We start from the raw sequence: 142,633 nt of genomic DNA, 5'->3' as shown, positions 1-142,633 counted from the left end.
GAAGAACCAAGCGAAGGCGCCCTGTAAGACACTTTGCAACACACTTGTAAACCACATTGCAGAGGCCTATCGGACGAAACTGGGAGATGAACTCGGGGTCATCTACCTTCGGTAACAAGGCTAGGAAAGTGCGATTCCAATCCTTCAACATATAACCATGAGCAAAAAAATGTTGAACCGCTGAAACCACCGAAGAACCAACAAAATCCCAGTGTGACTTAAAGAAGGCCGAAGAGAAACCGTCCGGACCAGGGGATTTGTTATCATCAATACTGAAAATTGCATCCCGAATCTCATCAACTGAAAAAGGAATCATAAGAGAAGCCTCTTGGTCCGGAGAGAGGGAAGGCAACTGTAAATTATCCCACCAATCTGAGTCCTTTGAAATAGCATCAACTTTTACAGAATAGAGATCCTTATAGAAGTCCAGAGACATAGAAGCAATATGATCATAATCTCGATGCCAAAGTCCAGAAGAATCCCTTAGCCCGTAAATTTTATTCTTCCTCTTTCTAGATTGTACGGAGGAAAATAAAAGGCGAGAGTGTGAATCTCCTAGAGCATCCCACTTTACCTTGGCTCTTTGTTGCCAAAATAAGAAAGCGGCTTGAGCTTCCGCTACCTTTTCATTCTTAGTAGTAACAAAAAGACACCGGTCCACTGGGGAAGAAAGAGACTGCGAAGCTTGTTGGACCTCCAAAACAAGTTGTTTCCAATTAATACCCCAGGCTTTTTTGTGAGAAATACACCATGCAAGCAAACGCTCCCGAATAACAGAAAGCTTACGACTCAAGACGAACATAGGGGACCCTGGAAAAAACAAGGAGAAAATAGAAGCAACAATATCTCTGATCGCCGAGGCAGATAAACACCAATTTTCAACCCTGTAGGGACGCTTAACATAATCTGTATCAGCAGAATCTGATAAGATAATAGCAGCATGATCTGAGAATAAAATGGGTTGATTAATAACTTTGGTGTCCGGGTAGTCTATAAACCAAGAAGAAGTACCATAGGCTCTATCTAGGCGCTCAAAAATGGGGTCGGAATCAGTTCAGTTATTAGTCCAGGTATAACGAGGACCTGAGAATGGGACATCTATCAAATCCAAACCCATACGCCAATCAATAAAATCTGCCCGTCCTGGAATAAAGGAATTGCCTCCTAATTTATCCGAAAGGTATTCCACTTGATTAAAGTCTCCAATAATGACTACTTTTGGAAGAGTGTCCAGAATACTACTAATCAAATGCCAAATCTCCAAACGATTAGTAATATGAGGCAAGCCGTACACAAACAGTACATGTTTTACCTCATCTCCTTGCACCAATTTACAGAGGAAAACGTTTTGAGAACTATAAACAGGAATTAAGCCTAATGGGGCAAACCAACATATGAACATACCCCCACTAAGACCAACGGCATCTATACCATTAAAACCCAAGTAAGACAAAGGTGCTAACTTTTGCACAACTATATCAACAGGAAGCATAGTTTCCATAAGACACATTAAATCTATACTATGAGAGCGGACTAGAGAAGAAACATACGGAATTTTAGGGGAGTCCGCTTGTCCCAAGCCCCTACAATTCCAAACTGCTATTTTCATCTAGATTTTGGTGACCCTGTCCGGGAGGTCACCAGTCCCTCAGAAGAAACCGTAGAAGGGGAGTCTGAATTCCTCTTACGCTTCTTATATGGTAAGAAATATGAAAGACAAATAGAATCCTCACACTGTTGCTGTTGCTGCTGAGCAGCAGTAAGAAGTGTAACCAAAGGCTCAGTCGGACCTCCAGCTCGCTTCCTAGGACCATGCTGCTTGACCCACTCCCACACTTTTTCACCACTTTTACGTAACTTAAGACCAGAACAGACTTTGACCGTGCCTCTGGTCTTCTTAATCGGTGAGCAGCTCGGGCTATTTGCCGGAAATATATTTAGGGAAGGTAAGTGATCTCGGTGGTATGAGTATAGTGGTCTGTCAACAAGCCTTTTGTCTTTTTTCCACAGCATACGTGAGTGATGGCGACCATGATGCCTGGTTTTAATAGTTGCTGGTTTCTTTTTGTGGTGTGGAACTGGAAATTGATTTGATTTAAGGTAATTGGAAGGTGATTTTAATTCCGAGGTTGTTCTCCTCTTTTTATACGATGTGAAGGGAAGAGATTCAGTCTCAAAGATTCGTTTTTTTGAAGGGATACTCTCAGTTGTCAGTTGACAATGAACAGGAGGTAGAGGGAAGGCCAATCCATTAAAAACAGAATGGAGATTCAATCTACTGGTTCTAAATCTTTCCACTCTCTTCAGTCCTATGTTCTTATTTGAGAGGCAATGTCCAAGAGGCATAGGTGATACACATGGCTCATCACCACCATTCATACAAGGACCAGTGACACTGGAATTTAATCTACAAGCAGCTTTCTTATGTCCAACCTTATTGCACCCAGAACAGAAAATAAACAAATTCTCATAGCGAATGTTAATCCATTTAGGCTCTGAGTTTCCACGGTCTAGATAAAAGCCCGGCAACAATGGCCTAAGGACAGAAATTAATAGTTTTACTCTAATTGAACACCTTAGTGATCCAGGAGGGGAAACATCTGTACAAAGTAATTTGCCAACAAGATTAAGCATTGGTTTAATGACATGTATCTCACAACAATCCAAAGGTACCTCATCAAGGTGAACCCAAATAGCAGCATCGTTAAATTTGACATCCTTTATTGAATCTCCCTTAATCCAAGGCTTGAAAATTAGGAGGGCAGCTTGGTAAGCCGCTGACCCCAGCTGAAGCAGAGCATCTCTGTCACGGACATCAACACAAAGGAACAGGAAGACTCCTTCAAATTTCTGGACTACAATTTCCCCAAACGTGATCCAATGGTTTGTTACCCAGAGCTGAACACGAGTCTTTGAAAAGTGTCTATTATCCAAAAATTTCCCAAAGACTAAATATGGGTGGGATACAGGCGGAGAAGCTGCTGGTCGGTGATTACGGATTGGGTTCATAATTGGGTTTAGGATTTAATCGGTGAAAAAACTCGAAAATTGGGGGTTGTAGATCGGAACAGAGGTTTTGGAATTAGCCTAGGTCGTATCGAAACATAAGCAGGAAGACGATTGAACTAATAAAGGAGCAAGTAGTTGAACTTAATTATACATACCTTTGGTTTCCTTTAATAAAAGGAAAAGAAAATGGTGATTGTTACTGGAAGACGATGGAAAAGGAAGAAGAAAGCTAGGAAGGCTCTAGATTTCTAGAGAGGGAAGCTCCCTTTGTAGAGAGAGAAAGTTTTTTTTTTTTACTACTTTTTGACGAGATAGGTTGAAAGAGAGGAACGAAAGAAATGAGAGGGAGTTTGAGTGTGAGGGTAAACTTGGGTTTTTAGAGGGTGTGCTAAGTTGATGAAGGTTGTATTTAGCAACCATGCATATGATATTCTTACAACTAGTGTGTATACCGAACGTTACACCGATTGCTACTTTAATAAGACCTTGTGATTATCAATTGTATACATTTGTTTTCATGTTTATAATATAATTTATGATTGGTTTAGATGGTTAAGTAACTGTCTTTTTTACAAATGGTTGGGTGTTCAAATTCCCTTATCATCATTTTCCTTATATGAAGGAATATTCTAGTTGATTGTGTAGTGATGATGTAGCATAATAAGAGATGGAGTGGTGACATGGCGTGGTCTACGTGGCACAGAGACATTATTAGTAGCGTCTTTGATTTTAATAGATTACTAGTCCCCTTATACATTATTCACATAAGTTTTATCTAAGCTAGCCTATGGTGAAAGTGCACCGAATTCAATTGATCTTAATGCACCTCCGGCTAGCCCGCTAGATTGATTGTTCTTAGTTGCATTTTTTTTGTACATAGTACTTCCTCCGTTATATTAAAATTGCACCATAACAGTTTGACACAAATTTTTGGCAATAGAAAAAAGGATGAGAGAGAAAGGTAAAATTACAAAATTGCCCATGTGATTGTATACACAAAATAAAAAGTAAGGGTTGAAAAGCAAGGGTATATTAGGTATTTGCAGTGTGAACACAAATATTTATTACCTAAAATGGATATGGTGCAATATTTGTGAAATTTCCTTAAAAGTCAAGTGGTGCAATATTAAAAAAAAAACGGAGGAAGTATATCTTTTGGTGTTGATTATAATTAGGTGTTATGGATATGAATCGTATATGGGAAATAATATCAATGAATAGTATCTTGATATTATCTTCCTTGCATATCAGTATATCACTCCCGTATTAAGGGTCTGTTCAATTAGCTTAATTTCAGTTTAGTTCAGTTCAGCTCAATCAATTCAGTTCAGTTGTTAATTTCCTTCTCTCATAAAATATACATTTAAGCTCTATTCAGTTCAGTTCAATTCTGTTCAGTTTAGCTCAGCTCCAATCAGTTCAGTTCAGCTCCAACAATTCAATTCAGTTTATCTCCAATCAGTTCAGTTCAGTTTAGTTCACTTCAGTAGGCCTGTTCACGGATCGGATATCCAATCCGAAATGTGATGTCGGATCGGATATCCGAAGACTCGGATACCAAAAATTGAAATCCAAATCCGATTTGAAAAATTCGGATATACGATATTCGGATATCCAAAATTTTCGGATCGGATGCTTCGGATATCCATTATCCAATATTAAGTAAAATTATTATGATTACTTTCTAAATTTAACTAATTTTACCGTTTTTTTTATCGCTAAGTTGTACAAAATATTTTAACAAAAATAGTAGTCCTTTTGGAATTAATATTATCATCAAATATATTAAGAATATTACAACAAGTTAATAATACAGGGTTAGTTTTATATGAACAATTTAAAAATTATACTACGTATTATTTTAGGCTTTATATTTCGGATATCTTTCGGATATTGGATATCCGAAATTCTGAAAATTAATATCCAAATCCGCATCCGATATCCGCTTTTTCGGATCGGATATCCAATCCGAAATGAAAACTCGGATCGGATATCCAAAAATTCGGATCGGTTGCGGATCGGATTATCGGATTTTCGGATTCTCGGATAGTTTTGTACAGGCCTACACTTCAGTAAATATAAACAGGCCCTAAGCTATTGCATATCATATTTTTTGATCATGCAAATATTTTAATATGTAATCTTCTAATGAGCATTACTCCATCTTTTCTTCGTAAGATAATTTCAATTATAAAAATGCGTATAATAACGTTTAAAAAAAAGTATGCTTACTGAGAAAATATTATTATGATCTCCGTACGAAAAAAAGCAATGCTTGAAAGACCAATCTACTCATTAGCCGCGTTTGAAGCAATACAAAGGATTTCTTTTCGAGCCTCTTTTGATCTGAGTAAGTTCCAAAGACTTTCCAAGTCTAGTTTTTAGACATAAAATAAGGTCCAGTTTAAATCAATAGGGTGCAAATTTATATGTCAAAGAAATTACATATATAAAAAATTGAAAAAAAAAATTTAATATTATTTTCAAAGATTATTCTAGTTTATCAGGGTAAAAATCGTAAAATTTAGATAACAATGCATACTAATATAATTATCAAAATTTTGGTGAAATTGGTCGGACCCGATTATTTCACCAAGGGAAATACGAAGTAAATAAATTTCTCGCCAAATGAATGACAACTCTACCATAGGGAGGTGAACAAGCAGCTATACTCATACTCCCTCCGTGTTTTTTTTTAAGTGACACAGTTTGACCGGCACTGAATTTTAGGAGATTTTATTGACTTTAATAAAATAAGATATTAGTGGGGTAGGTTGGAGGAGTGAGAAATGATAAAGTAAAAGAATGTGAGAGTAAGTGGAGACCATGAAAAGAGTGAGAAATGATAAAGTAAAAGATAGAGGGGTGAAGATATATTATTAAAATGTAAGGAGTTTCTAAAAGAAGAAGTGTGTCACTTAAAAAAAACACGGTCGGAAATTAAAAAGTGTACGGAATATCACTTAAAAAAAACACGGAGGAGGTAAGTCATTATGTGTTGAAGGCTTGAAGCGTAGCTTTTTTAAAAGTAGGGCTTATTTTAATCCTTTTATTATCATATGATTTTTAAAGTGCATGAATTGGTACGTCCCAAAAAGCTAACAAAACACAAATGATAGGAAATTACAATGTATACTAATGCTAAGCTTAAATAAAAACTCCATATACTTCCTGCAAAAAATTAAATAATACTTCCTCCGTTTTCTTTTACTTGCAACACTTCCCTAAAAAGGAAATGTCACAATACTTACAACACACTATAAAAGGAAAGTTACTTTAGGGAAAAACTATATTATCTCCCTTATTTAAAACACATGAGCCACAAAATTACACTCCTAACAACCACTCATCCTATTTTAAAGTTTATTATATCATGTAAACCTCACCTTTCTTAATTACCGTGCTAAAGGATGTGTTGCATCTAAAAGAAAACGGAGAAAGTACGAAACAAGGTTATTGAAAATGCTCAGAAGACAACCTACTCCATTAGCCACGTTTAAAGCAATATTAGGGATCTATTTCAGCCTCTTTGGGTCCTTAAATTACGCATTAGTTCATTACTTTTACTTTTGTTATGTAACTTTCTCTAGAACAATATCATTGCTGTCTAAAAAGAGTAGCAAACATATAAAAACCGTGTTTTCTTTTATTCTCTGATTAGTTTCCAAAGACTTTCATAGTCAAGTTTTTATGCATAAAATAAGGTCTAGTGATACTCAAAAGGGCTATAAAACTGAACGTCTAAACTTCGACGATGGAAAAAAGAAAAAAAAAAACACAGAATTATTTTTATCAAAAAATCTATACAAAAAAAGTTTTTCAAAAATGGCATCCATGAACATACATGGAGGTGGTGATGATGGTACTAATGCTCTTATTGATGTTGAATTGTACCGTCTATTAGTCGCTGGAGATGTTGCAGGGTTTAACAGAGTCATTCCGAGTAGGCAAGTTGATGTTCTAGAGCTTCGGTGTGCAAGTGACAACAACACTGTCCTCCACATTGCTGCCAGCTCTGGAAAGGTAGAATTGGTCAATGACATTCTTATACAATGGCCAGAGTTAATGGTCCATAGAAATTCTAAAGGAGATCTTCCTATTCACTTTGCACTCAAGACTGGTATAATAAACATCGCTGTTGTCGATGCCCTGATTAGATGGCTGCATCTGCAGCAGGCAACAGGCAACATTATTACAGTTCGTCAAGTACTAGAGCGGAAAAATGTTGAAGGGAATACTGCTCTTCACATTGCCTTGCAATTATCTGATGAAGACCAACGGATCAAGCTCGTGAGCGAGTTGGTTGACTTGTATCCTCCTGCATCTTATGCTATGAATAATGAGGGGATCTGTCCTTTGTACCTGACTACCAAAAACGAGCATGAAGGCGTTGTTCGACACATGCTAGAGAAGTTGCAGCCATTCAAACAAGATTCACTTAGCTATTTGACGGAAGGTCAGTCTATACTGCATGTTGCTGTTTCTGCCCGGAGGACAGGTATGTACACTTCCCATCCAATATTTCCCCTCCCCTCCCCTCCTCTCATATCAAATATATCAATTGTCAAACACAAATTATCAATCAATCAACACTTACTATATACTAAAGGAATCACAGATTATTTTAGAAATACACATGTCAGTATGTCACATTAACATTTAAAAATTTCCCCGCCAAAAACTTTTATTATATTTTATTTAAAGACAAAAAAAAGAGGAGAGAATATACAACCTAAATAATACAAAAATAACAACTTCTTTAGGCAAATAATATATATTAAATGTATACACAATGTTTAAACAAATACAAACATATACTCCTATACATATATTTTTTTTTTTTAAAGGAAAAACATAGCCTATATATAAGAATGAATTAACATTAATTACACTGTACTGATATACCCGTGATTTTGTCATAACTTTTTAACTTAATTTCATGTTAGGTATGTATATTTAATGATTACATATAACTCTAGGGCTACATATAATTGAAAAGATAAAAGTAACTACGTACAAACTGTATATACTCTCTCCGTCCCCAAAACTTCGACTCTTTTGGCCTAATTTTAGTCCCATAATGATCGACCCGTTAGCATTAAAATATCCACCAATTTAGTTTTTTTTTTTTTTTTTTTTTTTTTTTTTTTTTTTTTTTTTTTTTTACTTTAATAGTACTCTATTTTCTTTGTGATTTTTTTTTTTAATTTTTATTTTGAGTTTCCTTTTTTATTTTTAAATCCAAAACACTTATGAAGTATAGTAAGGGTTTGTTGTGTTCACCTTATTGTCACTTATTTCAAGTGTAATTAGTTCAGTTAAGTTCAAATAAGTTCAATTCAAGAAAATTAAGTTTTGATGAGGGTTAGTTACTCAAGTTCAAATCACAACTCAAATAAGTTTAAATCAAGTGAATAGAGCACACCCTAATTCTATAAAATATGGTTTGATTATATTAAGCACTTTTGTGATTCTTTTTTTGTGAAAAATTACCTTATTAAGGGCCTGTTCACATTTACTTAATTTCAGTTCAGTTCAGTTTAGTTCAGCTCCAATCAGTTCAGTTCAGTTCAGCTCCAATCAGTTCAGTTCAGCTCTTAATTTCCTTCTCTCATAAAATATTCATTTCAGCTTAATTAGTTCAGTTCAGTTCAGTTTAGCTCCAATCAGTTCAGTTCAATTCAGCTCCAATCAGTTCAGTTCAGTTCAGCTCTAATCAGTTCAGTTCAGTTCAGCTTAGTTTAGTAAATGTGAACAGGCCCTAAAAAAATGTCTTATAAAACTTAGGGCATGTTCATATTTACTTAATTTCAGTTCAGTTCAGTTTTGTTCAGTTCAGTTCAGTTCAGTTCAGTTCAGCTCCTAATTTCCCTCTCTCATAAAATATTCATTTCAGCTCAATTCAGTTCAGTTCAGCTCTAATCAGTTTAGTTCAGTTCAGTTCAGTTCAGTTCAGCTCAGTTCAGTAAATGTGAACAGGCCCTTAGATATCGTAAGAAACTACCTTATAAAACACTTAGGGGGTGTTTGGCAAGTGGGAATTGAGGGTGGGATTAGGAATTTTAATCCCAATTGAAAAAATAAGCCTTGTTTGTTTGGTGGGAATGAGAATAAAAAAGGGTTTGGGAATGAGATTATTTATGGGTGAATTCCCATCATTTTATTACCTAGAGAGGGTAAATAATAAATTGATGGGAATGGAAATAGGAATTGGGGGAAAATGACATTTTTGCCATTAATGAAATGAATGAAATAATAATCTTAGTCAGGGTATTTTTGTAAAATTGTTATTTATTCATTTATATTCCTACTCACTATCCAAACAAGATATTGTCATATTTTCATGTATTCCCATCAATTAATTCCCAATCCAATTCCCATCTTTTAATCCCCAAACTCCCATTTCCACAATCCAAACGCCCCGTAAATGTTGTAAGAAACTACCTTTTGCCGAATTATTGCATTGATAAGGGACATTTAATGACCCATTTTCAATCATTTTTTTGGACTTTTTGTCAAAAATATCTTATTATAACACCTTTTTTTTTTTTTTTTTTTTTGAGAAACTGCCTAATAAAAAAAATGTTGTAAGAAACTACTTATTAAAAGAGTAAATGTTATAAATGACTACCTTAGGTCGGAATGTCACCGTTTACCAAGATTTCCGGCGTTACCCTCACGTGACGTTTAATTAAGCCTTGTTGATAAAAGATACCCTGTAAGGCTGTAACCGTTTTCGAGAGGAAGTACTAATGTAGGTTTGATATGTATTTGCAAATACATATCAAACCTTAAAATATTGAAAAGTATTGTAAAGCACATGGGGGTGAGATAAAGGAGGAGAGAGATGGGCACGTGGGACTAGTTTTTAAATGTACCACTGAAAGCTTATATAATATCATTGACTGTGTAGTGATACTATTTCTACACGTAGTTAGTACCACTGAATGAATATACAGTACCATTGAATCAATATATAGTACCACTGTATGTTCAATGATACTATTTGATCATCTAGTGATACTATTAATCACCTAGTTGTACACTTAAATCCAGCACATGGGGGTGAGAAAAATGAGGAGAGAGATGGGTAAATTTCATGCGAAATGTCTCTTATGCCCCTTGATATGTATGTACAGGTACCTATCAAACCTCCCTTTGGAAGGCCTCCGTTTTCGAACCATTGGTTCTAAACTTATTTTATGTTCATCAATATACTTTTAACCTTTTTTTCCTTTAATAAACTTTTAGATTTCTGTACAGTATATTGATATACATTTTGCAAAATATCAATTAGATTTGTACTTCAATTGCAGAAATGTTGGAGAATTTGCTTAGTTATGATGATGAAAAGCTTATCAATGTAGTGGACAAAGAAGGCAGAACAGCCCTATCAGAAGCAGCATTTAAGGGTTTTTTGGATAAAGTTCAAATTTTTCATACAAGAGTTGTACATACAGCCTTAATAAGCAACAAAGATAAATCCTTTCCAATTCATCAGGCAGTGCTTGGAGGCCATATTAGTATTATCAATGTACTGAGTAGCACGAGGTTCTTGCTAGATGCAAGAGGCCGAAATATTCTACATTTGGCAACATCAAAGGGTGACTCAAAATTGGTCTCTTGTGTGCTTAGCTTACCGGATGTAGACTTCTTAATCAATCAAATTGACGATGATGGCAACACTCCTCTACATCTAGCTACCCTTGGTAAGCACGTTGAGGTGGTTGAAGTTCTCATTCAAAACGAAGGAGTCAATGTTGGATTACTAAATAAGGAAGGGTTGATGGCATACGATTTGGCAAAAAAACTAGTGAGTGTAGATGATGCAGACAAAGATCTGGTTCAGAAACTATATTTGATGCTAGAAAGAGCTACAAATGACATAAAATTGTTTCCCATTGATGAAGAAGTGTATCTACACTTGGCTAATCGAGAGATATATCGAGTTTTAGAAATGATTTCAGTAAGAATGTTGCGGCTCAAGGATCTTCTTAGCATAGAGGATGGAAGCAATGTTCTTCATGTTGCAGCTTGTATGAATCAACCCTTAGTGATTGTTGATCTCCTTGTTGGCCACAATTGTACTTCCCTCATGTACCAAGCTAATAAGAAGGGCGACCTTCCAATTCATTCAGCTGTCAAGGTTGACAAGTTGGGATCCCTTCAAGCTCTTTTAGAAAGGTCAAACATACCCGCAAATCGTGTATGTGAAAGGCCTAATATGGATGGAAACACAGCATTGCATGTTGCGCTACTAAATAACCAGAGGAAAATTGCTAACTACTTGTACAATCAATGTCCACAAGCAGCGTATTGGTTAAACAAAGACAAGATTTGTCCTTTGTTTCTTGCTATTAAGAATTGGGGTACTACTAAGAACAAAATGATCACCAGTATGATCCAAGGAATTGAAGGCAATGTGGGACTTCAAAATCATATGAAGGGTGCTAAATCAATAGTGCACGTAGTAATTCTTGCAAGAAACACAGGTAAATACTCCGTAGTTTGATTTTCAATTTTTTTTTAACAAGCACCAATATTATGTTTCTTTAGTAAACTGGGGTAAACCATAATTAAATGAAATTGAGAGTTAAATTACTTACAAACACAAATGAGCGCGGAACTTTGATTTTTAATCATCATGTGGTTGCTTTGTTACTTGAGGAAAGGAATAACTCCACAAGTTTCAAAATTCAAACTACTTATTAAGTGCAAGTAATACTTACTACCCTTCAAATATTTGGATTATTCATTACACTTGTTACTTCAATGCTAACCTAAACACTTCAACCTTATAAACAACATCCATGATTATAGAAGAAAATGTTTTGATAGCATGAAAGAAAAGATCTAATTTGAAACCTCCTTTGTGATGTATGCTCACAAATGGGGTTTAGATAAGCATTTCAAAAAGAATTGCAACTTTGGAATTTTTAATGTCTTACAAAAAATACCCTAAATTGCAACTAATATGTAATTGAGGTAGTATATAGCACAAATGTGGTCCAATGATTGTATAATATTTAGAAAGTTAATGTATAGCCAGAAATATCATTGCATGGTAGTCTCATATACAATGATGAATATTAGTTTATTGTTAATGCAGCTATCTTGGAAAAAATAATCGACACAGCTCCAGGTCTTTTGGATTCACTTGACAGTGAAGGGAGAAGTCCTCTTTCTTATGCAGCACTTAGTGGCCATATTGAGGGGGGTTAAACTACTACTGGAAAAATGTCCTAGTTTTGAATTTAAGCGCGATAAAGATGAGGAAGGATCCTTTCCGATTCACCAAGCTGTGAAGGGGGGTTTTGTCAAGGTCATTAAACTATTTCACCACATGCATTTGCTCAATAACAAGGGTCAAAACATCCTTCATGTGGCTGCTTCCAATGACGGGATCACACTTTTCATGTACATGCTTGGACGTCGAAAGTTTTTTAAGCCTTTGATAAATATAGGTGATGATGATGGAAACACTCCACTCCATTTGGCTATTAAAGGTTTTCACCTTATGGCTGTGTACAATTTGCTATGGCTTGGAAACATCAACATCATGGATTTAAAAAACAAAGAATTGCAAACAAGTAGAGATATATTTCTAATGCACAAGAAATATCAAGATGAAAATGGACTCTCTTCTCTACAGGTACCGATCTCTTCCTTTCCGTAGTCTTCCTTAATTAATACTCCATACAACTTACTAATAATTTGATGCAAAGTGAAATTGTTCCATAACAAATTTGATGCATTGTTAGCTTTCTAATTAATTGACAACTCTTAGAGATAATAAAAAATGGATACATGCACTGATGCGCACACACTTATTTGTCTTAGTAAATATATGTTAATTCTAAAGATTAATCATATCATATAGCTGGAGAGGAGAGGAACGAACTAGCCACAAACCACCACACCACCACTGAGCACCACCTTAGCCGGCCGTACCGTACACACCAGGATGAGGGGGAGAGAGAGAGAGAGAGAGGCGTGTGAATGAGAGAGAATAAGGTTTTGGGTGTTTTGGTTGCTTGCTTCACAATTCATTGTATGTATGGGTGAATTATGATTTGTCCATCAACCCTAGACATGACCTCTATTTATATATCACATATATAATTAGAATCCATGTCAAACCTAAACACTTAATCCAAAAAAATCTACACTACTAACAGTAGCCCTAGTCCTTAATTACATAGCTTGTCATTGCCTCATGAGGCCCATTAATGGGCTTCACACTTGTTCAATCCAATACCTTTGTGTGTGACTTTATAAAATCCATTCTATTGAGCTTTGAGACTATTTGACTAGATCAAAGATCATTTATCATATCTAGTAACAGTGGCAACCCAAAATAATGAACTGATTATCTCCATAATATTGATATATCTAGTAATTGCATTTGACAAAGACATAATTCCTTCAGTTTTTAGCGAACCGCTCAAAGGTCGCATTATTTTTGACAATTTTTCTTTTAAAAATGAAAGAATAATTCCACTTATTTAATAAAGTAACATATATACATTAAGGTAACACCATTTGCTCATCACCATGCCCCCTATAACTTAATTAATTGTCTTATATGTGATTATGTGAAGTGACCACACCTATGGCTAGCCACATATAAGAATTTGTGTTTAAGGAATGATGCCCAACGATAATAATTTACATAAATATATAGTGGTATAGAATAAGAAATGTTATGTAATATTTTACAAAATACTACTTAGAATATTATGGCATTTTTGTTTTCTTACAAAATTTTTTAAAAAACAAAAGTATTATAATTATTATTATTATTATTATTATTATTATTATTATTATTATTATTATTATTATTATTATTATTATTATTATATCAACAAGAATAACATGAATAGTGAGTATTTTTTAATGAAGAACAAGGGTATGTTTTTCATATTACGAATACTAAAATATTGTTACCCCTTCCATCTCACATTATTAATTGTACTATAAATTTAAACATTGATATTAATCTTATGATGGTATATCACAATGTTTATTGTACCGGTCTTTTTTATATGTTTTTTTACTTCTAATCATTTCGAATAGTTTCTAATAAAATAATAATGAAATATTATTGTAAAATCGATAGCACGAGTTTTGAGCTAATAACTCTTAATACTAAAATAGATTTCCTCTCCAAAACTCCATTTCCTAATTAACCTTTTTTTTTTGGGGAAATATTTTTACAACACAACTACTCATATAATAAAATTATTCCAAATCTTTTACTACCTCTATTTCATAATTTTTGCAACTTTGAGATATTATTTAATTTGTGAGATGTAAAATATTCCAAAATTGCAAAAAATATAAAACGGATGTAGTATATTACCTCTTTATAATGAATACATTCCTTTTATTTAGGTTCTTAATTTCTTCATACTACATATTTGCCTAAAATATTATTTCAACTCTTTTTCTACTACTCCGTATCTTTTTAAATAGAGTATTAATAGATATTGCCTAAAAAATAATAATAATAAATTAATTTATATGTAATTAAAATTAAAGAAATTACTTTAATTTAAAACATCACTTTAAATTTTTTTTTTTCAAATACCTGTAATATAATATTTTAATTTATATATTAACTATACAATAAAATTAATGATAATTTTGTTTCCTAGAGTTACATATACAGTATCACAAATTAAGATATGAAGTATTAGATATATATGACTATAAATTAAATATTATGTTTGACAACCTAGGCCACTGACATTATTCTTCACTCACTCATATATATCAAAATACTAGCTTAGGTCCCATGCCATGCACGATAAATCCAATCTATACAATATTAATTATATCTAACAAAAAATTTAATAAAATATACACATCCAATATATAGACATTATATTGTCATAATTTATATTAACTAGATGAAGCCCGTGCAATGCACGGTTTGTTTGATTTTTTTATATTTATTTTAATTTTTTTATTTTATTTTATTTTATTTTTTTTTTTTTGTATTTATGAGCTAAAATTTGTTATTTATTTAGATAAAATTGCTAACATTAAAAGATAATATTTAATTAATTTAAACTTAAAAATCTCATTCGACAATTTTTGCTTACGTGGCATTTGAATTATTTAATTCTAAAACAAATTAATAATCTCTTATTTAATTGGCTACTATTAAGGGCGCGCTGAGAAATTAGATCCTACGTGGCTCTCTAAAAACTCGAGAAAAAACTCCCCTTTAAATATATATATTAGATTAATAGGGATAATAAAAGTTTTTTTTTTACTAAAAATAATCCCACCTTTAATCTAAATCTACTCCCAATAGTCCCAAGTGACTGGTTACCTGTTAAAAAGGGTTTTTTTTTTTTTTTTTTTTTGAGTATATAGTACATGTGTTACCAAAAAAAATTGTCTAAAATTTTAAATTACAATAATAAGCGTTTAATAAAATTTAAAGGGAATTAGCCAGCCACCCCCCTCCACCAGCCCTAAAGCAATACAAAATCTTCCGAATTGAAGTATACCATTAGATGAAGCTCAAGTCATCGTTGTCGCTATTATGGGTGGTCTAGGAGGCCGAAATCGAGGCAAAGGAGAGTGACAGAATCCGAGGTGGTTTGAACGGCCGAAATCGAGGTCGAACGACTAAGGGTGGTTTTGGCGGCCAAAATCGAGGCAAATGGAGGGGACTAAGATCAGGACGGAAATGACGAGAAGATTTTATGGGCCAGAAAAGGGACAAGGGAAGAGGAAATGAGAAGTCCGAAAATGTTGCGGGGGAAGGGGAAGGGAGAACAAGATCGGGACGGGGAAAGGTTTCGAACAAAGGTGTTTGGTAGTTCAGGGGGAGGATACGACGGTCGAAGCAGCACGGCGCATTGCTCCGGCGTTGAGGGCCGGCAGGCGATCACAATGGTGGGAGAGGGCTGTCGTGATAGTTGGTTAGGCAAGTAGGGGAGGTTTTTATTTATTTATCGAAGGTGGTTAGGCTGGTGGGGGTGTTTGGTGGTTTAAGGGATAGGGAGTAGGTTTAGAAGCGTCGCAGTCATCGTCACTGGGGTTGGGTGTTTGGGTGACCGAAGCTGGTGGGAGTGGGGTCAAGGGCGGCGCGGGAGGTTGGCTGGTGGTGGTTTTTAAATAATTATTTTTATTTATTTTTTTAATTTAACTTTTATAAATTTTATTTATTTTTTACTTTTTTAACAAAATCACAAGCCGATACCTGTCAAGTAACTTGTTACATGACCCGTTGGAAGTTGGGACCATTTTAAGCGGATTGATACCAAAGGTGGGATTATTTAAAAACAACTAAAAGGTGGGATTATTTTAGTGAACGCCCCAAAGGTAGGATTATTTCGGACAATTTTTCCTAAACGAAAAGGATTATAAAGAAATGTAAAATAAAATAACACGTGGTAAAATATTACGGAGGTCAATGAAATGTAGAAAATAATGGAGCACAAGTGGCAAATGGGGTTTGCGTTTTTTAATATTAAAGTATCTTTTGGGCCCGTTCTATACACAGATTGTGCATAAGTCATTATTTATGAAAATTTTACACTACATTCCGGTGTAGCTTCTGCTACCTACACCCCCCTCCCCAAGTGACGTCATTTTGAACATATAATATTTCAAAACTGAACATATTTTAATAATAGTTGTAAATGAACATATTATTATTTATAATTGAACATTTAATTAAGGAGCATTATTATAGATGAAAAATGTATAAAATTTATAATTTTTGTACTTGTTATTGAAAATTTTTTAAGGTAGCACACACTCCTTATTGTAATTGTAAGAATCATTTCCATGAAAACTACATACAATATAGTACACACTCTTATTGAAATTCCTTATTAAATTTGTTAAAATAACTCATTAATGATATAATTGCACTAGGCGAAAAAAGGGGTTGGCCACCGGTTCAAAACCCCCCTTTGCCACCGGTTTTGAACCGGTGGCCAGTGGGGGGGTGGCAATACCCCAAAAGAAAGGCCACCGGTTCAAACCGGTGGCAAAAACAAGTATTTGCCACCGGTTAACCGGTGGCAATATTATTTCCCGGTTTTTTTTTTTTGGATATTAAATATTATTGCCACCGGTTAACCGGTGGCAATACTGTCCCAAAAAAAAAAAAAAATTCTTTTTTTTTTTTATACACTTTGAAATCAGAATACATTAAAATTTAATAATAATAAACATAAATTATGTAATATACATAAATCTGCCTCAAAAAAAAAAAAAAGTAATATACATAAATCAAATCTGCAAAATTACATACAAAAATTAAATCTGCAAAAATTACATACATAAATTTGGGAAAATTACATACATAAATCTGCAAAATTACATACATAAATTACATAAATCTATATAAAATTATAAATCTACAAAATTACATACATAAATTACATAAATCTATGTAAAATTTTTGCTTCAAAAAAAAAAAAAAAAAAAAAAAATCTATGTAAAATTTACCACCACCAACCGTCACCCCACACGACCCACCACCTCCTACCACCACCAACCGTCACCCCACACCACCATCTCCAACCCCAGCCCTCACCTCACGCCACCAGAACCCAGATCCACCCACCGTAAAATCATCACCCAAACCCACCCACAACCCACGACCCACAACCCACAACCCACGACCCACAATCCACGCCCCACCTACAACCCACCACTAACAACCGACAACCCACCACTAACAATCCACCACCGAATTAACCAAAACCACAAACCAACCACGAAAAACCACCCAAACACCCACGAAAACCACCCAATCACCCACCAAAAAACCACCCACAATAAACCATCTAATCACCCACCACCCAAAAACAGAAAAAATGAAAAAAAAAATTGAAAAAAATACACAAATCGTCATTCGACGACTCTCCATACCTTGAATTAGGTTTACGAGGCCAAATTCGACCATAAAAACTCTAGATCTAGAGTTTTCATGGTCGAATTTGACCTGAAAACCTATGGTTTCATCACGAGGAGAGATGCGAGAATATGCTGCGTTTAACGACTTGTTGTTGATGATCGGCTTGGTGGCTGCGTTTAATGACTTGTTGTTGATGATCGGCTTGGTGGCTGCGGTGTTCAGTGGCGGTGGTCGGCTTGGTGGCTGCGGTGTTCAGTGGCGGTGGTGGTAGTTCGCAGAGAGATCAGGAGAGGAGAGGAAGAGTATCGTAGACGCATAGAGGAGAGAGAAAGAGACAGGAGAGAGAAGGAGGAGAGGGGAGAGAGTAGGAGGAGAGGCTGCGAGAGAGAAGGAGGAGTTAGGGTTAGGGGTTTATAAAGAGGGGGGGCGGTTTTTTTTTTATTTTAAAAAGCCACCGGTTTTTAAACCGGTGGGATTAATATTTTCCCCACCGGTTCGAACCGAACCGGTGGCAATACTAATTCCTTAAAACCCCGCCCATTTTCCCCCTATTTTTTGCCACCGGTTTTCGAAAACCGGTGGCCATTGAGCGGTGCTTTTTTGCTTTTTTCTACTAGTGTTGGGTGCTTTAATTAGTAGTATAAAAATGAACTTTTAAGTATATGCACATATTCATTTTAAAATTAATGCATTTACTTGTTAAAAATGAAATGATCATGAATAAGAATGAATATGAACTTTTATCAATATGTAAATTATCATTTATATATAATGAAAATGAACATTTATCAATACGTAAATTAACATGTATCATCTATTAAAATATGAATGACGTTATACTAACATATAAATGAACATTTAACAAAATGAAATTGAACATTCATAAAAAAAAATAATTAAAGAAATAATAAAAAAAAAAAATAACTACGAACGATAATCTTGGTTTCTCTTCTCTGAAACGGTTTCCTTCACTCTGCAAACAACATTGAAGAATGTACTAATATAATTTATTAGTTCTTCAATAAAAATTGCTAAGATTATAGTATAATACTTACATTGATTTACATTTTTCATGTTTGATGTTTCAATTACATTTTTGAAATACATTGCAACAAAAAAAATTAGTAAAACCTAGAGTTTATACTCTTTTTCAATCCAAATTAAATTTAAACAAAATAACTTACTTTTTCAGATTTTGTGCCTTGTTTTATTGAATTTCATAGTGCATGAAGATTTTTTTAATGATAATTTAAAAACAATTTTGCAATTAAAGCTTTTGATGAGAGAAAACCTTGCATAGAAATGGGTGTGGAGAGAGAAAATGTAAAAAAGAGTGAGGAGAGATAAAATGAAAGTTAATGGAGGGTGGGTAGTATTCTAAACAACAGGTTTAGAGGAGGTGTAGGGTGTCCAACCTACACTAGGGTCTAGTGTTCACTAATTGCATTATTTATGTATACTTGAAATTTCACAAATTACTCACGGGTTTTTCTTCGTTTTCTTATGAAAATCAATTGTTCTTTCTTTGCAGCCTCAATTTACATAAAACATTTTGATTCTCTATTTATTTATTTTTTTTTTTTTTTTTTTTTGGGGGAACTTAGGGTTGAGGTGAAACGTTTTTTGTATTCAAAATTTGTATTTACGTTAAGAGATAGATCAAGGGAAGATAAGAGGTCAAATAACTTAGCTGAATGACAAATGTGATTAAAGTCGTAAAGATAAGGGGTCAAATAATTCAATGACAAGTGTAATTAAATTCAATTGAAAGATGGAGGGAGAACAGGAGAACGAAAGTTAAGAAATTCAATTTGTTGAATTAAATTAGAAGTTACAGTATTTACATATATAGTTGTTAGGAAAAAAAAAGAAGGAAGCTGAAGAAATCTTATGAAAACATAAAGAAAGATAAAAACATTAATTGAACTCATGGAAAAGAAATGAAAGAGGTAAGGAAGACACGAGGTACTTTGGTATATGTGTTTTTAAATACTAAAAAATAAAGTATAGAAATATGGATATAATCATATATATTAATAGATACAGATAGATTAAGTATATATATATACTATTGGTTTCCCAAAAAGTAAATATATACGGTAGAATTTTATTATGGGTAATGCTATATGTAGCCCTAAGGGCTATATATAAGCATTAAATATACTATTGGAAATGGAATAAAATTAGGAATTCATGACAAAAACACGCGTAAATCAGTGTAATTAGTGTTTATATTTTCATGATTTCTTAACTTTTAACAATTTTCAAGGAAAAATTTAATGCTTATATGTAGCCCTAAGGGCTATGTATAGCATTTTCCTTTTATTATTCATCAATATTTATACAGGACCATACATACTCTGTAATTCTTATATATAAAGCATTAAAAGCAACTAATAACATCCAAAAATAATGGTAACAGAAAATTTGTACAGTCAAAATTAAGTTAACCTTTGCGCGATTAGTTTAAAATAAGTCCATCTTTTAATTAACTCAAAATAAGTCAATCTTTATAAATTTTCTTCCCAAACTAAGTCATGACTTGCTGGTTTTAGGGGTGACCGATTGTTTGGGTTATATATGCCACGTGTTATAATATAACTAGTGTGTGGTTCAGGCGATGCCCAGGTTGCTAGTTTGTATTTGTTGGTTTCGAGTTTAAGTCTTGCTATAAACATTTTTTAGTTGTCAAAATCAATCATTACATAATGGAAATAAATAGTATAATAAACCAACAATTAACTTATCTAAGTTAACTATAATTTTGTTGGATTAAAAACACAAGTAATAAATGGCTAAGATGGTAAGACTTGTAACTTAAGACTTGTTGGTCTTGAGTTCAAGTAAGGTGACACGTGGAACAGTTTAAGGAACGTTTATTAATATATAAGTATAGATTGGTTCATTTTAAAATTTTAATTAATTTGCATTTAACATTTTATCAAAGAAAATTCCCTCCTCCCCACCGTTCCATTGAACAGCAGTCTGCTCTCCCTCACCGGCCATATTATTCCAATCATGCCATCGCCGATCATCTCTCCATCCACCAGCCGCCGCCTATCCTTTTCTCTCTTTTGCTTTCCACCGTCATCTCTTCTCTCCCCTCTCAACCTAACTTTTCGGATTTCTGGGAGGGGTTTTTTATGAGTGGGTGATGGATTTTCCGGGTGCTTCTTAGTGGTTGGTGGAGTGGGGAAAAGGGAGGTCGGCCGACGTTTAAGGAAGGGGAAGAGAAAGGGGTGTCGTGTAGTGGTTGGGTGGGATGAGATTGAAAAAGTATCGAGGTGGGGAGATCCAGATCCTGTGCGGTGGCCGGGAGGTGGGGGACTGGTTGATACCGTTGGTATTGTTTTGTTTTTTTTTTAAATAAAATATTTAATTAACAAATATCTTCTAAAGTTTAATCAACAATAAATTAAAATAAGTAATTTTTAATAAAAAAAATATATTAAGAAAGTGACTTTGTTTAATAAGTTAATTAAAGGTCAATTAACTTATTCAATGAAAATCATATAACTAATATACTCCTTCCGTTTTTAAATCTTTGCTCCACTTTCCTTTTACGCCCGTTTTTAAATACTTGTTCTATTTCCTTATTTAGAAAGCTTTTACAATACTCCCTCTGTCCCTAAATTACATTCCTCCTTTCTATTTTTGGTAAGTTTTTTCTAGTAAATCAACTCTCTTTTTATGTTTTATATTTAATGCTTTCTCACTCATCCTTACCTAATCGCACTCATAATCCTTGTGCCAAATTACAATGAATATGATTGGTTAAAATTTTTCAATTAGGAGCATGTGATTGTTCCTTTTTTTTTTTGCAAAGGATTATTGATGACATGTCATGAGTAATAACTAATCTATCTTTGTACTTCCCATTGCATTATCTAATTATTGTTATTTGTCTTATTCTTCCCTCCTTAATTCCCGTGTAAATTTCCAAAGAGGAATGTAATTTAGGGACGGAGGGAGTATTTAATTAATTTTTTTCACTAAGTGGACCCAACAATATTAATTTAATACTCTCTAGCTCTCTTTCAATTCTTTCCACTACTTTTGTTTTTTTACAATTTTTTTTATTCTTCCACCAACTCCAATACCTCCAAAAATATTATTTTCTCCAATTTCTCCTAAAACTCCGCGCATGGAGAAATAAAGCAAGTATTTAAAAACGGAGAGAGTATAAAGCTAAACTTTTAGCCAGGTCACGAGACAGCGACACTTGGCATTCTTGCTTTTCGTCAAGTGTCGTGCCATGTTGGATAAATTTAAATAGACTTCATAAGATAAAAAAAAGTTAGTTTAGAATTCTATTTGAATAGAATTTCAGGATAAAATTGTTAGTTTAGAGTTTAATTTTCGATAAAATACCAAAATTTCAGATGTGTACAAATTGAAATATAATTTTATTCAAAAAAATTAATAGATATAATTCTCAAAAATTATCATATAAATTTATTTTTATATTATAATATTTTTTGGAGCGAAAGAAGTAGTTCAAAGCGTAAAACATCTATTTATAATATGTATTAATCGGTTAAAATAATATATTTCACACTCTAATAGAATTTTATTACTATATAGACCTGTCAATTAGGATCGGGTCCTGAGTCACTTCAGGTTACGAGTCAAGAAATGTTCAACCTTTGCCCAAAGTTTTGGGTTCGGATCAACCCAACGGGTTTTGAACAATTATTTTATTTAATTTATTTTTTTATTTTGCTATTTTTTTTTTATGCAAGCTAAATTTTTATTTTTTTAATGTATTGAATCGAACATTTTTACCAACATTTTTATCAGCCACCACATGACTACTAGATAACAAATCGTCACAAAAGCAAATGAATAACTTAATAATTTTGTATCAATGATATATTTTAAATTTTGATATATACATTAAAAATTTATCTTAAAAATTCAATAAACAACTCAGGCATCGCATGGGGCACAAAACTAGTAACTCTAAAAAGTTAACTTATTTTTAGTTATTCAAAAGATTGGCTTATTTTGAACTAACCACGCAAAGGTTGACTTATTTTTGACGAAGTTTCCTAATAAAAACTTTGATATAACATTCAAAAAAAAAAAAAAAAAAAAAAAAAAACCTCTAATCTTGAGAAGACTAATTATCTTCAGGGCACGTCCTTGGATTACATTTATCCTTGATTACATTTATAAGACCATCTACCCTTGATTGGTCGTAACTCTCGTAAGCCTTTTCTTTTTGGATTACATTTATATTTTATAAGCAAGTTAATTCTATTAGTCCACATATATCTATTTATAAATGGTCTCTAGTAAGACATCATGATTTTGACAATATGTTTAACATATATATCCTGTTTATCTTCCAGATCCATATTATGGAAATGATGCTAAATAACACTAGTACTATGTTCTTGAGAGAAAGACTATATAAAACAAAGGACAGAGCAAAATTGATGGAAATGGAGGCAGCAAAATTATTAGTAACTGAGAACAAAGGTCCATCGTTCAATGAGTCAACCAACAAGGATAGAGCCAACATTCTTCTATTGGTAGCAACACTCATTATTACTGTTACTTTTGCTGCGGCATTTAGCCCTCCTGGGGGTTATGACGAAAAGACTGGCTTGCCAAATTTGATCTTATGTATGGAGTTCACGAATTTTGTTAGCTACAACAGTGTGGCGCTTACGCTTGCAATAGCTTCTGCTCTTATCCTCATTATAGGAATGCATGCGAAAGGGCACGCAGAATATAGCCTTTTTTGGGGAGGATTTTACATCCTAGCTGGGCTCGTTTGTATGATGGCTGGATTCAGCAGCGTGTTAATGCTATATACAGTCAACAAACAATCACAATTGAAGCTTACGGAGGTTGTCGAGGAAATGGAAAATATACCTATAATCAAATCAGTTTTGAAGTTTATAGCTCTTCCTACCTTTATTTGGGCTCATTCAAAGTTTAAGGGCGCCATATCAGACTTTTATGTTTCACTTTTGCTACCACTCGCTCTCTACCAATCTCATGCAACCAAAAGAAGCAAATTATTATGAATGAATTGTGAGTCATCATGCATCTTAATCAAGTGATGTGAGAGTGAGGGATAGCTCAAGTGGTTAGAGCTCTTCTCCCGATTCTAAGAGATCTTGGGATGTATTCTCATCCCTCGCCCTTTTTGCTCTCTAAACACCTAAAAAGAAAATATCAAGTGATGTACTCCAGAGTTCTAATCTTGATACAAAGTACTTCTCTGTGACTGAGGCGAAAGTTGGTTAGCTGATACCTCATCTTCTGCAAGGCATGAGGCCATAGCCAATATATCAAACTCTGATCATTGATCTTACTCGCGCGCTACTTGTATTTGTTATTAATGTGTTACACTCTTATTACCAAGTATGATGTAATTTTTATTTTTTTTTTTTTTTATTTTTTTTTTTTTTTGACAGGAAGAACGATGTAATTTAAATGATTGTTGATATCACTTTATGTTATAAAGTGGTGAACATATAATTAATTCTATCATTTGTTATAACTACTTTTTTTTTTCATAAACAAAGCTAAAAGCAAGGAGCCTTATATTGATAACTTGTTCATCAAAACATACAGAGAAACCAAGAGCATCTTCAATGGTATACTAGTTAATAGGAACTTGCCTGCAAATTAATTAAAATTACAAGCATATAGTTTTCCATTGGAGTGGAAAATTGATGTAGCTAGATTAAGCAACGTTGCTCAAACAAGCTACGTTGCTTGATTTTTCAAAGATAATATCACCCATTAAAGTATTTAACATATGACATGTGTATAATAAAAACTATTTTAATTATTTATGTTTCTTCAAAGCTACAATATGCTACAATTTGTTGGAAAAATACTTGTTGAAATCAAGAACAAACCGTTACAACTGATCAAGATCCGTCCTCCTTCTATTGTGCCATGGTTTGGTACCCACTGACTTAGAAGCGAAATACGCCACCACCGGTACAGGTTTCCAATGACACACGCCCCCCAAGTTTTACACAACGACCTTTGCAATTCGTGTACCCAAATCAAAGGTTGGAATTGCTCAAGAACTGTTCAGATCTCAAAGGGTAGGTTTGTGTTTTTGTGTTTTGGGTATTTTCAATAATGAAAATTAACGTATATTGATTTTGGGGTATGAGGGTATTTATATGAATATAATGGAGTAAAGAACAAGCCAAGAAATTAGGTCTTTTCGCCCACGCAAGCCCACCGCCCAAAAGCAAACTGATCGACCGAGCTCTCGCTCGCAGTCGAGCGAGCTATCGCTCGGCCTAGCAGAGAACAACTACGGCAGCGAGCTAGCGTGCGAGCTATCGCTCGAGCTCTTGCTCGCCCCTGTCGCAAGCACATGGCCAGCGAGCTATAGCTCTCTCGTATCCGAGCTATAGCTCGGCCTTGCAGCGACCACGAGTAGCAGCGAGCTATAGCTCTCTATTACCCGAGCTATAGCTCGGCCTTGCCAAAGCTATGTATCCTTGCTAGAGCTATAGCTCCTTCGCTAGATCTTTAGCTTGCACATATCACTCCCTCGTTAACTCCTCGTACACTCACTTGGTAAATCTCCGATTTGCGTTACTAAAATCGCAATTACTCCAACAATCCCCCACTAATGCAAAACGGACATGAGATCATGAAATCTGAACAGTAAATGAAAGTTTTAGTACTTAAATGCTAGTACCGAAGATTTGAACTAACATATTAGTGCACAAGGTTTTCAACACTTCCCTAGTAAGTATCCTAAGATTTGAACTCCTAGGAGCGAGGAAGGGACCTTGTAAACACATACCTTGACTTTAGAGCTTAAGCAATTCCGCAAATTTGGCTACCCTTGGGATCTCATGAGTACTTCAGAAGGATCACGCCCAATTCTCCCTAGAAGAGCGCCACTCTTCGTACCCACGTAGGTGTTCTCAGCATTCCCAGCAAATCCAAGGACTATTCATGCAGACATGTGAACCTTCACATGCACCTTGCAAATCCAAAGACAATTTATGCAATGGAACTAAACATTAAGAACATTTAAGTTCAACCTCCATCAGTCAATAGTGCACCATCTAGCCGCAGCTCAACGAGCTTTCAAGCAAGATGCACTCAACAGTGCACCATCTAGCCGCAGCTCAACGAGCTTTCGGGCAAGATGCACTCAACACTTCGGTATCTCTATCGGTCCCTGCTCAAGTAGTATCTGGGCTAAAAGTTCCTGATCACTTAAGATCACTATAACTCCCTACTCTTGAGCGACTGGGCTAGAGCCATTAAGAGCTACGCTCAACCTATCTCTTCGGTACCTTTCACTGCACATTCCCTACTCAAGCAATTTTAGAGCTGACAATCCAGGTCACTTAAGACCACCATCACTCCTCACTCTTGTTTACCGGGATAAAGGTATTAAGAGTATGCTCAACCTCTACGTCGGCGTCATTATCAGTCCTATTCAAAGAATATCTGGACAAATGACATTAAGAGCCACACTCAGCCTGTCTCTAAATCACCTGGTCAAAAAACCACTCAAAAGAGTTAGATTCAACATACACCAACAGTTTAAAACAACAATGAGTCAACCAAACTAGGCTCCAAACTCAATTAGAACAAAAGTTCAAGTTAAAAGCACATCGGTGCATCCATGTAAGCTGTCTCATCTGACCACCCAACCTGGGTCATGGACACTCAATTGCGTAGACTCATTATCTGACACTTCGTCACTGGAATGAAAAACCACATGGGGATTTTAAAACACCATTTCCGTAGACGATCAAGCACTTACTAGTGCTCCATCCTTTTTTAAGGAACTGCTTGACTCTTCCTGCTTTTACATACTCTCACCAGAATACCATTTCCACAAGCTCTGTCTTACTAGGTAACTACCTTCGTAGTTCCTGACAACACACACAAAGACACTTGAGAAAATAATGTAGAGAACATGAGGATCAACTTGCCCCCACAATGGACAAACTTCCATAGTTCACTTTGCAATAACTTATATTCTTGACACTTATCATCCCTAAATAGCAATGATCTTTGCTTCCTACCGGATAGTGTGTCACACTTGCTTTGCAATTAACTCAAACAAAGTACAACCCATCAACCTGTAAAACATACACTGGCAGGGTAATCATAAGCTTTGTTGTTTACTTAACCTTTGTCCACTGCGTCACTCCAACTCCAACAACGATTGGACAATGCTATCTAGACAAATTAAGTGAACGAACAAATTCCTTTCTGCAAAGCTACATCATGTCAAGAATAAAATCTTAAACCAAAATATTTGCAAATCATTAGCATATTGAATCAAACATCAAAGCTAATTCACACCCAATAAATCTGGTTTTTAACATGATCAACATATTCATCATATTAAATTCTCTACATAGTGAGAATGAGTTCGATACATACCTTGGTCGATTCAATGATCTTACCATCCAGAATCTCACCACTCATCTCATCATTTCGTACTTTCATCTTGGCATAGATTAAATTAAGACACTTGACCCCCACATGACTTGTCTAGTCCACTCACCACATTAACCACAAAAGTTAATTTAATATATGAAGGTTATTCCTCATACCTTGAGTTGTCTCATATGATTGTATCAATAACAAACCCTATGATCATTAGTCAATCATGCTAGGAAGCTTACACAACCTTACTGCAAAACAGACAAACTCATAAAACAGGTGAGTAACAAAATTGGGTCAATACCAAACTTACATGTATATTGTTAAAATAAAATATCTTACCTTCAACCTCCTTTCAATGTAAACAAACACCCTTCAATTTCTTTAAAAGAAACTTACTACTGAAAGACATATCATGGCAACACTACAAGAAAACAGCAAAATAGCGACGGAAATTTTCCGTCGTAAACAAGTCAAATTCCGTCGGAAAACATAGTTCCGACGGAATTCCGTCGGAAGATGTCGTCGCAATAACCTTTGTCGCAAATTAGCCCTTTTCCGACGGAAATTCCGTCGGAACCAACTTTTCCGACGGAAATTCCGACGGACAACAGTCTGTCGGACTGGAATTTGGGGTTGGTGCTTCATTCCGTCGCAAGGTTCCGACGGAAAGTATTCCGTCGAAAATGGAGATTTGCGACGGAATTTTCCGTCGGAAACCTAATTATGCGACGGAAATAATCCGTCGGAAAATATTATTTGCGACAGATTATTCCGTTGCAAAATTAGGTTTCTGACGGATTAATCCGTCGCAACTATTCCGACGGATAATTTTCGTCGCAAAAACTGTTTAATTCCTACGGACAATTCCGTCGCAAATTGTGTGTACTTCCGACGGAAAGGTTCCGTCGCAAAATTTGCGACCACTAATTCCGTCGCAAAATTCTTTTCCAGATTTTAATATTTTTTTTTCCGATTTAAAAAAACATTTGATAAACCTGCACAGCCTACACCTGTTTTCTGGTACAAAAAAAATTAATACACGACCCACAAAATTTTAAAATTTTCATATTTACATTAATATATATATATATATATATATATATATATATACATATGATTAATGTCCTACAACAATAGATTATCCAAAGTAATATAATATCCAACTAAAACTAAACAAAAGCTATGTTAGAGTAGAGTGAAGCTAAGCTAAACAATCGCCGGGGTACCCTGGCCTGCTCCGCCACTACCTGGGTCGTCCCTAGGGTCTCGAGGCTGAGGAGGAATGGTCGAACATGTGCTGTTGTTGGTGAAACGACTCATCATCTCATCCATACTCTCCTTGTATCTCCTCTCCATTTCAGCCATTTTGGCTTCAATTTGGCTTTGCATCTCAGCTTCCATTTGAGTTTGGAGAGCTTGCACCCTATGTTCCATCTGATCTTGCATCTGAGAAATGATGGATGGAGTGTATTGTTGTGAAGAACTGGAAACTCGACCCATTCGGTTGCCATAGTACAGCTCTGCACTTTGGCCAAGTCCCTTCACACAACCTTTTTTATTGCGCCCCCCCACCGTCTCCCAATACAACTCATTAGGACTCTTCTGAATCCCTTGACTCCTAGCTTCTTCGAGCTTCTTCTGGTAGGTCTCCTACAAAATATACATGATAAAAAAATTGTTCTAGTTAACATTCAAGCAAATGTAGCCAACAAAGTTTTAGAACACGAGCAGTTAACATGGAAGCAAATGTAGCCACATAATACATACTACTCATTCAAATTCAACCAATTTTGGCCTATGTGGCTTCTACTTTGCCCATTTCCTACCATTTTAATGAAATGACTTTGTTCTTTCTTCTAACATGCCAATAATACATAGTATAAGGTGACTATGGCTTGAAATCAAATGAAACTAGCACTTAACACATTTTAGGAACCCCACTCATTCAAATTCAACCAATTTTGGCCTATGTAGCTTCTACTTTGCCCATTTCCTACCATTTTAATGAAATGACTTCGTTCTTTCTTCTAACATGCCAATAATACATAGTACAAAGTGACTATGGCTTGAAATCAAATGAAACTAGCACTTAACACATTTTAGGAACCCTATTCAACCAATTTTGGCCTATGTAGCTTCTAAATTTTTGGAAAAATACCTGTTGAAATCAAGAACAAACCGTTACAACTGATCAACATCCGTCCTCCTTCTGTTGTGCCGTGGTTTGGTACCCACTGACTTAGAAGCGAAATACGCCACCACCGGTACAGGTTTCCAATGACGCACGCCCCCCAAGTTTTACACAACGACCTTTGCAATTCGGGTACCCGAATCAAAGGTTGGAATTGCTCAAGAACTATTCAGATCTCAAAGGGTAGGTTTGTGTTTTTGTGTTTTGGGTATTTTCAATAATGAAAATTAACGTATATTGATTTTGGGGTATGAGGGTATTTATATGAATATAATGGAGTAAAGAACAAGCCAAGAAATTAGGTCTTTTAGCCCACGCAAGCCCACCGCCCAAAAGCAAACTGATCGACCGAGCTCTCGCTCGCAGTCGAGCGAGCTATCGCTCGGCCTAGCAGAGAGAACAACTACGGCAGCGAGCTAGTGTGCGAGCTATCGCTCGAGCTCTCGCTCGCCCCTGTCGCAAGCACATGGCCAGCGAGCTATAGCTCTCTCGTATCCGAGCTATAGCTCGGCCTTGCAGCGACCACGAGCAGCAGTGAGCTATAGCTCTCTATTACCCGAGCTATAGCTCGGCCTTGCCAAAACTATCTATCCTTGCTAGAGCTATAGCTCCTTCGCTAGATCTTTAGCTTGCACATATCACTCCCTCGTTAACTCCTCGTACACTCACTTGGTAAATCTCCGATTTGCATTACTAGAATCGCAATTACTCCAACACAATTAACCATTGGAACACTTTGTAGCTACAAAATATATTAGCTTGAATATTTAATGTGGCAAGGTAAGCTACAAGTTACCATTGGAGATGCTCTTACAAGGACAATGATTTTACCAAAAAAAACTTGTTCTACACCATACCAAAAGGAATTATCTTATACCGATATACAAGTACATGAAGCATAAAAAAAAATTCTCTTACACGCGTTTACTTTAATAAATTAACAAAGAAACAAGAATCTATAGTAATTTGGTTGAATATTATTTTTAGGCAACAAAATGGAATTATTTTTTTTTTTTTTAGGGAAAGGCAACAAAATAAAACTAAAAGGGGAATAAAGTGAATATTTGAAAATATACATTGAATTAAACCAAACATCTTACGTACTAAAATTTATTTTCATATATTACTGAAAAAAAATTGGTTAAAAGTGAGATATGTGAATATTAAAATAAAAATGAGAAGTCAAAAGGAGCACAAGTTATTGTAATAATGGGATATAGATTGCAATTTTTTTTTGGAAATTTTGTCAAGAACTACCCTAACAATGTGTTTGGTTATAGAAAAGGGAAAGAAAAGAAAGGGAAGGAGGAGAAGAGGTGGGGAGGGAAAGGAAGGGAAGAATGGTGAGTTTTCCTTCCAAATCTCTCCATGGTTGGAGGGATCAATTTTCTACAATTTAATCCTTCCATTTCTCTCCCCTCCAATAATTCCCTTTCTTCCTCATTTGTTATCCAAAGGAAAGAAACTCAATCTCTTCATTTCCCTTCCTTCCTTTCCCTCAATCCAAACACACCGTAAAGATAAGGTTATTTGTGAACAACTACCCAAAATGAGGAATTATTATTGTAAACCTAAAAAAAACAAGGATTAGGTAATTTAATTTATAGTGCTGTTTTAGATGAAATTACGTAAATTCTCTCTCTCCTTCTTCCTCTCTTCAAAACCCTAGCATCCATCTATATTATATATTAAAAGGCGTTCCTTTTAAAGGAACGGTGCCACTTGGCACTCTTCAACGTATATGACATCGTATCACAATGTCACGTCAACGACACGTAAGCTTGCGACTTCATTTAACAAAATTAATAAAATATGGTTATTTTATCTAAATTCGAACCCTCAACCTCAAAGAAATAAATGCTATACACTTACCATCTCAACTAACTTTTATTATTGTTTTAAAATTTCACATATTTAACATTATATATTGCTTTTAAATTAGAGGCTATTTAATTTATTTATTTTTCACAAGATTGAAAAATAAATATATATGAAGTAAAAAAAAAAAAAAAAATCTGTAACATCCGAGATAACGCCCAAATCTCACACTAGCTATACAATAATTGAGCATAATTATCAAATTAAAGAAGTACAAACTAGCAATTCGGGGCATCGTCCGGGACATACACTAGTTATATACATGATAACCACCCCCAATAAATGAATTCTCTTTTTTATTTGCAAGATAAATGAATTCTCTTTGGGCCACCATTTCAGCCATATTGAGTTAAACTACAATAGAAAATAACTTAATGGAGTTCATGATTGATGAAATGTTGTCTCTATTAACTTTTCATTTTCATTTTGGAAGATTGCCCAATTTCATTTATATACAGGCAATACGTTATGTTCTCTATAATTCCATAACTTTTCCTAATAAAAGTCGTAATAACCCAAAATTCCAAATGCCTACTCGTATCAAACACATGCACAACAGAGAAAGCATTAGCGTTGCCATCAACACTTACCTACCCGAATCAACTTCTCAAATTTTTTTTCCTAATTAAAAAAAAAATATATATATATATATATATATATATATATATATATATATATATATAACACATGAATTTTTTAAGGCATATTAACATAGTACATATATTTAACAATTAATAGTATATTTAATTGTGTATTTTTTAACAAGTTATAAAAAGTATTTCATATAATACAACATGAAGTTAACATATAAGTAAAAATATATAAAGCCAAAGTTAAATATATGTGTGAAAAGTGCAAAAAGTGTTACCGTTCATTTAATTGATAAAGTTCCTCTCGAATAGAAATTAAATCTTAATTTATATACCCTTCAAAAAAAAAAATCTTAATTTATATAAATGACTACACCGTAGAATGAAAAACAATCATAAAAAAGAGAATAAAATGCTCATGAGTGTATTGTACATCCAAGTGTATATATAAGAATCTCTCATCATAGTATTATGAAAATATATATTGACATCACCATCCAAAAATATACGAGTATATACTTAGCATTTCGTATAATAGAACATGAAGTTGAAATGGATTAGTTGCCCTAATTTTGTACTAGCTACCCCTATGCCACCTAAAATTTTACCCCCAAATTGTGTAAGAATGTAAGATTAGTTGCCCTAATTTTAATCATTTTACATTATTTAGAATCAAAGGTCAGATAGAGATGTTTTTGAAAGAGATATATAAATGAGTAGGGATTGTAAAGTGAACTAATCATTCATCACCCAACATCACCACACAACAACATTGTCCTACAACAATGACATCCTCACCCACCACCACCCCCACCACCACCAACACACTCCAAGACCGAGTCGCCATCGTAACCGGCGGCTCCCGAGGAATAGGCCGAGGAGTAGCACTCCACTTAGCCTCACTAGGCGCAAAACTCGTAATCAACTACACCTCTCCATCCTCCAAAACCCACGCTGATCAACTCGTCTCTCAAATCAACTCCCTCTCTCACACCTCCATCACCACCCTACGCGCAATCGCTGTTCAAGCCGACGTCTCAGACGAAACCCAAGTCAAAGCTCTCTTCAACACCGCCGAACAAACCTTCAACACTCAACCCAACATCATCGTCACTTCCGCTGGCATATTCGACTCCAAATACTCTACGCTCTTCGACATCGAAGCTGCCCACTTCGACCGTATTTTCGCCATCAACACCCGGGGCACCTTCCTCTGTATCAAGGAGGCAGCCAACAGAGTCAAGCGTGGTGGCGGGGGTAGAATCGTGACTGTGTCGTCGTCAGTGGCGGGGTCTTTGAAGGAGAAGTACGGGGCTTATGCGGCTTCGAAGGCGGCAGTGGAAGCAATGACGACGATATTGTCGAAGGAGCTGAAGGGGAGTGGGATAACGGTGAATGCGGTGGCACCGGGGCCGGTTGCGACGGAGATGTTCTTTGAGGGGAAATCAGAGGAGATAGTTAAGAAGGTGGTTGATGGGTGCCCTTTAGGAAGGTTGGGGAAGGTGGAAGATGTGGCAACTCTTGTTGGGTTCTTGGCTAGTGATGCTGGTGAATGGGTTAATGGTCAAATTATTCGAGTTAATGGTGGTTATGCTTGAGTTTTATGTGTTCGGGTCTAATTAGTTGACGCGTTATTAGTAGTTTGTAACACATGTCATACATCGTACTATGTTTAAGGATAATTAACATTTGGATGAACAATGCTAGCTAGTGAACTTAATTGGCTGATTAATAAGAGTGGCAATTGGCATAGTTTATGCTAGCGCTTATCAGCTTAACTACGTATGTGGCATAGTAATGTAAGTTTGTAACTTGTAATATACCAAGTATGAAATAAGTGTCTATGTGTTGGTTTATTAATTTTTTTTTTTTATCTTTTTTGTGACGAAAACAGAGGGGAGGGCTTATTTATTCATGGAAATAATGTCATTTATTATATTACAAAGCATAGAACTGTTTGTGGCACTTCTATTTAAACTCTCATCCCTCATGAGAATTGAGAACTACGAGTACAAAGATGAGCTAGCTCATGGACAATAATATTGCCACTTCTAACATGCAAAATAAAACAAGCATAACATATTTACAGTACAGAGCTAATGTTTTTTACAATGTTGCCAAATTTCCATTTTTTTTAAATACCCAACTACCACATTTATAATTTTTTTTTGTATTAAAGGTTTAAAGTCATTTAATTTATCTAAAATTATGTGTCGTTTAAAGTATAGCACTTAAAAAATCTAGAATATCAACTGATACTCCCTCCCTATCTCTTTTGTAAAGTGAAACATGTTTTCAGTCACACATATCAATGTAAAACTTTAAAATAAGTAGAAATAATATTTTTAATTATCAACAAGTACCTATAAACCTATATTTTTTCTTATATAAAATCACAATCATTAGTCTAAATGAATTACGTGAATTGGGCAAAAAGTCAAAGTATTTCACAGTTTGTCAAATACAGCCATATAAAATATCCACTTTGTCAATTGCAGCCTTTTAAAATAAAAAATTGCAAATTATAGCCTAAAAGTTTCAATATTTCGTTAATTGACACCTAGGGCCTGTTCTCATTGACTGAACTCAGCTGAACTGAACTGAACTGAACTGAACTCAGTTGAATTGAACTGAACTCAGCTGAACTGAACTGAACTAAACTAAACTAAAATGAATATTTTATAAGAGAAGGAAATTAGGAGTTGAGCTGAACTGAACTGAACTGAACTGAACTGAGCTGAGCTGAACTGAACTGAACTCGGCTAAACTGAACTGAACTGAACTGAATTTCAATGTAAGAGAACAGACCCCTATTTTCATTTTTCGACCAAAAGCCTAAAAGTCAAAGTACGCATTTTGCTAAATGTTCACGTGTTTTGTTGGGTTTTTAGATTGTTAAAAACCGCAAATAATTTTGCTATCGAAAATCACACAATTTGGAAAAGAGCGGAGATATTTGGGTATTTTTCTCACCTAATTTGTTTCCAAATATATTGAATTCGTGAAATTTGGAGAGATTCAATCCAATCCTAATTACACCGGAAATCATTCTTCTCTAAGGGCATGCTTGGATTGGGTGTAATACATTAAGGGGGTAATAAAAGTCAAATTAAGCAAAATGAATGTGAAAATAGGGAAGAAGGAGATAGTGATGGTCTGAGTGTAAGAAGATTATGTAGTGATGGTATGGTTTGAGGTGAAGAAAGAGGAATCAATACCCTCATTTTGGGGGTAATAGTTACACTAGGGGGAGGGTGGGTAACTATTACCCTCATTATGAGAGTAATAATTCCTCCATCTCTCTCTTTTCCTCATGGCACAACTAGTTTATTTCATTTGTAAGCACCATGTCTTCTACAACAATACCTCTAATTACTTATGTTTTTTCAAGTTTGACTTTTATTACCCCCTTAATGTTTTACCCCCAATCCAAGCATGCCCTAAATAAAGATTGAGAAAATGTGTCAAACAAGGAAATTATTCCATCAAAATTGTGAGGAAATGGATTGGGGTGGTAAAAGGGTGGCTTGTTCACCACTTATTGTTGTGATTTTTGTAAATAGAAAGTGAGTAGTATGTAGGGGATTGGAATCAAAGAAAATGCATGACGTTATTTTTAGCTAGGTACTTTAAAAGGCTCGATTTTCCAAATCTTCTATACTACTAGTATATATTAAAGGACGTTTTTTCTCTCAAAAAAAAAAAATAATATTAAAAGGGCGTTCTTAAATATGTTCCTCAATTAATCGAGTATTTCATTTTTTGTGCTTAAGAATACGGATTGGACAAGGTTTGAACTCAAGGCCTCAAGTTTCAATACTACATTACTAACCACTAAGCTATACCATATTATATGTCATTTTATTAAAATTAAATATGATTAAGGATTTGAATCATGAAATTAATGTAGTAACTCGGAGCATCGCCTAATGCCTAAAAACTAGTTTGGTACTTTAAATGGCGGCATTTAACAAATTGTTCCCTAAAAAAATTAAAAGGGAAATTGTGTAGTGTACCCCTAATATTTCAAAAAATGCACCGTATGCCCCTAAAATTTTTCAAATGCACAGTGTACCCTATGATTTGTAAGAAAATACACCAAATACCCCTAAATTAAAAACATAGCCTAATAGGAATGTTAAAAGCTAACACGACACGACAACTCGACATGAACCCGACACGAAATTAAACGGGTTAGGTTTGGGACTTTGGGTCAAAATTTTCAACCCGAAACTGACACACATAACCCGATTATACAAATGGGTTGAACGACAACCTGTTAGCCCGAACCTGACACGCTTAACCTGTTTATTAAGTAGTACAAAAAAACTGTTTTTTTTTTTTAATTCTAAAATTTTAGTTTTGTAAGGAAAAAAAAAACATTGGCACCGTTCATAAATGTTGTTAAATTTTGGTGGTATTTGGCGTAAAAATGAAACTTTTAACTTTTCAACATTTCGATGATTCTAGATACCTAAGTGTCTTACCATACTCTTATTTAAGACTTTCACCTATCTTCAATTCATCAATTTTCAAGCTATCTAGTTTCCACGCTTATCATTTAAAGGTTGAATTGGGACTATTCTTATGTATGTTTTTGTTGTTAAAACCACTAGCTTTAAACTTTTAGTTGTTAAAACTAACTTAAAATTCTTGTATCTTTAATGGTGTATCTCTTTTTAATTTTTTGGTTGAATATTAATTAGTTTATTAATTATATAGTTATATGGGTAAAAGGTTATCCGGGTAACAGGTTTAATAAACGGGTTAGGTTTGGATCAAGGGTTTTCAACCCGTTTAATAAACGTGTTAGGTTTGGGTCAAGAATTTTTCAACCCGTTTAACATTGACACAAACACGAATCCAATACGACACGACCTGTTTGACATTCCTATAGCCTAATCCGTAAGTTAGTATCCGTTGGTTTTTTTTTTTTTTTTTTTTCTTGAATTGAGGGGATATCCGTTGTAATTTAGCGCAACCATTAACAGAAATCTAAAATACCCCTAAAAAAATTAAAGTTTTGCTTCCCTCCTTTTCTGAGATCGAAATATAGAGAGAAGTGACACTACCATAATTCGACAAACACAAACCTCAATAACGCACTACAAGAGAGAAAAACAATGGCGATTGCAAGAACTGGTGTTTACGTCGATGATTATTTGGAATGTTAGGGTTCTTATTCCCCTAATTATCTTCAATTTATTATGTTTGATTAATTTCTCAATCCCCAATCTTCATTTGATTAATTTCCCAATTTTCTGTGAATCTACAGATGCCAGTACCTTGCCTGCTGAGCTTCAAAGGCTTCTCAATACAATCCGCGAGCTGGATGAACGTTCCCAGGGTACTTTCTCTCTTTTAATTTTGAATTTAGTTCAATTTGATGTTGATTTTGGAAAATTAGGGTTATGTTTCGATTTGGGTTTTTTGAAATTTGTTGATTTGTGGTGGTGGTGGAAGGAATGATAAACCAGACGAGGCAACAAACGAAGTATTGTTTAGGGATTTCGGGCCAGAGCTCGAAAAAGGGGTATAATGGTGAAGATGATGATGTTGGACTTGACAAATTGCGGAGAGATATAGAAGCGACTCAGGATAATGCGTTAAGCCTTTGTACTGAGAAGGTTTTACTCGCTCGACAAGCTCATGATCTTGTAAGCTTCTCCTTTGTCTCCGATTTTTCGTTTTAATGTTCGAATGTTGGAGCTTTTAGTTACTTTCATGCTCGTTTCGTTGCTAATAATTAGAGAATTGATGGTGGATTGTTATACTGTAGTAGGCAGCTTATTCTAGATGTAATTGGTATGATGTAACAAGTAACTTCTAGCATTAGCTTAAGCCGGAACAAAATATATGAGTAACTTGTAGCCAAAGTACTTACAATAGTGAATTAGACTAGCACACCAATCACATTAGGAAATAGGAATCTTGTTGTATGTTAATATATTTGCAACCATAACTTAGAAAATATGCAAATTCAGGTGGGGATTCTAACTATTCAAGTTTTCCATTAGTATTATGTTTGGATCTCTAGATACTTGGTTTGAGTTGCTGAATTTGAGCTAGTGGATTTGGTATGTTTGAGCTCTTGCTTCATCTACTAATAGTTTGGATATTTGAAAATTCCTTTAAAGGGTTTTGCTTAACTTAAGTTCTTCTGGTTTTGCAGTTGATTCCTTGAGTTAAATGTCTTTTAATCTAGGCACATTATGAGCTCTAAAATCAGACGCCAAAGTCATCTGGTTGGTCTTAGACTCTTAGTTTATACTCCCTTTGTCCCATAATATAATGTCCATTGCACGGTCTTCAAAACGTACTTTTGGCTACCAATCTCTTCAATTTTGGATTAGCTAAAAACTAATATTATAAACTTCACATTGATACGAACCTACCATTATTTCTCATGACTATAATTTTTTTGGACATACTAAGAATTTTTTGATAAGATTAAAATTTGACCATGAAAATGGATATAGGCAGTATATTATAAGACAATAGGAGTATAACCTTTCCTTCTATTCTCTCACACTTTGTCATTTTTTAGCATTTATATGCATGCTTTAGGAGAAAGATCTTGAAAAAACAAGTGCTAGCTAAAATTTCTAATTTTTATTTGTTGATATGTTTGTTGCTTTGGGAGTTTAGGTCTAAATTTTATTTCTACTTTTTATTTGTTGATATGTTTGTTGCTTTGGGAGTTTAGGTATTAAATAGTGTAGTTTGTTAGCATGTTGTTAGTGATGAATAATCCTAGCCGTTAGTGGAGGTCATGTCACTAATTCTTAGAATTACAGTCCGCTTTCGTATAAAAAGTCTTGGAAATTCTAAGATTGAAATTCAGTCCGCTTTCTATCAAGGCTTTAAATAGAAAAGTGCTGCTAACAAAATATAGATTGAAATTCTAAGAATTAGTGACATGTCTTCCACTAATGGCTAGTATCATTCACCACTAACAACATGCTAACAAACTAAAAAATTTTAATTAAGAATCCTAGGCTACCAACACTCCTAAATAATAGGAACTAATTTTGATCACGTTACTCAACACTCCCCCTTGATTCAAAATCACATACAATTGCTAAGGGGTTCACCCAAGGTAAACGAAATGGAATGAATAAAGAGAATGGGATGAAAATACCCAATATTCTCTATATTGTTTGTTTTAAAAACAAAGGGAAACAATCCCATCAGCCCACCACCCCACAACCACCTAATTCATAGACATTCCACATGGTCTAGCCACCAACCGTCCACCAAACCACCAGCCGCACCTTCGCTGCCTTTTTTAGCTCTTCCCCTGCCCCGCGCAGCTCTCTCTTCCCCGAAAATCAACCCCGAAAAATCCTGGAAACATAGGTTTCAAGGGAGGGGGAGGGTCAGACGGCGGTTTTGCGGGGAGAGGGAGGGCTGGGGATGTTTTTGCGTGAGGAGAAGAGAGTTTTACAAGGAGGGGGAGAGGCGGCGAGGGTTGTCAAAGAGGCGGCGTAGCGTGGGTAGTGCGGTGGTTGGGTTTCTCGGTGGTGTGTGGAGGTAGGAAGGTGGTGATGTGGTGGTAGCTAAGGAATGGGAATAAAAAAGTCTAAAGGAGGTGGGGAATAAACTTAGAGGGATTTGGGGTAATAAACAGGGTAAAGGGAATGGGAAAAATGGTCTAACAAACAACAACAAAGGGAATGAGGGCAGTTGATTCCTATTTCCTTTGATGATTAACCCAAACCAAACGGCCCCTAAATCTTGCTACTAACCCAACCATAACTTAGCATCTTTTATAAGCTCATTACATCGTACGTACTTATCTCTATTAAGAGTTGCACAATTACCCCCTCCGTTCTTTAGTATTTGCAAAAATTTGACTTCTACACTACATTTGATTTTGTAACAGATTGTTGGATTAATCTTAAATGTTAATATATTAATTTTTTTTAATAATTTTTATTAATGCATAAAAGGACCTATATGTTTGGACTAGGCAGCATGTATTAAGCACAAGTATTTTGCTAAGCTTAGTAATAAAATTTGAGACTTTGTAAGTTATCATACTCTCTGTTCCATAAATGTTACAACATTCGAAACTTTCACACTTTTAGCACTTTCTTTTGACCATCTATTATGATTCATATTTAAAAAATAAAGTCATGTGAGATCTTGTTAGATTTGTCTCGGTTTATGTTTTCAAGATATCAACTTTATACATTTTATCTACTAATTACCTAAGACATCAATGGTAAAGTTACGCGTTAGGAAGCATGAAATTCTACATGTTGCAATATTTATGGAACGGAGGAGCAATAGCTTAAGACTTAGGTTCACTTGCTATAGTGTTTCTATTCGGGTGTTTTCAGGTGCCCTGTGTGATGTAGTTCATTTGATACTTTCTATTTTGCTCCTCACAAATATCTATGTGATTAGTCATCTGGTGCTTGGTAGTGGCTAATATTAAAGGTGCTTGATGTCTTCTTAGTGACTTGTTTAGTGGAAATCAGAAACTTAGGTGTTTTTAAAGTCTGGGCTAATACTTTTGTGACATGCAATGTTTAACTCTTACAAACAGCTTATGAATGGAAGAGTGGACACCAAATATATCATTATGGGATCCATGTATATTCATTTGCATATTTTCTTTGCAATTAAACTGCTGAAGCAGTGTATTTCCTTGCAGATAGATAGTCATATAAAGCGTCTAGATGAAGACCTGAACTACTTTGCTGAAGATCTAAAGCAAGGTATCTTATTCAATTGTATTATTCAAATTCTGGCCTGCTGTAGCTCTCCTCATCTAAAAATTCCTTCAACCATATATTTGCTTTCCATGATCAAGATGTTTATAACAGATTAACTTATTTTTCTAGTATTCTCCTTTTGCAAATCTGAAAAACAGCCTTTTATACTATTTTCACTTAGCCCATGGAGCTGTAGAGCTTGGTTATCGATTTGTTGCACTTTTATTAGCTAATTGTATTAAGGAGGGGAGGGTGTTGCTCCTAATTGTTGGTGATGATTGTGCTTGAATTTCTTGGCTCATCTCGTCATCATGGTCCTATCTCAATGAATCATAGTCAACTCACCAATACCCTTTTCTTTTTTTTTTTTTTTTTTTTGGGGGGGGGGGGGGGGGGGGAGGTGGTAGACTTTACTGTTAAGTTAGGTTTGTGCTCATTGCTAATATTTCCTCTGAACTTATGCAGAGGGGAAGTTACCACCAGATGAGCCTGCCATTCTTCCACCCCTTCCCATAATGACAGTACCAAAATCTGAAAAGCAGCGAAGTGCATATGGAACACCTCAATCAAGGCGCTTTAGTTACAGAGACAGGGATTGGGACCGTGAGCGAGATAAAGATTCAGAGCTAATGCCACCTCCTGGTAGCCACAAAAAGGAATTCCCTGTCCCTGTTGATACTGATCAGCCTATTGATCCAAATGAACCAATCTACTGCGTTTGTCATCAGGTGAATACTTAATATTAAACTCATTGGTTTCGTCTAAAGGCTATTTAAATGCATATTATCTTGCTTAATTTTTTTTTTTTAATGATATGTGTTCAATATTGCAGGTATCCTTTGGGGATATGATAGCATGTGACAATGAGAGTGTAAGTGTTTGCCTTTTGTGCACTGCTCTTTATATCTATTGATTTATGGCCCTTTAAAGGCTCCTGAGTTCTTGCCTTTTGTCTATTTCAATGGTGCACCTAAAGATACATGCCAACTTGGGTTTTTACTTAATGCTGCAAACTTCAGTTTGTGCGTGGACCTTTTTTTTTTTTGTTTTGGTATGTGTGAAGTGCTGATAAATGGACAAGGGATGTTTTTATTGAAGTTTGAAAACTTAGTGTTGTAGATACTCCCTCAGTTTATAAATACTTGCTCCACTTTCCTTTTCCGGCCGTTTTTAAATACTTGTTCCATTTCCTTTTTTGGAAAACTTTTACAATATTTAATTCATTTCTTACACTTGATGGACCCAAAATAATACTCTCTCTCCTCCCATTCTTCCACTACTTTTGTTTTTTTACAATTTTGTACTTCTCAACAACCCCACTACTTCCATATTTTATTACTTTCTCCAATTTTTCCTAAAACACTCCGCGCATGGAGAAATGGAGCAAGTATTTAAAAACGGAGGGAGTATAATTCAGGAGTATTAGAACAAATGAAGATTCAACCCTTGTATACCCTATTACTACGCCATCATGCTTCCCTTCACAATGATTTAAAATTTTGACTCCTTGTGTCCATTTTATTGGTTTAGTGGATTTGTTTTGCTAATGTGAGTTTGTTTGAGAAAAGTTACGCCCTTTTGATAGAAAAATTCACGGCTTTCTCAGTAGGATAAAAAGAGGGGTTTAAGGTGGAGGTATGTAAAAGAGAAGAAACATAAAAGGGGTTCTGTCAAGATGCTCTGTTCTATGTTGCTTATTGTATTTGTTACTTAACCAAAGTAATTAGTTATCATTTGTCCATTAGTCATTAACATGTGGTTTGACAATTGGAAACGTTAAATTTTGGTTGGTTTAATCCTGCAATTCAACTGCCATTATGCTCTTTCTTTTCACTTGAATTTAAAAAGGCAGTGAATTTTCTGACTTAATGTTTATACAGAGATCTAAGGACAAATATATGATATTTTTATTGGGTAAAACTTTTATTCGAATCTGGAAATTGTCCATTAGTTGTTTGTCTAGCTTTGTCTGTGCAGGCTTGACATTCTCTACAAATTAATATCAACATGATTACAAGCAACTAGTTTAACCCATGTGCGTCATTGCCAAAGAACAGCAATTGCCAAGTTCGCTCCTCATTGTTTTTTTTTAACCTTGTTTTGGTGGAATTTTATCACTCATTTTTCACCTGAATTGGACCTAACAGCCGTTTCCTTTATTAGCTTCAGCTGTTGTTTTTTCGTACGGTTTGTTCTACTGTTATTTTAGTTGATTATTCTGAAAGTAAAATTCTGATGTTGTCAGTGTCAAGGAGGAGAATGGTTTCATTATGCGTGTGTTGGACTGACCCCTGAAACGAGATTCAAAGGGAAATGGTACTGTCCAACTTGCAGCCCTCAGTTTCGGAATTGAATCACTTTTCTGTTTTAATCAACTCCAAAGCCAGGGTGGATCAGCATAATATCATTCAGTTCAAGATTCAGAAGTTATTTCTATATTTTGCCTCAGTAAAGCGATTCAATTTTACTGCCATCGGATTAACAATTTTTTGAGTCACATTTTGGTTGGGAGTAGCAACTTGAAGCCCTTGCTGATATTACGAGTTGTCTAATAATTTTTATTAGGAATTACAACTTTCCGAGATTGATTTGGCTGTTATGTGCATTGTAAATATGGCCTTAACAGTTTGTAATTTCTCTGGGTGTCATAACTTTCCTTGTCAAGGGAATGCTAATTTCCTTTGTTAAGCCAGAATGTGGATTAATCTGCAGAGAGCAGCAGTGTATGATACTCTACAACTTATATTTTTGTCTTGTGCTATATTGCTTATGTGATTTATTTTTTAAAATCTTATATGCCTAGATAATTTTATAATGACTAAGGCGGCTAACGTGTGTGCTATAATTTTGTGGTTAGTTTTATAAAGTTCATTGTTTAAAAAGGGGCTTGTAGGCATCTCAGATTTGTGCCTATACTATGGCGTAGGCGCTAGAAAGTTGCGCCTAGGCCATGAAAAATGTACATGGGCATTTACGAGACGAGAGACAAAACACATAACTTTAGAGTTGTTGATTGGACTAAACTGAACTGAATATATTATGGAGGAGGATATTAGGAACTGAACTGAAAATAATCTGAGTATCTGACAAGAACAGACCCTAAAAAAACCCACTATCCAACTAATCGATGACTAGCTAGAATGATCAACTGTCTCCAACTAGCCAACCTCTACTATATCCTCATGAATGACAAGAGTTATCCAGAAAAAGGTATACTTGTTTGAGAAAGATATATTCCGTGGAGTTTATAGCATGGTTTATATCATACACACAAAAAACATGATGAGCAACACAGGGCATAATGAATAAGAATGACAATAATAGACGGATATCCGTGAACTTGATCCATCTATCTCAAAATATTGGACGAAAATCCCAATCGAATAGATGAGAAGCGGGTGGTGACAGATGAAGCAAGCGATGGATCAGATCCGATCTATCCGTTTAACATTGATCCACTAGTATATATGCTCTTAATTCTTTTATCATTTTTAAATTCGATATTTCGTAATTGAATAATTTTCTTTCAAAATCAATTCAAATCGTTACTCCCTTTCAAAATAAATGACTCTATTTGACTTTGCACTATTTACACACACTACTTTGCCCTCTAATCTTATGTACCCAGTATAACATACAGATTATGGTATTTATATTACTCGTTGAACATAGAGAGTATATTCCTTTGATCACAAAAACAAAAACAAATTTTAAAAAAAGACAAAGAAGAGCCGAGGAGAGTGAGGGGCAGCGGAGGGAATTACATGAAAAAAAATTCAAATTAAAGGTTATTCCCGTTTCCCAAGAACAGATTCAAATTGTTTGTCTTTATTATGCACATTACTCAAACGTCACAAACACAATGCGCGCATTTCATGCCAAAAATTCAAACCTATAAACATTTATAAATTGGATCATACAGTACACATTCTTAAATGCTGTAATAATTGTTTAAACCCTAAAAAAAACCAAAAAATTAGAAACCCCAGAAAAAAAATTTAAACCCCTGTTTCATGCATTACAGCTGCTCTTTCCTCATTTTGTTTGACTATTCATTTCTTGATTTCTTTCCAAATTTTGAATATTTTTACTTTCTCTGTCTTCTTTAAAAAGAAAGAGTAGATCTTTTATTATCTTTTCCCATTTTAAAAAAAAATAATTCGTTTCAAATTAAAGAATTTCATCATTTGAAGTGAATATCTTCAACAGTAATTCGACTTTAATCTCTTTCTTTAATCTGCTGCATTGGCCCAGGTAATTTCTTTCTTCCATTTTCTATTCTTATAACTTCATAAAAGTGTAACTTTTCTTGTGTTTTTTAATTTGATTTGGGTCAATTTTTTTGGGGGTTTTAAGGTTTAATTGATGTGGGTGTTTGTCAAATTTGTAAATATTTGATGGGCTGTTAATATTTTAGCATGTTGTATAATCACAAGGCCGAAAAATATGATTTCTTGGTTATAAAAAGTCCACTCTCTTTTTTCAATATTTCTGCTGCATTTATTGATTTCTTGGTGAAATTGATGTGGGTTTTATTCAATGATGTAAATAGTAAAATGGGTATTTGATTAATTTAGGTTTATTATGATAAAGTTCAGTCCTTTGGGTATTTGTTTTTTCAATTTAGTGACATTTTTTAGTTCTTTAATAAGTAAATTAATATGGGATTTTCTTTTCAATTGAAAATGTGAAATGGGAATCTGAATGTTTTTAGTGGATTATATGTATTTTGTGATGTGATTTTTATTGATTTGTTTCTTATCTTTGTATGTATAAAATTGGGCCAGGTTATCAATGGGTAGGAATTTGAGTCCTGCATTACGGCAAGAGTTAGCCAAACTAAAGGATGCAGACTGTAGGAGGTCTGCAATGAAAGCACTGAAATTGTATGTAAAAGACATGGACTCGAAAGCGATTCCGCTATTTCTTGCTCAAGTTTCGGAGACTAAGGATGCCGGTTCATCGCCGGGGGAGTACACCATTTCCATCTATGAAGTCCTTGCTAGGGTACATGGACCTAACATTGTGCCACAACTTGATAATATCATGTCTTCTATTATTAAGACTTTGACTACTAGTGGAGGGTCATTTCCTCTTCAGCAGGCATGTTCTAAGGTGGTTCCTGCAATTGCTAGGTATGGGATTGAGGCTGCTACGCCGGAAGATAAGAAACAACAGTTGATCCATTCACTTTGTAAGCCGCTTACAGATGCTCTTTTGGGCTCTCAAGAGAGCCTGTCTTGTGGTGCTGCCCTTTGTTTGAAAGCCCTTGTGGATTGTGATAATTGGAGGTTTGCTTCTGATGAAATGGTGAATGAGGTTTGCTTAAAGCTAGCTAGTGCCTTGGAGGATAAATCGACACAAACGAATTCTCATATGGGGTTGGTTATGTCGTTGGCTAAACGCAATTGTCTTACAGTTGAGGCTTATGCACGGCTGTTGATAAGGGCGGGGTTGAATATCTTGAATTGTGGCCTGACTGAGAAGAATTCGCAGAAACGCTTGACAGCCATTCAGATGGTGCATTCCTTGATGAAATGCTTGGATATTAGGAGTATTTTTTCGGAGCTAGACTCGATTATTGTGGAGATGGAGAACTGTCAATCTGATCAGATGCCATACGTGAAGGGAGCTGCATTTGAAGCATTGCAGACTGCTAAAAAACTATTAGTAGATCAAGGGTCTAAGATCAGTTGTGACGAGGTTTCAATGACTGGTTCCAACTTCAGTAGGAGTAGTAATAGCCGGAGACAGTTATCAAGTCCTGGCAGCCAGTCACCTTTGTCTGTGTCACCCGAATCACAGACCTTTGATTCGTTTGGTGAGTCTTTCATGGACTCGCCAATGTCAATGAGTCAAGCTTCGTGTAATGGGAATCATATCAGAAGAAATTTCAATAGGAAGCAATGGAGTCAAGAAAATGGATATGTGAATGTGTCCCTGAAGGATGGACTTTTCTCAGAACTTGCTCATGAAAGCGCCAGATCTCATGTGTCCTCAGAACAAGATGAAGGTTCTGATAGTAGGAGAAGTTATGCTAATGGATTTCCAGGGTTTATTCCTGGAACTCCAGTAAATGGGTCACTGAGAAGCCGGCCTCAAAGTCCATCAAATGGAGCATTTAGAAGGCGAGCTCAAAGTCCAGCAAATGGAGCTCTTAGAAGCCGACCACAAAGTCCATCTAATGGAGCATTTAGAAGGCAAGCTCAAAGTCCAGCAAACGGAGCTCTAAGAAGCCGACCACAAAGTCCATCAAATGGAGCATTCAGAAGGCGAGCTCAAAGTCCAGCAAATGGAGCTCTGAGAAGCCGACCTCAAACTCCAGTAAACAAAGCTTTGAGAAGCCGATCTCAAAGCCCATCAATGAGAAGCCAAACTCCCAGTCCTCAGGTAACATAAACATCGATCTCAATTATTCCTGAAATAATAATGTTGCGTAGACTTTAGTTTCTTAGTTCCCTGATTACAGTTGCTAGGAAATAAAACTTGACATACAAGTTTGTATGGGCCTAGAAACATGCTATAGCATATGATTCTTCTACCAACATGTATAATTTTTGAAATAATTGCTGTTGTTTAAATCTGTGTTTAATTGCTTGAGTGCTTTTAATAGTGCATTATGCTTTTGTTTATATTTTATCACATCCTTTTTACTCCCTCTACTTTTTAATCATGGAGCTAGAATTTATGTTGGCATTTTTAAGTTTTGTTTTGGTGCATAATTCTGAATATGTATGCCATATCATCTTCCTATCCTTTGGCAAGACGTAGTATTTTACTATAATTGCCTATCTCAGGATGAAAATTTACGGCCTTAGTCTATTCTATTGATCTGTGGCTGCAATAATCCTGAAGCTTGCTGCTAATTTCTTTCTTTTTGGTGTTTTCAGAGGACTCGCTCTCAGATAAATCTCGATTATGTTAAGATTTTTACTACTCCTAGGAAGCTTGTTCGTTCACTTCAGGATAATGATGAGAATTCAGACTACTTTGGCGATCAATCTAGAAGACAGAGAAGTCCTTGCTCAGCAAATTGTGAATGGAGCCCTGTAGTCAAGTATAACCAAAGCAGTTGCTTAAATAAAAATAGGCCCCAAGATGGCACTGGCAACATGACGGATGGATTTGAAGATCATCAGAGTCATTCTAATTCTAATTCAGAATCAGTCTCATCAACTCAAGACGTTCTGGCCATGGCTAATGGCGATGTCTCTCTCAAAATGTTCCATAGAGATCAAAGTACATCTGAGAAGATTGTGAAAATTCCTGGGCGGAACTTGCTGAAGATGTCCACTTCGGTGTTGTTAATTGTCCTGGTATTTTCTTTAGGTTTTGCATCAGTGTTATTGTTAGGTGATCAGGGTGAATTCGTTGGAGTGGTTCCAACTTAGCTTCCTTAATTTCCAGTGTAGCATGATTAGTTCATTTAATTGTCATGGGAAAACAGCATTTTTTCCATAAAAGAGACCTGCTGTGTATCAATCTGTTAAGCTGTATTGTATCTGTACAAATGAGTACTCGTTTCATCTTCTGAAACTACAAGTAGCTCTCTTTGGAGAATATCATAGGTCTCTTTTGGCAGGAAAATTTATCATTGTATAAGATTTCTCTTATTATGCTGAATTTATAAATTTCTGTTATGACCAACAGCTTATGATAATCAACAGAGCTGGGTGCTTTTTGTCCAGTTATCGTCAATGACCACAGAAGTTGGTCTGTCATCTGTAAAAAAAAGTCCCATTTCGGATATCAGTGAGCCTGAGAAAAGAGAGAAGGCAGCAGGAGTAGAAGGATACTCCAAAAGTCATGTCAGTCTACCATTGTGATAAGTTATTTTCTAAGATTTTCATAAACAACATACGTTGTATTTACAACTTATTTGTTTTCAACAATGATAGCATTTCTGGAAATTTATACAAAAAAATGGCCTCCAAAATGGGGAGGAATATAGCCTGAGACCTGAGAGCAAGTCTAATAGAGTCAATAAATACCTAACAAAGAGTCATTGTTCAGCAGTTCTGTAAAAAGAAAAGAAAAAGAAATTTCACATTAACACAACAAAGACAGATTTAATTCATTTAGTTGATATATTTTGTATGATGGGTTCTTTTTACAAGATGGAAGTGTTAACTATGGAATTTAAAGATTTGGATTATGTAAGCGCTGCTCGCCTTTCCACGATTGTTCAGGACCTAACGTTACAGGTTTGAGCAAAGCTGATTGTCCAACACACAAGTATGCATACTTGCCGTAGAGTTCATGGCTTGACCCTGGACTGTACATGTATAGTTCTTCAAAGCCCTTCCTTCCAACAATGACTGAATTTCTTTTACCCTTTTAAAAAATCAAATTTCAACAAATTAGTCCAGTTAATTATCGTTACTTTTCTACATAGTTTTTGAAATTAGATTTAGAAGTAACAAGATAAAAAGCCAAACCCTGTCTATTATTGTGAAGTTTCGAGGTGCACAAGTGTATATCCTGCTCATTTTTCCTGATAAATGCTTATAATTATCTTCCTCTTCACCTTCTGTTTGCTCGTTTGTTTCTGTATCGTTGCTTTTTGAACCAAACAACTCCTTGAGTGATGATGGAGGCCATGACTTTTTGTTCTTTGCCAAGTTGGGAGGCAATATGAAGAAGTCTGAGATGGGAGGTAGCTTGTTGACATAATTTGATCCCTCTAATCCAAATGCATAAGTGGCATCTGGTGAGCTCAGAGTCAGATGGCTAAGAATAGAACCTGTTAACTCGAGCTGTGAAGATCTCGAGTTTGAAATACTGACCTCTGAAGTCAAGGTATCGTCTTTCAGAGTTATGTTGTACTTTACTTCAACCATGTTTCCAATTTCTCTGCTTATCATTTCTACCTGCATTTTAATACAATATGCCATCAGAAAAACTGTGGCGAGGAAACTGAATTTTAATCACCTTACAACAGCAAAACTGTCTATAAATATTTGCACCATATTCAGCAATTTTTAACTCAATCTACTCACTTAGGCCTTGTTTACTTCACCTTATAAATATAATATTCACTAAAAAATAATTTTAGTTCAGTAAAAATAAGTTCAGTTCATTCCTAAAATGTTTCTCTAATAATATCAGAAGCTAACCTGAATAGAGTCTTGGGAGCTCCCCTTAACATCAGTCAGAACCCAACTAACAGGAGACCATGAAAATCCATTCTCACCAACACAGTTCAAGGCCAAAGAAACACCACCTTGAATGACAGGAGCACCACCGCCATCTCCATACATAGTTCCTCGTTCTGAAACAGAGGTATGCAAAACCTCAATGGAGCTTCCATGCCACATCTTAGGCTTATAGGAAGTGATCAGACCACTAGGCATCAAAATACTGGCTGCACTTCCATTCTCCAAGAGCATCCTGATGACATAGCTGCTTTGTCCAAGCTCAGCGAAAGATACTCCATGGCTTCCAAATTCACTCTGCAAGTACTCAACATTGAAGGGAGGTTGTGGGTAGGCAACTGAAGGAGAACTCACCGATATTGGTAATACAAAGTCTCTTTTATTGAAGGTAATATATCGGGATGAAGTAGACAAAAGATGAGGAGGTAATGAGGTAGGGGAGTTTATGGATTTTGTAGTGGTTAGTAGAGAGAAATTTGATGAGAAGAGAAAACTGCAAGACATTTTTACTTGTGTTCCATCAGAATATGGTGTTCATAGAATAGAATGTTGGAAGGACATGAAGTCCAACAGGAAGCAAAAGAAGATAGAGAGGGTCCACTTATCCTTGCTACCAGCAATTTGTCTTAAGCAGAGCTTTTAGTTGGAAGTAAGTATGTATTGAGATATTTTCTGTTAATTATTTTCCACTCATGGTGATTAGCTTAAAAATAAAATTTCTTACTGTTAAATCTAAAAAAAAAAAAATCAGAGGCCAAGTGAAATGTCTCCCATCAAATTTCACCTTAAATTCGAGTATCTGAACTTATTAGAGCTTATTTATGTAATTGATTTGTCCTAACATATGGAGCTTTTGGTTCACATATCCAACCCCACTTATGAGATTAAGGCTTTGATTGAGTTCGTCCTAAAATGTGGAGCAAGTGTTTTTTCAGGTGAAGAGGAAAGGCCTTAGGAGGGAGGATGCTGTAAGCAGCCTCATCCATCAGACTCTTATTACATCATAAAATAGCACCATATCTTACTATCTGTTGATCCAAATATGCACTCAGAACATAAACTCTATGACAAATATATTGATAAATTCATTATGAATATCAGAATATGGAGTTTATAACATGTTAATTGTTCCAAAATCTTGTCTTGTTCATTTGGAGCACAATGCCCATCATACTCCGGGTTGTAGGATATAATTTGCACAAAACTGGAGAGCTCATTTTCCATTCCATCCAGTAGGTTTTCATATTTCACTGCTATTTTTATGTTTACCTCAAATGAGTCAATTTTTCTGGGCGTTTTAGCTAACTGGTAAACTTTCACATAGTCACATGAATAAATGATTTATGAAGCCTATTTATCTTCAAGGTGATAAATCATGTTACAATGACACATCTTTACAGCGAATGTAATTACAAATTATGTAAGATTATCATGCTCGATAACCTGAGCCCCTCTCCACCCCTCCCCTGGGTCCACAGTCACTGGTACCAACATCGAAGCAGGTCCTGTGCAAATGAAATAATCCCTGCCATATTTTTCAGATAAAGAACCAGGGCTTGCTAAGTATATGTCGTCATAACCCATTCTAATCACACGAAACACAAGCTCCTTTCCCTGAAACAATGTAAACATAAGAGTTTCAGTCAGGAAATGATAGCAGAATGTACCAGCTTTATTATGCAGTAAACATAAGAGTTTCAGACTTTCAGTCAGACAGAGGTTTATTCTGTTACCTGATCAATCGTCTCATATTTTGATGGCGGGGTTCTGTAGAATCGCTTAGATCTCTCTGAAGGAGGAGCTGTATAAACCCTGCTAAACTTATCCTTTAAAATGGTAATAGGCACATCTTGCGTGGTCCATTGACCGGGCTTGCTAGGAGACTGGGAACTATCAGCTTTCATGGCCTCAGAAGGAGAAAGAAGCTCAAAAGGTGAAGATAAAGGAGGGTGAGAACAATAAGAGCAACCTTGAAGTCCTTGTATTCCTGATCCTCCGCGTTTTTTGAATTTGATATGGCTGAGTATTGCACTTGTAAGATCAATCGCTTTGCGGCCATTGTTCTTCACTAGAACTGCTGATGCCATGCTTTCAGGATACAGGGAAACTACATATGTTATGTCCAGTGTTCCACTGGTGCAACTCAATTCAACCTGAAAGACGACTAGATTAGCTGATTAAGTGAAAAGGGGACACAGGAATGAATGCATTTTTAAAAGTCTAGCAGAACAACTGATGGCTTATAAACCTTTTTGGTTTTAAGCTTCCACTAATCATCCTATGCTATAAAAAATAAAATTACAGGGGCAAACCGGCGAACTGTGCTGAGATCAGACATACAATCTTCTTATAGGTAGCTAAGCTTGCTAAGTATTTGTAACATTCGAATACATTTGAATGTATCTACTTAAGTTCCTTAAACAGAAATAAAGTGTTTAGAGTTGTGCTATAATATCTTGAAATCCATGCTTCTAATCTTTGGATTTCATATTGACTTGGGTGCCATAATTTCCAGATAACTTCTAGCTGAGCATAATAAGCAGACAGGCTGAACGTAACAAGCAATCAAACAAGATTAAAACCCAATTTAGCGTTTTAGTGCCATTGCAAACCCCTCATAGGGAAGCAGTGAGCCAGTCAGAAATTGTCAAATTAAACAGTCTGGAAACTAGTTTCTCCGTGACTCCATCTAGTCGCCTCTTGGTCCCAAATTCCCAAATCCTCGTAATTACTGTATGATTCTACCCCCCAAAAATATTAGTAATAGCTAAGTCAACTCTTTCGTGTCATAAATAAAATCAAGTAATGGCATAGATAACTCTAATGATCTCTCATTACTACATTAGGAGATGTGACAATATTATCTTGACATCCTAAAATAGTACTCGTATTTCGTATGTGACTAGTTCTGTACTCTTCTAGCTCCTTTTGGAAGCGTCATTGAGGAATTCCGATATGAGTAGCCTTATGGCCTTATTAAGAAATTCTATAGCCATTGCAAACTAGAGTTTGCTAGATACTGGTATTTCAAACTAAATACAGATCAAAACCTATACATTATTATGTTGCATAATTCAATACTTAGAAGCAAATTAATTGGCCAATCGATCAACTTATCATACTATACTGTTTACAACGAGATAAGAAAGTTGAGACAACCGTGTTTCGATTATACCTGGACAGCATCAAAAGAGTCAGAATCAACATTTTTTACAGACCACTCAGCTCCTGCTAGCACTGACCCTTTAGCAGCAGCAGGTTCAGACTTTCTGAAAGGGTCAGGTTTCTTAGTAGCAGCAATAACTGGTTGTGTTACATCATTAAGCACTAATCCAATACCGCCTTTGGACTGTGGAAGTGTATACAAAACCTCCTCAAAACCGTCGTCTTTCCAGTACACTTTAGGCCTATACGAGGTAACATGTGCATTTGATAGTTGCAGCTTTAATGAGCTTCCATTTCTTACACTTAGCTCAACTATGGGTGTGTTAACATTTGTACTAGTATCAGTTGATTCTAAGAAGTTTATGCCTTTTCTACCAAACTGATCATTGAGAGACTCAACTAGAGCAGACGGTGAGGCGGTTGTTGCCGGGGCTGAGGAGGCTTTGCAGATTGTGGTGGGTTTGAGCAGGGAGAATGGTAGTAGAGAGGCCATAGAATGTCTCAGCTGCAGTAGATGATGAGGTGAGATAGAGGTTTCTCATCCTCTTTTTTTTTTTTTTTGGTTTTTTCAAATGGGATTTTCTCGTAAGTGGGAGTGGGACACCCATTTTTTGGCTTCATATTTCGTAACTTTGGCTACATTCTTGATTTATTATTTAATTCTTTTTTTTTCAGATTTGGTTGTTGCAATGAGGCTAGAAAGGTAGAACATATGGAGTAATAATTAATAAACATCTATTTACCTTACATCTTTATATTGAGAGATTACGACTTGTTATACTTTTGATATTGTTGAGATAACAATTTTAATTGAAAGATTACGACTTGTCATGAAATACGAAGTAATTGTTTGGACGACATGCAGAAATCTAGTGCATCTCCCGATGAAGGTCACCCCGCATTTAGCCAACTCAACAGCAACTCTGCTACCCTTCCATAGCCTGAAAGCTACGGTCTTTCATAATGTTCCAGTAACTCTAAACAGAGAATGCATGCATATTTTCCATTAAATTGTTACTATATGGTTTTTGTAAACTGATTAATTATATATCATCACAATTAACTTACAACTTCAGGCCTCTGATCAAAGCCGACAGCACCACTTTTTCAAAAATTGGCTGGGAATACCAGGACAAACCCGCAGCCCTTCGTGCTTAATCTGTATTCACAACCACCTAACCTCAGGGTACACAGGGGCTGAACATTTTTTTAAAAAATTCAGATCACTCGTACGCTGACTTAAATGAAAGGTTTTGTCACCTAATCAAGCCCATATGTAACAGATTTACTACAGGACTTGGTAAATGGTAACAACTCCAAAAATGTTGAATTTCTTTCAAAGATTAGAACATTAGATACGACACAGTTGTTTACAGAGGTAGGAAGCTCACTACCTTACCAAAACAAGATGATTGGGATTTGGGAGAATGAAAGAATCAGAACTATAAAATTAAAGTTGTAGATTCAACTTTCTTCCCCAAACAAGATGCATATGACATGAACTCTTAGAACTGATCTACGACTAACAGTATTTCTTTACTAATTGAGTAATTTCTTCTGACTATAGCTACAACAACAATCTAGCACTATCCATAGCAAAATTTTGTGTTTCATATCATTAAAAAAAAAATACAAAAACAAGAGGTAAATAATGCAGCCAGGAAACGGATTTTACGTGAACCAACAAAATCACAACCAAAAAAAGCTTTTCATAGGAAGCACTTAGTCCTCTTCCATTCCAGCACCAGCAGCAGCGGCAGCATCTCTCCTGGGTCCACCAGCTTGTTTCGCCATTATTATCTGCAGGGCAAAATTAACCAGTATAAATAACCTAACTACTGTAAATCAAGAGTTAATCAGGAGAACACGAAAGAGCAAAGATGCAAGAAATATGTAAATGCATCCTGAATAAGGTTTGACCCTCAACTTATAATACAATTATTTAAGATTAATTATACCAATTCACAAGTTGGCTAGCAATTGAGAAATGGCAGTCACTGGCTTAATGCCAAGGCTTCTCCAGTGGTTGCCACTTGCCAGCACAGTCTGCCACGGTGATTCTAGCCTATTCAGGTTAGTTCACTAATCTCTTCAATATATCTTTTTTTTTTTTTTTTGACAAACTCTTCAATATATCTCACTATACCTTTACAACGAACAAATATAAATTGTGTAAAAGTGTTCCTTGAGGTCCTTGCCCATGCCTTTTCCTTAGGGCCTTGATGTGCATCTTTTAAAGCTAAGAGAACCAACCATATTATTGAAAATGGTCACAGCGAGACTTATACCCCCAGTTGAACAGTTCAATACTAATGCTAAAGCGGGTGAATTGCCCCAAAAAAGAACATTAGTAAGTCCTACAAGAGGTGGGTTTGGCCAGTTTGTAAGTGCACAGAGTTATCTAATAGGCCGTTCATAGTTACAGAGACTATATAAACGCAGGCATCATACACTGACAAGTTATAATAGTAAAGCAGTTGAGAATTGAGATATCTTGAGTTGCCCCCCCCCCCCCCTCCCCTCTTTCACGATGCTTAGCAAAGCAGACTCAATAGTATTATGAACTAATGATACAGGAAGAAGAGTTGAACTCTGAAAAACTAACCTAACTTTCCTTTACCAATTGGATTATTGCCATGTTAGTCGACACTAGACAATCAACCTTTTACCAACATTATTTATTCCAACATTTTAAGCTACAAAGCAAGTTGTAATATACCTGATCAACTCGTAGAACAGTGCAGACAGCGTCGGCAGCATATTTGAGAGCAAAGAACCTGCACAGAATGCAGTAATATAAGTTTCGATTATCTAGCTCAGATACAAGCTTTATGTTAAGACCAGCAGCTCTAACTAAATATTTTGGCCAGTACATTACTAGAAGGGCAATTAATAATTGACACTTGATTTAAAATATTAATACATCAATTTAAACTGAGATTCCTCGATTAAATATTTCATGAAAATTTGACATAAATTTGGGAAATAAGTACACTAGCGAGCAGAAAATAACTTACTTGGTGACATGGAGGTCCCAGATACTCAATGCTGAAACATCCTTGCAGGCACCCTCCTCAAGGTCAATGCCAACTCTTGTATTCCCAGATGAATGTTCGCTATATAATGATGATATGATTTGCATCGCATCAAGGCCAGCATTCTCTGCTAGTGTTCTGGGGACCATCTCAAAGCTCTCTGCAAACTTTGCAATGGCATACTGATCTAACCTGTAGACATGAATGGTTCAGCATAATGTAAAATAATTCTTCTCAGAGCAACAGGGCTGATAATATTGCACATACCATGAGACTTTAAGCAAAAAATGAAGATAAAACTAGAAAGAGATATGATGGGAAAATGACTAGAAAAATAAGCCTAATGTAGACATGCAAACAATTCATCCAACTACTTTGAAGTAATTAGAAGTAGAGAGATTAATAATAAAGAAAAAGCACTAGTGTGTGAAAAGAATGCTCGAATTATTTCCATATGACTTCTCCGATTGATAAGCAAGCTTTTAAATATACACGTATAAAGCAGATAAGAACAGAAGCAATGGATACTTTACCAACAACTAAAATTACAGTTCTTGAAACCTACATTTACTTGAACAAAAAATGCGACACCAAAAGTGATTGGAGAGCTTAGTCCACATGATGTCTTCTAAAATTAGAGTCAATTAAGGAAGCAGAACTGAAGAATCAAATTTCATGCATCAGCATACAAATCCTACATTCATTGACGAGATTAAAAAAAACAAGTAACCCATAATAAACCTTCTACAAATTCCGAAATAGCATTGTTCATACATTAACATGATTAAGTCCATCAAAGTCTAAGGATAATTCAATACAAGGAACATAATAGACAAGTCAAAATTGCATGCATAATTACCATTACAAGTAATTTGACATTCATGCATGGCACTAGAATCTTTCACGGTGGAGAAATAATCCAAACGGATTAATAATGTTCTAAAGCTACTATGTTCAAATCAGACTCTATCTAATTAGCATGAATACACAACAAAGTGCATTAAAAACTAATTGAAAGACCTAGGAAGATGGCAGAGAACAAAATACACATTATAGTTATTATTATGAAAAATGGAAATAGACATGACATCTTATCACAAAAAAAGACAAAGAGTGCAAGCTGAGAAAGGAGAAACATGGCCAGCACTCAGTAGGCAGCACTGCAGGTTAACTAAAGCAGTGATGATATGACAGCAAAATGACCAGCTTGGTCAGACCCGAAAGGACATGAGAAAACCTATCAAGACAAGGTTCCTCCGACTAGTTATTAACAGCTTTGTACTAACATAATCATCCTAAAAGTCTAAGATCCATAATTACCCTGTTTCTTTGAAGGAGAATTCCTTCAATCTCCTTGCCAACTCAATCTCAGTAGCCGCTGCACCAGGGACAGTTCGACTATCCTTGCACATAGCCTGGAAACAAAAAGCATAACAAAACATGAGCATCTTATTCAAACTCCAATATTTATGAAGACAGAAAAACAAATTGCAAAAACTTGCCTTGTAAGTGTTTACTCCATCATCAACTGCTCTTTCCAGATCATCCAATATACTATCTGTACTTCCTCGTAATACCACAGTTGTCAAAGAGTTTCCACCTTCTTCATTTCTCACAACAGTCACCTACAGGAGTAAGATAATATAAGAATAAATTTTTACAACCATTAAAGACAAGGGAGCTGGAGAGAAGCCATAAGAGAACTATAAGAGACAACCACCCTATAACATAATTGGATGTAAAAATGCTGATCAACAAACATACCCTGGTACCACCGATTTCCTCGACGGAAACAGAATCGACATGTCCCAAATCATTTGGATTAGGCTGGCTGAGTTTCAACTGCCATACCGATTATAAGCGCACATAAGTTAGCGAAACCAAAAAGGATAACTTAAAAGACAACCACCACATTTAGATTTTCTTACCAGTGCAACTGCCCCAGTTGTGCGACAAAATCTTCGCAACTCGAACTTAGAGCTGATCTTGAGGACCATAAGCCTGCAACCAAGAGAAACAGAATTAACATCCAAAACGCACAAAGAATCTGAGCATTCCCTTTTTACTGCTCCCTCCGTTCCCATATGTTTTTTACGTTTGGATTTATGCGCGGTTATTAAGAAATTGTGTAAAGTAGAGGTATGTTGGAATATTTCAATGATTGAAAGTACAATTTTATTGAAAAATACAATGTTAAGCATGTGAGGTGAAGAAATTAGAGGAGAGAGGAGAGAGAGAGTAATAATAAGTGTTAAAAAACTATTAAAATAGTACAAAAAGTACAATAGCACATGGAAAAGTAAGGACTTTTGAGTATTAAAATTGTAAAACAAGGGTAATTTTGTCCAAAATTTATGACTAAAATAAGAAAGATACTAAATGTAAATAATAAAGAGGAGCACCCTAAATGAAAACGTAAAAAACATTTAGGAACGGAGGGAGTACAACATAGCATATCAACAAATTACAGTAGCAATTAATTTATACTCAAGATCCCACAACAAGTAAGAATCATTTTACTATATGGTGAATATCAACCTCATTACACCACAACAGCCAGAATTAGCATGTCAAGACCAAACAAAGCACTTCGCAATTCACATACATCATAACTCCATCACATTGGTTGGTAAAAAGAAGAAAGTAACTTCATAACAAAATTATCCACCAAACGAAGACATTAATTAAATGAAACAAATTGACACAACAGCAATATGCACATGTCATGCTGGTTATCATCCTCTACATTGAAGCTTGTTATACCAAAAGAGAGCTATCCAGTATTAGCAAGTAGCAACAGGACTTAAAATTTTTCCAAATACCATTAAATAAAGTCAACAATTTTAAATGTATGAGGAGACCATATGAAATTACATCATCAAGGCATGACAATTTAAATAAAGTTTTCATTTACTGGATAGCGTACTATGCCCATGGGCCATGGCTCCATACTTGTAAGCTTTTTATTTATTTATAACTAAAGACAAAAGGAAATAGGTTGCCTTCGCCCACATGAATTTCTTTTCACAAGTTTACAAATTTCTGAACTTGCAAACAAGGCTTTGTCAAGCTCATCACCAAAATTAAGGAACAAAATGAATATAAAGCTTTTAGAAGCAGACAACACATACTTGTAACGCTCACAGAAGTGCAATGCCATGTCTCCTACAGCTCCACCACTGACTATAACTTTGGCACCAGATTCGGCAACTGCCTTAATGAGCTCTTCAACTCTTGCTTCTTCAGTTTTGGAATAATTCTCCAGCTGCAAAGTATGGAAATATATACAAGATTTACTATAGAATTACAATAGCAACTGTATTCTAATTTCACAACACCCATCTCGAACATTAACAATAGCCATGCCCAATTAAACACAGTATTCATATAGGCCAACGTTTTTTAGACTTGGCTATTCGTAACACGTGCGCTATTTCATGAAATTTTCAAGGGCAATACAGCGATACCCATTTCATAGTATTGACTATCTGGCATGGGGATGTGACATAAAATGAAGGGTCCAAAAGGCAATTGCAAACTTTATATTTTCATCTGATCATCAAAGTAAGCTATAAATAGCCAGGGTACCTGCTCAGCACTGTGAATGAGAACAGTTCCTTTTGTTTCGGTAGCTGAAGTATCTACACCTTGTACGAACACAGCAACCTGAAAATGCACAATCAAACAATCAAGGACTATAGTATTGCATTTTCCCACATTAAAATATCAGGAGCTTATGAGTACAAATGTAGAAGAGAGTAAATTAGTAACAGAACAGTACATAAAGCCAGGAAGTAGTCACTTAACAGTTTTGAAAGAGCTAACAGTGGTAGTGAATGAAGTAGAATTTCTAGAAGTAGACAATAGTTGTAGTGAAAACAGTAGCATTTCTAGAAGAAATGTAAAAGACATCCTAATCATAGAAGTTAACATGAAAATCCAACAAGTGACAATAAATTGAAAGGGTTCGTAAGTAGGAAGGAATAGATAAGGATCTGACCAGAACAAGGTCAAAGTTAGAAAGAGACATGCGCCAAGGATACAATAAGAAGACTAGGAAATACTCCAAAATATTACAAACAAGAGGAGTGGCTCCTATGGGATTTTCACCTCTAATTGTTAGCACACTACAAATTTCTATTAAGGGAAATGTCTTTAGTGAGCTTTAGACAGTCAAGTGACCCCCCCCCCCCCCACACTCCCAAGTCAATTTTGCAATTATCCTTTATGTCTAAGTTCTTCAGAGACATATCTTATCCCCCCACCCAATCCCTACATCCCAAGTCAATTTTGCAAATTTCCTTCATGTCTAAGTTCTTCACAGACATAACAGGATCACACATCCTTAGTCAATAGTCATCCAGTTGATCTTTCTAATGTAAGCATAAATCTAAGCCACACCTTTTACCATACTTGGAACAAAAGTCCCCCTTCTCCTAATTTTGAGCCACTTCATTCCAAACATTGAACATCACGTATACCCATCTATCAAATAGCATAATGTCAATCTTAATTCCATCTATCAAAACTTACTACTGAGCTCTTCTTTGCAAGTGGAAAGTAAATTAAAGAGACGCAGCGGTCAACAAAATGGAGCTCATGAGAAAGCTAGTCATTAAGAGTAAAAATACTATAATCCAGGATGGCAAATTGTCAATCTTAATTCCTTCACCTTTGGTGAGAAAATAATAACAAATTTGAAAAGAAATAACATAATAGCGGTAATAGGGTGTGACAATATTTTTAAAGACACCAAATATGATTATAGAGTAGGCAGGATAAACTAACATATAGAGCTATATACTCACTCTCGACAAGTAAGTTTGTAACATATACAAATGTAAGAAGATCAAATAAAAGTAATAATACCGCCTCATGAAAAGACAATGGAAACATGAAGAATAACTTGCCTTGGGTTTCTCCACTCGCTTTATGCTGCCAACAGCATCACTCTTCAAAACCATTCCTCGCACAACTGTGGAGTTGTGCAAGCCACCTCCCACAAGTTTCGCAACACGCACATTATCAACATTGAAGTTTACAGGATTGTATGGGCACACTTGGATGCATGCCTATGGAACAATGTAAGTTGAAGCCAATTAAGATATAAAAGACTACCAGTACTACACGAAAACTGATTTCATAAAAATGATGAGCAAAGGCCAATTACATCGGCAATAAGGTTGCACAGCATATCCTCCTGGCCAAATTGCTTGCTTGCGACTGCAGCTTTCATCCGAGAAATAACCTCATCCTTGTTTCTCACGTCCATTTTGTCAGAACCTTCCTCAACCAACTCACCCAAGATTCTAATTGTCTAAAGGAAAAATTAAAAAAATATATCAATTCAATAAGCATGTGTCTTTAAACCTGTTACACATCTGAATAAAACATATCAAGCATAATAGATATGACGAACCTCATTGATCCCTTTGGTATATCCCGTGATTATTTCACTTGGGTGCAATCCCATTCTTATTAGCTCTTCTGCACCTCGAAGAAGCTCTCCTGCAAATGAGATTGTCAAGTTTGCTCCATCACCAATCTCTTCTTGCTGAGCTTTACCGGCTAAAACCAAGATTTTAGCAGCAGGGTGCTGTATCTCGAGCTCACTCACGATAGTACCAGCATCATTTGTAATAAATTGCTTATCCAAGTGATTAATAACCAATTTGTTCCTCCCTACACAACATAAAATAAACATCTCCCAAATTCAACTTATAGTAATATCAAACCATGTGAGATCCCTCAACAAATGAGGGCAAAAAAAATAATATAGAAACCCTAAAGCTACTTCAAGTGCTCCAAATCATGTTTCCCTCCGTCAAGCACGTAAAACCCGTTCGCAAGGACGAATAATAGAGTGGATCCAAGAGTAAAGTGCGGTTGATTTCGGGGTTTGGACCTTCATTTAGGTCTTAATTACTCATTTAACTGGCGCATTTACACTATATAATACTCAAATCATTGACAATGTCCAATACATTAAGCTAGAGTTAAGGATCCAAATATACCAAAAACCTAAAGTTAACATAGATAATCCAACAATTCAAATCATTCCCAAAAGAGCAAGTTCCTTTCAGCCCATTAAAACATAAACCCAGAAAAATTGACACTCAAACAAAGCAAATAACATAAAAAAAACATTCAAAAAACTGCAAAAAAAAAAATCTGGGTTTTTTCCAAGACAAAAAATTTCAGCAAACAAGCAATAACCCACATCATAAATCAGAACAAAACCCCAGAATCTGCGATCTAAGAGAGAAAAGGAGGGATATTTTTACCATTGGGGCCAAGAGAAGTGCGAGTAATGTCGGAAAGCTCTTTGCAAGCTTCAATATTTTTACAGACGGCTTCTTCGACACCAGAAAGATGGCGATGGCCTTCCTTAAGCATGGATTGTATACCGTACGGCTGCAAATTGAACCCCATTTTTAGAGAGAGAAAGCAAAGGAGAGGAGAGAGAAAGAGGAGGGTTTGTTTGAGTTCGATCAGAGAAGTGGGTTTTAAGTGAGAGAGTGTGGTTATGGAAGAACAAGTTTGAAGAAGTGAGAGAGTTAAGTCGAAAGCCCTAGAATTTTTTACTTTTTCAAAAAATTAAAAAGTCGCAGTTTTTTTTTTTTTTTTAAAAAAAAAATAGCCCTAGAATTTCTCTCTCTTTTGCTCTAATCTAACAAATTTTTTATTTTAGAGGGTGAGGGATAGCTCAAGTGGTTAGAGCTTCCCTCCCGGTTCCAAAAGATCATGAGATCGATTCTCACCCTCGCCCTTGTGGCTCTCTAAACACCAAAAAAAAACAAATTTTTTATTTTTCACTTTTTATTAGGAAAGCTCCATTTATACTTCTTCGGTTTTTGACATGTTTGACTTTTATACAATTATATTATTCACCACCTCTGTTTTTTACTCCCTCCGTGTTTTTTTTAAGTGTTACAGTTTGACCGGTACATAGTTTTAGACAATTTAATTGACTTAAATAAAATAATAGATAAGTGGGGTAGTTGGAGTATTAGAAAATTGTAAAAGAAAGATAATATGGTTAATAGTTTATTGAAAAGTAATGAATGTGAGAGGAAAAATATAATAAAAAAGTAGTAGTGAGTTTGTCTGGGGACCATAAGAGGAGAAAGATATAATATTTTATTGTAGCTTTTTACCAAAAAAAAAAAGAAATTTAACACTTATTAAAACATGGAGGGAGTATCGTTTTGTGAATTATTTGTAAGAAAAAACATATTCATGTGAGATATTGTTATACTCGTCTCAATAACTAGATTACCATTGTCATAATCAGTGGCGGATCTACACGTGTGCACATGAGTCAGGTGACTCAGCAGTGCCAAAAAAAAATTTAAAAAAAAAAAAACAAAAAACAAGATAAAACGGCCAAAAGGCCCAAAACGCGTGAAACTAAACTATTGGAAACCTCACAACCCTAAATCTCTCTCTCCTCTTTCATTTCTCTTTCCTCACGCATTCAAGCCGCTCCTTCTTCTTTTTTCTTTCTCTCTCCTCTTTCATTTCTCTTTCCTCACGCTTCTTCTCCTCTCCTTCATTTTCCTCTTTTCTTCTCCTTCACTTTCCTTTTCTTATTCAGTTATCTGTCTTTCCAAATGTTTAGGTGGTGCTGTTGATAAATTTTATGGTTTTTAAGGTCGAATTCAACCATGAAAAATCTAGATCTAGAATTTTTAAGGTCGAATTCGGTCTTATTAAATCAAATTCGAGGTAATTAGAGGTTTGAGGTATGGTTTCGTGTTTTGTTTGATTTTTGGTTTCGTTTTTTTAAGTTGATTTCCTTTCGGTTTTTTTTGTTGATTTTTGTTGTTTGTTTTAGTGGGTTTTATTTTCGTTAATTTCTCGGTTTGATTTGTTTTTCGTTGAGTTTTGGGTTTGATTTTATGGAAAATTATTTTGGGTTTGATTATTGATTTTCGTGTTATATTTGTAAATTTGTGGTTTGATTCAATAATTTTTAGGTTTGATTTTCGAGGTGAAATTGTTTGATTTTTGTTTTTTTTAGATATGATTTGTTAATTTTGTTGGAATTTTATGTATGTATTCTTGTAAATTTTGTTAAAGAGTAGCTTTTGTGGTGTCTTAATGTGGTTTTTGCGGTGAATGGGTGAGATTCTAGGGTGGGCAGTGGTGGTAGGTTAAGGTGGTTTCAAATGGTGACTCACATGTATGGAAACCCTGGATCCGCCACTTGTTATAATATTTACAACTTTTATAAATCTTATGGAATTAAATGATGATTAAAGTTTTGCATTAGCAAGCATGATAAATGAAACAGAATAAGTAAAAAAAAACGGATGAAGTAAGAACTTAAGAACCGTATGCCTAATTAGGTTTAAAAAAAAAAAAAAAAACAAACCTAATCAATGAGATTAACACAAATTCTTTGGAATATGTGGCAAATGAGCCCCGCCCATAACTTAATACTTATGTGCAAATTAGTGTTCACAAAAAAAAATGTGCAAATTACTCCCTTTAGTATTAGTCGAAGCAAATCAGATCAGCCTTGCACTTTATGTAAACGTGTAATTAACACCTAAATGATAAATTTTGGCCATATATAATTTGAAAAATAATAATTTCACCAAATACCACTATAATTTTACCACTATACTATCCTTATACAGTCCATATACAACCCTTGTATATTTTTAAAGTACCTTATTATAAATTTATAACACTTATACAATAACTTTATATTGACATTAAAAAAATTCAAAAAAAAAAAAAAAAGAGAACTATATATAGGAATAGCAGCAGCACGTTCAAGTTTAACGCTCTCCATAACATCTCTACTCTCTTTCATGGCTTCCTCATCAGTTGATTTTTCTCTCAAGTTGATGTAAATCATGATTAAAACTCAATTTTAATTACACGTGTAGAAACACATCAAGATATTATATATATGATTGGGAAAACCTAATAAAAAAATTTGTAAGAAAAAAATGTAATTCAAAATCTTCATATATAATTGCTTTTGAATACTATATATACTTAAATACTTAATATATGATTCCAAATTATTATATGTACTTAAATACTTAATATATGATTCCAAATGATATAATTGTATGTTATACTGTATATATTTAATATATGATTCCAAATGATATAATTGTATGTTATACTGTATATATTTAATATATGATCAAATGTTACAATTGTCTGTTAATACTTTCTCTGTTTCTTATTAGATGCATGACTTTCTAAATATAATAGAATTTCTAAGTTAGATACATCACTTCCATCTTTCCCTTTTAGTTGATAAATTTTCTCTATCTCTCTCCTATCACATGAACCTTTTTTATTTCTTTTTCTCTCTTTCTCTCTCTACTTCAAAAAATTTCTAAGAGTCCGCAATTATATAAGTGATATGCATGCATCTAAATAAAAACAGAGGAAATATGAAGAATTGTATGCTATTTTTTCTACTATAGAACATCCAAATATAATTCTTCATTTCAAATGCTTCCATGGGGGACATAAGTTGACAAGAGAGAAGATATGATTTATATGGGTGGGTGATTTTTGCATGTATGTAATTTTGGTTTTACAAGGACCAAAGAACTGATTGAGTGGTTAGGTTACTGTAGGGAATATTTCAAGCATCATTCCAAACTTGAACTCCACTGTGATCATATACTTAAGCATGGTGGCGTCCAAAGGGAAGAAAGCTAGAGCAAAAGAGTCACCAACAAGTTTTAGTAACTTGTAAACCGTTCACAGGGTGAAGGTTACACCTCTTAACGATCCATGAGATCGCTAACTCCAATAGGTCTGGAACCAAGACTGGATGTTCGGGGATGAGGGTACGAATCTAATCTAAAAGAGAAAGAATCCGCCCTATAATAGGCCACTACTTTATTCTATTCATATTCATGTGCGCATTCTGACTAACATGTAATCAACAGGTTAACCCTAAACCTTTTTAATCTATGTTGGTTGAATATTAATGCACAAACAAATCGATTATTGGAGATCACTTAAATTAAAATCATATTAGCCTAAACCAAATTATTAATTATCTTATTAGGCGTGATTGCAAATACGAATTCCCTTTAAACCTGCATAAAAGGCGTGATCAAGAAATAACAATAATATATAAAGTAAGCAACATAATAACAATCATCATATCAACACAAAAGCATAATAATAATAGCAAGATCCTAGACATGATACTAACAAGATTAATAACAAATCCTAACATGTCACTAAACATTAAAAAACAAAGTTTTAACCCCAACATGGTACTAACATGAATTAGAAAGAATAAAAAGCATCCTAAACAAGATACTAGATTGCAATAATAACATCCTAACATGATACTAAGAATTAATAAAATAAAAACATACTTTCTATAAGAATTAAGCAATAAGATTACATACTTTGATACCTCGTACCTTTTTTTAATAACAAAATACACGCGTTAGTTAACTTCAATAAAATAAATCAAACAATCAAATTAAATAATTGAAAAGAAAGATTTTAAAAGTTTAGACTGGATTTGGGACCAAACCCTCTGAAATTATCAACCTTTCACGTTTAGGGCGAAGACAACTTCGAACTTGGCTAGGTCTGTCTAGATCTTGTGTATGCAGAATTGTGTTTGAAAAAAGGTTGGTTTAGAAAGAGAGAGAAAGAAAGCTAATGCTCAAGAAAGAGAAGAGAGAGAATTAGAGTATTCTTGATGAGAATTGATGATTGAAAACAGAGGTCCAAGGACACTATTTATAGAAAAATAATCGAAGATCGAGTTTTAAACGGAGTAAAACACATTCTATCGCCAGGCGACAAGCTTGTCGACAAGACCAGCGCCATGCGCTGCACTGTAGCGCCAGGCGACAGATCTAGCGCCATGTGCTGTTCTGGAAAATAACACATTTTTCCACGCGGAATCCACTTCTTAATAGAATTAAGTCGTAAAATCCGTGTTTAAGGTTAAAATCGTATTTTCATAAAAACACTTATTTTATTCCAAGTAAAACTCTTAAAACATAATTATCAATCTTAATTCCATTAGGATAAAAGAGAACCTTCTAGATAATTCTAGAAGACTATAATAAATCCTACTAGCTTTAGGAATGATAATTAATAATAGGCCATCCTCTAAATCATTGGGCCGCATGTAAGAACAAAATCGGGCCCAATTTAGTATTTTGGTCATAACTTCCTCATTATTTATCGAAATTGGACTTATAATATATCGTTGGAAAGCTTTTTTCGAACCCTATCCAACTACGCTATTATTGAACTCTTATCACGGACCAACCTAAATTGGACTGGCTATTTTCATAAATAGAGCAGGTTTTTGAAAACAGAAAGAAATATTTTTACACAAAAACAACCACAACACTAAATTTTTCACGCTTTCACTTTATTCGATTATCATTCGACATGAAAGATATTCATCACTGGGTTTGATTTTGGGGAGACACAATTGGGTGTCTACAGTTACTCTTACAGTAATGTTGACATCTTCTATCTTGTTAAAAAAGGCTTTCCATTTTTATGTGATGACGAAACAATGGAGGAACTTCATGTTGAAGGGGTTACATATGGGCTAGGAGTTGTACTTCATCATTCTTTTGAAGAAGGTGATAATGGAGAACTTTTGTAGCCATCGGAAATAAAAGTTGATTATTTAGGGGACTTAATAGAAAGACTACACAAATTCCTGTGAAAATTATAGATTGTGAGAAAAATGAGGAGTTACATTAGATTGAATGATGTTGAAGTCGAAAGTACGATGAAGAGTTTAACGATGTGCAAATATTAAAGAAAATAGAATGGGTCACTATAAGAAATAATTTTAGGAATAAAATCATGGAGGAGTTTTTTTTTTTTTTGAGAAGGTAAGAGTGAAAATATGGACAAGAAAAAAGCCTCCAAAACTGAAAGATAATTTTTGGGGTGTAGGTGAATATCTTGAACAAGATGAGCTGAGCATGAAATGGATGGAAATGAAATAGATTTGAGGATTAAAGTCCATTTAATGGTTGCCCATTTTAGGGCTGAGCAAAACTACCCGAAAACCCGAAAAACCGATCCGTAAACGTTCCGAAAATTAGGGTACCCGATCCGATAACCATAACGGTTCGGGTACCTGTTCCGATAATTTGTTATCGGGTATGATTATGGGTATCATTTTAAAATTAACGATTACCCGATCTGATCCGACAAGCATTTTTTTTGCTCTTTTTTCCCCTACTTTTAAATCTATTAATATAAAGGAAATTTTAGAAAAAACCCCAAAAAAAACCCAAATTTTGATTATAACACCACAACAAAAAATTTTATTATTATAACACCACAAAAAACCTCAAAATTTTGATTTCACCACCAGTTACTAACGTCATCCAAAAAACCGTTAATGGACCCCACATTATACACGTGGCAGCAATCTATTGGATTATAAAAATGAAATATTAAAAAAAAATTAAAACCCAAAAACCCTAACCCAACCACTACCTTCACCACCAACGCCGATTCCTAGGGCTGTTCATAACCGGGTAGGCATTTCGGGTACCCGAAGAGGCGGGTACCCGCTGTTGCGGGTAGTCAAATGCTCGGCCCATGACCCGACCCGAGAAATCCGGGTACCCGGCTAACGGGTACCCGGATTTCTCGGGTCGGGTCAGAGGGTACCCGAATTTATTAAAAAATAAATAAATAAAAATGAACCTGCAATTGAATAAAGCCATATACCGCAACAAAAAAAAAAATTGAATCTCATATACAAATCAAATAAAATCAAAATTCAACCAACAATTTCCATGAAATTGAGCAACAAATAATGACATTTAGGATGCAAAATATAGAAATACTTTATACAAAACGACATTATCGTCTTTCTCCATTTCATCCTACCATTCATCTCACTTGAACTTGAAATTGCGTCATCTCGATTGTCAATTTCCGGCGACCCACACTTAAAACTTTGAGCGCACCATGGAGAAGTGGTGGTGGAGAAGTTCTGTTCATCAAAGAATCAATTTTCAGTTTCTATCCTCGCTTGTGTTCGTGTCGTTTGGTCGTCTGGTTTGGGGCTTTGAGGAAAGAGAGATTGTGGCAGTGAGGGAGGGTAATAGAGAGACAAAGCCTAAATTTTTGTGGTATGGTTGCTAGAGAATTAGATAATTCAAGGTTGTGGTGGAGTGAGAGTTAAGAGTTTGTAATTTTGATAGTATGAGATGAGAAGTAGACAGTAGGTGTGCGGCGCAAGAGAAAATTATTGAGGTGGAGTGGAGAGACAGGAGAGTAAAGTCAATTAACCTAGAGTAAAAATAATGGTTCGGGTAATTGTCGGGTACCCGCTTTACTCAACCTCCGGCCCATTACCCGACCCGAAATAAAAGCTATTTAGCGGGTCGGGTACCCGACCCGTAAAAATGACAAAATTCTAAAATTACCCGTCGGAGTATTTTGCGGGTCAACGGGTCAGCGGCTCGGGTCAAGCGGGTCGGGTATTTTTGAACACCCCTACCGATTCCCCCTAGCCCCACCACCGTCACCCTAACCCCCACTGCCGGCACTCTTGACTGACGAAACCCGCCTAGTCAACCACCTGAACGACGCACCACACTGTACCCAACCTAGCCTAACCACCAAGCCCACCACTGGCGTTCACCCCCATCCTCCTTAACCAACCCCGAAAAGCCCTTTTGTCCACCAGATGCACCGATTTACTGTAGGAGTTTATAGGTACTACGCAGCGGAAATAACATGAATCACATTCATACAGTACCTAATCCAAGGATCTAATGCATAACACATAAAGCACAAATAATCGTACCTTTGAAGCGTGATTCCACGTGCGATCGAGCAAGAACAAAGGGAGATAAAGAACCCCAAGCGTGATTCCTCTATTCAGTCCACGGGCACAAGTTAAGACCTCCACTAATGCTAGTTAGTTGCAATTGAACACTTCAATTGACCTTCTATGGAGAAGAGCAACATGCTAACCAAGAACCACCACGATAACTACCACGAACCACCACCTAAGGGGTGGCCGTACAAACGTGAGGGGAGGAGAGAGATAGCCGTGAGTTAGAGAGAAGATTAGGGTTTTGGGATTGGTTGCATTGATGTCAAAATTCACAGTGTGTGAATTATGACTTGTTGCTCTAAACCCTAGGCATGGTTCTTATTTATAGATCTCATCTCTAAATAAGAGCCCATGTCAAAAGCCCAAAACCTAATTCCAATCTAACTATGCTAGCCCAATCCAATTCATGATTAGTTAATTGCTCATGAGGCCCATTAATGGGCCTCTTACTTGCTTAACCCAATACCCTTGTGTGTGACCAATATAGGATCCATTCTAAAGGGATTTGGGCTATTTGACTAGCCCAAAGATCATCTCTCATAGTCTAGCAACAGAGGATGACGCCCCAATAGAATGAACTTATTATCTCCATAATAGTGATCCTTGATATATCTAGTAATTGCACTTATCGAAGACACAATTCCTTCATTTACCCGGCCCACAAACTCCCCTTGCCCTAGCTACCACCGAAAACGGCCACTTTCGGTTGAAATTGGTAGGTTTAGGGCCGAAGTGGTCAAATTCGACCCTAAAGTAGCCGATCTCGACCGCTAGTAGCTATCCTAGTGGCTGGGGTGTTTTGGAGGAGGGCTTCGGTGGCTGGAGCATGGAGGGATGTCGGAATGGTGCGAAGGGGTGGGAATTGATCTTTGTGAGCAGTGGCGGAGGTGGTTGCGGGGTTTGCTCAACCGCTTGTAGCTATTCCGGTGTGCGAATTCGAGTTGGTGTTGTTGGAGCTGAGGCAAGGCGAATCTGCGGTGGTTTACGAGGAGGGGGAGGGGAGGGTTTCGCCGGTCTAGGTGGGGTAGGGGTGCCGACGGCTTGGGTTAGGCTGTTGGTGGTGGGGGACGGGTGCTGCCGGTGGTGCAGTGGGAAGGGTTAGGTTGTTTAGGGTTTTTTCTTTTTTTTTATTATAATTTTTTTTAAAAAACAAATAAGTTATTAACACGTGTCTGTTATGGGCTCCACTAACGGATTTCATCCAAGAATCCGTTAAGTGGTGGTGAAATCAAATTTTAGGATTTTTATGTGGTGTTATAATACAAGGGTTTTTTTTTTTTTTTTTTTTTTTTTTTTTTTTTTTTTGTGTGTGTGTGTGTGTGGTGTTATAATCAAAATTTGGGTTTTTTGTGGTGTTATTTTCTAAAATTTCCTAATATAAATCTAAACTTTTATTTTACTTCATAATCACTTTATAATATCAATGATTTTAATAATATTATTAATAATTTGGTCAAGATCATATGGTATTGTTGTTAATTAGTTGTAAATTATATCATATTAACTACATAATTAAGTTTAATTATCATTATTGGATATTTTATTGGGTACCCAATAACCGATCCGAAAATCCGGGTAGCCGAACTTATCGGTTCCGGTTATATATGGGTATCACTTTTAGTGATTTTGGTTATCGGGTACTAACAGTACAGGTATCCGTCCCATGCTCACCCCTAGCCCATTTTGGGTGGGCATGAAGAGAGAAAAATATATTTTTTTTTTTAAAAAAAAAAAGCTTAAAAAATGAAAAAGTTGTATTTTTTGGTGAGAAATGGTTTATGACCAGACCATTTGTTGAGTGTGGGCTTTTAGTGGTATTTTGCCACTTATCCAACTAAAAGAGGGGGTTTAGTTTTTTTTACCAATGTGAGTGCATGAGCATGGGAGTTGGGCATAAATGAGGTGAAAGAGAGAGAAAGTATAAAAAAAATATGATGACCTCCATTAACTTGGGCATCCATTGCGAGGTATACATAGGAGTTTGGGTGCTTACAAATCTGATTTATAAAAGATGTTCACAATTGCACATCCCACTATGAAGAATAAAAGGGTATGTTAGGGCCTATAATTAGTGTTTATATTGTATAGTTAACGGGCCTATTTCTTGAGCCCTAATCTCTTGTATAAATACTCTATTCTACACTCTAATGAAACTACGGAAAATTATTTCGTGACATGGTATCGGAGCCAATCAAATTCTAATCCCTAATTTTCTGAATTTTTTTTTTTTTTTAATCTGAATTTCTACTCTATATTGCTGAATTTCTGATTTTATTGCTGCAATTTCGATCCTAATTTGCTGCAATTTCTACCAATTCTACTCTACTGATCTGCAATTCCTGTTCGAATTGTTTTTTGGGTTTATTCCTAATTCTACTAGATTTTTTTTGTTGGTTGATTTGCTTGGGGTGTGCGCTGCATCTCTGCTTCTTCTTCTTGATTAACAATGGTGAATGGTGGGTGCTCTTCCTCTTCCTTCACTGCTGAATTAATGCGACATGCTAAGTCCCAATTACATTGTACCCATTGCAATCGCTCGGGACATGATATTGCTGGTTGTTTTCTCGTCCATGGCCTACCCGAGTGGTGGCTGGACAAATATGGGTCTCGCCGGCGATCTTTTCCGGTGATGCCTGATTCTGCCGTCTCTTCTTCGCCCCATCTGCCAGCCGCAAAGCCCGTCGTTTCTCTGTCGCCAGCCCTGCCAGGTCGTGAGGTAATCCTGCGCCTCTGTCCCGCGGGTGCTAGTACACCACAGGCTATTCTGTCAGGCCGCGGGGATAGCCCGCGACCCCATCCCGCGGCCGCTGCTACTTCTATACCTGCTGCTCTTCCTCGGCTTCCTACTCCTAGTAATACTACTGCCTCTTCTATCTTGGGTGTGTTTGATCCTCCTACAAATTCTATGGCTAGTGATTCTCTATCATTCTCATGGATTATTGACACCGGTGCATCCCATCATGTTACCGGCAATGACAATTTTTTACAAGATGCTCATTCTATTATCTCGTGTCCCGTTGGTCTTCCCGATGGTGCTAAGGCCATGGCTACTAAGGAGGGTCGTGTTGTCTTAGCGGATGGCATTACTCTTGAACATGTTCTATTTGTTCCGCAATTAAATTGCAATTTGATTTCAGTGTCAAAGTTGATTGATGATTCTAATTGCTTTGTCCGATTCACTAATTCTCTTTGTGCTATACAGGATCAATCCTCGGGGAGCTTAATTGGAGGCGGTGAACGGATAGATGGACTATATTATTTCCGGCGTCTCCCAAAAGTATGTGCACTCCCGGGTCCGGAGATTTCTACATTTGAGTTGTGGCATCGACGTTTGGGGCACCCGTCGAAAAAAAATTGTCAAATTGCTTCCTGCTATTCAAGGTACTACTGGTACTAAGTGTTTACATAAAGCTTGTGAAATTTGTCCTCTTGCTAAACAGACCCGAGCCAGTTTTCCTGATAGTGATAGTCGTGCTAGTCGTATTCTTGAAATGATACATTGTGATTTGTGGGGACCATATAACACAGCTTCTACTTGTGGTGCTCATTATTTCTTGACGATTGTTGATGATTTTTCACGTGGTGTTTGGGTTTATTTATTGAATGACAAAACCGAAGTTTATTCTTCTTTTTGCTCTTTCTTTGCTATGGTTAAGTGTCAATTTGATGTCAATGTTAAGTGTGTGCGGAGTGACAATGGCACGGAATTTAAACCCATGATCCCATATTTTACTGACAATGGCATTCTTTTCCAAACCTCTTGTGTTGGCACACCTCAGCAAAATGGTCGGGTAGAGCGTAAACACCAACATATATTGAATGTGAGTCGTGCTTTGATGTTTCAAGGTAATTTGCCGATTACTTTTTGGGGTGAGTGTGTCCTTGGGGCGGTTTATTTGATTAATCGTACTCCTTCTACTTTGCTAGCCAATAAAACCCCATATGAAATTCTCTTTGACAAAGAACCCGATTTTGATGCTTTGAGGGTGTTTGGTTGTCTTTGTTTTGCTCATAACCAAAAAGCTAAGGGTGACAAATTTGCACCTAGGAGTAGGAAGTGTGTGTTTGTGGGTTATCCTCATGGCAAGAAGGGTTGGAAGTTGTATGATTTGGAAACCGATGAAATTTTTGTCTCACGTGATGTGAAGTTCTATGAGAATGAATTCCCCTTTGTGTTTACTAGTGACTCTATTGATGCTAATGTGGGTACCGAGGGTGTGTTACATGATAATGTGGTAGTTGATCATGATTTTTTGGATGATTTGGAAAATGTGTTGGAGGTCGGTGAATCCTCTATAGACCCCGAGTCACCACATGCACCGAGCACCCCTGCCACCACTTGTGATGTCACTACCACTACATGTGCTACCCCCCATGCTCCTCACACTACTGCACCTTCTGTGCCCTCTACTACTGCTTCTGCCTCGGAGGCTGCTGATCTGAGTCACTCCTCTGAATCATCTCTTGATCTTGATCGTGGTCAACGACATAGACATCCCCCGGGTTGGCATCGGGATTATGTTGCACATACTATTTCTGTTCCGAGTTCATCTATCACTCCTGGTTCACCGTCTACTCCATGCTCCTTAGGTACCCCCTATCCTTTAGCACATTTTGTGAATTGTGATAAATTTTCTGTGCGACACCGTGTATTTATTGCAGCTGTTGATACGATGGTAGAGCCTCGTAATTTCAAGGAGGCAATGCAGGATGAGGGGTGGAAAGCGGCTATGCAAACAGAAATTGATGCCTTAGAAAAAAATGGCACTTGGGTAATGGAAAAATTGCCTCCGGGTAAGAAAGCTCTTGGGTGTCGATGGGTTTACAAGGTCAAACTTAATTCTGATGGCACACTCGAGAGATTGAAGGCTCGTCTGGTTATCTTTGGTAATCATCAGGTTGAGGGTATTGATTACAATGAGACTTTTGCTCCCGTTGCTAAAATGGTCACTGTTCGTGCTTTTCTTGCTGTCGCTGCTGCAAAGAATTGGGAATTGCATCAGATGGATGTCCACAATGCATTTCTACATGGTGATCTTGATGAAGAAGTTTATATGAAGCTTCCCCCTGGATTTCATGGCTCTCAACCTGGTATGGTGTGTCGTCTTCTGAAGTCGTTGTATGGTCTTCGACAAGCACCTCGTTGTTGGTATTCTAAATTGGCCGCCTCTCTGAAAAGGTACGGATTTGTGCAATCGTACTCTGACTATTCTCTTTTTACTCTGCAATCTGGGTCTATACAACTGAGTGTTCTGGTGTATGTTGATGATTTGATAATTTCTGGTAATGATTCTTCTGCGATTTCAGCATTCAAGTCATACTTGAGTGACTGTTTTCATATGAAAGATTTGGGTGTTTTGAAGTATTTTCTTGGTGTTGAGGTTGCTCGTAGTCCGGAAGGCATATTTTTATGTCAACGGAAATATACACTTGACATTATTGCAGAGTCTGGTTTGCTAGGTGCTCGTCCGGCAGGAACTCCTATTGAGCAGAATCATACTCTGGCGAAATCAGAGTCCTCTTTCTTTTCTGATCCAGAGCAGTATCGACGGCTTGTGGGCCGTTTGATTTATTTGTCTTTCACTAGACCGGATTTGGCATACGCGGTGCATATTTTGTCTCAATTTATGCAACAACCGCGACAGGACCATTGGGAAGCAGCTCTTCGTACTGTGCGGTACTTGAAGGGATGTCCGGGTCAGGGGATCCTTTTGAGTTCAGATTGTGATTTACATATTACAGGTTGGTGTGATTCTGATTGGGCAGGTTGTCCCTTGTCGCGCCGTTCTATCTCTGGCTGGTTGGTGTTTCTTGGTGCTTCTCCTGTATCTTGGAAGACTAAGAAACAGGACACTGTGGCCAAGTCTTCTTCAGAGGCCGAATTTCGCTCAATGTCTAAAACCACTGATGAGTTGAAATGGTTAAAGGCTCTTCTTCTGAGCTTGGGTGTCTCTCATCCTCGTGCTATGAGTTTGTTTTGTGATAATCAATCTGCTTTGTATATTGCGAAGAATCCGGTTTTCCATGAGCGTACCAAACACATTGAGGTTGATTGTTATTATCTTCGTGATGCGATTCAGGATGGTATCATTAGTCCGTCTTATGTGAGGACAACGGACCAATTATCGGATATTTTCACCAAGGCTTTGAGTAAAAGTCAATTCTTGTATTTACTTGGCAAGTTGGGCATTTGTGATTTGCATGCTCCAACTTGAGGGGGGGTGTTAGGGCCTATAATTAGTGTTTATATTGTATAGTTAACGGGCCTATTTCTTGAGCCCTAATCTCTTGTATAAATACTCTATTCTACACTCTAATGAAATTACGGAAAATTATTTCGTGACAGGGTACATGCAAATTTTCTTATCTAGGAATACAAAGAAAAGCTTCTGATTAAAACATCCTACTTGAAAATTAAAATGTTTGTTCAAGATGTAGAAGACACACCTATGGTGTATAGATTAATAGGCACGCGACAAGTTACAAGAGCTAAATATATGCCTTGTTTGCATATGCAAAGGTTACTGAAAGATAATACAGAGTATGAATTTCTCGGAAGTCATATGCATGAATTGAAGACTTCTAATGTAGGTACTAGATAATGTTCTTATCTTTAAAAACCACATATTTCAATCTCAGAACCTCAATTTCATAGACATCAGTTTTATCTAGGAAGAAATAGCTTTGGTCTGACCGTGAGTGATATACTTCACATTGCCAACTCTTTTTTCTTAATTGAGTAGGTGCTTGATGGTGCACATATGTAACTTCTTGATATTTCAAGTTCTCTTTCGGGCATGCTTGGATTACTACGGTATTAAAAGTCAAAATAAGCAAAATGAATGTGAAAATAGGGAAGAAGGAGATAGAGATGTGTGATTGTAAGGAGAATTTTGTAGTGATGAAATGATTGTGGTGAAGAAAGAGGAATCAAAACCCTCATTTTGGGGTAGTAGTTACACTAAGGGGAGGGTGGGTAACTATTACCCTCATTATGAGAGTAATAATTCCTTCATCTCTCTCTTTTTCTCATGGCCCTTCTACCTTATTTCATTTGTAAACACTATGTCTCATACAACAACAATTCTAATTATTTTAGTTTTTTCAAGTTTGATTTTTATTACCCCTTAATATATTACCCCAATCCAAGCATTGCCTTAATAAAAGTCACTTTCTCATCCAAAACAAGAAAAGTCTACTAGAAAAGTCGAGGCAGTATGTGATGAAAGTAGTTTTCAAGAAAATCACAATTTGAAAGGACTAGTAGTTATTAGAGATTTGGATTATTTGCCAAAACCAGTTGATTAAACGGAGTAACATACTCTCTTTGTTCCATTGAAAATTGCAATAATTGTACTTTTACATTACTTAAGAGAATTGCATAAAGCATAAAAATATCAACATTTTATAAATTTGAATCATTAGTAAAAAAAAATTATTATAGTAGTACTTTCGGAAACATGATGGTGCAGTATTTATGAAATAGAATACGCTAACACGTAACAAATTGACCTGGATCATAGAATACGCTAACATGCAACAAACTGAGCTGTAGTCGCCTCCAAGATTTATGAGACAACCACATGGTTATCTGGTAGTTTTAAACTGCACTCGCTATAAGATTACTCGCTATAATGATAATCAATATGCTAAGATGCTTAGAATGAATTGTCAATCCACATGGTTATCTGTATTAGTTTTAAACTGCACTCTTTTTTATGATCTGTTCTAAGCCTAATATAATCCAATTCAATTTGGAACAAGTAAAACATAATGCAAGATAAATGGAACACAATCTTTGTTTACGTCATCTCCATTACTCAGAAAACAGAAACTCAATTTCATTAAAACTACACATACTCTTAGGTCTCAGAAAGTCCTCCTATGCAGCTACGCTACCACTATCCCAGATCCACCAAAACACAGCCCTTTTACTACAAAACGCAAATCAATATCTGCCCTAAAAGGCTACATTCAAAAAGAAATTGAAAAATAGAAGATAACACAACCATATCTTGCATATCAACCCCCTCCCCCACAATAAGAAAATAATCGAAGAAAAAAAGGTAAAGTCGCAATAACAAAGAAAAGGAGCACCTATAACTAACTAAAACTTATGGATCAAAACTAGGCACTATGCAGGATTATCACTCTGCCATCAAAAACCTGTGATTTGCCAGCCATGTCGAGATTATTGAAGCACATTCAAGCTGATGCAACGTCAGCAGCAGCACCTGCCTTTTCTCCTTTGACACCTTTGGTGACATCAGCAAAAGATTGAGGTCTAGCTGCAGATTCCTGATGCGTCTTGAACTGGCCGTTGGGTACAGTTGTGTTTGCTGATCCATCAGTGAGGACTTTGGCAGCACCATCTACATCTCCAGCACTGTTCTCATTCTTTACCTGCATTTAGTTCAGCAAGTTTAAAAAGATTAAAATAGAGTAGAACAAAGCAATGCCATAAACTTAACGAAACAAAAAATATTCTGACCTGTTTCTGGAATTGAAGTCTCTTGGCCTTCTTGTCCTGCAAAGCTTTTTGTCGTGCCTCGTAAAACTCAAAGTCATCCAAAATACTAGTCTTAGTCAGATGAGACTTGAAAATTTGAAGCACTTGAACTCCCTGCTCAAGTTTAACCTGCAGCATCACCAACTAATCATTAGCGGTGCAATATACTTGGGAAAAAAAAAAAACCGCACCAGCTGGCAAAAAAGCAGGATAGCAAACATGAGACAAGGGAAAAGCAAATCAAGCACGGTATCAAATGTCGCGAAGATGTTACTCTACCTCTTGTGTGTCTCTGCTATTCGTAACAGGTTTGTTATCATTATTTTCAAGTGTAATGTGCTTCAACAAACTGTTGGGGACATCCTTAACTATGTGCCACTTGACAGGAAAGCACCCAGTCCACTTGTCCTGTTGCCAAAAGTCCATGCTCTTGTTGAAATCAACAGGACCAACCATCTCTGCCAGGCCAACAAATTGCCCACTAGCATTTACCTGTCAAGGACAAGATACCGTTAAAAACATAGAATCAAAAAGCAAAATACGATCTAATTATCAGAAAAACTCACAGCACAATTGAGCAACTTACCGAAAACAACAAAAACACAGGGCAGCTTTCAGGCTTCCCTTTGACTTCCTGATATGCTGCATCCAGCTTTTTGTTTCCATTGGGAGTACTTGCCCAGACATTGTACTTAATACTTTTATGGACATCATCCTCACTATACGATTTGATGACAAAGAACTTAGCATCCGAGTAAGTCTCAGAAAAATCTTCTTTGTTATACTGCTCCTTGTCAGGAACTGTAGAGATAGTTTCTTCTTTGCTATTTACTTTCGAAGTGAGATCCTGCCCTTTCACAGCCAATTTAACTGATCCAAAACCAAGCTGAGTTTTCACATCCTTTGATCTAGGGCCCTTGCTAAGCTCATTCAGACTATCCTTATTCTCATTCCCATAGCCAAAGAATCCATTGTTACGTCCTTTAGATGCATATTTATTATCAACTGTTCGCCAAGAATTCCAAGTTGATTTGGGATTGTAATAGTTCAACCCAAATCCAGAACCACCTCGATAAGTGTTTCCAAAATGACCATACATTTGATCATTTAGATGCGACCTGCTCATGTACCCAGCAGCCTGACCAATACCTGAATTCACTCGTCGCTGTTGTAGGCCCTGCAAGAATTGCCCAATCAATTCATTAAACACAGGTACATATACATAAATGCATACCAACATAAGAGTCAGCAGTTTATAATTAAGTATGGTAAGAGAAGATAGATTCCACAGCTGAACAATAAATTCCAATGATAGAGCAACATAATTCCTATGAAACAAGCTAAGTTAGCAGCACTAACGTTAAATATCCCCCCCCCAACCCAACCCAATAAATAAATTATTCTTCAAAAACAACAAAGATGCAATGCATAACACTTACTGAGTGCATATCGACTCCATCATGATTCATGTATCTGTAATCATTCCACATGTTAAGTGAATCATCATAGCCTGCAAAAAAACAAAATGGCATTAACTCCAAGATCATTATGCCTAACACATGGTTTCATGGTGACAAGCCTAGACTATTCAAAGTGTACACTTTAATCATGCATCATAGTAGCCATGGCTTTGTCCATGAAAATTGGTATACAAGCCACTCAGGAAAGCTATGAGTATGATTTGCATGCTGCCTTATTCCATAGAACAACATTCCTTTGGCAACAACAGATCCAGAATATAGGAAAGAACATACTAAGTAACTCAGCCTTATTCATCAGAGTCCTTGGACATAGGACGAACACTCTACTTGGATGTGTAGCAATGAAAAAGATTAATCATAGCTTTTATCTCATCTTTGACAAATGAGGCTATAGTCTTTTTAGCATTGTCAAAAGATTCCAAAAGCTAAAAAGTTTTCAACAAAATAAGCAAGAACCTTATACCATAAAAGAAGGGAGCCGAGGGGTAGCCATTATGCTGGTAGTACATGCTCAGATTGGCATAATCCTGGATGGGCACGGTAGAACGCTCATATGGCTTCGCCAAACTGTTGATAACATTGCGAGAACCAATTGAACCAAACTGCAAAGCAAATCAGAATTTGTAAAGAACTTGTCACAAAATATCAAATTAACAGAAAGATCAGAGTAAAATAGAAGGGAGACACTCAGTTAAGCAAAACACACACATAGAGCACCCACCTTTTTTGGAGGCTCATGAGCGTCAAGAGATTTGGTCTGAGATTCCAGAGATAGCTGCTGCAACAAATCTGCTGCATCTGCGACATTACAAAACAAGAAAGCATAGCAAGCAATGAGAAAAAATTAATGCATAACTGCATCTTGATAGACTCAAAAAAATAAATATAGATCACATATCAACTATGAATGGTTCTGAGCAGAAAACCAATGGGAATAGTCAGATAAAGTCAATAACAGAATAGAAAAAAAAAATTCCAAAAATACAGTCAAAGAGCAAGCAAATAAACAACAAAAACATATAATTTTGTTGGATTGTGCTAAAATAAAAATTGAGAATTCAAATCACACAAAGACCAATATTGACAAGTCCTAAGACACAGCAAACAAATGATTTAGAAAATAGAAAATGAACTAGCACCACAAACAAGACGAACAAAACACAAAGAACTAAAATAGGGGAGGTCAGAAGACAAATGAAGTTATCAGGTATTACCACTTGAGGGTGTTCCGATAGCTGCCATAGTTAATAAGGGGATAGTACAAAAATTGAATAGAGATCTGGCACCTCTTCAAGATATGCACACAGAAATGCACACAGTCACTGCAAAAAAAGAAATGAAAAATAAGGCATCAATGTTAATGTGGAAAAAAGTAAAAGATATAAAACGAAATAGTATAATAATTCAACATCAAAATTGCAAAAAACCAATTATATAGTTCCAGGCAAAACAACAATTGACGTGATTCCAAACCAAAGCTAACACTTTCGATTCACAGAACACAAATGAATAGCATCAACTCAGAACATAAATTAACATACGTAAACAGCTTAAAATTACATACACATGCCAGATCTGAAGAACTACAATACTTTTTAGCAAGACCTGCATTTGCCCATGCTACAAAAGATCGTAATTCTCAAGTGAAGAATCAAATGCGACAATCTTACATACAAAGACGACGTAAAAATGTAATCAAAGCCAACAACAACACCATTAAAGAAAACTCGTCATTCTACCACATATGTTCATGAAATTTTACTTCCATTATAATAGCACAACACATTATTCATCAAAATATTTCAAGACGCACCATGAAAACGCAGCGACAAATCGAGATGTATTAGAATATGTAGCTGACACACACCCGAAATCAAATAACAATCAATCACGAGTAAACAAATAAACCCCAGAAAAACAATATTAGCTAAAACCCCAGAAAAACATTCAATCCCTTCCACCCAAAAAACATCAAAATCAGCTTCAACTCAGCAAATCTGGGTAAATCAACTCCAAAAACCTAGAAAAATCACGAGTCATATCATAAGCCATAAAATTAAATCACAAAAATCATCAAAACAATACGAGTTGACCCAAAACAAAATTCCCTCCAACCCTCAACCCTAAAACCCTACTTCAAATCAAAACAACCAACAACAAAAAAAAAAAAAAAAAAAAAAACCCCAATAAAAACATCAGCTAACAATCAATAAAACAACAAAACACAAATACCCAATCAAAAAACAAACAAAAATTCCCATACATCAATAAAACCCTTCTCAGAGCTAAAACCCTAATTCACAAAAAACAATCAAAACAACACAAAAAAAACAGATCGAAATAAACAAAAAGAAGGAGAAAAAGAAGAAAAAAAACCTGAAGAAAGAGATCCGGCGAAGAGGAGAGAGAAAATCTCGAGCCTCTCAAAGGTTGGCGGTTCAGTTAGGAAGAGAGGGGGGGAGAGAGAGAGGCTTCGAGAAGAAGAAAAGAGGAGAGAGAAAGAGAGAAGAGAGGAGGGCTGGCCGCCAAGAAATAAATTTGGGTTTTTAGACAAAAAAAGCGGTGTAAGGTTGGAAGGCAACCAAAATATAAAGCCCAAATCAAACGTCAACCCCTAATTTTTGGATTTTTTTTTTTTTATAACCATTTCGTGGCCGACGACATTTTTTCCCTCTCTCGTGGCCAAATAAAGACTCACGCTATGTCTAGATATATTTTGATTAATTTACTACTACTATATATTACTTCTCGTAGATAATTTTTGAGTCATGCTCGATTTTTAAAATTATACTACGGATATTAATTAAATTAAATAAATATAAAAGTTTTTAGAATAATATAACGCAAAAAAGTCAATTGTAATTTTTTTTTTTTTGATTCAAATGAGGAAAAATATCCAAGGAAAAAGAAAAGCAAGCAAAAAGTAGCAACAAACCAAGCAAACAAAAATAAAAACTAAGCTCTTAGGGAGGTACACGACGAGGCAGAGAGACTCCTCTTGCATCCTCTTCTAAGATCCTACGAAGCTCTAAAGAAATGAAATTAACAATACAAAAATTAGTGTCTTGAGTGACTTCGCGGTTGGCCAACTAATTCACCGCGCGATTTCCCTCTTGATAAATATGAGTGATCTTCACTTTCCAATTAGAGCTACGGAGCATATGAAGGCAGTCAGCAATAACATGAGCATATTCCCCTCCAATGCTTTCTCCACTAGGCAAGATTTGGATGCAAGCTAAATTATCAAGTTGGACTTCCAGCTGATGGATTTGAAGGTCTTGAGCTAGTTTGAGACCCTTAGCAAGAGCTAAAGCTCTGAAAGCTGAACATACGCCCAACCCTGCAGTAAAACCTGAAACAAATTCGCCTTCCCAATTTCGAATAATGCCTCCTCCTCCAGCTAATCCCGGATTTCCATTAGCTGCTCCATCTATCACAATTAAGGACATACCAATCAGCTTGGGGAGCTTGCCACATGACATTGATTTCCACTTTTCTTCTAGATTGAATGGCTTGATGTGAATGTCTTGAACAGAAACTTCTCTTGATCTCTTCCACTCTCACTCGAATGAAAGCCCCTAAGTCCACTGGTATTTCATCTCTTCTATTATAGACACGACAGTTACGCCACCTCCATATCCACCAGACGGTCGTTCCAAAAATGGTTGGCCAATTCTCAGCCTTGATGCTATCCCTGTTAGCAAGGTTTGTGGTGATCCAATCCTTAATATTGCCCAGTAAAAATTGGAAAAAATTTGTAGGCTTAACTAATTTTTTCCAAACAATTTTGGCAGCAGGGCATTCCCTAAGTATGTACAAAGAAGACTCCTCTTCATCCCCACACACATAACATCTAGCATCCATATCATCACGCAATCTTCTCTTGTACATGTTCATATTGCCTAGAATACGGTCATGACAAACTAACCACAAGAAAGCTTGGACCCTTTGTTAAACAGAAGCTTTCCAAACTTCATCCCAACATTTATCATCTAAGATATCTGTTTCGTGCCTCATAATACGAAGGGCAGATTTAATAGAAAATCGACCCTTAGCATCACCTTTCCAATATACCAAATCCCCTATGCTATGATCAATTCGAAGCTCATGATTTTGAATGAGCTTGAGGGTGCTTTCGGGGAGGAAATCTGCGAAGATGTTCCAGCGCCATCCAAAATTTTCCTCCCACGTGTCAGCAACCATAGCACTAGACAGTTCAGTGGGAATGTCCTGCACAGCCAAGTCCTTTAGCTTCGTATTCCCAGCCCATTTATGATCCCAAAATAGGGTGTTTGCCCCATTACCCACAGCAACATGCATGCCTTCCCCAAGAAAATTAACATTGGCAGTTATCCCACTCCATACATTAGACATGCTGGATTTAGGTTTAAACATATCAATATCACAATGCCCCTTGCAATATTTGGCTCTTAGAACCCTCGACCATAGTGCATTCGGTTCGGTGAGAACCCTCCAACCCAACTTAGTTAAAAACGCTGCATTTGCTTGCTTAGCCGAATAAATCCCAATACCTCCATGTTCTTTAGGCCTTTGTAAAGCTTCCCAAGACAAAAGATGCACTTTGTGCTTGTCTTCATCACCACCCCATAAGAAACGTCGCGTCTTCTTGTCAATATTTTCACAAATTGAACGGGGAATTTTGGCCGTTTGCATAGAGTAGAGGGACATTGTTGAGAGTGTGGATTTAGCCAAAGTAATACGGCCGGCAAGAGATAAATATTTTGATTTCCAACCCGCAAGTCTTCAATCTATTTTCTCACAAAGATGACTATACGTATCTTTGGTCACACGACTTGTTAAAGTCGGCATGCCTAGATAAGTGTCGAGGTCTGTGGTGATATCCATCTCAAGGACTTCACTGATTTCATGTTGTAGACCCTCATCAACATTATTAGAGAAAATATTCTGGACTTAGCCACACTTATTTTTTGGCCCGAAGCATTGCAGAGCCTGTCCATACAAGCTTTAATAATCAAGGCTTGATCAAGAGAAGCTTCGGCAAACAATACCACGTCATCAGCAAAAAATAGATTGGAGAAGAGAAGTCCCTCCCTACTAGCTCGAATTGGTTTCCAATAACCATTCACAATTGCAGCCTCAATGATTTGGTAAAACCGCTCCATACACATAACAAATAGATTTGGAGATAAGGGATCACCTTGTCGAACCCCACGACTAGGCTTGAAACTCTTCGAGGGTTCTCCATTCCACAACACTTGCAACGATGAAGTAGTGACACACTCCGTAATGATTTCAATCATTGTTATAGGCAAATTCATCTCAACAAGGGTATCCCGAATGAAAGACCATCTAAGCCTATCGTAGGCTTTCTCAAAGTCAATCTTTAGGGCCATGTACCCCTTATCCCCTTGTTTTCTTCTGATGGTATGAAGCACTTCTTGCATTATCACAATGTTGTCTGTAATTGCCTTCCCGAGACAAAACTCGATTGAGTGTTTGAGATCAAATTCGGCATAATGGGTTTGAGGCGATTAACAATAACTTTCGTTATTATTTTATACGCCACATTACATAATCCAATTGGCTGGAATTGTGAGGCAAGTTCCGGTTTTTCTAGCTTGGGAATTAGAGTAAAAAATGTAGCATTAAGATCCTCCGGCATTCCTTTTCCCTCTAGGATCGGGATTATTGTATCATAGACCGTTTTTGAAATCAAGTCCCAATTTTTTGGTAAAAAAGGGCTTGAAACCCATCGGGTCCTAGGGCTTTGAGAGATGCCATATCCTTCACTACCTCATCTATTTCCACCTTTGAGTAGGATTGAGTGAGTTTGTTCCAGTTAGCGTTGAGAAGCTCGGGAAAAACATCACGAGGTACATCAAATAATTGCGGTTCACCCTCCTCTGCAGATAAAGTTGTAAAGTATCCAACTATATGATCTTTAATTGCTTCCTTTTCTTGAATCCATTCACCATTGCTTCCTTCAATTTGCTGGATACTATTCTTCCATCTCCTTACAATCGTACTTAGGTGGAAGAACGTCGTATTCCTATCTCCATCCTTAAGCCAGTAAACACGCGATTTTTGATACCATAAAGTCTCTTCCCTGTTTAGCACTTCATCAAGTTCTCGACGGAGCTTATACTCTAATTTCATCAATCCTCTGTCTTGTCGAGTAGCCAAAGCTTTTTGAATTCCACCAATTCTTGCTACAAGGGTTCGCTTTTGCTTGAAAATATTGCCAAAAGTGTCTCGATTCCAAGTTTGCAAATCATTAGAGAGCTTAGATAAAGCAGGCATCAAAGAATTATTTTTATCCCATTTTCTAATACAAAATCAGAAAAATTTTCATGAGACATCCAAGCTGCTTGGAATCTGAATGGTCTATGAATTGATTGCAAAGGAACAAAACCATTAGGAGAAATAAAAATAGGACAGTGGTCAGAGTGAATAGCCGTGAGGTGTTTCATAGCTGCTTTCTCAAAACGTACTACCCACTCATTATTACACAGTGCACGATCAAGTCTGCTGCCACTCTGTCTTGTTTCAGGGGATCGGCCTCTAGCTCAAGTGTGAGCTGCACCAGAGAACTCCAATTCTAAAAGATCCATATCCTCAATCCACCCATTAAATAAAGCTGATCTTCGATCCGTTTCCTTGCATGAGGTATTTCGTTCCGAGGGGAATCGGGTGTCATTAAAGTCCCCTGCAATAAGCCACGGCTTGTCATGTTGTGCAGCAAAAGTACGCAATTCTTCCCATAATTCTCTTCTCTTCATTGGGTCTGGACTGGCATAGACAGCAGAAAAATACCAAGGAAGGGCCCCAACTCGAGTTATCTCCATTGAAATGTGTTGATTGTGTTGAGATATCAGGTTAACCGTGACCACATTGGTGTGCCAATACACCCAAATACCTCCACTAAACCCCACCCACGCACATGACCATCATAGCCAATAATATTAGCTATTTTTTCAGCTTGCTCTCCTCCCATATGTGTTTCCACCAAAGTTAAGACATTGGGTTATGAGTACGGGTCAAATCCTTCAAGGAGTTTATGAAATTTCTACTCCCTGCACCTTGCACATTCCATACCATACATGTGATTGGTAAAGTATCCGAAGCTAAATTTGGAATGATATCTTCCATAGAAACAGGTATGGTTGGAAGGGTAGAAACATAGGCTTGGATAATGAGTCTCAACAAACGCTGAAACTCCATGGGAATTTTCATGGTTGCCGCCACCAGTTCCTTGGGAATCGAGGTTGGTGGTAGGTATGAGTCCACTTCCGTCTCCAGTACATGTGACATGGGATTTGTGATCAGCATGTACGGTTGTTCCATTTCGTGCCCAATGAAGAGTGATTTCTCCGGGGGGATGTTCAGAGTGATCGAGTAAGGTGCTAGAGACATGGTCAATTAAATTTTCTTCCTCCTCACTAACTTGTGTTGTCCTCTCGATAGCTTGGTTCAACTTCACAGGGCTTGTTTCTAGCTCAGGGATTGCTTGGGTATTAGCCTGCTGGGTAGCTTCGAATGAGAAAGGGAAATTCTCTTTTCCTTGTCTCACAAGGGCTTTAGTTTTAGGAAAAGAATCACTTGTGTTGACTTCAATTTCCTTAAGGGGACTTGGATTATTTTTTGCAGAGGATGGCTTGGTCTTTTCCTGGTAACCTTTAGTCACAGTCTTCTTAGGAATAGATTTCGATGGCTTTGGATTGATATTTTTTGCTATAAAATCGGAAAAAATTATCTTTTATCAAATTAATTTGTGAGCTATCCCCTAGATTAATAGATGGAAATTTAATTTAAATCCATCCTTATCTTGAGAATTAGGAATAATATCCTCCCTTTCCTTATTTTGTTCCCCATCTTGCTCCATAATTTCCATCTCTTCAATATCCAAGGCCGCAAATTGTGAACCAATCCCTTAATTCTTGCTAGCTATTATATTCTGAATATTCTTTCCTTTGTCTAACCGTGGTTGAGCTGCACCCGGGACTGACTTCTCATGACCTTTCGGACCACTTTGACCAGCTTGGTTAGTACCCTCAGATCCCTTTGGACTCCTCTTGCGAACAGGTTTTTTGACAAGCATCCAAGAGCCAAAATCCTCAACTTCTTCAGCTTTTGATTTAGATTATGCAACGGGTTGTTGTGAACAACCATTGCATCAGGCTGATTTACTTCATTCACTAGCTTATAGTCATCTTCAATGTGGCCTAATCTGCCACATTTAAAATAGACCACCTTAATGCCCTCATACTGTATGCGCCAAATCCTTCCCTTAAGCCAGAATTTAGACAACAATGGTTTCAAAAGATCAATCTCCACACTCAATCTTGTAAACTGACCTCTTTCAGCTTGAGCCGTAGTCTTATCAACTCGAAGAACTTTGCCTACTTTTGAACCAATTTTGTTAAGAAAATTGATGTCAAAATATTCAACAGGGAGGTTGGGGATACGAACCCACGCAGTAAGCACCTTGATTGGAGAGTCATCCGGAACAAAGTTTGGAATCCATTTTCGAATAGTCAAATAGTTATCATCCAGCATCCAGGGACCTTGTGTGAGGACATAATTGTAATCAGCATGATTTGTAAACCTCGCAATATAGTAATTGCATCCAATATCAGTCAAAGAGAATTCCCCTTTTATATTCCATTTTTTCTTTAATCTCCTCATTAACCCCATATAGCCAAGTTTGCCACTAAAGAGCTTAATTATCAGAGACTGCATCCATGGTTGCCTGAGTCTTCTCTTCTCTTCTTTTGAAAGCTGAATAACAGGACACCTTTCATCATTAAGCACCTCTTCTGGGATTGCTTCATCATCTGAAACATCATCAACATCACTGTCAAGAAGCTGCACCTCATCATCAAAGGGTCTAGGGTGTTGTTGTCCTCCCCCTTTGAGCATGTCACGGAAAGACTTGGGGATTCCGTTAGGAGATTGTCCCATACCCTCTCTGTTTCCATTAGCTATTCCAGGATCATTAGAAACAACAGTTGCTCCAGCATCCATCATTTCTTCATCCCCATGGGAATTAACATTCAGATGATTAATTTTTCGTTTAGGTTTTTTCTTAGATCGATTGAGTTGATCTTGTTCTTCAATCGATTGAGAATTTGGAATTTTTTTCGCTTAGGGTTTTGTTAGAGAGCATTTTTTTTTCTTTTATTTAGCAGTCAATTGTAATTATAGTCATTATAATTATAGTCATTAATAAATAAATAAATCCCATTTTTTACACTATTTATAAACCCCGTTAAAAAATTAGATATTATTATACCCTATTTTGACTAGCTTTGACAATTTTTAGTTAAAGAAAAATAAATTCATGTGGGGTCTCGTTAAAAATATCTCAAATTATACTTTTATTATATTATCATATGTTTACATATTAATAATTAAATATTTAAACATTTGAAATATTAAGTTAGCCTTATATATAACCTTATTAAAATTTAGGGGTCATTTGGTTAAGGGTATTCATAAAAGCGCAGGGGAGCAACTGTCCAACTGCCTTTATTCCCTATGATGTTGTTTTTAGGCCTATTTTCCCATTTTCTTTACCCTCTACATTCTTGAAAGTCTTCCAATTCCCTACCTCCACTAGGTTTTTTCATTATCACCACTCTTTTACCCTAACCCTACTTTCGAACGACCCATCCACCTCCCCCAGCCATCGTCGCACCTACCCCTGCCCTTCTCGAACTACCTTGTCCTAGCCGCTAGGGTTTTGGGGGTGGAGGGAGGAACGGTTGGGGGTTTTCGGGGGTGGGGGAGGTTTTCTTTAGGGTTCTTCAAGGGGAAGGAAAAGAGGAATTGGTAAGGAGATGGAGGGGCGACGCGATAAGAGTGGGAGAGGTGTAGTGGGGTGGCTATGTGGTTTGATTTTCACGATGATCGGAGAAAAAGGGAAAGAGAAGTGAATTGGAGGTTGTATGGTGGTGGTTGTGATTCCTTTTCTTGTAGTAAACAAACAACATTGTAAATCAAAGGGAATTGCATTATTCTATTCTTCTCCTTTTTCGTTGTTTAAGTCATTCCCTTTCCACTAGTCATTCCCTCTCTTCTCTCTTTGAAACTCTAGCCTTCATTGTTGAATCATAGAGAGGCTTCCATCAGGTTTTGCCGGTGAAAAACCCCAATCTTTGTTTCTCGTGTGCTTTTCCCTTTACCTTTTCTTTTTGTTTATAATAGCTCTTCCTCTTAATTTTATGAGGAACTTTCTCCCTCGAAAGATAAGGTTGAGTGAGGGATAACTCCTAAAGAAAAAGAAAAGCAGAAAAAACTTTACGAACTGAAATAAGGTATTTTATTAAAAACGACCGCATCACAAGACTTTTCACTTCGTTCAATAATCAATGACGTGAAAGTTATTCATCACTAGGTTTGATTTTTGGGGAGACACAATTAGGTGTCACTTTGACTGAGTTTGGAGAAACATAAGTTTCGAGAACAAAAGTCAAAGTATTGATAGGGATGGACACTACTACAAAAATAGGCAAAGCAATTTGTCATAAAAGACCTGTTGGTTGATACAACAGGTCTCTTTGATATAAGAGACCTAACATTAGAGATATCAGGTCTCTTATATGTCAAAAAGTTTATCAAGAGATAGAGAGAATGAAATAAGAGACTTGTTGTTCATCAAAACAGGTCTCTTATGTTTGTATGGGCCCACCATCTCGTAAGTCTTAAACCGACCCTCGCCTTTCCACCATACATTCTTTCACCTCCTGTTTCTCTTTCCTTTTCTCACCTAAATTAAACCGCCTAATTTCTTATCTTCATTAATTCGTTCGTTAGCTTTTCTCTGTCTCTTCCTTTTCACTTTGTTCCTCCATTAACGCTATGCATGAAGCACCAAGGTCGATCTAGTCATTGTCGGAGTCAAGAAGCCCTATCACTTCCAACCCACAATCGTCACTTTTCATCAGATCTGGAACTCAATCGCAATTCAAGAGGGTGCTTTCTCCCTCCTAGTCGTCATTGCCCTTCAAGAGGTCGCTTCAGGAAAAGAAGCGTATACGAGATTCAAATTCATCTCCGGCAAATCTCACTGGCCACCATGACGATGCTCCTTTCGGCTTATTTCCGTAATCTACGAAACCCTAATTCAAAATCTCCCAATTTTATCAATAATAAGTGACCTATTTTCTACAAATCAATTCAGAGGTAATACTATTAACAAATAATCTACAATTGAATTTTGGTACTTGTATCTCATGTTCATGGTGACGATTTTATCTCATGTTCATAGTGTCGATTTTATCTCATGTTCATCATGTTCATGGTGTCGATTTTTGCATCATAACTTCGATTTTATGATTATTACCACCTTTTTTTTTAATATAATCGTTTAATAAAGGATTTGTGTATGGTTTATAATATATTGGATTTAAAAAAATTATTGAATAGTTACCACTTTTAATTTGGGTAAGAGACAAATATTGTTTGCAAATACAAATTATTCCTTTTCCCCCCCATTTCAGTAGTTGTTGACTGTTGTATCTAGGAATCCATCCCATAAATTTGCAGGTGTATGTTTCACTTTGAAATATGGTAGTGTTGCAAAGGTACTCTTTGCGATTTTCTTACATGAGCTAATTAAATTTCTTCAGAGACTTGGTTATTTTTTTGTTGTTGTAGACACTCATTTGTGTCTCCCCAAAACCAAACCCAGTGATGAATACCTTTCGCGTTATACCATAATCAAATGAAGTGAAAGTGTGAAAAGTCTAGTGTTGCGGTTAGTTTTTATTAAAATCCTCCTTTTTGTTTTTTGAAAACCAACTCTATTTTATAAAAATATCCAATTTAGTTTAGTTTGGTCCATGATAAGGGTCCAATAATACTTTAGTTGGATAGGGCTCGAAAAAAGCTTTCCAACGATATATTATAAGCCCAAATCCGATGAATAATAAGGAACTTATGGCCAAAATACTAAACTGGGCCCGGTTAAATTCTTACATACGACCCAATGATCTAGGGGAGGGCCTATTATTATTCCTAAAGCTAGTAGGATTGATTGTAGTCTTCTAGAATCATCTAGAAGGTTCTTTTTATATCCTAGTAGGATTAGGATTGATAATTATGTATACGAGTTTTACTTGGAATAAAGAAACGTTTCATATGAAATAAGATTTTAGCCTTCGTACGGACTTTATGACTCAATTTTACTGACAAGGGGACTCCGTACTAAAGCGCGTTGAAAACCACTTTCTTCGCCTCGCGACAAAGCCTGTTGCCTAGTGACGAAGCTTGTCCTTGGCGACGAAGTGGAGTTTTATTCCTCTTCAAATTATGACTATTTTCTATCGGATTCTGGACTATTTTCTTATAAATAGGGTCCTCGGACCTCCGTTTTGAATCATTTACAATCTACAATCACCAAATTCTCTCTCTTCTCTCTCGAGTAATATAGCTTTCTTTCTCCCTCTAGCTTTTCTAAACTAGCTTTTACAAACACCATACCGCATACACAAATTCTAGACTCACCTAGCCAAGTTCGAAGTTGCCTTCGCCCTAGATGTGAAAGGTTGATAATTTATGAGGGTTTGGTCCCAAATCTAGTCTAAACTTTTTAACTCTTTCATTCAATTAATTTATTTAAATCTTTGATTTAATATTTTATTGAAGTTTACTAATGCGTGTATTTTGTTATTAGAAAGAGGTACGAAGCTTCAAAGTAAGTAATTAGCTTACTCCCTATTTATTTCAATGTAGAAAGCATGTTTAGATTTGTTTAATTCCTAGTAGCATGTTAGGATATTTTTATTGCTTTATAGAATTATGTTTAGGGTGCCTTTAATTCTTTCTAATAGCATGCTAGTACCATGGTTAGGTTTAAAGCTTTGATCTTTAATATTTAGTGATATGCTAGGATTTGTTATTAATCATGTTAGTATCGTGCCTAGGATCTTGCCATTATTATTATTATGCCTAATTATGATTAATATTATTATGTTGCTTGATATGCTATATTATTGTTATTGCTTGATCACGCCTTTTATGCATGTTTAAAGGGAATTTGTACTTGAAATCACGCTTAATAAGATAATTAATAATTTGGTTTAGGCTAATATGATTTTAATTTAAGTGATCGCCAATAATAGATTTATTTGTGCATTAATATTCAACCAATATAGATTAAATAGGTTTAAGGTTAATATAATGATTGCATGTTAGTCAAAAAGCACACATGAATACGAGTAGAATAAAGTAGAGGCCTATTTTATAGGGCGGGTTAGATCTCTTTTAGATTGGATTCATACCCTCATCCTCGAACCTTGATTGGTTCTAGACCTATTGGAGTTGACGATCTCATAGATCGTTAAGGGGTGTAACCTTCACCTCGTGAACGGTTTACAAGTTCCTAAAACTTGTTGGCAACTCTTTTGCTCTCTTTTCCTTCCCTTTGGACGCTACCATACATTAGTGTATGATCACAGTAGGTTCAAGTTTGGGGTAATGCTTGAAATATTCCCTACAGTTTTTTGGCTACTCCACTGGGGAGGATTTCTATTTTAATTCCTAAAATTTATTTTAGCAATGATTTAGAATGAGCGGATGAGACTTGAAAAGTTCTAAGTACTTCATGTGCGTAATTTTGATTAATATTATTGTCATATGCATTATAAAAAAGGTCCTCATTGGATAGACCATCCAAAATGAGTCAAAAACATAGGATATTTACACGTAGGAAATTTGAAAAATATCTTTAACAACTAGAAACGAAATAATACTGCGAAAACTAGAAAATTCTAAGAACACAGATACCTGCGCATGTAGGAACTAGCGTCTAGAAAACAGAGCCCGTTGCCTGTAAAGTAGTTCTGTCACCTGGCGACGATATTTCGTCGTCTGGAGACAGGGTTACTTTTGTGGCGACAGTCTTTGTAGTCTGGCACCATGTTCTTCCAATATCGAGACAGAATTCTGCCTTCTTGTTTTGACTAGTTTTAGCATTGTTGGCTCGATTCTACTTCCTGATTGATTTTTTCTCTGTTTTTTTGAAACCCATATGTGTTCTACATATGGCCATAACCCTCTGGGGGTTCACACTCCATCTACCCAATCGAACGCTCCTGACAACGACGGGTACATTCGAGTTTGTGAATCCACCAAACCGTGGAAGCTAAGCAAGTTTAACTTGCGGGGTCCCATCCAAACGCGCCAACCCTTCCAAAGGTAAGGCTTCTGCGCGATGCATCTGGACTCATAACTATGGACCCTCTTTGATTAACCAATATCCTTGAACTTTAGAGAACTAGAGTCATGGTTAGGTAGCAAACTCATTGCATCATATTGTGACTACTTGACTATTTGTGCACTCTTTGCTTGTGCATAACCTATAGGTGTTCGTGCTAACCGTTTGTTTGACTTGTGATTAAGTCTAAATAAACTAATTAATGACTAAAAGGGCTTTGTATGATTAATTAATAATTAATTTGACTAATTAAAGGCTAATAAAGCAATCAAACTGACTTAGTACGACTTTAGGCATGTCCCTTTAGTGTAAAAATACTGGAAATAGTCCCAGATTAATGTTCCAGCAATGGCGCAGAAGTTCGGGCTGTTGCGACAAAAGCTGTTGTGCGTCACCTGGCGACGATATTTCGTTGTCTGGCGCTGCACTTCAGTTTGTGGCAACGGTTCTGTTGCTTTAGCGACAGTTCAGATTTTTGCCCGAGTCATCACGACAAGTCTAATTAAACAGTTTGCTAATTAGTTCCACCAATTTGTTAATGGCTTTAGCCATATTTAGTCCTTAATTGTGATTAAGCACTTAGTCCCATGGTCATACACAAGAGTCAAAGCATGTCACTCGCATTCACTAATAAAGAACACACTTATTATGTATGTTACACTTTGACCATGTCTAGAGAGTCTTGTATGCGCGTGCTTCCCGTCATTTTTTTAGGGGGGTAAGTCGGATATTAATCCTCCAATTAAACCACTTGTTTGAACCCATTCCCAAAAATATGCACCCTATTTTTGCTTTTTTTTTTGTTTTGTTAAACCAATAAAGTCAAAGTCAATTTGAGTCAAGTCATTAAAACAAAAATGGTTTAATTTACAGAGCGTGGTCAAGAAAGGAAGGGCGTCTAATCAAGGACAACACTTTCGTTCAAGTTCTACTTTTTGACAAACCAATCGGTCGAAAAAGGAAAGCTAAGAAGATAATGGTAAGTCAAGAAGAAGTCAATGAGCTCAAGAAGGAGATGGCTAACATGACTGAACAACTATTAAAGGCTTTGACTCTTCAAATCAATGACCATGTGAAAGAGAAACAAATGGAGCTCATGTAAGATAGCTTGAGCAAAATATCCAATGACTATAGATTCTAGGGCATTAGTTCGCAAGGGGTCGGGTCTCGGTGGACAAGGAACTTCTTCCGGAGAAGTTCAATGCCAACGACATCCCAAAGTTCAAGGCAATGGACAACCCTTACTTCCACTTAAGAGCTTTTGAGACAATAATGAATATTAAGGGGATAGATAAGAAAGTCTTTCATTCTTTGTTTTCTTTATCTTTAGAAACCGTTTGTCAACAATGGTTCTTTTCTCTTGACAAAGAGAAAACCTCTACCTGGGAATCAATTATAAACGCTTTCATTGATAGGTACAAGTGTAATATTCAAGTTGAAACTGACCATAGGGAACTTGAAATTCTTAAACAAAAGAGAATGAAGGCTTTACTTCTTTCTTTAATAAGTGGAGGGAAACTTCCGCTAGAATGATTGAGGTGCCTAGTGAGAAAGAATCTGTAAGGATGTTCATTAAGAACCTCCAAGACAAATACTCTAAGCATCTTAAGTATCAAAATAACTTGCACACTTTTAAGGCCGTCTATGACATTGGAATTAACATTGAAGACGACCTAGATAAACAAAAGGCTGCTAATAACAACTCCAACAGTGGTTGGAAAGGAAAGAAGAAAATCCTTCTTCTTCCAAAACCACCCACTCAAACAATGTTAGCACCTTTAATCTGAATGGAGTTCTTGATATGAATAACTAAGGACAAAAGAAACCATTTAAGAGGAACTTTACTCCTATTGGTATGAGTTATGACACCACATTTGACCGTTTACATGTAAAAGGTCTTATAACTCCCATTGGACCGTTTGGGGATCCACCTGTCAAAAAGAGGACGGCTAACTGGAATCCCAACGCACATTGCAAGTATCACCAAGGTAGGGGCCATCTCACGGAAAACTGTTGGAAGCTTAAGGAAGCTATCTTAGACTTGATCGATAATAATAAACTCCTGTTGCCCCCTGCGAGCAAGAAGCCAAGCATCAACAATGCACCACTTTCTAATTCTTTGGCTATTCTGAAGAGGAAAACCATGTTGACCCCTCGACTCTCATTAAACCAGTCGAAGATATTCACGCCATTGAAGAAGAGAAGGAAATCTTTTTCGATGCCATGAGTGAGTTCCCTCCCGGACAAGATCCCGCAACTAGGGAAGAAGTATGAATCCTCATACAATCAATGAGGGAAGGCATAGACTTGTTACGCGAAGCTCTCGAATTCGCAAAGAAATAAGAAAAGATGGTTCAAAGTAAGCATGACAACAATAAAGTTCCACCCATGGAGAGGAAGCCATTTTCCGTCCAAGTAATTAATACCCCCAAAAAGAGTAATAGGCCATACACTCCAATTGGGACTTCTTATGCAAACATGTTCAAAATGCTCTCCGAGAGTGGTAAAATTCAACCTCTCGAACAAAGACCATTTGAATCGTTAAAGAGGACAGATAGGTACTACTGTCCATATCATCAATCAGGGGGACATACCATAGAGCATTGCTTTAAATTTAAGGATCTAATCTAAAAACTAATTGATAATAAGAAACTAGTCCAAATTCCACGAGAACAAGATGCTACTATCAATGGAGTTTGGGACAGTGATGAGGAGGACGTTGACAAGGGAATAATCGCGTCGTCAAATGACTACACCTAGATCAAATACAATTTATACAACCTAAACAAACCTAATACGAGTATAAGGCAAGCATAGGGGTCGAACCACAGAGAACGGTTAAACACCACCAAATGTTATCGACAATTAAGCTAGTTCGGAATAGGAGATAAGTAAACTAAAGTCTAAAAATGCTAAAACAAGAAATAAAACATTAAGGGAAATGGTTTAGGTATAGCATTCACTTGAACATAAACTAAAGCATAGAAGTTGAATTAATTATGAACTAAACATGCTCAAATATCGAATTAAAGGATCCAATCTAGCCGCCTTCCGAGGTCAATTGGCTTCTCCTAACATAGCCTCTATGTTTCCACATTAGAACCATATACTAGGAGGTACTATTAAATAACAATCGATAATAATGAACCTTAACTAAGTCAACTTTCGTTCCTTGTTAGCAAAGATTCACTCTCAATCAACTAACAACATGCATTTTGCAAGTAGATTAAAGAATATCAAGCATATAAAGACTTTAATCACAAATAAATCAACTCTAAGCCTAGAACATGCTCAAGATCCAACTACACCACAACCATCCCCTTAATGGGGAAATTACTCACTAATCATGATAATAACAAGATTAATTAACAAATAACCAAGAATCAACATGATTAACAAGTAATACCAAAAACTAAAGCAATAATAAAAATAAAGCAATAAAAATAGAGGAGAGAGAGTTAGAGATTCTCATTGATTGAAGATGTAAATCAATAGAAAAGATGATCAATTTCTTCTTCAAAATCCAAGTTCAACAATGGTGAAACCCTCACTTTCTCTCTCTAAACTACCCTAATCCTAAGCTAACCCTAGAGAGAGAAGCTCTCCTAAAACTAATTAGAGAGTATGATGAAATTATTGGTGATTGAAAAGTTCCCCTAATTACCCTAGAAAATGGGTATAAATACTAAGCTAAAAAAAAAATAAGAAAAATAAATAAAGAAAATAAAAAGAAAAATAAAAGAGAAAGGAATAAGAAAAGGAAAAGGAAAATAAAAAGAACAAAGAAAATAAAAGAAAAAGAAATAAAATAAACCCACAATTCTCCCAAAAACATCAGACCCTCATCCCCCTTCATTTCGTGGCTACTCTGCTTCCATCATCAGACATCACGCATCTTTAGCCACCCTCACCACCGTTCATCAACATCATCATCATCTAGCATCACCGAATTCTCAGCCTTTGGATTAATGGAAGGAATCGCAGCCGCTCAAATTCATTAATCCGTACAATCTCACACGCGAAACTCGGAGCGGCCGCTCATACTCATCGGAGCGTCCGCTCTGATCTTTTGCCTCAAATTGGTGAAATTGAACCAAGAATGGAGCGGTCGCTTCAAAGGAGTGAGCGTCCGCTCTGAAGGGTATTGCAAATTGAATGATTGGAGGAGCGAAATGCGATTTGTTGGCTGCTACTGTTGCGGTTCTTGGTGAGTGAGAACGGTGGCGCAGCTGGTGAATTGTGGTTGGTGGTGGCTGGGAATTGCAGGGAAGAGGTGCTGGCTGCTCTGATTTTGGTGGTGTTGCTGTGCGCGAAGGGTGGACGGAGGAGGTTAATTGGTGTGGGTTTTGGTGGTTTGCGTGAGGTTGCAGTTGGTGGCTGCTGTAATTGGTTGCGCTGATAGGTGTAGCTGCAGTGGGCTAAAATTGCTGTGGGTTGTTAGGGTGGCAGCAGGTGCGGGGGTGCTGTTGTTGCGGTTTGTGGGGGCTGCTTGGAAAACAGGGGAAGAGCAGGGGAGTTTGGTGCTGAGGTTATTGTTGGTGTTGTGTTCGTTGCTGTTGCTGTTGTTGGTGGTTGTGGGGTTGCGTGTTGGTGTGAGAATGGGGGGATAACTGGTGGTGCTGCTGGTGTTTTGGTGTGGTGGAGGATAAGGTGAAGCGTGGGGTGTAGGATAAGGGGCAGCAGGAAGTAGCAGGGTAGCAATTGAAAAGCCTTGAGTTGGACCTTGAACTCGAGCCTACACACAAACAAACCCGAGGATAAAAGTGTGAAACCGAGACAAATAAAATAAAATAAATAAAAAGGAAATAAATAAAATAAAATAGAAAAAGAGAAGTAACACTAAACTAATAAAAATAAATAAAAGTAAAAATAGAAATGAGAGAAATAATAAAACTAAACCTAATAAAGACATAAAACTATACAAGTAAATAAAATAAACTTAAAACTAATTAAAACTATGAAAGTAACAAAGGAAAGGAACGAAATAAAATAAAACGAAAGCAAATAAAATACGAAAATAAACTAATTCTAATAAAATAAAGAAAATAAACTAAAACACTCCAAAATCACCAAAATAAACTAGAAACTTTATTAAAGAGAAAACAAGAGAATAAAAGGAAAATAAGGGAAAATAAACACGAAAATAACCTAAACACTACCCCTAGGAGTGACATAAATATCACTTATCAGACGTCTATCTCAAGGATATGGAAGAACCTCCACTTTCGGTAATATATCTAGTAGGTGACATTTGGGATGAAGAAGATTCACCCATAGACGTCCTCACAAGGGAGAATGCAACCTCCCATTACTACACAACCTATTCCTACTACTCAACAAATTCCCATACCAATTATAGAAGACAATGAACGTATGGAAACTTCTACATCCCGAGAGCATAGAACTGCGGTCATGGATGCTTTAGCTAAGGTAGGAATAGATTCAGACACCACTCCTGAAGGGGTTAGCTAGCTTTCTAATGAGTGATCTTCCAAGTCCTATCAACATGATCACCTTTTCCGACAAGGATCTACCGCTGGAAGGTGACAAACACAACAAAGCTCTAAGCCTCACAGTAATTTGCAAGAGAATGAATGTCCTAATGACTCTTATAGATCATGGATCGGCAATCAATGTTTGCCCACATAGAACTGCGAGGATGTTGGGAACAAGGGATGAAGATTTATCTCCATCAACGCAAGGAATAAGAGTGTACGACAACTCTTGTCACCAAGCCTTGGGAACAATCATTATGAATGTAATGGCAGAAGTAATAGAACATGCCACTACTTTCCAAGTAATGAATATTAAGGCTTCTTTCAACCTATTGTTGGGACGCCCTTGGCTTCATGATCTTAAGGCCGTCCCTTCATCCCTTCACCAACAAGTAAATGCCATAGTTGGAGGAATTTCGATCACAATCGATGCTTCACCCATGAGAATCAAAGCGGTAGAAAATCCAATAATTAATGTGGAGCACGATGAGAATGATGAAGATTTGTGGGGCTTTAATGAAGAGGTCTCCTTAATCGAGGAAGATGAGAGGACCCCTCTTTGCTATGACCTCCACTCCAACATGATAACAAATTCCATCCTTAGAAAACAAAGACACTTTCCTGGAATGCCTCTCGGAAAGAAGAAAGAGATAGCAAAACATAGGGAATACCTGGCCCCCCCTAAATTAGATACTTTCGGACTTGGCTTCGAACCGACTCTCGAATATCTAAAGCGAGCCTAGGAAAAATCCAAGGCGTGTAGGAATGTTCGCACACATAAGAAAGCAATCCCAATGGATCAATATCCTCTTACTCTAAACGGACAGTTCATAAGAGAGGGAGAGGATTATCCATGTTATGAATTTCCAGAACCCTTTGTTGTAAATGGCATAAGACAACTTGGGTTCGAAATCTTTCTAGATTGCTACTTTCTAGATGAGATCCCAAATCCTATCCATAAGGAGAAAGCACCCCCATGCTTCGATTTTTATGTTATGAGACTCCTCTTTGGGCGTGAGAAGAATGAGCCAAAGTATATAGATAATAACTCTTCACTCATTCAAACAGTTCTACAAAGAGAAAACTTGATCCTTCGAAGCTCATCACTCCAGCAGAGGGTTTAGTGCAAGGATGGCGCAAGACTGTGAAAATAACTACCGCAAGTGGAAGGAAGATCTCCATAACGACATGACAAGGGCCAATATTCGAAGAGTCATCTGAGTCAGAGTCTTCCCCTATCGAGTCTTCTAAGTCTTTAGCTGTAGCACCTCCTCCCTCTAATTCTCCTATTTTAGCAACTATTCCTAGGATAGTTAGTAGTCAAGTCCCAGCGGACATTTCCTTATTTGATGTAATGATTTCCGAATTCAATAATATGTCTTCTTCTCCTTATTCCTCGTGTTTTTCTACAACCCAAGATGACGAGCATTGCTTAACTAACAATAAAAATGACAAAGAAATCATCAAAGCAATGGAAACACTTGAAAATAAAACACCAGTAATTGAGGACACTGAATCGGTTGACACCTCAAAAGATCCAACCATTAAATGAGAAGTTAAAATCGGACTCACACTTAATAAAGATGAAAGAACCGATTTAATCAATCTACTTAAAGAATTTATCGATGTATTCGCTTGATCATATGAAGATATGTCAGGTATTAATAGAGAAATAGCTCAACACGCTATGCCACTAATTCCAGGAATTAATTAAATACTACTAAAAGCGAATCTAAAGACACACTTGTCAATATATTATTAAATAATTTCCCGCCAAAAGTACCTTCTAAAAAAATTATTGTTATGTAAGGAAAAAATAAATTATATCTAAATTATGACATAATTTGTTTTATATAAAATATAAATCTTTTCCTAAAAGATTAAACTATCCATTATAAATTTATAATTATTACATGTATTTTAAATATTTTCTCTTACATGCTTTTATTTTTAGTATACTCTATAGTTTTTAATACTCAAGTCATTAAATCAAAAATTTATAATATAATTATCAAAAATATTTAACAACCGTGCATTGCACGGGATTTAACCTAGTGAAACCTATAAAACAAAAGTTGCGTCGGATGAAACCCGACGTAGCTCTTAAAATAAAAGAAGAAGTTCAAAAACAAATAAATGCAGGTTTTATCAGGGTATCCAAATACCCCGAATGGGTCGCAAATGTGGTCCCAGTTCCAAAGAAGGATGGAAGGGTTTGAATGTGTTTCAACTATCGAGATCTAAATAAGGCAAGTCCAAAGGATGACTTCCCTTTACCACACATCGATATCTTGGTAGATAATACAACAAATTACGCGCTTCTCTCATTTATGGATGGATATGCAGGGTACAACCAGATTCTTATGGCGTACAAACACATGGAGAAAACAACATTTATAACACCTTGGGGTACAAACTGTTACACGGTAATGCCATTCGAGTTAAAAAACGCGGGTGCCACTTACCAACAGCAGCAACTGCCTTAGTCCATGACATGATGCACAAAGAAGTTGAAGTCTATGTGGATGACATGATTGTGAAATCTAAAGATCGCTCTGGACATCAAGTAGCCTTAAGAAAATTCTTCGAGAGGCTAAAGAAATACAACATGAGGTTGAACCCATCCAAGTGTGCTTTAAGGGTCACCTCAGGCAAACTCTTGGGATATGTCACAAGCTCTAGAGGAATAGAGATAGACCTAACCAATATCAAAACAATCATTTCAATGCCACCGCCCAAAACCGAGAAACAAATTTGAGGATTTATTGGCCGGTTGCAATACATAAGTAGGTTCATATATCCAAGCTAACAACAATATGTAAACCAATATTCAAGAAACTCAAGAAATATGTGCCAGTAATATGGGACGATGAGTTTCAAAAAGCCTTTTAGAAGATCAAAGCCTATCTCGCTAATCCTCCCATATTAGCCCAGCACTTCCAGGACTCCCTCTTAGATTGTACTTAACAGTCACCAAAGAGACAATGGGAGCTATGCTCGCGCAAGAAGTAAAAGGAAAAGAGAATGTCATCTACTACTTGAGTAAGAAGATGCTCGAATATGAAGTACGCTACACACCACTTGAAAAGTTATGCCTCGCATTAGTGTGAGCCACAACCAAGCTAAGACATTACATGCTCGGTCATACAGTCTTTCCAATGATAAGTCACACGCCCCGAGAAGATTTCTAGAACAAAAGTTATGGTCATTTTAATTCGAGCCTTGTAGCCTGCGACCATACCCCGCGCCCAATCGAGGCTCCGTAGCTACTGCCAGACCACAGCCAAGCCTGCGGCCGTAGGATATGGCGAGTGCACGAGCAGCCCAAGAAGCCCACGAGGCTTCGTCGCTACACATCCTTTACTCATCCCTCGATTCCGTCAATCTTATTCGTGACACGTCATCGTCTATGGTCTAATATATAGTATTACAACTTATTTTTTTTTTATTTTCTTATTTCTTTTCTTTATTTATCTTTATATTAGTTTTAGGATAACTTGAATACCCCAAAGGATTTTATTTTTCCCTTATGCCTTTTTATACTTTTTTTTTTAGGTTTGTTTTAGTATTCTCTCTAGCCCTAATTTTTCATAAACAACTCCATGGATTCCTCCATGGATTTGTCGAATTTGTTGCTTTATGTTATAAAGGTAATTTTATTTCTTTATTTTGATTATGCTTTCTTTATTAGTTAGATTTATTTTTAATTATTTATTTCATACTTGAGTAATTTATTTCTAGGGTTTTGTTTATATAATGAATCTTGATTGATGTTCTTGATATTTGATTATTGATTTCTCTAATTGATAGTGTTTCATTGTTAATCTTGCAACCTGATCAATTGTTTAATTAATTATTGTTAATAAGAGTTTGAATCGAAAGATCTTACTTTTAGAGGCTTACCTACAATTGGCAATTTTATTTATGTTAGCGACCGAACTACATATGTTGAATTGAGAGCGTTAAGACCCGATTGTAGGCTTAGCAATTGCTCTATATCATTGATTTTTTGATTTGTTATTGATATTTGATAGATTAAGAGCTATAAACATGGTGAACCATAACCCTAGGTCTTTTTATTGATTTTTATTCTTATTTCAATTTAGACTATCTTTTTATCCCAATTTCATGACTTGTTTAGTTTCACCAAATTCTTAGAAGTTAGATTGAATACTATCTCCTTGTGGATTCGACATTATTTACCCTACTACATTGTTAGTTGGTTTTGTTAAGAAATTATTTTTGACAGGTGTATGACCCTATTAGGAGGGATAGGAAGGGACAGTGGTGATTGGGAGGGAGGTCAAAAGGAAGGTGGGGTATTTGGCTGAAGTCAAAGGATTAAAAAAAAAAAATTACTTGTTTACTAGGTGATTGATCACTTGGGCCTAATAAAAGAAAAAACCCCCTAATTTTCGGATTATTCTTGCACAATCCAAATGTATTAAATCGACCAAAGCTGAGATTATTAAAAACAACTTTTTTTTTAAAAAAAAAAAATACATACTACTCATAAGTACATACTACTCATAAATTGCCCAAAAGAAAAAATAATCCTAATACTCAGTAAAGATAAAGAATTCTTTTAAAAAAATTGATTAATAACAATCATAAAGTAAATTAAAATGAATTAATTTTTTTTAAGGAATTAAAATGAATAAATTTGCATAAAAAGTTGTACGATCAAAATGTGTCTACAAAATAAGGATGGAGGGTATATGAATATATCCTAATGATACTTCCCTAAATGTTTAATTTTATATATATATATATATATATATATATATAATACCTCATAGTCTCTACATTTCTTTCATTTTTTTTATAAAGTCTAGTACATTAATAAACTTAATGTCTTTCATTTGTATACAAATTAAATTCAAGTATTCTTATGTAACACCACCTAGTTCCTCTCTACGAAATTAGCAGAATAATACGTTTAAAATATTGTAGAGAGAAGCTTGGGCATATTACTGCCACGTGATTACGTAAAACTACTCTAAAAACTGCTAAACTTACTAAAATTGGCAGCGAAATATATTGAGTTTATTAGTAACTAAAAATCAACCATTGTTATTGAGTACAAATACTAATAAAAATACTTGAAACTTAAACTATGTGAATCAACCTGTAATATGAATGCGCATATGGACGAGTGCTTACCAAATGTGGAAATTGGGGCAAATTAAACTAAACCAAACCAAATCAGCAAATACAAGTTTATCTGCCAGATAAACAAAATTTTGTTAAGATGGTGGCATTTCTGTAAATATATTGAAAAGGCGTGGTCATTTGTTTTTGGTGAGGTGTCCAAATAGTGTTTGCAACTTGCTTTTACTGTTTGGTGAGGAAATTACACATGTACCCCTCAACTAGCACATGAAAAGACGCATGTACCCATCCACTGGTACTTGAAAAGACACTTATAAATTAATTGGGCACAGCTCAAACCAAATCACATGTGGTCTTCCATTTTTAATTTTTTTTTAATTACATTATCTTTCTTAACTCTTTCATTAAATACTTTATCCTCATCTCCCCTCTTTCAATTCAACCTTTTTCTTTAATTTTAGTCCCTCCGCCGTCTTTTTTTCAAGCTTCATGATAAGTCTATTATATATATATATTTATTCCCCGTCCCATGGTCATATTTGTGCTTATTTGAGCTCTACAGAGCTATTTTTATTACTAATATACGTTTTCTAGTGTTTTTGTAGAGTTGGTATTATTTTGTAGGAATTTGCAGATTTATGACGATTCCCGAGCTTATTAAGCCACTATAAAGACATTGGAGTCGGATCATATTTTATGGCCAAATATTATTTGCCCAAGATTAAGCTAATTAAGTTTAGTTCGGTGATTAAGGGCTCGATTAAACACGAAGGTCCAAGTTACTACCATGAGTTCAAACAAGTATGACGGAGCAAATTTATCATAATGAATGAACTAGTGATAGGCCCAAGTAAAAGATGGACCAGGCCCAATTCCAAGACAAGTTGTTGGGCGTGAGAGAAGCGGGCCCGATCGGGCGATCTTGTTCACATCCACTGACTTTCTTCGTATTTTGAGTGGGATATAAACCCGTATATTGGAGGAACCAGGGGGAGTTTTTTTTGGTTTGATAAAAAAATTCTTTTAGCTTAGTTTGAGGAGCAGCTTTTCATTAGTACTCTTTTCAGTAGTTTTCACATCTTTAATAGTTCTTAGTTTCTTGAATTAAGTAGGGGTTGACTTTAGTTTAATGTTTTTACGTAATTAGTTCTTAGTTCTCATAATTGAGCTTTCTTGATTCAGTTTTCTTCCGTCTTTATTTATTCTTGATTTTGCAGTTTCATTACTTATAGTTATATTCTTGTCTCTTTGTTTTGACTACAGTTTAGTTTGATTGCTCTCGTATTAGTTTGTTATTATTGTTTCTTAATCATGCTTACTTTAATTGTTTTGTTTAATATAGATTAATTATGCACGAGTAGTTTAATTTTTAGGGTTGTGGGGATCCATGAATAATATGAAGGGGTAATTTATTACTGTTAATCGTCAATGCTTGATATTAATTTCCTATTGATTGATTTAATATTATGCAATTAGATTAGCGCTGGTTTAATTGTATGAGTTACGCAATATTGATTCGAGATTCGAGAGATGAGAATTAATATTAAGGCCTAGTTTCAATAGGCAGTTTAATTTATAAATGGTTAGGTCGAGATTCGAGAGATGAGATTTAATACCGGTAAATTAACTCTGTGATTGTAATACGTAGCGAAAGCCCTTTATGATCTGATTAATTGATACATTGATGATTCATTATTATGTTTTACCCTGGAGTATTATTTATTGGTGAACCTATGCCCTAGGTCCTTTATTCATTGATTTTCCCCTACTTTTATTTCTCCCTATTCATATTCTTCGTAGTATAGTCCTTTAAACAACAACTCTTGGTTACTTTAATAATTTAGACTATATTAATTAATTAGGAGTAAAAAGACTAGTTTCCCTGTGGATTCGACCCTACTTCCCTATCTGCATAAGCTAGTGGACTTAGGTAATCATTTTTTATTAGGTGATACGACTTTAGCCTGTCACTTCATTTCGAATTTAAGTACCAAAATTATAATTTCTTTAGTCATGTTTTTAGTTAAACATTACACCCATAATGATATATTGGTATTTCCTTACTCATCTTTCAATGCAATTTTCTATGAACAACACGTGCATTGCACAAGCTAAGAGGCTAGTTTCATAATCTAGCCACCTATGTGTATCTTGATCCTTGGTTTTCAAATCAACACTATCAAACTTCAACTAGAATCACAAAGAACTATCTACAACTAATTATAACCTTAATTAATAAAATCAAGGTATTAAGGTCATCAAATAAATGAAACAAAACACTACTGACAAATTAAAACCCTAATTACATGTATTGTGCATGAATTATTAGAAACTTCTTTGATTATTTTCAAAATCATACTTTGAATTTTTTTGAATTATGTTGTTCGGGATTCCCTTATTGATGTTTGCTATTGATTTGGGATTTCAACGAAAAAGGAGGTTGACATTGGGTTGTCTGGAGGGAACGATGGGGCCCTTAGACGGTTAGACATGCAGATGTGTTACTTTATTCCTGGGATCGTGGTCATGTAAACACCTACTTTTGGCCTCTTGTCCCGAAAAGGAAGTGCGATGATGTTACAAAAACCCGTTCTTCATGCTAGATCAAAGTTAAAGTGTTTATGGACTACGAAAAGCATTATGAAGTAAGTTAAAACCCATATTTGAGACCAAGTTATCTTAGATCCTTGTCCAATTACTAATTAGGCCTAAAACGTGTTTATACATGTTTTATCTTGATTAATAACGGGCCCAAAAGCGTTAAATGCAATGATTGGATCCAATGGAACCTACATTGTTGATAACCGAGCCAAATAGATAAACCAACTATAAAATTTCCGTGCAAGGCCTATACAGATGGATAGCTCTTTCAAAGAGCTTTCCTACGGTATATTATAAGCCCAATTCCGAGCCAAAACGAAGAAGTTATGATCAAAACACTAAACCGGGCTCAAAACCGACACCCTTTCACTCCAACAGCCATAACTTTTGATCCATAACAGATTTTAACTTAATTCTAACGGCATTGTAAATTAGACATCCAGATCTTTCCAATGATATCTCACACACCTAAGTCCAACTTTGCAATCAAAAGTTATGGAAGTTTTAAAAACGTGTTTTCGTAAAAGGCAAACCGCAAACCAACTAACGCAACTCAATCAGTTGCGCGCGCCACCTGACGGCGCGGCTCTAAAACCCTAAATCGAGATTCCTACACCTATGAAAAGGGGTCTTCGCACAGCTCTAAAGACACAGAAAAATCAGCATTAAAAACCCTAAAATTCTGAAATCCCTAATCTCTTAAACCCTCTTACCATCATACTACTTTTCTTCTCTCTTCCCAAATACTTTTTAACCGTAATTGAATCCATTGAAGTCCTTGGAGGTACAAAGAAGAAAGAAGGTCCATAAACATCTAAGACGGAGATCTAAGCATACATAGAAGAACGGTTAGTTTCCTGAGCACTTAGATAAATCACTTTTCTTTTATTGTTTAAATAACTTTAATTGATTAATTAGTGTTGTTTGATCACTTTAAACAAACTTTTAATTAATTAATTCACATAGTACTCTTTTGTTAATCAAGACTAGAATTTGAATAATTAATTGTTGTTTTATCACTTAAGACAAGGCGAATATTGTTTATTTTCTTGTTCTTTTCACGAATTTGATTAAATAAGAATAACGACTTTTGCAATGTAATTTCTACATGAATAATGCGTGTAAATAAAATCAACTAACTTAGTTTTTAGGTATCACGTTGCATATATTGTTTGGTGATGAAATTGTGCAAAAGGAGGAGCTAGTAGAGGCCGCACTAGGGCTAAGATCGTGATTCCCCTCTAAAGGGAACGTTATCTTGGTACCATCGCTCCCGAACTCATTTCTGGTTTCTAGACCAATTTGGGCATGGGTAAACTTATGATTCATGCTAAATATCCCTTGAACTCTACTTGGGAGAAAGGCATGAACGAGGTTTATGGGGTTTCCTAAAACTCATTGGCGACTCCTACTTGTTCCTTAGAAAAAACCGTGTATGATAGAATCATTTCTAATTCAAGGTCTCCCAAACAGTCATGAATTCAAATCCTAATACAGTAAATACGCCCTAACAAGTGTAAAGTCCTAGGCTTTAAAGGGTCATGGGCATCTAAGGAGAAGGATCCCCTACGATGGGAACACCCTCCTTACAGGTCGCGATTTATGTGTTGACTTGACAGGGTCTTCTTCTTTGACGCAGTTTGGGCTATTTGACTTTGTTCTTGAACAGGTTGTGGCTAATGGGGGTCATCAGAAGCGGGTCAAGTATGAATTTAGTTGTCAGGCGATTGGTTTTGGTTTCATTCCCTTCTCCTTTTCTTCACTTAGGGAACTAGAGTAGGAGGCTGTTGCATTGCTGAAACGGGTTCAGAAATTCTCGATGATGCAAGACATTGGGGCTCTTGCTCCTGCTCATATATTTACTAGGGTAGGATTTTCTATAGCTAGTGGAGTGGGGCTCAGATTGTATCTCGGCTTCCTACTAATTTTTTGTAAGTTGTATTACTTTGTCTGTTTTTATATAATAATAATAATAATAATAATAATAATAAGAAGAAGAAGAAGAAGAAGAAGAAGACAAGCAAAAAAAAGAGAAGGGTGCTCGGCACACTGCGGGCGGCAACAGTTGCTGGTGGTGGTCGAAGGTGGCCGGTAGTGGTGGTGGTGAGTTGCCAAAAAAGAGGGAGGTTAGGATAGAAAAATCCGAGGGAGAAAGAGAGTGATGAAAATGTGAGTTGTGTGTAATGAATTTTGGTAGAAGGGTATTTGTAGTTGTAGAATTGCGAGAACTATGATAAGGTTTTTTTTTTTAACAAGAATAAAAGGATTTCATTAATGAACACATAGCCAAACGACACTTACAAAAAAATCCTAGGAAAATTAGAATTCTTACACAAGTAAAAATCACCATAGGACTAGATACATCGCAGATTTGATCAATGATCGCCTTAATAAAAAACTTCATCCGAAGCAATAAATTATGTGAATTAGCACTAATTCGGCTTGAGATCCACTAATGAATAGTTTTTTGAGTGAAATTACCCATATGGTCTTCTAGATACTTCTGAAGATTATGAAACCCTTAATCTTTAATCTTTGGCAGACAAATAAATTTTATTTTTTTTACTCTAACAGAATAACCTTCATCTCAAAGGTGGGATCCATTTATTGAACGCAACTAAAAAGTTTTTTGGGTCTTACCCTTGGTAAGCACCGATGGAAGCCCTTACAAAGCTTCACAAAAGAGATCAGAAGAAAGTAGATAAAAGAGAAAGAGAGAAAAGGAGAAGAGTGAAGGAAAACCTTCAAAAAATTAGAAATAATCTAGCAATGGAAGCTAGAAAAACTCTCCAAGGGAGAAACTCTAGAGGGAACCAGCATCACCCTTCCAAGGAGAAAGCCTAGAGAGACAAATGAATTATGATAAGTTAATGCAAGAAGAAGTATGAAAATTATTAGCTTAAGAAAGTACTAGGATTGCAAAATAAATATTGTGGCAAGTGTTTACTTGATGAATAAGAGGAAATAAGGTTGAAAGTCTTGGTTGTAGGTAATCATAAATGAAGCTTTAGAAAATAATAGAATTGCTTGGAGAATAAACAGGAAAGACTTAGGGTCTGTTCACATTTACTTAATTTCAGTTCAATTTAGTTCAGTTCAATTCAGTGTAGCTCCAAACAGTTCAGTTCAATTCAGCTCCTAATTTTCATCTCTCATAAAATATTCATTTCAGCTCAGTTCAGTTTAGTTCAGCTCCAATCACTTCAGTTCAGCTCCATTCATTTCAGTTGAGCTCAATTCAGTAAATGTGAACAGGCACTTAATATAAAACATATATGATCAAATCTAAACAAAATATAAGAGATATATTATTTTATATATATAATTAGGAAAATATGAAAATTCATTTATTATAAGGTAAAAAATTTATTTTATTTAAATTCTAAAATTTTATTTAATATCAAAATAAAATCACATTTTATTTGATCATAAAATCTGAAGATTCAAGCTTTTAAAAACCCGATGTTACTTTCTAAAATTTGGACATAATAAATAAACAAATTTAGTTGTATTTCATAGTATCCGAAATTGTATATATAATTTTCAATTTTATAAAAAAAATTAATATGGGTAATTTTTAATAAAATTTTAGACCACATAATTAGGCATATTTTTTTTTATTTTAATTCGAAAATTATGTTTTCCAATTGTATAAATTCAATTTTCTTAAATAATTAAAATAGATGATTTTTTAAAATTAATAATTTTATTTAAAAATAGATTTGACGCCTATAATATTCAAATGTTCATTTAGATCTAATATTTAAATAAACAATTATTTTACTTAAATACCCTTTTAAATAATAATAAATAATTAATTAATAAGAAAAACTTATTAAAAGTACGGGGTGTTACATTTTATTTCAATTGAAATATACTTTTGTTTTGGTGATTAATTATTGATTTAAAATAATTTGCTACAAAAGTAGTAAAAATTGTGTGTTGCAAGAGGCTTGATTTTGTATTTAAGTAAAATTATAGTTATTTTTAATTTTTAAATTAATAAATAACATCTATCTTAGATTGAGAATTTGATAATATAATGTTGTAACTTTACAATTTGTTCTATTCACTTAATTTTTCACTTATTTCAATTTTAGTTTGTTTAGATAAGTTCAAATAAGTTGAGTTTAGGAAAAATAAATTTTAATAAGGGTCTGTTCTGTTCACCTTATTTTCACTTATTTCAGGTGTAATAAGTTCAGATAAGTTCAGTTAAGTTCAGATAAGTTCAGATCAGGTCTAATAAGTTTTAATAAGGGTTAACCAAGTACAAATTACATCTAAAATAAGTTTTAATAAGGTCTAATAAGTTCAGATAAGTTTAGATAAGTTTAGGTAAGTTCAGATAAGTTCAGATAAGTTCAGATCAGTGAAAATCAGGTGAATAGAACACACCCTTAGGGTATGTTATGTTTACCTTATTTTCACTTATTTCAGGTGTAATAAGTTCAAATAAGTTCAGATAAGTTCAATTCAGGTTTGATAAATTCTGATAAGGGTTACTCAAGTACAAATTACAACTAAAATAAGTTTTAATAAGGTCTAGCTAATATGTTTAGATAAGTTCAGGTAAGTTCTAATAAGGGTCTGTTCTGTTCACCTTATTTTCACTTATTTCAGGTGTTATAAGTTCAGATAAGTTCAGTTAAGTTCAGTTAAGTTCAGATCAGGTCTAATAAGTTTTAATAAGGGTTAACCAAGTACAAATTACATCTGAAATAAGTTTTAATAAGTTCAGATAAGTTTAGGTAAGTTCAGATTAGTTCAGGTAAGTTCAGATAAGTTCAGATAAGTTAAGATAAGTTCAGATCAGTGAAAATCAGGTGAATAGAACACACCCTAAGTTCAGATAAGTTAATATTAAGTTCAGATCAGTAAAAATCAGGTGAATAGAACACACCCTTAACTACAAATTACAGCTAAAAGAAGTTTTAATAAGTTCAGATAAGTTTAGGTAAGTTCAGTTAGATTTCAGATAAGTGAAAATCAGGTGAATAGAACACATTCACCTGATTTTTCACGGTGTGTTCTATTCACCTGATTTGAACTTATCTTAACTTATCTGAACTTATTATACCTTATTAAAACTTATTTTAATTGTAATTTGTACTTGGGTAGCCCTTATTAAAACTTATTAAACCTTAATTGAACTTATCTGAACTTATTACACCTGAAATAAGTGAAAATAAGGTGAACATGATAATAGGGTCTGTTTTGTTCACCTTATTTTCACTTATTTCAAGTTTTATAAGTTTAATTAAGTTTAGAAATAACAAGTTTAAGGGAAAAAAAAAGTCGTGATATGGGTTACCCCAGTACATATTACAACTAAAATGTCTTTACATTGTTTTTCTGCTCTTAAAAGTCATATTTATAAAATCACTTGTCAGGATTTTGTGTTAAATTTTACCACTATTTTTGTTTTCAACTAATAAATATAATAATCAATCAAACTATTTGCTGGAAATCAAATTCTCCTCCCCTACTTTAATATGAAGAATAAATTATTGTTAGCAGTAACCTATTAAAAATAATAAACAAATGTTATTATATTTAAAAATTTTCATATTGATTAATAATTATCACAAAGTAAAATAAAATAAATAAATTTGCATAAAACGCTGTGCCGATTAAAGTTTTTCAACAAATTAGGAATGAAGGGTATATCTATATATGTGCATATTTTACGAGTATTAACCTATTTTTTAATTTTTTTTTACTCCATATTATTTTTTATTACGGAGTAGTATAACACCTTATAGTCCATAAATTTCTTTGTTTTTTCATTTTATTTTATAAATTATTATGCATGAATTTTAAAGCTTTAACGTCTTTGGTATGAGTATAAATTAACATCAAATTATTTTGTTTCACTTAAAAATATAATATCACCGTGTGTGGCACAGAACTTAAGCTAGTTTAAAGGTTAAAACACAACAAAAAGACCTTCACTAAAATGCCCTCAAAGATGACAAAAAATGGAAAAAAATGACCACCAAAAAAAGGGTAAAAAAAAAAGGAATTTAAATAATCCAATAATCCAAAAAAGCATGAATGGAGTTACTAGTGTCATTGGTGAGTGTTGAACGGTGGAGATGATATCTTCAAAACTTTTTTTTTTTTTTTTTTTGGTTGGATTGATACACCTTTTTAGGGTATGAGCAAACACATAGCTACAACTCATGCTAATGTCATTAACTTACTAGAGAAAGTACTATCCTATGCACTTGTATTTTATATTTTTGTATATTTTACTTTTTTCCTCTATGAATGGACTATTTTTAACGTAACTTTTATTTTTCCTAGGTCGGTATTCATGTGCCCAATATCAACTATAAAAACGCAAATTAAGGAAAATGCAGTAGTAAATATTTTTAAAAGGAAATGTATCTCATGAAAAAGAAAGAAAATTAATTAGACCACATTATTATTATACTCATTTTTTTGGACAAGATCAATATAACAGAACTGAGATGTAAAACTTTGTCAACCCAAAGGCCAACTTTGAAAAATATCCATCCATTTTCTTTTTAATAAAAATGGCAACGCTTTTTTAAGATGATCATCTACATGTTACTTTTACTTCCCTTGTAAACATTGAGTTGATCAAAATGTTGCATTTAAAAATGCTGGAGAGAGTACAATTGTATAAGGCGTGAATACTTATGAGAATGGTAATATTTTTTCTGTTTCATATTATGAGACCGTGTCGCACTAGAATTTAAAAAGGGGTGAGTAAAGCCAATGGGGGAATGTGATTTATTGGTAAAATACCAGTTATACCACTATCGCTTGGTTGATCATAAGGCCACATTGCATGCTCCATGTTTTTTCGTATAAAACAGAAGGGGTTTCTTGGACACCATTCAGAAGAAAGAAATACATAGAAAATTAAAAAAAACAACATAAATATAAATTAAAATACCCAAAAAAATTAAATTAAAAAAAAAAAAAGGAGAGATAAGCGTTTAGCAAAGCAAAGCATTGGCATTGCACAAAGAAAGACGCCCTCTTTCTCCTCTACCTACAACTTTATCTCATAAATTCATCAATACCCAGAAAACTCAAATAATAACTATTCATATTCTTTGATTTTTTCCAACCCATTTTACCCATTTCCCAGAAATTTAATTATTTGTGTTTTGTAAGTTTAATAAACTCAGTTTCATCCCCTTTTCAAACGGATTAAAAAGATAGAATTTTTCTGCATTTTTTGTGTGTAATTTTGTTGCAGATGTAAGCAACTGAAGATCTGTGGCCGATCTTTGTTGGGAATAAGACTGTTTAAAGTCTATTTTTGTTGATTTTTGTGCCCGATCCTTGGTGGGTTTGTTGCTCAAAAGAAGGATCTGTAAGTGTTTAATTCTTTCACCCTTTGTTTTATTAAATTTGGTTGATATTATTTTGGTTGGTTTTGATTGTTCTTGGTTTACTTGATGATCGATTTTTTGATTTTTAGTTCATGAAATTTGAATTTTATTTGTGGTTTGAAAACATTTTTATAATCGGTTAAGTTTTGATTTTTTTTTCTTTTTTTTTTTTGAAAGAAGAGTTTTTATGTTAATTTTATGTTTGGGTGTGTATTAGTTTGATGTTTTCTAGCATGTTTTAGCCATGGATGAGTAGTTGTTAGTTTAGAAGTACAAAAAACTTCATGAGATAAGTAGTTATACAGTCACATTTTATGTTAAATATGTAGATTGGTGAGAGAACTGAAAAAAAACTATAGCACTATTTTGAACCGTTATTTGTTATTTGAAATGTGTGTGGTTAAAGTTGTTTGAATTAAACCATGCTTTATTGGTTTTAGCTAGCAGATTATCTGATTTTGAAGTGGGTGATTGGAAGCTTTGTCTAGTAGTTTGCATTGTTTAGATTTAATTGTTTCATCAGCTGCATTTTTTGTGATTAAATGATTGAATATGGATTGTTGATGTGTGGACAGGAAAGGTGAAAAGGATTATGTTGTAATCTCGAGGGAGCTAATTTGTATGGGTGGACGATGCCAGAGCTGCGAAGTGGAGCTCGAAGATCGAAGAGGCTTGGTGATCTTCAGCAGCCTGCCCCTGAATTGAATGATCAGGGCGAGAATCTTCTTCCACCTACACAAAACAAAACGAGGCGAAGAGGTGGTGGTAGAGGGAGAGGTGCGAATGCTGCAGCTGGTGTAGCTAAAGGGGCCCAAGCAGCAGTAGGAGCCAGGCAAACCGGTGGTGCTGGTCGTGGTCGGGGTGTTAGAGTAATAGATTTAGACCCTGAAGTTCCCGGCGAAGGTGCTCAGGTTGCACCTGTAGGAGTTGCTGGTGCCGCACAAAATCGAGTGGAGGTTGCTGCTGATAAAGATATTCCAATGGAGGGAGCGAGTGGTGATAAATTGGTGGCTGCTGAAGAGGATACTAACCTAACACCTGTTCCTGAAAGGGTATACTCTTTTCCTTCACAATGTTATTTCACTTAATTGTTCCTATAGCTGTTTTTTTTTCCAGAAAATATAAATCTCTAATCTTATTTACTGCATTGTGGTACTGATAAGATCTATTGTCACTCTTTCACTGGATATGTTATTGTTTTCCTTTTTAAAGTGTGTAGACTATGAGTTGAGGCCAAGTCAGTTTGTTGTGTCATTGTGGTTTGCATACTTATTTAGTCTATTCTTGCATTTCGTGAAAATATTTCTTCACCTTATTTTGTCTGCTTTGCATTTCATTTTTTGGAGATAATTTAGTGTCAATTTTTTTCCAGGTTCAAGTGGGCACTTCACCTGTATATAAGATTGAGCGGAAGTTGGGTAAGGGTGGTTTTGGCCAGGTTTATGTTGGCAGAAGAATGGTTGGTGGTACTGACAGGATAGGACCAGATGCTGTTGAGGTAACTTCTGTTCAAATTTACTATATTACATCTTTGCATTATGAGAAATAACTGTTGCATAACTTTTGGTTCCAGGTTGCTGTAAAATTTGAACACCGTAACAGTAAAGGTTGCAATTATGGCCCTCCTTATGAGTGGCAGGTGTACAAGTAAGTATTGTATATTTTTTTCGTAGCTTTTTGGCAATTTATTTGTATTTAATGTGTAACTAATGTCTCACATGTTATTTATAGCTCCTTGAATGGATGCTATGGCGTTCCTTCTGTTCATTACAAAGGGCGGCAAGCAGAATTCTACATTTTGGTAAGTAGTTGGCGCTACAAACACCTTCGATGATGAATGGATTTGTAAATTCAAATAACGGTATCCTATATTGTCTCAGGTCATGGACATGCTTGGACCGAGTTTATGGGATGTTTGGAACTCTCTAGGACAATCGTAAGCATCTTTCAACCCCCAGACCCCCCCCCCCCACACCCACACACACGGAAATGATTGTTTATGTCACCTTTATTGTTTGCATGTCTTTATGTGTGATACACTATGAGTTTATGACTGACTACTTGAAACAGGATGTCTCCCAATATGGTTGCATGCATCGCTGTGGAGGCAATATCAATCTTAGAAAAGCTTCATTTAAAAGGGTAAAGACCTTTTGACATGTTAGGTTATCTTATATATATCTTCATTCCCTTCTATTTTTGTAAATTATATGTATGTTGATTCGTGAGCTTTTTCTTTTTGTTGAAGCTTTGTGCATGGCGACGTTAAGCCGGAAAATTTTCTTCTTGGTCAACCTGGAACTGCAGATGAGAAGAAGTTATATCTTATAGATCTTGGTCTAGGTATATTCACAATTTTTTCTGAACCCCCTATAAAACAAACATAACAAAATGTGAAAAAAAAAATTTCTGGGTTCAAGATCACGTTCTCTTATTAGTTATTTCATGTGTTGACCTTAAGCAGCTAGGCACACTTTTCTTGTTGCGGTAATGTCCTCGTCATTTTGTTTATTTTGGTGGAGTCTATCTTTACTTCTAGAAGCATCATGTGCTGCCTAAACCATGTAAAGTCCTCGTGCTGTCTTTTAACTTTGCGGTTAACTTCTTTGTTTTCAGCATCTAGATGGAAAGATGTATCATCTGGGCAACATGTTGAATATGATCAGAGGCCTGATGTATTCAGGTTTGCAAAGTGCTTAATGATTTTCACTTAAAGGATTAGAGCTCTTGCATTTAACTAGTGTTTGACGGCAAATATTTGTGCTCTTTGGCAGGGGAACGATAAGGTATGCAAGTGTCCATGCACACTTAGGTCGAACAGGCAGTCGGAGGGATGATCTTGAGTCATTGGCATATACTTTGATCTTTCTTATTAAAGGAAGGTTACCATGGCAGGGTTATCAAGTGAGTTTAAGTATTGATTATGATTTATTTTAGATGATTTAGTAACTTGTCTGACTTTTAATTTTTCAACTTGAGCAGGGAGACAACAAAAGTTTTCTTGTTTGTAAGAAAAAAATGGGCACCTCTCCAGAGTTGATGTGCTGTTTTTGTCCTGCCCCATTCAAACATTTTCTTGAAGCTGTGACTGTCATGAAATTTGATGAGGAGCCAAATTATGCAAAACTTATATCACATTTTGATAGTCTAATTGAGCCCTGTGCGCCGCTTAGACCTATAAAAATTGATGGGGCCCTTAAGGTTAGGAAGTTGGTTTGATTTTTAAGCCTACTTATATATGTTAGATGAGGAGAAGTTTTCAAGTTATTTTATTCTATGTTCAATACTTAGGTGGGCCATAAACGAGCGCGGATGCTCCTTACCATGGAGGAAGATGAGCAGCCAAAGAAAAAAATACGATTAGGTAGTCCAGCAACTCAGTGGATTTCAGTTTATAATGCTCGTCGTCCCATGAAGCAGAGGTAAATTGGAAAAAAAATAAGTCACATGTATTTTACTTGCCTGATTTTATATTTGGAGCATCTAGTGATAGTTTTAAATTGTATAATATGAGGAATTTTGGCAAAATTGACAGATCATATTGGATTATGCATTGATGTTAAAGCTAAACTCCCTAGACTCTTTAACATCAATGCATTTTTTTCCTTGATGTTAAAGAGTCTAGGGAGTTTTAGCTTATGTAATCATGCATTCAGTAATCTACTTGCATAGTTAATTATAGAAGACGAGCTTAGTTATTGGTGAGTGATTGTTCTAGAATGATTTTGTTATATGGCACAAAGTATGCCTTATTCTCTTTTCTAGATTTTGTGAAGATGCCAATCAGTTCAAGTTAGTAACATTTGGACATACTTGCCAAGACACTACTTTGACCATCAATATCTGTAAATTATCTATTATTAAAATTTAAAAAAGCAGTCTTTTGGAAAATATACATATACATTAAGATAATCTTGCCAACATCTTACATACTAAATCCTTATCTTAGTGAAAGAAGATTGTCCAGCGGGATGTAAGTAGTATAAAATGTGAGATGATGCGAGTACTGTTGACGGATGGAGTATAGTGTGGATAAAAGATGTCCAATATGGATCATCCCTATGTACTAAGCCATGTTCCATTCTTGGATTTTCTCAAAATATTAGTTCATTTAATAATTTTATAATTTTTTTTTCTTTATGTAGCACAGTTATTTTACTAGCTGTTTGTGAGTCAATTAGTTGATAGTTTGATTTTAGCAGGTGTGCAAATTTTAGTTCATTAGGTAGAGATCATTTATAGTATGATATCATATTTGATTTTCTATATGGAATAATCACTTTTGGTTCATGTAGCTGATCCCACTTATGGGATTAAGGCTTTGATTGATTGATTGAGGTAGATATCATATCTTCCCTCCATTTTATATTGTTCTACTTTTTAGGGTTTACACCCTCTCACCTTTTTAGCTCATGTCTTTTACTTCAATCACCTATTTGGCTATTTCTTACACCCACTCACCATGGTTCAAATATGCGGTCGTAGTAGATTGAAATTTGAGGTGATGCGGTTACCTTGAACCGGGTCTAATACTTGAGGTGAACATGCTCATTTTGACAATCATGTTATAGTACTGTTTTGGAATGTGGTTTAAAAGTACTGTTTTGGAATTTCAATTTGTACTTAAAATTTTTGATTCAAGAACCAATAAGAGCATAATAGTAACAAAAAACTAGTATATTCCTGAATATATTTAAGGTTTATAGCCATTATTAGTGTAATGAGTCAGTAAAGCTGAATCCTTGTCTAAAAAGCTAGGTATTAGAGTGGTAGCGCCAAATATTGGCTGAGACCATAGTTATTTGTTGAAATGGGCTAAAACTTGGTCTATTTTTAAGACCGATACAATGCAGAAAATATCGGTGTGAGATTTATTTGAAAATATATCAAACTCAGCCCATATGATATCTTGCGGCAAGTTTTTACACCATGCTGCACCGTCTCTTTTTTTTTAGCTAACTTAATGAGTAGAATTTAAAAAAAGAGCAGAAAATTATTATATGGAAAGGTTTTCTATTAATTTTAGATATTGAAGCATGTATGGATAAAAATTATGAAGTTTTACTTCCTAAAACTAGTCTTTCTTTATTTCTTTTTCCTTTATATATTTTTATATTTTTAACACTTGCTAAAATATCATTTTTTGCTTATACCTTGTGTTGTTGAAAACATAATTGGGGCTACTAGTGCTGTTCTCTCTTGGAAATATTAACCAGCGTTGCAGAAGTTAGTGTCAGTTGTTTTTAAGGTCATATTAACATCATAAAATGGATTTTATGCAATTTATTGACACCTCTTAATGTGGTGGCGATATTTCTCTTACTAAAAAGGATTTCACAACCATCACAAGGGAGAGAATTGAGGTTGAACTGAAGATTGTATATTGATTAGGTTGGAAGCAGTGTGTTGTCCTGGTTGTGTTTAAGCTTAACATATATTGAATGATGTTCTTGTGGGTTTTCAATCTTATTGAGTAGCAATAATGCAGAATTAGCATGTCTGCTATTCCTTCCCTTCCCTTTGTCTAATACTTGAGGTGAACATGCTCATTTTGACAATCTTCCTTTCCCAAAAGTTGGTAACATTTTGGATTAGTTATCAGGAGCTATTTTTATCTCTCGCTCACTCTATTGACCTAGGTGCTAGGTGAATGTACTCATGTTTTGGGTTGTGTTCTGCAGAAAACTTCATCAATGTTTAGGATAGAGTATAAAGGGAAGACTTCCTCTTTTTAAGTGACCAGTTTACAAGTTGATGTGTGTCTATGGTTTTTTTTAGTAGTATGTGTCCATCCACATAGTTATCATTCCAATCATAATGAGCGTTCTACTGATTAGGCTTCAGTCTGTGGCTGTTGCTAACATGTATTATGTTTTGGGTTTTAAAAACATAACACTGCTTCTGTTTACATGGGAGAATTGATGATTCATTCAAAGTATCAATTAAACATTTTAGGGTATAAACTAGTGTGTGGCCCGGACAATACTTAAGGTCATCCAGTCTAAGCTGGATATATTTGAGCTGAGAATGAAAGCATAATTGATAGATAGCTAAGGTGTAGGTCTTCTAATACATTTTTTGGTAATCTTGAGTTGGAACAGTGCCATTGGCATTTTGTTGTCATGAAAACATGTTCAATAGTGGAATGGATGATGTGGCATGGTTCTAGTGTTGGAGGAGGTACCATTTGGCATGTAAAGTTTCTTAGGAACACTTTTTATCTTATTTTGTTTTTTTTAAGTATAATAGTAAATATACATATGAAGTATACTCTTAGTAAAGATATTGACGAATTAGTTGGAGCTTTTGATATTAAGATTTAAAACAGACATATTTTTTTTGTATTTAAGCTTTTTAATGGTGAATGCTGCATTTGTTAAGAATTGTCAAGGATAGTGTATTACCTCTGTCTTCTGACTTAGTGTGTGGGAATTAACTGTATGTAGGCAAGGAAGACAATAATTGTGTGAAATTCAATTAAAGAATGAGCAAGAAGCCAAAAGCTCTGGAGTGTGCTTAAAAATTTTTGAATCCTTTTTATCTCATAGCTGTATATAAGACTCTTGATTGTGCTGGGAAAGTGTTGAATCCTTTTTATCTCATAGGTTTTTGTGACCTTACAAAAGCTGGTTTTAGGCTGCCTGCTTTTTCTTAGCATTTGTGCGTTTTATATCTTGTGTATGTACTGGTGTTTCTGTATGTAAAGGAACATGTATGGAGTCTGTTCTATGCTTCTATACCCTGTTGATAGACTTTTAACTTAAGTATGTGCTCGTGGAGTTGTGCTTTACACATTTTTTTTTTTTCACATGTCATCAAATTTGGATTTGGTACTGGTAAACAATAAGCTTGTTCTGTTAAACTTGTTAGGGCCTTTCTTATCCTATCCATATTATCCGGGATAAAGGATATTAAATTTTCTGCTCTTGCAGATATCACTACAATGTTGCCGATGCTAGGCTTAAACAACACATCGACAAGGGAAATGAAGATGGATTGTATATCAGTTGTGTGGCCTCAGCTACTAACCTGTGGGCCCTAATAATGGATGCGGGAACTGGTTTTAATTCTCAAGTGTGGGAACTATCAAACGTCTTCTTGCATAAGGTTTGAAACGCGTGTGGTGAAAGGTTTCTTGTTTCCAGTGCAGATTTTAATTTGACTGTCTGAAATCTAATCACTTTCTGCTTTTATGTTTGATATTATTAGGATTGGATCATGGAACAGTGGGAGAAGAATTTCTATATAAGCTCGATAGCTGGTGCATCCAATGGAAGCTCTTTGGTGGTTATGTCTAAAGGTAGTTTGCCAGTATTTGATTCCTCCCCCCTCCCTATAACCACAAACAGCAAAGGCAAAATATATTTAAGGGTAAATCATCTGATATGATTCTGAAAATAATTGTGTGTTTTTGAAATCTAGGGACTTCTTACACTCAACAGTCATATAAAGTGAGTGATTCATTCCCATTCAAGTGGATTAATAAAAAGTGGAAAGAAGGATTTCATGTAACTTCCATGACAACGGCTGGTAGCCGGTGGGGAGTAGTAATGTCTAGAAATGCAGGATTTACTGATCAGGTATGACCTTATGCCCCATATGCTAATTCTTTCCTTGTTTGTGAACTTCCTATGTAATTTAATCCGACTAATAACAATTTTATGAAAAGGTTGTCGAGCTAGATTTCTTGTATCCGAGTGAGGGGATACATAGGAGATGGGAGAGTGGCTACAGAATAACTTCCATGGCTGCAACGCCTGATCAAGCGGCCTTTGTGCTGAGCATTCCAAAGCGTAAAACGACAGATGAAACGCAAGAAACTTTGAGAACCTCTGCCTTTCCCAGTACTCATGTAAAGGTGCCTACCTCTTATAATTCAATTTTTACTTGTGTTATTCTATAGATTTGAAGTACCATGAACCTTGCATTAGATCAAAGAGTTTGAGCCTTTCATGTTTAAGTTGCTGCTGTGACTATTCCAATGTTCTTCTTTAGGTAGATTTTACTGAGTACCTATTACCATTACAGTCTAATTTGTTAGATTATACTGAGTATTTGTTTCCGTTTCTTTCTCCTTTGGCAGGAAAAGTGGGCAAAAAATCTTTATATTGCTTCAATATGCTATGGCCGGACCGTGTGCTGATTTTGTAGCATGTACATATCTCACTGAAGATTTTTAAGTGCGCTCTCAAAAGGCTGGAACGGGCGCTAACAGCCGCTATTTTGGGTGTTAGAGGGTGATGAGCCTCTTCTCAACGTCCCAGGGGTATACAGGCTTCCATAATGATTTACCCCTCCTGTATTTGTAAAAGGTATCCGTATATATACCATTTGAGAGATAGGGAACCAGAAAAATGGCTAAAAAGCGTTCATAAATTGGAAGAATGCGACCTGGAAGCCAAGATGAGTTAGAGGCTGTAAAATTCTGCCTGAAAAAGACCAACTGATATTCAATATGGAAATGGTATTTTGTTGTTTCATATAAATGGGAGAAGAAATTCCAGCAGAGATTATTTTCACTGTAACTCCTAATCTGCTGGAATCTATTTGGTAATGAAAAATCTTTCTTTAATGTTAAACATTCTTGCCTTGATAGTTTGCTTATAAAAACTTGAAACCATGAATTTACCGCGAAAATATCCAGTCTTATCCTCTATCTTTTCAGCATCTTGCCTGGACTACTTCATCTTGACCTGTATTAATATTTCAACGTATAAACTGTGTGCGAGAAGGCAATGCATTGCTGCCGATCCAACACATATCAACCCAAGGATGTTTTTCTAATACATACATAGAAAATAATAACCGAATCAATTGATTACTGTCTTTCAAAAGCAAAGTATCAATTGCTGGACAGAGATGAGGAATTATGTGGTGCAAATTGGTCAAAAAAACAGCAATTGCTAGACAATGCATTTTTTCGTTTGCTAGGTGTTTTGCACCCATGTAAGCCACTTTACTTGGTGAAAAATGGCAAACAAAATTGGTCATATTGTCAATAAGTGTTACAGAGAATTTGCTGTTTGATGTGGATGACTTGCATATTTGTAGTGGTTGACTTCATTCCCTTAAATAAGCATCTATGCAACGTTAGATTGGCATAAATTGTGAGAGAATTGGCAAAAAATGGCCTTGCTAGCTTCACTATTTTTAGCTATTCTCTTACACCTCTCATGCAATCCTTCTCTCGGTTGCCCTTCACAGCAAAAACAAGCACTTCTCCAGTTCAAACACACTCTCCTCAAACAACTGCCGCTGAATGATTCTCTTAATGCTTCGCTTGCTGGGTTAGAGACTTGGGATTCGAGCTTGGACTGTTGCGAATGGGAACTAGTAACTTGTCGTTCTTCAAGATCGTTATCTAAACAAGTAACTGATCTTAATCTTTACTCTCTTCTCCCCTCACTTGCATATATAAGTAATGCAACATTGGGTTTTGTTTCTTCACATGTTTTAACTCCTCTTTTTAGCATAACAAGTTTGTTGTCTATTGACTTATCATTTAATCTCGTTATTGGGGGTGAAATCCCAGTTTCTGGGTTTCGAAACTTGACCAATCTTGCTCATTTAGACCTTAAAATGAACCAATTTAATGGTTCAATCCCTGAAGATATGTTTTCTTTAAGGAACTTACAGTACCTTGATATGAGTAGCAACTCATTTGTAGGTACTCTGAGCTCTGCAGTAGGCGGTCTAAGAAACTTGAAGTTTCTGAATCTAGATGAGAATTTCCTGCATGGAAATATCCCAGTAGAGATCGGATACCTTGCTAAACTACACACATTATCACTTCGACAAAACCAATTTTTTGGTGGGATTTCATCCGCGTTGCTGAATTTGATTGAGCTGGAGGTCTTAGACTTGCGTAACAATTCTTTCACTGGTGAGATTCCACCTGATATTGGTAATTTAGAAAAGCTTTCAACACTGGCCTTGAGCAGGAATTCCCTGACAGGAGGAATTCCTGGTTCAATTCAAATGATCAGTAATCTCACCACCCTCGAGTTGAATAATAACTTATTGTCCGGAAGAATTCCTGCTTGGTTGTTTGATTTGGAAATGCTGACGATTTTAAATCTTGGAGGAAACAAACTTGTGCTAGATAACCCTGTGAAGCTGGTTCCAAAGTGCCAGTTATCTTTGCTAGTTTTGAGGTCTTGTGGACTAAAAGGATTAATTCCTTGGTGGATTTCGAATCAAACTAGCTTGGATTTTTTAAACCTTAGTGAGAATGAGCTTGAGGGCGGCTTCCCTCTTTGGCTAGCAGAAATGGAGATTGGAAGCATCATTTTGTCAGACAATAAACTATCTGGTTCACTTCCACCAAGATTATTTCAATCAAAAAGTCTATCAGTCCTCGCGTTAAGTAGGAATAACTTCTCAGGGGAGTTGCCTGAAACAATCGGAGAGTCTCAACTTATGATACTATGCTATCAGACAACAATTTCTCTGGCCAACTGCCTCAGTCACTGCCAAACATTTACAGACTGTTGCTCCTTGACTTGTCGAAAAACAGTTTCTCAGGTAACAAATTCCCTACTTTTAACCCAAACTTTTTCCTTGCATTTATTGATCTCTCTTCCAATAGATTCTACGGTCAAATTCCCACTGAATTTGGCCCAGGTGTGATCATTCTTTCTCTAGGTGAAAATCAGTTTTCCGGTCCACTTCCTGAGAATCTGACAAACTTCACTCAGCTGAAGCACCTTGATCTTCATGACAATAACATCTCCGGAGAAATCCCATCATTTCTGTCTTGTCTTTCCTCACTTCAAACCTTAAGCCTTCGAAACAACTCTCTTACTGGATCGATCCCTAGTGATCTTGAGAACCTCACCCGTCTCCAAATTCTTGATCTTTCCAACAATAACCTTGTTGGGGACATCCCTTCTAGGCTTGGAGACTTTCCTGGCATGATCAATCCTCCTGATACATCCACTCTATCGTCTGCTCTATTTAGCTTCGATATTAAATTCCAGGACCTAATAGTGAACTGGAAAAGCTTCAAGCAAGGTTTATCTAAATACAACCTTGATTTCTACTCTCTATTAGACCTGTCAAATAACAACCTCACAAACCAGATTCCGAGCTCATTAGGTGGCCTTGAGACGCTCAAGTTACTAAATCTTTCCCACAATGCCCTCCATGGAGGTATTCCATCTAGCCTTGGTGGTCTGCAGAACGTCGAGACCTTAGATTTGTCACATAATACTCTCTCAGGAGGAATCCCAGTAACATTTACCAAACTACAACAGCTGACTACTTTAGATTTGAGCAACAACAAGCTTAAAGGAAGGATTCCGGAAAGTCCTCAGTTGGATACTCTGAATGATCCTAACATGTATGCTAATAACAGTGGGTTATGTGGTGTGCCTATACGTGTGGCTTGTCCTGATGATGCAGCACCTGCAGTTAGCGAGTCAGGGGAAGAGCGCGAGGAATCATTTTCATGGCAGGCTGCTGGTATTGGTGTTCCAGTAGGATTTATAATAGTAGTTTCAAGTATGTATATTGCTGGTTTTTTCAATATCAGGACTAATCGTCGTAGCTCTAACAGAACAAGACTTAGAAGCAAGAAGAAGTAGCCTAGCTTCTTGCCTCTATATGCATATTGTTTATTGTATATCAATATTGGAGCAACATGGACATGTTTATGTCCTTGTTCCCTTTATTTGGGTATACTATAATTTGTTCCCTTTCACTGCCATAATTGCTTCGTATGAATAAGCTCTTACTGAACAAGAAATGTACCATAAGTTATGGGACATTTTGCATAATGATGTATAAGTGCATGCTAGTTTCTTACTCCCTCTAAAGTATTAATACGGGGGAACCTTTAAGTTATTCCAAGTATGTTAGAAAAAACGAAGTCATGATGGATTTTGTTTAATTTGTCTCGATTAATGCTATAAAATTTCAAACTTTATAAATTTCCAATACCTAATTATAGATATTGTTAGTCAAAAATCTAATTCTACCATAAATTTTATGTGGTGTGGACACGTGTGACCTACGATGGTTTTGGGGTTATTTTAGAATATAGTAGTACAAATAGCTATGTGTCTGTATAATAACATTTTTTCTCGCGTGAGGTACATGTGTTGCGGAATGAGAAGATCGATGTGTGCTAATTACATGCGCAAATAACCAAGTATGCTGGCCTCGGGGTGTGTCTGAGAAAACGCTTCTGATGTTTACGTTAGTGGGTGAGCAAAGAGTGACATAGTAGTGGTTGCTAGCTTAGGAGTGCAAGTACAATATATATGAATTAGTATAAGACCCTGTTTTGTAAAACTAGCGATAGTGGGTAGCTTTTAGCGGTCGATTAACGAGTAGATGTTAGGCCGTTAGGGTAGTAACTAGTAAGTAGCTGACAATTAATAGTAGGTATAGGTTAGCTGTCAAAGTAACAATTGATAGTATGAGTATTTGGCAGAAAGAAGCAGTTGCAATACTAAAATAGATTAAAATCCATTCATATTGTTTTAAAACATAACCAAAATTTGACAAACACTACCTGCTATTTTTGAAATGCTACTAATTTTAACATTTGAGAAAAGCTATCCAAACGCTACCTCTACCAGAAACCAGTAACCACTACCTGAATCACTACCTTACAAAACATTCTTATATTTCTGTACTACTGTTTTGACTTGATCAAAATGCTTACCGCTAACTCAAGCGCTATTGCCAAACAAGACCTTACATGGTGGAAAATGAGAAGGATTATCCATTCAGAATATAAACTTGGGCCTAGCTCATTGATAAAAAAAAACCTACTAACCCAACAATATCAAAACCCAACAAACAACATAGTTGTACAATTTTACCCTTTTATTTTCTTTTCCTCTTTGTCATCTTATATCCTTCTCTTAAACCCTGAACCCTAATTCACGCCCCTCTCACTCCCCTCCATTTTTCTCTCTCTCTCTCTCTCCTCAAATCATACAACATCAACAACAATGAGACCTCCGAGAGGCGGCGGTAGCTTCAGGGGAGCTCGCGGCGGCGGTGGTCGAGGCGACCGCGGAGGTCGTGGCGGCTTCGGCGGTCGCGGTGGTGGTTTCGGCGGTCGTGGTGGTGGTTTTCGCGACGAAGGTCCACCTTCAGAAGTCGTCGGTAATCATTCTATCTTTCTCTGTAATTACTTGCTTTTTTGTTTGATTTGTTGAAAATGATCTGAATTTTACTGGGTTTTTGTTGATTAATTTGGGTTTTGAGCAGAAATTTCGACGTTTGTTCATGCGTGTGAGGGAGAAGCAGTTACAAAATTGACGCATGAGAAAATTCCTTACTTTAATGCTCCTATTTACCTGCAAAATAAGACCCAGATTGGCAAAGTTGAAGAGATTTTTGGTCCAATTAATGAATCTGTAATGTTTCTTTTCTTTATTTCAATTCATTTTAATTTGATTTTATTTGATTTAATTTGGGGTTTTGATTGAATGTTTGAATTTGAATGTTGCAGTTTTTTTCTGTGAAAATGATGGAAGGAATAGTTGCAACTTCATATGCTCCTGGGGATAAATTCTACATTGACCCTGCAAAGCTCTTGCCTTTGGCTAGATTTCTTCCACAGCCTAAGTATGTTGATTTTTATTTCTCATATTTGGTGTTATAATAATGTTAAATTCTGGGTATTGCTTGTGTTATACATTTGTGCATGAATTAGATTTTGGACAGTTCGTATTATACTAAAGCTCGATTTCGATACGTATTAGCTTTAATAATTAAATTAAATGGGTATGAAACAGGATGTTTCGATTTGTATGTTTGCCACTGAACATCTTGGTTGTATGTATTGTATTATTTTAAGTGAAATGTGAATTTACTCCCTAAAGCATGTTAGTGGAAATAGGATGTTTCATTGTGTAGGTTTGCTGACTGAACATCTCGGTTATTTGGATGGTAGTATGCATTGAAAGTCTTGGAACGAAATATGAATTTACTCTTTAGAGCGCGTTTAGAGAAGCTCCAATAAATTTGAAGTTGGAAGTAGGAAAGTTTAGTTGTATAGATTAAGAGAAAATTTGATTAGTTTGCTTTTTGTATCTTTAGAACTGATGGTAACTTGAATTAGTCATTTGGAATTGAGTTGTCTTGAACAATCACAGCATTTATATGTTTTACATTAAGAGCACTCATTATTCATATCATAACCATAGTTGAACTTCTTGTTCTTTCTTTCAAAAGCCTCGTTTTCTAGTAGTTATTGAGATTTTGCAAATGTTTGATTGTAATTTGTAAATAAACAGCCAAAGTCATATCAAGCAGATTTGTAACTTTCTTTGTTAGTACAAGCTAAAACTGACCTTAGGTTCAAGCAACTGTTTCTGTTGGGTGTATTTGGTTCAAAAAGCTTTTCTTTGAATTGTAATGCTTCACTAATTTTTGTTCAGAGGTTTTTGATAAAATCAGGTTTGAACAAATTGCAATAGAATACATGTGCCCACTCTTCATTTATGGCTCCCTAAAGCATGCTTTGTTTTTCGTTCAATGCACAAGCGAAAGGGAAATGAGGATTGCTGGGCCTAAAATTGTATTGTATATACTAATTTATTAGAGCAAATTCTTGATTTCTTGTGATTTTTTAAGTGTTTGCATGTCTTAACATCTGAATGTCCAAATGCCTCACATAACTTTAGTTCTGTTTATTTCATTTTGTGAACTTGTTGTAATTGGATACTTTGGTGTTAGATTCTTTAATTTATTTATTTGTTTTGTTCCAATATCATATCTGAGAAAGCTGATCTGAATTTTTAATTTTATTTTTTCAGGGGAGCTTCAAGAGGAGGTGGTCGTGGTGGTGGTTTTGGAGGCAGGGGTGGTCGTGGTGGTGGTTTTGGAGGAAGAGGTGGTGGCTTTAGAGGAAGGGGTGGCCCAAGCCGCGGTAGAGGTCCTCCAAGAGGAGGCCGTGGTGGTTTTAGGGGGGGAAGAGGAGGAAGATTTTAGACTGATAGTGTCTTAAGTTCCAGGATTTGTCTTTCATGTCCTTGTATTTGGTATTCGTAAAAAGCTCCGAATTCTGATATGTAGTTGAATTTTGTTTAGTGGAATCCCTTGTTTTCTTTTAGCATTTGCATTGTGGTGCCTTTTAGCATAATTCGATGTGTATGATTGCCTACTACTGTTGTGTTATTACCCGAGTGTAGTAGAGCACTGGAAGATACTGATGCCCCTCTTCACTTCCTAAGTCCCTACCCCCGTCAAAAAAACCTCAACTATGATCCTACCTAACCCGAAAATGCGTGATGGCAATCCTAAAATATAATTTTAGTTCAAAATCTGAGCCCAGCCCCAAAGAAGCTCGAAAGGCCTGCTTTGGCCCAATAAGCCCAACTCTACTGGCGTGATGAGGCACAAGATTTTGCGTTAAGGCTCAGCATGTTATTACTTTTATTTTTTCGTGATTAGAGAGAGTCACAAAGGCTGGTGATGAGATTTTAAACTTATTAAGTATTTTTGCTTTTCAGGAAATTGAAAATTAAAGTGGTTTGGAGGATTAAAGGTTGATAAAAAAAAAAAAAAAGTTTTAAAGTATTAGTGGATGTTAGTTGATTGAAAATTAATGAAAAATATCATAATGGAGATAAGTTGATCAAAATTAAGTTAGGAAAAAAAAAAAAACATAATAGAATTTAGTTGATTAAAAATAAGTTGGAATAAAAAAAAAAAATTGACAGTTGATTTAAAGGATTTGTTATAAATTGACAGTTGATTTAAAGGATTTGTTTTCAAAATACATATCCGCAATCTGAATCAATCAATCAAAGCCTTAATCCCAAAAGTGGGGTCGGCTAACATGAACCAAATTTGATTATTCCGTGTAGTCATCAACCATTGCAATCTGAATGCTGATATGTATTTGGTATTCGTAAAAAACTTTAAATGCTGATATGTAGTTGAAATGTGTGTCAAAATCCGCAATATAGCTAGAAGATACCTGACACAGTTTCCATTGGATAACAAAAATAAATGAGCGACTAACTTGCAAGCTATTGTGGCCTAAACAAGGTACTGTAGTATGATAATCAGTTATAGTAGCCCAAACAAGTTGATGTAGTATGATAATCAATTTTTATTGGAAGAAAACTTATTATCTTTGGTAATCTTGTAGTATTGATTACCAATACTATTTTAATTAAATCCTTTAGCAATGGTTAGTTTTTAACACTTAAATAATGTTATAAATAATAATAATAAAAAAAAAAAATCTCACCCAACTAGCAGCCAGCCAGCCACCCTCCCCTTCCCTTGATAGTAGGGATGGCAATGGATCGAATTCGGATCGGGTGGACGCATCCATCCATTACTCTAATCAATCCATCCACATCCATCCGTCATCCGCTTCACCCATCATCCATATCCGTCCGTCCATCATCCGCGGATGAAACGGGTGGAGCGGATGACTAATGGATGAGTATTAAAGTGGAAAAAAACTCACATAAACTCTAATTTTCGGTTATTTGTACAATAATTTTTTTATTTTATTAATACAAAATGAAACAATAACAATATATTGTTTGAAAAATTAATTTGCAACAAAAAAATAAGTAATTTTCTTGCACATTTCATATTTTATTATTAAAATTCTTAGATTAAAAAATATAATATATGTTAAACGGGTGGGTGGATGGTTAGCGGGTGAAAAAAGTATCATCCACATCCGATCCGATCCATCACTCGCTTCATCCGTCACCCGCTTCTCATCCATTTAATTCGGGTTTTCGTCCATTTATTTATAGCGGGTGGAGCGGGTTCGTGGATATCCACTTAATATTGCCATCCCTACTTGATAGCAGAGCTCCCTCCCCGGGCGCCCCTATCTTGTCGACGCCCACCCCCTCCCACGCCGGCACACCACCTCCTCCCCCTTTCCGCTCACCTTGAAACCCCCAAATCGACCCTCTTCCCCCACCCTGAAACGCCACCCTCTAACCCTAAACCCTTTCTCTCCAATGGCTTCATGTTATCGACCCCTATCAAGACCATCAATTAATCTTCTCAAAGCTACTTTTGCGCTAAAACCCACTTTAAATTCCATCCTCTTTATTCATGCTCCTATCTCATCCCCTTCATTTCCTAGTAATTTCCTTGCATATCAAGAAATAAAACCCTATTTCAATTTTCAATCAACTTTGAAGTTTGGACATTTAATAATTATGATTGTTTTTTCATAGAAATTTTTATAATTTGCATTTGATTTTGAATTTTTTTGGGTATTATCACAACTTGATAGTCATGGATGAGAGAAAGGGGAGGGGGGGGGGGGGGGGGGGGGCGGGGGTTTGGCGCCGGGCACTAGGAGGGTGGGTTTTTTTTTTTTAAAAAAAAAAAAAAAAAAAATTAAGTTATAGGTAATTATTTTAAATTGTTAAAAAAAATAAATAAAAATACCTACTTTCTTCGTTTTTTTAAGGAAAAATTACTACCATTAATCTGAACTTTGCCTCGTCCGCCGAAAATAATCTCAACTTCAGTTTATTATCTATCACTTCCAACTTTGGGGTATTAATTTTTGTTGCACCAAACAAATCATCTAACCGGATGTAGCAGGTAACCTAGACACGTGTCAACACGCGATAGATAAAAAAAAAAACAACAAAAAAAATTAAAACAATTTTTTTTTTTAAAAAGGAAAAATACCTAGCCCCCCACCCTATCTTGGAAAACACCACACCCCACCCCCTACCCCGCCGGAAAAACCACCCCTTCCCCGAAAACCCCTCCCCCGCTATCGGAAACCGCCGCCCAGCCACCCCTTCCCTTCCCCCACCCCCGATAACCCCTTCCCAACCCCAATAACACCCCTCCCCAGCCCCAATAACCCCTCCCCAACCCCCGATAATGCCTCCCCAGCCCCCAAAAACCCATCCCCAGCCCCCGATAACCCTTCCCCAGCCATCGATAACCCCTCCTCACCCTTGAAGTCGGCGAAGCCCAGCCACGAAATCGGCTGCAAATGGCCGAAATCGGCCGGTTTAGGGTATTCAGCCCCAACATCGGCCATTTTCGGCCATCTGTGGCCAATGGTGGTGGTGGTTTGATGTGCGGCAGTGGTGTTCGTGTGGTGGTGGGTGCTGCTGGGTTGTTCTAATTTTTTTTTCCTTACATTTTTTTAAAATTTGTTTTAATTTTCTTTACTTTATTTTTTTTTAAAAAAATTTTCTTTATTTTTCTCAACCAATTACATATTGACACGTGTGCAAAAAAAAATCACAAAGGTTTACCTGCTTTACCAGTTGCAAGTCATCTGGGTGCAACGAAAATTAATACCCCCCAAAGTTGGGAGTGATAGATAATAAACTGAAATTGGGACTAATTTCGGCGGATGATGCAAAGTTCAGATTAATGGGAGCAATTTTTTCTTTTTTTTATTAGATGCATGACTTAAGATTGCGGACTCCTAAGTAATTTTTGGAGTAGAAAGAGATAGAAAGAAAATATAAAGAGGGTATATGTAATAAGAGAGAGATGAAGAAAATTTATTGATTAAAGGGAAAAGGGATGTGTCTAAATTAAAATTTCCATATATAGAAAGTGATGCATATAATAAAAAAAAGGAGGAAGTATTATAAATATAAATTTAATTAAAAAAAAGGCATTAATGTCATGACTGACTTATTATCAATAAAATAAGATTACTATATAATAAGATTTTTTCTGATTCACCAAAGGAAAAATAAAAAAATAAAAAATAAAAAAGTTGTTGGTTACCAAAAGTAAGTTTTTTTTTTTTGGTAAAAAAGACTAGTTTATAATTTGTTTCCCCCCCCCAAGCCAACCTTCAGCCAAATTGCGAATTTTGAAGTACATTTCCGGTGTTAACTTTTTTAAAACTCATTTTTCTCTCTTGCAATAGTTGTACCACTACCTCCGCTTCCCTCTTCATCACCGCTACTTCCCTTCCCTCAACTCAAAAATGAAGGAATACCAATTGATAAAAAATGAGAAGAAGTGTGAATTTGGCCCGAAATATTGGCCTATTTGGGTCATATCATTTCTCAAAGAGGATTGTCGATTTACATGGAGAAAGTTAGAGTCATGGTGGAATGGCCATTCCCATACATTTTGAGAGAATTAAAAGAATTTTTGGGATTAACCGGATATTATAGGAAGTTCGTACTAGGTTGTGCTCAAATAGTGTGACCCTTGACGGAACAATAATTAAAGAAAGGCAATTGTGGGTAATGTAGCAAAACAACCATGACTTTTGAAAAGGGTTTTTGAAGCAATGACATCGGCTCCGGTCCTAGCATACTGGACGTCTAGAAATCTTTTGTGGTGGAAGCTGACTTTCGAGTTCGGTTTGTGAGCAGTGTTAATGCAAGAAGGTCGATTTGTTGCCTTCTATAGCAAGCTCCTTAGTCCCCTCGTTCTCAAGGAAAATCAATATAGGAAAAAGACCTTACGGCCATTTGGTCAGCCATATTATATGTTGGAGCGTCACTTTGTAGTTCGAACAATCCAACAAAGTTTGTAATAAATCATAGAGAAAAGAGAAGTGGGAAGGGATTACCTAAGGTGGGTTTGGAAGTTGATTGGGTTCAATTTTGAAATTCAATATAATCCCGGAGGTAGCAATCGAGTGGCAGATTCTTTGTTTAGGAGGGGGGAAACGGGTTGTAGTTGGGGAATCTGGTGACAACTCAAGGCATAGAGTAGGAGAGGTTGGAGCAAGAGCTTGAGGAGATGAATATTTAGAGAGAATGAGGAAAAAAGTGGGTAGTGGGGTGGGAATAAACCATCCTGGGCATATTCTGATCAGAGGTTACTTTTTTTTTTTTTTTTTTTTTTTTTTTTTTTTTTTTTGACAATAGCAAAGGCAACAACAAACAAACAATTAAAAATTAGAACTAGTAAAACGACATCTTCTTGCACTGCCCAGCCGATGCCTTGTGACTGCCCAGCCGATTCCTGCCCTAGTGGTCTTCTTGTTCCACGACCCATCCACTTCTACAGTAAAGTTATCAAGCCCAACCTTCTCCCTTCCCAGTTGCACATAATTGAGCCCTGGAGGTATGATTGGATCGTCCCTGCTTTCAGAAGAGTTGAGATTGTCGTGGTTGTCGTTGTGGATGAAAACTTCTTGGTCTCGCAAAGCTAAATTTATGAATTCCGCAATCAAACTAGTTGTCACAGTAGTCCCATTGAAGCATCTTGCATTCCTAGCCATCCACAATCCCCATAATGTTGCTATAAACAAAACGATACGGGTTCCATGTTTACCATCCTTGCTATAAAGCAACAGGATATAGTGTTGGATCCATTTCCTCGGTGGGTTGGATCCAGTAGAGTCAGGGAAAATAGTCAAGGAGCCAATCTCCTAAACCTCCTTTGCCAGATTACAGAATCAAAAGAGTTGTTGGCTATCTTCATTCCATTTCCACCCCACATATATCACACATCTCGTCAACTTTTATTCCTCTGCTAGCTAAGTTGACTTTCACTGCAATACCGTCATGAAACAATTTCCAGAAGAACAACTTCCATATTGGATGAATATTCAACCTCCAAATAAGCTTCACAAACTCTTGATCCTCTATACAAAAGAAGGCCCGCTCTAACCCCAGCTCCTTTGAAAGGTAGTAGTAGCCTATTTTCATCGTGTATCTTCCCGACGGATGAAACTTCCAATAGACAAAGTCTTCCTCCCTTGTGTTAGGGGTTCCATAGACAAAATTTTCTTTGCACTATCCCAATCGAAACATTCTCTTACCTTTCTTGCATTCTAGTTACAAGTTTCCTTGTCAATAAAGTCTTCCACTTTCCACCTCAATGCAACTCCTAATGTTTAATTTGAGTTCACAGTTGGAATTTCTCCCTGCACCCAAGGCATACTAATAGCCTTTACATCTCTTCCGTTACCAACTTTTCAAGCAAAGCCATGAAGGAGTTTATAGGTACTACGCAGCGGAAATAAACATGAATCATATTCATACAGTACCTAATCCAAGGATCTAATGCATAACACATAAAGAACAAATAATTGTACCTTTGAAGCGTGATTCCACGTGCGATCGAGCAAGAACAAAGGGAGATAAAGAACCCCAAGCGTGATTCCTCTACTTGGTCCACGGGCACAAGTTAAGACCTCCACTAATGCTAGTTAGTTGCAATTGAAACCTTCAATTGACCTTCTATGGAGAAGAGCGAGCAACGAACCACCATGAACCACCACGAACACCACACGCGCCACCTAGGGTGGCCGGCTGTACGGACGAGGGGAGGAGAGGGATAGCCGTGAGTTAGAGAGAGGATTAGGGTTTTGGGATTGGTGCATTGATGTCAAAATTCACAATGTGTGAATTATGACTGCTTACTTCAAACCCTAGGCATGGATCTTATTTATAGATCTCATCTCTAAATAAGAGCCCATGTCAAAAGCCCAAAACCCTTATCCTAAACACACTACTCTAGCCCAACACTCTACATGGTATGTCATAATCTCATGAGGCCCATTAATGGGCCTCTTACTTGTTTAACCCAATACCCTTGTTGTGTGACATCATAGGATCCATTCTATAAGGCTTTGGGCTATTTAACTAACCCAAAGATCAATTATCATATCTAGCACCAGATATTAACGACCCTATAGAATGAACTTATTATCTCCATAATAGTGATCCTCGATATATCTAGTAATTGCACTTATCGAAGACATAATTCCTTCAATCTCCCACTTGTCTGAGACAAGTGCGCAATATTCAAATTCCTTAAGTCAATGTGTGTCGATTTGATAATATGATTGCATCTTATGCCGTGATCATATTAATCTACAAATCTTTCTTGAAATCTGAGTTAGAATTACAAAACAAATGGTTACAATGTAATCCATTTGAGCACGGCCATGCATTTTCTGAATTCTCCCTCTTCAAGGGGCCAAGACACATTCCTAATTAAATAGGTAGACTCAATCCAATATTATGGCAACCAAAGCTCCCACTCAACTCATGAAGTAACCGGGAAACATCCTTTATAATCTCCAGTTACGGCCACACGTTTGAATGTACCACAGTTAAAACAATCATTGAATGAGATCAATGTTCCACTCATGTCAAAGGAATCCACTAATATATCCGGAAGCTCTATACTTGAACTTCAAAGTAGGTCTATAGTTCGATCATGCATCATTCATGCATAGCCATGTGATTGACCGAGCATCACTACGTTCCTATAGCCCATGAAACTGCGCTATCCAATCAATCTTAACATGCTAGTCCATTATTGGAAATCATTTATGTCCAATTTAATGATTCTGAACTAGGAACTTAAATAATCTATGAATTTAGTTCACCTGTGGGGTTTCATTCAAAAGGTCATCAACCTAGTGAGCCCATCAATTCATAATTATTTTGGACATTTTATTTAATCTTGAAACCACGATTAAATAAGATTGAAACTTTGTTTCATTTGATAAACATAATTATGCAAGCTAATGTATTTACTTTTGTAATATGCTTTCTCAAAACATACACAACTAAAATTACATAACTTGCTTCAATCCAAAAACCTTAGTATGACTCTCATACCTTGGTCATGGAAGGGGTTCAGCAAGTGGAGTTCATGAGACATTCTCATAAACATGAACTTTGCAATTTCTAAATCTTATAATCATTTTTATCTCCATACACTAAGAATTTTCCTTTGCCCTTTCGCAAAGAACTTAGGAATTTCTAATTTGTATTCCAACGTTACATTGGATTTCGATCGAAATCTATCATCACTTGTTCTTTAAAACACGTGAATCAAATAGACGAGTATAGTCCATGACATGCATGATGTATCCTTTGCAAATTGCATAAGGATCATCACTCAAAATCTTAATTTCATCAACCTTTCTCAAGGTATTGAATCATTAATCAACGTGCCATGTCACATGGGATTGAAAACTCTTTTCACTATAATGTTGAACCTCATAAGAATCTTATCAATATAAGTTTCTTAACCAAAACTCAAACATCTTTCGAGACCTATCTATATAGATCTTGAATCCCAAATGTACTCATCTTCTTCTTCAAGATTTTCATATACAATGCATTACCCACCACTTGACTCTTCAAGCAATGAATAATTGCTCTTTATACTAGACCAAGAAGACTTCATAGCTCCCACTAAACATCTTATACATACAAGACCTTTTCTTTATTTTACGAGAACATCAAACGATTTGATTAACTCACAAAATTAAGAACATTAACTCCGTGATGCTAACTTCAATCTATTATGGATCTTTTATGCATCCCTAGGATTATTGGATCTCTAAACTTTTGATTGTATCATATACAAATCTTATTTCATGAACAATTTCAAGAAAGTGTTTTGAAATCCATCTACCAAATCCTATAAGGTAGAAATCACTAAAGTATCTTTAATAGATCTTTGCAACATGACTAATGTAAAGGTTTCATCGTAATCATAGTCATACTATGAATTTGTTGAATCCATCAACAAGTCCTTGCTTTAGTTAGAAAACATTTTTCTTTCTTGTCTTTTTTGCTTACAATGGGTTTCACCCAATTTAGGCAAATTATTCAAGTGTCATACGCTTGCTTACAGACTTAGAATCTATTTCAGATTTCATGGTTTTAAACCACTTGGAGTTATAACTTGTCAAATCATCCTTATTACTTGCATAATCATCATGTTCCAAAATAAATATTTTAGAACTCTTAGTCAATATGAAATCATATTTCTTTGGCTAAGTTTTACGCATGCTAGTCATCATTGTGGGTTTTTTATGCAACAATTGAAACTCATACAACAATTTTGTTTAGTTTTCAATGAGAAACGACAGTAGAGGATATGCACTTGGAATGTACTACCTTCGACACATGGTTATTAATCCCATTACACTTAATGAGACCACGCGTTGTCATTTGTAACATGAGTTGAATCATGCTCATATTGTTGCTTTTATTCGATAACTTCTCAAATTTCTTCGAGATTTTCGAAATCACTTTTCTTGAACTCTTTCAAGGCTCTCGAACTTTTCGAGATTCTTATGCTCCGACTTACCTTTTGAGGAGGCATATTTAGCATAGGGTGAACCAACCATGGTTTTGAACCATGTTTGTTTGTTGCTTTTCTCGAACTCTTTAGTGATTTACACTACTCCCACTTGACCTTTTGGAACAATTTCCATAAGGGCACCTACTTGAGCAACAAACATTTTGTGCTAAGTATGGTTTGTGTAGTAGTACCCCGTGCTCTATATAGGAATCAAACGTGCATCAAACGGTTTAATACATGTTTTATTCCTTGCTTTGTAGAAAGACTTAATAAGAACTTTTCTTATCCATATCATATATGAAGCTATTGCTACATTTGATTTGACGTATGTAGTTTGTTTTGTTTTGTAGCTTATCTTAAAAGTATATCCCTTGAACAATGGTTGGAAGATAGGTAATTTACATTCATTTTCAAATTATATCTCATATAGATTGATAGCTTCCTTCATAAACACTTCACAAGGTTTTCTTTCGGAGTTTGTTGTAAAACGATTTCACTACTCTTGGATGTTTATCAATGTCTTGGCTTAAATTCTCATTATTACGATCATATCTCAATACTTTGAATGTGTTGCCAATACATGTCTCGACTTAAATTTTCACAATTACAATCATATTGTAGTGTAATCATTTTCTTGTCAAGTTGATACTGAACTTCATACTGAACATTTTGAACTTTTCAAAATCTTCACTCTTATGCTTCAACTAAGCACAAGTAGTGATCGTATCACAAATGAAGTTTCGTTGTCCGTCTCTAGCCTTTGAACCTTTGGTTTTCTTACATCAATATGTATTTGACCTCGAGTTCACATCATCATTTCTCTAAATGGTGACTTAGTCATAATTTCAAATTAGAATGATAATTACATATATCAATAGATTCATAATCCAATGATATTGAAAGTCCATCCCTTTGGATCTTCCGCATGCAATTTTCATTTTCATTTGAATTAGTTGACATATTAGAGACAATTTATATATATATAAATGGTTTAACTATTTCTATCATATAGAACTTTAAACCTATTTAGAAATTCAAAACACATTATGACTCAAAAAAGCATAGAATAACATTTATTTCACGTTTTTGAATCTTCGATGCTTAGTCATTACTAACATTGAATGGTGTTTTGATAATGGCAAGAATGAATAACATTTATTTAATTCTAGCCAATTATTAGTGGTGAAAAACTGGTTCTACTTGTAAAGTTGCAACTTTTGCTTCCAAACTTGTAGATTTATTCCTCCTTTAGCTATAACTTCTTCCTTTTGTTCAATCAGATTGTGCAATGAGTGATCTAAACAAGACATCATATGTCCAAGAAGTAGCAATATGCTAAATCAATTTCTATAATTCTTAAATTGGAACATTTCCATTCTTTTACCTTCCAACTATATGAGGTAGTTTCTAATCAATTGGAATTGGTCCATTTAATTTGAAACATTTGTTGTTCATAACAACTTTTAGCATGTAAGTAGTTCTAGGTTTGAGAAGTAGCAACTTGTTTGCAATTCTTGGCCTATAACTTCTTAATGCAATCCTCATATATTCCTAAACCTTTCCATTTGAGCCACTTAGAACATTTCTCTTAGGTTCAAAATGATACTTTGCTCAACTACTTTAAGCTCTTTTCATGATTCTGCTAAGTCTATTCTATCATTATTTATATTTGAGTTTAATCAAGTATTAAACTCTATATAAAATAGATGAAGAATACTATCATTTGATCAACTTTTGATCATAGAGATTTCCAATCACTTTCTTATATTCAATCATATTGAAGATAAGAGTTTTTATTGGACTTGTACACTTGTCTTTTGAGGGATTGTACCTCTCATCTCATTATATCCCTTGAAACATTTTTCAAAATGAAGATGTGTTGGCATTTTACTCAAACATTTTGAATAAAACCAACCTTAGACATGTGACATGAATTTCTAAAACTTGCCTTTTAGAACAATCTTAGCAAAATTGGAATATAGGTTTATGGATTATCTTTTAAACCTTTTGAGAACGTTTCTCAACTTTATTTTCAATCGAGGAGATTATATATGTAATAATAAAATTAGAACGACATGTTACTTATAAGTAAACGCAAAATTCAATTATGTTTATTAAATTTAAAGTACCATAAGCGAATTAAATTGGTAACTTTAAAGCATTTATTCAATGTTAATTGATCCCAATTGAATTAAATGATTCCAAGATCCTTTATTCGTGCAATAATTGACCGGACTTTGGCCCTGCCATCAACCATTACATTTTCAAGGTGAGTAAACTCTTTATTGATTACAACTCTTTGTAATTCTTGGTTGAATAATTAACCATCACATGTTTAATTATTACCCTTAGCTTCAAGGTTCTAAACTTTATCTTTAGGTAACCTTGTTGAATATAACCAATTAAAAGTGTAGATATGCGGTCCTACCCCCACTTCCCCAAGATATATTATGATGCTCTGCTGAGGGCCGACCCATCATAAACGATCAAGGTTTTCGTCGGGTTTTTAATTGGAAAAGCTACATCAATATTACTGGGATCTAGATTTATTATGTTGTGATTAAATAGTGAACTCTAGCGCATCATCAAAAAACATCAATAAAATCTAACATGCATAAAATACTGAATGCATTAATAAGACATAGCATGGCCCCTAATCCTAAGAAAACTAATAAAGTAAATGCTCCCACTTGAATCATCATGGATCGCATCCACCTTGCTCCTTTGGGCCTTCACTTCATGGGCTTCTTGGATTAACTGCAACCTGTAATTCTACTCTATTCTATCTACTACGTAAATGAAATAAAATAAAATTACAAAATACTTTATCGGTACGTAGACCGTACTAAGATTACAAAAATACATCACTATGCGCAGATCGTATTTAGCAATCCACTGGGCCATACTAGTCATTATATAGCAATAAACAACATCATATATTATAAAATTGCCACATAATAAATCACTCATCATGCTTTCCTAAACTACAACATCGAATGTTCACAATTAAGGAAACATGGCACCTAAATATCTCATATTTTAATTAATGTAATTAGATAATATCTGTAGGGAATATTTCAAGCATTATGATAACCCCAAACTTGAACCCCACTGTGATCATACACTAAAGTACGGTGGCGTTCCAAAGGGAAAGACAAAGAGCTAAAACGAGTCGCCAACAAGTTTTAAGGAACTTGTACCCAAAAGACAATCCAAAGGACCGTCAACTACTCCATAAGGTCTTGAACCAAACAGGGTCCGGGGATGAGGGTACGAATCCAATCTACAAAAGAAAGGACCCGCCCTATAAAATAGGCCTCTACTTTGTTCTGCTCGTATTCATGCGCGCTTTTCGAATAACATACAAACATTATATTAAACCTACCCTGTTTATCTATGTTTGTTGAAATTAATGCACAAATAATACTATTATTGGTGATCACTTGAATTAAAATCACATTAGCCTAAACCAAATTAATAATTATCTTATTAAGCGTGATTTCAAGTACAAATTCCCTTTAAACCTGCATAAAAGGCGTGATCAAGCAATAACAATATAATAAATCAAGCAACATAAGGATAAAGAATAATAATAATCATGATAATAACATGATAAGGCATAATAAAGCTTGATAATAATAGCAAGATCCTAGGCATGATACTAACAAGATTAATAACAAATCCTAGCATGTCACTAAACAATAAAGATCAAAGCTTTAACCTAACATGGTACTAACATGATATTATGAAGGATAAAGGCACCCTAAACATGATACTAGAAAGCATAAAATAACAATCCTAACATGATACTAGGAAGCATTAAAAGCATCCTAACATGATACTAGGAACTATAAACGATAATAAGCATGCAATCTACATTGTGAAAGAAATAGGGAGTAAGCTAATCTACTTACTTTGAAGCCTCGTACCTCTTTCTAATAACAAAATACACAAGTTAGTAAA

At 35.8% G+C, this 142,633-nt stretch overlaps 13 protein-coding genes and 1 pseudogene across 14 annotated transcripts in view; 8 read left to right on the top strand and 6 right to left on the bottom strand.

The window, feature by feature from the left end:
- The window catches only part of LOC145606987 (uncharacterized), a 3,942-nt gene extending 2,432 nt beyond the window's left edge, over nucleotides 1–1,510 (bottom strand). Inside the window, exons 1-2 of the mRNA XM_081662789.1 lie at nucleotides 1,084–1,510; nucleotides 1–921 (exon numbers count right to left, since the gene is read on the bottom strand). The exon at nucleotides 1–921 is cut by the window's left edge and continues 2,432 nt beyond it. Of these exons, the coding sequence (XP_081518915.1) occupies nucleotides 1–921; nucleotides 1,084–1,510 (1,348 nt within the window). The remainder of the gene's footprint in view (nucleotides 922–1,083) is intronic.
- A 5,324-nt stretch (nucleotides 1,511–6,834) lies between these two features.
- LOC145606986 (protein ACCELERATED CELL DEATH 6-like) lies at nucleotides 6,835–10,617 on the top strand. Its single transcript, XM_081662788.1, has 3 exons — nucleotides 6,835–7,507; nucleotides 10,326–10,459; nucleotides 10,555–10,617. Exons 1-3 carry the CDS (start codon nucleotides 6,835–6,837, stop codon nucleotides 10,615–10,617), a joined length of 870 nt encoding a protein of 289 aa, XP_081518914.1.
- Nucleotides 10,618–10,870: 253 nt separating this feature from the next.
- Nucleotides 10,871–12,231, top strand: LOC145606985 (protein ACCELERATED CELL DEATH 6-like). The gene is made up of 2 exons (XM_081662787.1): nucleotides 10,871–11,501; nucleotides 12,119–12,231. Exons 1-2 carry the CDS (start codon nucleotides 10,871–10,873, stop codon nucleotides 12,229–12,231), a joined length of 744 nt encoding a protein of 247 aa, XP_081518913.1.
- Nucleotides 12,232–32,751: 20,520 nt separating this feature from the next.
- Nucleotides 32,752–33,564, top strand: LOC145606983 (NADPH-dependent aldehyde reductase-like protein, chloroplastic pseudogene; annotated as a pseudogene).
- A 3,404-nt stretch (nucleotides 33,565–36,968) lies between these two features.
- LOC145608076 (PHD finger protein ING2-like) lies at nucleotides 36,969–43,436 on the top strand. Its single transcript, XM_081663679.1, has 7 exons — nucleotides 36,969–37,135; nucleotides 37,242–37,313; nucleotides 37,430–37,623; nucleotides 40,629–40,692; nucleotides 41,155–41,417; nucleotides 41,522–41,560; nucleotides 42,935–43,436. The coding sequence occupies exons 1-7, from the start codon at nucleotides 37,090–37,092 to the stop codon at nucleotides 43,040–43,042; spliced, it is 786 nt and encodes a 261-aa protein (XP_081519805.1). The 5' UTR covers nucleotides 36,969–37,089; the 3' UTR covers nucleotides 43,043–43,436.
- A 1,281-nt stretch (nucleotides 43,437–44,717) lies between these two features.
- Nucleotides 44,718–48,106, top strand: LOC145609037 (protein SINE1-like). Its single transcript, XM_081664608.1, has 3 exons — nucleotides 44,718–44,943; nucleotides 45,477–47,079; nucleotides 47,580–48,106. Exons 2-3 carry the CDS (start codon nucleotides 45,484–45,486, stop codon nucleotides 48,078–48,080), a joined length of 2,097 nt encoding a protein of 698 aa, XP_081520734.1. The 5' UTR covers nucleotides 44,718–44,943; nucleotides 45,477–45,483; the 3' UTR covers nucleotides 48,081–48,106.
- A 625-nt stretch (nucleotides 48,107–48,731) lies between these two features.
- LOC145608568 (protein NDH-DEPENDENT CYCLIC ELECTRON FLOW 5-like) lies at nucleotides 48,732–50,427 on the bottom strand. The gene is made up of 3 exons (XM_081664182.1): nucleotides 49,806–50,427; nucleotides 49,128–49,559; nucleotides 48,732–49,023 (listed from the first exon to the last, which is right to left on the bottom strand). Exons 1-3 carry the CDS (start codon nucleotides 50,346–50,348, stop codon nucleotides 48,829–48,831), a joined length of 1,170 nt encoding a protein of 389 aa, XP_081520308.1. The 5' UTR covers nucleotides 50,349–50,427; the 3' UTR covers nucleotides 48,732–48,828.
- A 725-nt stretch (nucleotides 50,428–51,152) lies between these two features.
- Nucleotides 51,153–53,566, bottom strand: LOC145607958 (photosynthetic NDH subunit of subcomplex B 2, chloroplastic-like). Its single transcript, XM_081663553.1, has 3 exons — nucleotides 53,020–53,566; nucleotides 51,578–51,997; nucleotides 51,153–51,458 (listed from the first exon to the last, which is right to left on the bottom strand). The coding sequence occupies exons 1-3, from the start codon at nucleotides 53,500–53,502 to the stop codon at nucleotides 51,261–51,263; spliced, it is 1,101 nt and encodes a 366-aa protein (XP_081519679.1). The 5' UTR covers nucleotides 53,503–53,566; the 3' UTR covers nucleotides 51,153–51,260.
- Nucleotides 53,567–54,332: 766 nt separating this feature from the next.
- Nucleotides 54,333–62,594, bottom strand: LOC145607805 (T-complex protein 1 subunit theta-like). Its single transcript, XM_081663401.1, has 13 exons — nucleotides 62,329–62,594; nucleotides 61,464–61,726; nucleotides 61,215–61,361; nucleotides 60,955–61,116; nucleotides 59,633–59,710; nucleotides 59,176–59,309; nucleotides 57,973–58,045; nucleotides 57,809–57,886; nucleotides 57,547–57,669; nucleotides 57,365–57,459; nucleotides 56,027–56,236; nucleotides 55,729–55,786; nucleotides 54,333–54,809 (listed from the first exon to the last, which is right to left on the bottom strand). Exons 1-13 carry the CDS (start codon nucleotides 62,474–62,476, stop codon nucleotides 54,732–54,734), a joined length of 1,647 nt encoding a protein of 548 aa, XP_081519527.1. The 5' UTR covers nucleotides 62,477–62,594; the 3' UTR covers nucleotides 54,333–54,731.
- A 15,109-nt stretch (nucleotides 62,595–77,703) lies between these two features.
- Nucleotides 77,704–82,418, bottom strand: LOC145606744 (YTH domain-containing protein ECT4-like). Its single transcript, XM_081662567.1, has 9 exons — nucleotides 82,254–82,418; nucleotides 81,092–81,199; nucleotides 80,599–80,675; nucleotides 80,341–80,479; nucleotides 79,836–79,906; nucleotides 78,983–79,573; nucleotides 78,676–78,888; nucleotides 78,379–78,525; nucleotides 77,704–78,290 (listed from the first exon to the last, which is right to left on the bottom strand). Exons 2-9 carry the CDS (start codon nucleotides 81,117–81,119, stop codon nucleotides 78,093–78,095), a joined length of 1,464 nt encoding a protein of 487 aa, XP_081518693.1. The 5' UTR covers nucleotides 81,120–81,199; nucleotides 82,254–82,418; the 3' UTR covers nucleotides 77,704–78,092.
- Nucleotides 82,419–85,571: 3,153 nt separating this feature from the next.
- LOC145606982 (uncharacterized) lies at nucleotides 85,572–88,886 on the bottom strand. Its single transcript, XM_081662786.1, has 3 exons — nucleotides 87,839–88,886; nucleotides 86,939–87,590; nucleotides 85,572–86,184 (listed from the first exon to the last, which is right to left on the bottom strand). Exons 1-3 carry the CDS (start codon nucleotides 88,884–88,886, stop codon nucleotides 85,572–85,574), a joined length of 2,313 nt encoding a protein of 770 aa, XP_081518912.1.
- A 25,316-nt stretch (nucleotides 88,887–114,202) lies between these two features.
- On the top strand, nucleotides 114,203–123,237 carry LOC145609650 (casein kinase 1-like protein HD16). 2 transcript variants are annotated; one of them, XM_081665102.1, is made up of 17 exons: nucleotides 114,203–114,639; nucleotides 115,234–115,710; nucleotides 116,031–116,156; nucleotides 116,232–116,305; nucleotides 116,390–116,459; nucleotides 116,539–116,594; nucleotides 116,729–116,800; nucleotides 116,907–117,001; nucleotides 117,275–117,341; nucleotides 117,433–117,562; nucleotides 117,641–117,859; nucleotides 117,950–118,080; nucleotides 121,591–121,765; nucleotides 121,868–121,958; nucleotides 122,081–122,238; nucleotides 122,328–122,510; nucleotides 122,742–123,237. In XM_081665102.1, exons 2-17 carry the CDS (start codon nucleotides 115,291–115,293, stop codon nucleotides 122,799–122,801), a joined length of 2,127 nt encoding a protein of 708 aa, XP_081521228.1. In that variant the 5' UTR covers nucleotides 114,203–114,639; nucleotides 115,234–115,290; the 3' UTR covers nucleotides 122,802–123,237. The 2 variants fall into 2 exon arrangements, with proteins under 2 accessions (XP_081521228.1, XP_081521227.1); XM_081665101.1 differs by having other exon boundaries at nucleotides 114,207–114,639; nucleotides 122,328–122,516.
- A 548-nt stretch (nucleotides 123,238–123,785) lies between these two features.
- On the top strand, nucleotides 123,786–126,519 carry LOC145609235 (receptor-like protein 46). Its single transcript, XM_081664772.1, has 2 exons — nucleotides 123,786–124,027; nucleotides 124,326–126,519. Exon 2 carries the CDS (start codon nucleotides 125,086–125,088, stop codon nucleotides 126,241–126,243), a length of 1,158 nt encoding a protein of 385 aa, XP_081520898.1. The 5' UTR covers nucleotides 123,786–124,027; nucleotides 124,326–125,085; the 3' UTR covers nucleotides 126,244–126,519.
- A 1,035-nt stretch (nucleotides 126,520–127,554) lies between these two features.
- LOC145608852 (H/ACA ribonucleoprotein complex subunit 1-like protein 2) lies at nucleotides 127,555–129,749 on the top strand. The gene is made up of 4 exons (XM_081664448.1): nucleotides 127,555–127,777; nucleotides 127,883–128,031; nucleotides 128,127–128,242; nucleotides 129,436–129,749. The coding sequence occupies exons 1-4, from the start codon at nucleotides 127,621–127,623 to the stop codon at nucleotides 129,608–129,610; spliced, it is 597 nt and encodes a 198-aa protein (XP_081520574.1). The 5' UTR covers nucleotides 127,555–127,620; the 3' UTR covers nucleotides 129,611–129,749.
- The last annotated feature ends 12,884 nt before the right edge of the window (nucleotides 129,750–142,633 follow it).

Source organism: Chenopodium album, chromosome 23 (assembly GCF_948465745.1).
Source record: "Chenopodium album chromosome 23, dcCheAlbu1.1, whole genome shotgun sequence".
Taxonomy (NCBI): domain Eukaryota; kingdom Viridiplantae; phylum Streptophyta; class Magnoliopsida; order Caryophyllales; family Amaranthaceae; genus Chenopodium; species Chenopodium album.
This window is presented reverse-complemented; position numbering and strand designations above follow the sequence as displayed.

Excerpts from the sequence above, each read along its gene's own strand:
- LOC145607805 (XM_081663401.1), bottom strand. The coding sequence starts at position 62,476 with ATGGGGTTCAATTTGCAGCCGTACGGTATACAATCCATGCTTAAGGAA. Across the intron at positions 61,727-62,328 it reads CACTTCTCTTGGCCCCAATG|GGAGGAACAAATTGGTTATT; the intron begins GTAAAAATATCC and ends TATGTTGTGTAG. Across the intron at positions 59,711-60,954 it reads AGCGAGTGGAGAAACCCAAG|GTTGCTGTGTTCGTACAAGG; the intron begins GCAAGTTATTCT and ends GTGCATTTTCAG.
- LOC145608076 (XM_081663679.1), top strand. The coding sequence starts at position 37,090 with ATGGCGATTGCAAGAACTGGTGTTTACGTCGATGATTATTTGGAAT. Across the intron at positions 41,418-41,521 it reads TCTACTGCGTTTGTCATCAG|GTATCCTTTGGGGATATGAT; the intron begins GTGAATACTTAA and ends TCAATATTGCAG. Across the intron at positions 41,561-42,934 it reads TAGCATGTGACAATGAGAGT|TGTCAAGGAGGAGAATGGTT; the intron begins GTAAGTGTTTGC and ends TGATGTTGTCAG.
- LOC145607958 (XM_081663553.1), bottom strand. The coding sequence starts at position 53,502 with ATGGCCTCTCTACTACCATTCTCCCTGCTCAAACCCACCACAATCTGC. Across the intron at positions 51,998-53,019 it reads ACTCTTTTGATGCTGTCCAG|GTTGAATTGAGTTGCACCAG; the intron begins GTATAATCGAAA and ends GTCGTCTTTCAG. Across the intron at positions 51,459-51,577 it reads AATATGAGACGATTGATCAG|GGAAAGGAGCTTGTGTTTCG; the intron begins GTAACAGAATAA and ends ACATTGTTTCAG.
- LOC145608568 (XM_081664182.1), bottom strand. The coding sequence starts at position 50,348 with ATGTCTTGCAGTTTTCTCTTCTCATCAAATTTCTCTCTACTAACCACT. Across the intron at positions 49,560-49,805 it reads GCTCCCAAGACTCTATTCAG|GTAGAAATGATAAGCAGAGA; the intron begins GTTAGCTTCTGA and ends ATTAAAATGCAG. Across the intron at positions 49,024-49,127 it reads ACTTCACAATAATAGACAGG|GGTAAAAGAAATTCAGTCAT; the intron begins GTTTGGCTTTTT and ends ATTTTTTAAAAG.
- LOC145606744 (XM_081662567.1), bottom strand. The coding sequence starts at position 81,119 with ATGGCAGCTATCGGAACACCCTCAAGTG. Across the intron at positions 80,676-81,091 it reads TATCGGAACACCCTCAAGTG|ATGCAGCAGATTTGTTGCAG; the intron begins GTAATACCTGAT and ends GTAATGTCGCAG. Across the intron at positions 79,907-80,340 it reads CTCGGCTCCCTTCTTTTATG|GCTATGATGATTCACTTAAC; the intron begins GTATAAGGTTCT and ends GTTTTTTTGCAG.
- LOC145606985 (XM_081662787.1), top strand. The coding sequence starts at position 10,871 with ATGCTAGAAAGAGCTACAAATGACATAAAATTGTTTCCCATTGATGAA. Across the intron at positions 11,502-12,118 it reads AATTCTTGCAAGAAACACAG|CTATCTTGGAAAAAATAATC; the intron begins GTAAATACTCCG and ends TTGTTAATGCAG.
- LOC145609235 (XM_081664772.1), top strand. The coding sequence starts at position 125,086 with ATGCTATCAGACAACAATTTCTCTGGCCAACTGCCTCAGTCACTGCCA.
- LOC145606986 (XM_081662788.1), top strand. The coding sequence starts at position 6,835 with ATGGCATCCATGAACATACATGGAGGTGGTGATGATGGTACTAATGCT. Across the intron at positions 7,508-10,325 it reads TGTTTCTGCCCGGAGGACAG|AAATGTTGGAGAATTTGCTT; the intron begins GTATGTACACTT and ends CTTCAATTGCAG. Across the intron at positions 10,460-10,554 it reads AAATTTTTCATACAAGAGTT|CACGAGGTTCTTGCTAGATG; the intron begins GTACATACAGCC and ends TGTACTGAGTAG.
- LOC145606982 (XM_081662786.1), bottom strand. The coding sequence starts at position 88,886 with ATGATGGATGCTGGAGCAACTGTTGTTTCTAATGATCCTGGAATAGCT. Across the intron at positions 87,591-87,838 it reads CCGGGTGCAGCTCAACCACG|CAAAAAATATCAATCCAAAG; the intron begins GTTAGACAAAGG and ends CCGATTTTATAG. Across the intron at positions 86,185-86,938 it reads TATGGTATGGAATGTGCAAG|AAAATGGGATAAAAATAATT; the intron begins GTGCAGGGAGTA and ends ATTTTGTATTAG.
- LOC145609650 (XM_081665101.1), top strand. The coding sequence starts at position 115,291 with ATGCCAGAGCTGCGAAGTGGAGCTCGAAGATCGAAGAGGCTTGGTGAT. Across the intron at positions 117,002-117,274 it reads TCTTATAGATCTTGGTCTAG|CATCTAGATGGAAAGATGTA; the intron begins GTATATTCACAA and ends CTTTGTTTTCAG. Across the intron at positions 121,766-121,867 it reads CAAACGTCTTCTTGCATAAG|GATTGGATCATGGAACAGTG; the intron begins GTTTGAAACGCG and ends TGATATTATTAG.
- LOC145608852 (XM_081664448.1), top strand. The coding sequence starts at position 127,621 with ATGAGACCTCCGAGAGGCGGCGGTAGCTTCAGGGGAGCTCGCGGCGGC. Across the intron at positions 127,778-127,882 it reads TCCACCTTCAGAAGTCGTCG|AAATTTCGACGTTTGTTCAT; the intron begins GTAATCATTCTA and ends GGTTTTGAGCAG. Across the intron at positions 128,243-129,435 it reads AGATTTCTTCCACAGCCTAA|GGGAGCTTCAAGAGGAGGTG; the intron begins GTATGTTGATTT and ends TTATTTTTTCAG.
- LOC145609037 (XM_081664608.1), top strand. The coding sequence starts at position 45,484 with ATGGGTAGGAATTTGAGTCCTGCATTACGGCAAGAGTTAGCCAAACTA. Across the intron at positions 47,080-47,579 it reads GCCAAACTCCCAGTCCTCAG|AGGACTCGCTCTCAGATAAA; the intron begins GTAACATAAACA and ends TGGTGTTTTCAG.